Genomic DNA, 144,179 nt, shown 5'->3' with positions numbered 1-144,179 from the left:
GCTAAGATGGTACCTTGCACTAAAGGGGGGATAAATTGGTATTGCAGCTCAACATCCCATTCTAGCCACGTCAGACACTCTTTAGTACCTAAAGCATATGGGAAAATCACACCGTGCGTGTCTCAGTGAGGATTCTTCAATCTGATTTGTAGAAGAGACACACTGTTGCTTACCTTGATCACACCTAACAGAGATCCCTGTAGACGGCGTCAGGCTAGAAAGGATCTCTAAACACCACATGTTGCCACTCAAAAGCCTGCAAAACGTCTGTGAGCAGTTGTCAGAGTGATGAATGATTCGACCCATTCCTTGGCTGCTGACCACAAATTCCTCCCATTACCTTGTTTTTGTTCTGTACAGATGCTGACTGATGTGCTGTGTTTCTAGCACAATCCATTTTTAAAAAATCTTTAAAAGAGGCATTGCTTTTCTAAATAAATGCTTGACCGACCTTTGGAGAAGACGATGAGCTGGAAGGGCTGTCTCATTTTCATTCTGATAGCTTAAAGGACCAGTACAATGTCCATACATTTTGGCTTGTATTGTGATCTGAAATTTCGATGGAGCTCCTCTTACCCTGCAGTTGCTGCCTCTGTCCCTTCGCTAGATCGTATGACGTAATTGGGCTTTTCACAAACTTTCGGCAAAATTGCAGAAGCAAAATGAGTGCAGCTTTGAGGAAGTTCTGAGCATTTGTATCATCGTCATGTACATCTGCCAACAAATGGGAACAGTATGCTAAACACATTTTCATGAAGATAGAGCCCTTTAACTGGCAATACCTGAAACCCTTCTGCTTCTTTGAAATCAAGTTAAACTTTCTTGAAAGTTTACATTCTCATCCAAGTCACCCAAGGAGATGAGACTACTTTTTCTCAGCTATTCTTTCCTCAGACATTGTAGAAACATTACTCCATATTGGCATCTCCCTGCTGCAATATTCCAAAGAACACAAGATCTGTTTTATATAAAGGTCCATTTACCAACTCCAATATAAAATTTTTCATAGTCTTCACTTCCTGGGCAGTGATGTGGTGGAGCACTTCACTCAACCATTGTGGAACAAGCCTGATTTCATTTCAAATCAGTGAGATGAAAATCAGCAGATTCTATAGCGGGCAGTGACTTGCTGTGCCAGATTACTGCCTGAGCACTGAATATATAGATTTACCCAACAGAATGAGAAAAGACAAATTCGTCCATCATCTGCTCTTTGTGTGGGCTACTAACAATCTGCAAAAACATGCACTCCACCATTTAATCTGTGGAAGAAAAAATAACTTACATTTTGTCATTGCCCTGCAAATGAAGTCTGGAAAACCTGTACAACTTTACAGCCTATATGATTTATCCTTGACTGATTGTCTTGTTTAGCACTATCTGGTTCAACTTCCTGTTTTTATTTCAGATTTCCAGCTTCCACAGTATTTTGCTTTTATTATAGATGTACAAGCAGCTGTTTTTAAAGGTGCTAATCCTCATATATTCAGTATTCTGGGAAGGAAAGAAATCCTCATTACTCATAATGTTATCATTCCCAGGTTGACTGACCAGCCAGGAATTGTAGCTGTTTGACTGCAAGAATAGACTTCAAAAGCCATGACTCCACTGGGAGAAAGTAAAAGCTCTGCTGCTTTTCACCCTCTACATTCTGGGCGGGTTTGTTTTCACCCTTTTCTCCTTCATCTGGAACTTCTTTCAACATCTGTTCACGTTCCTAAACATGGACATTTTGAGTAGCAAAGATGGCGTATACATTTCATGGTTTGCTCCGGGGAAGGTATTTATTTTGCTTTTGGCAGGAGCATTTGGATAATTAAAAGGTTTCTGCATTTTGATTAAATGTAGAGGCAGAATCTAGTTGTCAGTTTATATACTATGGATAAGTGGAAATGATTGCTTAATGAAACTATAATCATAAGACCATAAGAAGCCTTTCCTATTGGTTGAATGTATTTGCTCATATGTATGTATTTATCTCCTGGTTGTGTAACTATAATAGAAAGGCAATTAAAGGATTTTTTTCTCTGAATTATATTATTGGAAATATTCCTGTTGAAAATAAATCAACAGTGTTGGTGAATATCACAGCAGCAAGATCTCTCTTTCAGTACACGGTAAGTAGGCAGTGCATGATGTGGTTCATTGTTTGCTGAAAAAAAATTATCAAATGGTATTGGGTAAATTAACAAACCTGAATAAGTGAGCTAATCGGCAGAAGTTGGTTTGTGTTTGGTTTAACATTAAAACCCACTTATAGAATGCGTTCTTTCCACCTATGTACAAATTATTCCTGCTGTTACTTTGAGAGAGATTCTCAGTTATGAATAACTGAATGGTATAGTATAGAAAGTGAGGCAGCAGAGATTAAATGTTATATGGTGGATGAGATTATAACATCAGGCTGAATATAATTCATACTAAAGGATGTCACCTTTCAGAAAGAAAGACTTACATTTATATAGCACTTTTTATGACCCTGGGATGCCCAAAATTGTCCCTGTCAATTTGCACACAGCAAACTCTAATAAACAGCAGTGAAATAAACAACCAGATCATCTGTTTTAGGTGAGTGATAGAGGCTGGCCTAGGATATTGGGAGAACTCCTCTACTCTTCTTCAAATAGTGCCATGAGATGTTTTAAGTCCACCTGAGAGGGCAGATAGGGTCTCGGTTTAACATCTGAAAGACAACACCACCAACACTTCCTCAGTAGTGCACTGAAATGCCAGCCTAGATTATGTACTCAAGTCTCTGGAGTGAGGCAGAAATCAGATAAAGTGTTTAAGTCAGATGGTCCCTAAAAATAAACAAAAACAAGAAATGCTGGAATCACTCAGCAGGTCTGGCAGCATCTGTGGAAAGAGAAGCAGAGTTAACGTTTCGGGTCAGTGACCCTTCTTCGGAACTGACAAATATTAGAAAAGTCACAGATTATAAGCAAGTGAGGTGGGGGTGGGGCAAGAGATAACAAAGGAGAAGGTGCAGATTGGACCAGGCCACATAGCTGACCAAAAGGTCACGAAGCAAAGGCAAACAATATGTTAATGGTGTGTTGAAAGACAAAGCATTAGTACAGATTAGGTGTAAATACACTGAATATTGAACAGCAGCAAGTGCAAACCTGAAAAAAACCTGAAAAAAGCAGTGGGTAAGCAAACTGAACAAACTAAGATGAAATGAAATAAATGCAAAAAAAGATTGTAAAAAATGTAAAAAAGAATGTAAAAAAAAAGGAAGAAAAAATAACTAAAAATGAAAGTAAAATGGGGGGCTGTCATGCTCTGAAATTATTGAACTCAATGTTCAGTCCGGCAGGCTGTAGTGTGCCTAATCGGTAGATGAGATGCTGTTCCTCGAGCTTGCGTTGATGTTCACTGGAACACTGCAGCAATCCCAGGACAGAGATGTGAGCATGAGAGCAGGGGGGAGTGTTGAAATGGCAAGCAACCGGAAGCTCAGGGTCCTGCTTGCGGACTGACTGGAGATGTTCCGCAAAGCGGTCACCCAGTCCCTAAAAATAAAATCAGTAAGCTGATTACCTGTCCAGTGTTTTTAAAATCACACATCTTTCTCATGCTAAATTTGTGTTTTTTTAAGTAGTGCCTTATGTGAAAGGAACTCTTCTACTTGATTGCTTAAAAACAACTTGTGTGACAAGTAAACCCTGTAAAGATGACACTTGCGTCTGGCTGAAGTCACTTTTTTTCAATGCTCAATGTTTCTGACATAATTTCAGCTGAAACACCAGTGATGAACAAATCTGTTCTTATCATTCTTTTTCTTCTAGGTGTTAAGAACAACAGTGCATGAAATGAGAAGGTTACATATCTGAAGTGTGCCAAACATCCTCTGTACTCTTTATACTGCACAGGCATTGCATACTCTTAGCAGAATTACACAACTAAGACAAATACTGTAAACAATACCAAATTCCTTTTGGGCTCCATCACTGTCTGTGCAATGTGAAGGATGTTATCTTCCTGTGGGACATTTCCAGCTTGAATCATGAGAATACATTACCATAGAATAAGGTGCAGAGGCTTGACAAGCTTTTGCATGAAAAGCCTGTTTCAATAGCGATTTCCCTGTCATGGGGGTGTCTAATTTGTCAATCATGCTGAAGCAGTTGAGCATCACAATCAATCTTGAAAGGAAAAGCCCACGATATATGGAGATTCTTCTTATTCTTGGCAACTGTAAGGACCTAACTTATGTCGTCTTTATATAATGAAAGGCTTTTGGACTGCTTATTATCTCTTTGTTCAAAGTAATACACATTAAGAGGATGAATTAAACCTGCGATGAAAGCACAAAATAATTGATAGTGAATCGGTCGTCATTGAAATCAACAGAAAAGAAAATTGGGCTGTGTGTAAAACAAGCTGCAAATTCATGGTTTGGTGCTTTTGCTGAAGGTTAATTACAACCCCCAAAGATTTTGTGACATTAGAAAGGTAAAAGCTATGGAGTATTTGTGAAAATTTGGACCTTGCCAAAATCTCACTCTCCCTGCTAATCGTAGGGACCACTGCAGGATGACTGGGTAGCTATCAGCGGGTCATCTCTGGTCCTGGGATTTTCCTGCCTGGAACAGGTGGGAAATCGGCTGGCCAGGTTAAAACAAGGCCCAGGAGTTAAAATAAACCGAGCCACAGTGTCTGACTCACACCACTGCTCACTCACTGAAAGCTTGCCCTACAATTAAACCTGCAGCTAACATGTGGGGTAGTGAAAAATAGTTTTTAAAAAAGGACTGGATAAATTCCTAGTGGGATGAAAAGGACACAGGGTGATTACTTCCAGAATCATAGTAAGAAACTGATGACAGATTTTGAAGGGTGGCCTGGTTGGGCCAGTCGTCTTCTTCTGCACAAAACATTACTATATTATTGTAATGATTTACAGAACTGTTCAAAATCAATGAAATCACAGACTTTTTTCTCAAAAAAGGATACTTACTGAATCAGTTCCAATTTTACATATAAGCACACATTGATTTTTGTAACATTGATGTCTGCATATTTGTTAAAAGACTGCATTTCATATCTGAATGATGTCTTATTTTTATTTACATTGGCAATTTCCTTTAGAGCAGATAGCACCATTTTCACTTATTCCTTTCAGTTGTTTTAAATTCACATTTTCCTCCCTGCTTAGATACAAATATATGAAGATGATTGAAAAGAAAAAGACAGACTTGAGTTCATATAGCACCTTTCATGACCTCAAGCTGTTCCCCCAATGTAGTTTAAAGCCAATTAAGTAATTCTGAAGTGTAGTTACAGTTGTAAAGTGGGAAACACAACAGCAAATTTGTGCACAGCAAGATCCCACAGACAACAATGAGATAATGGCCAGTTAATCTGTGTTGGTTGAACGGTAAATATTGGGGAGAAGTCTTCTGATGATCTTTGAATAGTGGCATGGAATATTTTACACCACCAGTTTGGGCCTTGGTTTAACATGTCATCCAAAAGACAGCACCTCCAACAGTGTAGCGCTGCCCCAGTAGTACATTTGAGTGTCAGTTTATATTTTGTACTCAAGTGTCCAAGGTGGGACTATGAACCTACAACGTTCTGACTCAGAGGCATGAGTACTACCACAGACGACACCAGTCTTCCAAAGCAACTCAGGAAGTAAATTCCGTTGCACAATGTGGAACAATTGCAACCTACAAGTCTCTAAAATTCTACTTTTCCGATGGATAAGCCAACATTAATTCTAAGACTATTTTCCTCCCACTGAGGGAGAGTACTACTACTGATGCCACAGTTGATTACATAACAAGCACGTTCAAAACAAAGATGAAAGGTTTCTAACTTCACCCCATCCAACTCTGTGATAAATAAAACACAAAGCACAACTTCGAAGTGAAAAAGAAAGCTAAGTTGTTCTGTGTTTACATTAATCAAATAAATTCATTATAAATTCATGTATGAGATCTCCAATGATATGGATAGATGAAGTAATTTACCTTTATTCCCCTGAAGGGCTTTATTGATTTATATGAACACCAATTCAGTTCTGCACATTAGTTAATTCTGTTTCTACTGAAGTATTGTCTTCCTATTTTTTTTTTCAAATCAATGTAAAATGCTTCTTAAGAACAGGTTAGAAAGCCTAGGCCTATTATATTCAAATTATAGACAACATAAATCAGAAGCAAAAGGCCTGTATCTCCCTTACCCCAGAGCTGTGCACTTAATCTTTTGTTTGAGGCAACTGCAAAGTGTGGCAGTTGTACATCACATTGGCATTGGAGAGATCCCAGTGGAGGAGGAACTGGACCTGCTCTCTTGACTTTTCCAAACAGCAGGCAAGCTTCAAAATCTATTTAGTTTTTCATTGACGTATCCCAAATGTATGCTTCATTGATTCAAATACTCTGCTTGCTCCCTGATGTGCCCATACCCACTGTATAAAATAACCTATCATGATAAACCAGTGAGAGGGGGAGCTCATGCTTACAAAGAAAAGGGGTCATTTGTAAGCATGATTTCATTCTCCCAAACAATTAAAATGCAAATATAGTCTCACTTCCAGACAATGAACTGAAATCTCCTATTATCAGAACACTACGATTTACATGAACAATCTGCACCCTTGTGTTTAGTTCTGCAACAATATTTTGAACACTCAAGCAGCTTTTTACAAATTACAATCAGCTCTTACATTAAGGCTTACAAAAGCATACTCCATGGCAACTTGGGAAAACGTTAACCACTATCAATGGATACTAAATAAAAATTGGAGTTCTTAACTTAGTGCAGATTACTAAAGAATTGTTTAGCACAAGCTGGTCTAGGGCAAGCCTTTATTCAGGTCAATTATTAGACTAGCAATATAAGCTAAGTTAATTGCTCCAAAATGGGCAATTTTCTATTGAGTGGTGCAATGGTTAGCACCGCAGCCTCACAGCTCCAGTAATCTGGGTTCAGTTCTGGGTACTGCCTGTGCGGAGTTTGCAAATTCTCCTTGTGACCGTGTGGATTTCTGCCAGATGCTCTGCTTTCCTCCCACAGCCAAAGACTTGCAGGTTGATAGGTAAATTGGCCATTGTAAATGCCCCTAGTGTAGGTAGGTGGTAGGAGAATTGAGGGAATGTGGGGATGTGGTAGGGAATATGGGATTAATGTAGGATTAGTATAAATGGGTGGTTGATGGTTGGCACAGACTTGGTGGGCCAAAGAACCTATTTCAGTGCTGTATCTCTCTATGATAAGATGATTATGTCATAACACCTTTTTAAATTTATATGATGATTACCAGAAGGAAAGGAAAGAATTTGCATTTATATAGTGCCTTTCACAGCCCACGGACATCCCAAAGTGCTTCCCAGCCAATGAAGTCCTTTTGAAGTGTGGTAACTGGTGCTAAGTAAGGAAATGCAGCAAATAATTTACACACAGCAAGGTTCTCCAGCAGCAATGAGATAAATGACCAGATAATCTGTTTTAGTGATGTTAGTTGAAGATCAATATTGACTAGCACACTGGGAAGAACTCATAAGAACATAATAAATAGGAGCCGGAGTTGGACATATGGCCCTTACAGCCTGTTCAGCCATTCAATAAGATCATAGCTGATCTTCCACCTCAACACCACTTCCCCGCCTTATCCCCATATCCCTGGATTCCCTTCGTATCCAAAATCAATCTCAGTCTTGAATATACTCAATGACTTAGCTTCCACAGCTCTCTGAGGTAGAGAATTCCAAAGATTCACAAACCTTTGAATGAAGAAATTTCTCCTCATCTCAGTCTTAAATGGCTGACCATTATCCCGAGACTGCGATGCCTAGTTCCAGGCTCCCCACACAGGGGAAATACCACTCTAGTATCTATTCTGTCAAGCCCCTTAAGGATCTTATGTTTCAATTAGATCATCTCTCATTCTTCTAAACTCCAGGAATCTAATCTACTCAGTCTCTCTTTATAGGACAATCCCCTCATCACAGGAATCCATCTAGTAAACCTACATTTTATTACCTCGAAGGCAAGTACCCTTCTAAGGTAAGGAGACCAGGACTCCAAGCTTGGTCCCCCCAAGAACCTATATAAATACAGTAAGCCCTCTTTTACTGTTATACCCTAATCCCTTTGAAATAAGGCCAGCATATGATTTGCTGCCCTGCTCTTCTTCAAATAACACCATGGATCCACCTGAGAAGACGCACAGGGCCTAGAAAACCAGTTGTCAGTGTTTATTTTTAAAGTATCATTGCCATGGTGCTTTTTTATTTTTGTGTGTTTTATTAATTTGCATTCTTCTGTCTTCAGATATATCAAAGAACAAAGAACAAAGATAATTACAGCACAGGAACAGGCCCTTCGGCCCTCCAAGCCTGCGCCGATCCAGATCCTCTCTCTAAACATGTCGCCTATTTTCTAAGCTTCTGTATCTCTTTTCTTCCTGCCCATTCATGTATCTGTCTAGATACATCTTAAAAGACTCCATCGTGCCCGCATCTACCACCTCCGCTGGCAATGCGTTCCAGGTGCCCACCACCCTCTGCGTAAAGAACTTTCCACGCATATCCCCCCTAAACTTTTCCCCTTTCACTTTGAACTTGTGTCCTCTAGTAATTGAAACCCCCACTCTGGGAAAAAGCTTCTTGCTATCCACCCTGTCTATACCTCTCATGATTTTGTGCACCTCAATCAGGTCCCCCCTCAACCTCCGTCTTTCTAATGAAAATAATCCTAATCTACTCAACCTCTCTTCATAGCTAGCGCCCTCCATACCAGGCAACATCCTGGTGAACCTCCTCTGCACCCTTTCCAAAGCATCCACATCCTTTTGATAATGTGGCGACCAGAACTGTACGCAGTATTCCAAATGTGGCCGAACCAAAGTCCTATACAACTGTAACATGACCTGCCAACTCTTGTACTCAATGCCCCGTCCGATGAAGGAAAGCATGCCGTATGCCTTCTTGACCACTCTATTTACCTGCGTTGCCACCTTCAGGGAACAGTGGACCTGAACACCCAAATCTCTCTGGACATCAATTTTCCCCAGGACTTTTCCATTTACTGTATCAATCCGAACAATAGCCACTCTAATAATGCTGACCGTACCAACCCAAATAATAACAACTGTAATAATGTCAATGCCAAAACCAACAATACCAATAACAATATCATCCCTTACAATACCAAAAAAACACTAATAATGTCCATGATGCTGACAACAGTAACAATGCCAACTACAGCAATATCAAGAGCCAACAACAATTTTGAAAAGCTGAAAATAACTTTGACCTGGGCATTTGTCATGTAATTGTGTCACACACTTTAAACATTCTTATTGCTCTTTCGTGAAATATATATGATGGCTGTGAGCTATTCATTGATTTCAACATTATTATTCAAATCCAGACAAATTTTTACCTCAGTTAGATAAGTTTCTGGAGGCTGATGCAGGTCACATATCAAGGCATTGGTTATTAAAAGCAAGATCACAACTGCATTTATTACCCAATCATCTGTATCTATACAAGCGGGATGGGTTACACCCAGGCAGGACTGGAACCAATGTCCTCGCAGGGGCATTTGCTAGTGCTGTTGGGGAGGATTTAAACTAGAATGGCAAGGGGATGGGAACTTGAGTGGGGAGACTGAGGAGGAGGAAACAAGGATAGAAATGAAAGACAGGAAACAAAAAGACAAAAGTGGAAGGCATAGAAATCAAGGGCAAGAAACAAATAGGGCCATAGTGAGAAATAATGCTAAGATGACTAAGAATGTTGAAAAGACTAGCCTAAAGACATTCTGTCTCAATGCGCGGAGTATTCGCAATAAGGCATGTGAATTAACCGCGCAAATAAATGTAAATGGATATGATATAGTTGTGATTACAGAGACATGGCTGCAGGGTGACCAAGGATGGAAATTGAACATCCAAGGGTATTCAATCTTTAGGAAGGACAGGCAAAAAGGGAAAGGAGGTGGAGTAGTGTTGTTAGTGAAAGAGGAAATCAATGCAATCGTGAGGAAGGATGTTAGCTCAGTAAATCCTGATGTGGATCCTGTATGGGTGGAGCTAAGAAACACCAAGGGGAAGAAAACGTTGGTGGGGGTTGTATATAGACCCCCAAATAGTAGTGGTGATGTAGAGGATGGCATTAAACAGGAAATTAGAGATGCATACAATAAGGGTGCAACTGTAATTATGGGTGACCTTAATCTACAGAGAGATTGGGCAAACCAAATTAGCAATAATACTGTAGAGGAGGAATTCCTGGAGTGCATACGTGATGGTTTTTTGGACCAATATGTTGAGGAACCAACTAGAGAACAGGCCATCCTAGACTGGGTATTGTGTAATGAGAAAGGATTAGTTAACAATCTTGTTGTGCAGGGTCCCTTGGGGAAGAGCAACCATAAAATGATAGAATTCTTCATTAAGATGGAGAGTGAGAGAGTTGATTCCGAGACTCGGGTTCTGAATCTAAATAAAGGAAACTATGAAGGTATGAGGCACGAGTTGGCTATGATAGATTGGGAACGTTACTTAAAGGATTGACAGTGGGATAGGCATTGGCTAGCATTTAAAGAGTGCCTGGATGAATTACAACAATTATTCATTCCTGTTTGGCACAAAAATAAAACAGGAAGGGTGCCTCAACCATGGCTTACAAAATAAATTAGAGATAGTATTAGAATCCAAAGAGGAGAAATATAAAATGTCCAGAACAAGCAGCAAACCTGAGGATTGGGAGCAGTTTAGAATTCAGCAAAGGAGAACAAAGGGATTGATTAAGGAGAAAGTAGAGTGTGAGAGTAAGCTTGCAGAACTGACTGTAAAAGCTTCGAAAGATATGTGAAGAGAAAAATCTTATTGAAGACTAATGTGGGTCCCTTACAGTCAGAAATGGGGAATTTATAATGGGGAACAAAGAAATGGCAGACCAATTAAATACATACTTTGGTTCTCTCTTCACAAAGGAGGACACAAATTACCTCCCAGAAATGTTGGGGAACTTAGGGTCTAGTGAGAAGGAGGAACTGTGCAAAATCAGTATTAGTAGGGAAATGGTGTCAGGGAAATTGATGGGATTGAAGGCCGATAAATCCCTGGGGCCTGATAATCTACATCCCAGAGTACTTAAGGAAGTGGCCTTCGAAATAATAGATGCATTGCTGGTCATTTTTCAAAATTCTATAGACTCTGGAACAGTTCCAACATATTGGAGGGTAGCTAATGTAACCCCACTATTTAAAAAAGGAGGTAGAGAGAAAACAGGGAATTATAGACTGGTTAGCCTGACATCAGTGATGAGGAAAATGCTAGAGTCCATTATAAAAGATGTAATAGCAGAGCACTTGGAAAACAATGACAGAATCAGACAAAGTCAACATGGATTTACGAAAGGGAAATCATGCTTGACAAATCTACTGGAATTCTTTGAGGATGTAACTAGTAGAATAGATAAGAGAAAACCAGCGGATGTGGTGTATTTGGACTTTCAGAAGGCTTTCAATAAGGTCCTACATAAGAGATTAGCAAAATTAAAGCACATGGGATGGGGATAAGGTACTGACATGGATAGAGAACTGGTTGGCAGACAGGAAATAAAGAGTAGGAATAAACGGGTCTTTTTCAAAGTGGCAGGCAGTGACGAGCGGGGTATCGCAGGGATCAGTGCTAGGACCCCAGCTATTTACAATATATATTAATGATATAGATGAGGGAATTAAATGTAATATATCCAAGTTTGCAGATAACAGAAAGCTGGGTGGGAGTGTGAGCTGTGAGGAGGATGCAGAGAAGCTCCAGTGTGATTTGGACAGGTTGAGTGACTGGGCAAATACATGGCAGATGCAGTATAATGTGGATAAATATGAGGTTATCCACTTTGGTGGCAAAAACAGAAAGGCAGATTATTATCTGAATGGCGATAGATTGGGAAAGGGGGAGGTGCAGTGAGACCTGGGTGTCCTTGTGCACCAGTTGCTGAAAGTAAGCATGCAGGTGCAGCAGGCAGTTAAGAAGGCAAATGGTACGTTGGCCTTCATAGTGAGAGGATTAGAGTACAGGATAAAGGATGTCTTTTTGCAATTATACAAGGTCTTGGTGAGACCACATCTGGAGTATTGTATGCAGTTTTGGTCTCCTTATCTGAGAAAGGATGTTCTTGCTATGGAGGGAGTGCAGCGAAGGTTTACCAGATTGATTCCTGGGCTGGCAGGACTGACGTATGAAGAGAAATTGGGTTGATTAGGCTTGTATTCACAAGAGTTTAGAAGAATGAGAGGGCATCTCATAGAAAGCTATAAAATTCTAACAGGACTGGACAGACTAGATGCAGGAAGGATGTTCCCGATGGTGGGGGAGTCCAGGACCAGGGATCACAGTCTAAGGGTAAGGGGTAAGCCATTTAAGACTGAGATGCAGAGAGATTTCTTCGCCCAGAGTGTGGTGAACCTGTGGAATTCTCTACCACGGAAATCAGTTGAGGCCAAATCATTAAATATGTTCAAGAAAGAGTTAGATATAGTTCTTAGGGCTGAAAAGATCAAGGGATACGGGGAGAAAGCAGGAAATTGTTACTGAGTTTGGATGATCAGCCATGATTGTATTGAATGACGGAGCAGGCTCGAAGGGCTGAATGGCCTATTCCTGCTCCTATTTTTCTATGTTTCTATGTTTCTATCATAGTTGCACAGCAAGCAGCTGGAGGATAAACAATAAACTTCAATTTTACTTTTAATTTTTGAAAAAGCTATCTAGGGGTTAAATGAGAGCCTGATGGCGACCATTATTAAAATGTACATTTAATAGTGCAAATAATTGTGGATTGTCATTTAGCTTGAGTTCACCCTTTTCAGTCCCTTTCTTATAGTTTTGCGTTATGGTGAGGTGCCATATAAAAACTGGATTTTAAAAAAATTATTTACTCGGGTATATTTAAATCCAATTTTCCACTGATTTTCTTGCATTTTTTTAAATGTATAAATAAAATCTGAAAAAAAAAACAGAAAATAATCCAAATTACAATGGAATTCAATGATCCTTATCCTTATGGGCTAAATGATTTTCCCCTTCCTAACATTTTGTGCAGCAAAATGCTTCTTCAGTGAACTAATGCAACCTGAGTTGGTACAGGGTGGAAAACAAGGTGGGGAAATCAAGGCAAGTGGCAATTAAAGGCACAACATATGAACATACTGTTACGTCCAGGCGAGGAAGGGGTCTCAGGCTCCCCTTTCGCCTCTTCTCTGGTTTGACCGTAACAGGTTTATCCTTTTTTCAACACAGTGATCGAACTTACCACCTCAGTGAGCGCTTGCTCCTGTTCCTCTAATATAACTGCAAAAGAACCAATCAGACATGCTTTCTTGAGTTTAAACAAGAGGTAAGTTTATTACTTTTAACACTGTCATGCAGACTCCCGCCTGCCAAGAATGAGGCATATTAATTTTGTCATATGAACATTGATTTAAAACTGTTGCTGGAGCGAGGAAATGACTTGTTAAACAAATCAGCTGTGGTTGGAAAAAACATTTACATACGAACAGACAGTGCTTGTGGAGACAAAGGACCATTCCCTGACACATTCAACCCACAATGGACTTTGATCACCAGACATTGAAGGTGAGGAAGCTCACATTCCAGGATGACTGCTAAGATGGTCGAATCCACAAACAGACATGGTCAAACCAGTTAGTTACATGACTAACCTACTGGGCAACCTGGGTTTTTTTGAATTGTTCAGGCAGAGTTTGAGAGAGAAAGACTGTTTGCTCCTGGACAGAGAAGACCTCTCCTGTCTGCTCCCTTCTCTTTAATACAGAACTCCAAACACACTGAAGTCACATGAACCTCAAGAGAGAAAAGTCTTCTACATCGAACAAGGTTTAAGAAGAATATTGGGCCCCAACGAAAAGCAAGATCTACCTACAATCAAGGACTCTACAGCGAGCTCAAAGAACACTAACCAAAACCATCTTCAGATCTTGCCTCAAAATTTTCCACTTTATTTCTTCTGCTCTTTTCTGTCTCAGTCTGCATGTATGTCTCATGTATGCATGCTAGTGTGGGCACATTGCATATCTGTAGCCATTAACCGAATTAGAGTTTAAGTTTAATAAAGTCCAACCTTTCTTCTTTAAAGCTAAGAAAACCGGTTTAGCTGGTTTCTTTGCCTTATAATTGGAAAGCAGTGAACAAGGATTCATCAAGGGGGAGCTAAAACAATGTGTTTAAAATTAAACCCTGTTACAGACAGACCAGTTGAAGGGTGAGAGGGAACCCTAGACCCCTTTCTTACCTGGTCGTAACAGTACTCTAAACCGCTAAATAGGCTACACATTCATGCACACATTCACACGAGAGTCACACACACACAAATAGATTAAAGAGAGAAAACAGATTTGGTGGTTGGAGAAGAGTCCAGAATAAATGGAATTTAAACACAGTTTTAAATCTCAAGTCCTGAGCTGAAGTTGCTTTCCTGAAGTTCTCGCTGGGCCACGTGCACAGTAGTGGGCTTGCTTTTCTCAGGGCTCCTGAAGGCAGGAGAGGGGTTCGATCCTTGACCCCTAGTTGCTGGCTGTGGTGGTCTGTACGCTTGAGGGGCTTTACCAGTTACAGCTGGGTCTTCTCTTGATCTTTACTGGGGAGAGAGAGAGACAGAGACAGAGAGACAGAGAGAGCTGCTTCGTTGATGGCTTTTCAGTTACTCCTCTCTGCTTTCTGTGTGACAAAGCTTACAGTCTCACTAGAGCTGCACAGGCAGTCACATGACATTATCAAGCCCCTTTATTGTTTCAGTGAGGTCTTTCTGGAATCTTCTCTGCGATTCAGGGTGTTACACCTCAGGCTTGGAAGGGTTGGTTCTTTCAAAGTCAATGGGTGTAGATGGCCCCTGACCACCGTGCTGATAAGGTCATTCCAGGTATTTTAATCATCGAGCACCCCATTGTTCTGGCTAGGTTGAGTCAGACGGGTCGTCTCCAGTCTGGTCTTTTGGTGTGTCAAATGTAAATTGCAGTGACCATTTTGGCTGCCAGTTTACTTTTTAAAAAAGGTTACTTGTAAGAATTTACAATAAGAATCTAATGCAAGGTTCCAACCAATGAAATTAATACTTCCCATTTGGCATATAGGGTTTTCATGACAATACAAACATATAAATTAAGAGCAGGAGTAGGCCACTCATCCCCTCGAGCCTGCTCCGCCATTCAACAAGATCATGACTGATCTGATTGTAACCTCGACTCCATATTCCCGCCTACCCCCGATAACCTTTCACCCCCTTACTGATCAAGAATCTATCTACATCTGCTTTAAAAACATTCAAAGACTCTGCTTCCACTGCTTATTGAGGAAGAGAGTTCCAAAGACTCACAACCTTCTAAGAGAAAAAAATTCTCCTCATTTCTCTCTTAAATAAGTGACCCCTTGTTTTTAAATAGTGAACCCTAGTTCTAGATTCTCCTGCAAGGGGAAACGTCCTTTCCACATTTTATGTAGGGCCCAGGGATAGGCGCCAACATGTTGCACCATGGATATTTGACAAAATTATTGACTGAGCCACAGACATGGGGGCAATTAATCTGTATATAAAGTATATAGCCAACTCAATGCCATCAAAACACTACCCAATATAAACCACATTTCTCCCTATTTAGTGAGTACCTGGCATTGTTTTTGCTTGTCTGCCTTCACACTTGATGTAGTAATGCGGAGAATCCGTATAGATATCCATCTATCAGGTGTGATCTTGATCTCTTTCTCTCCCCTCTCGCTCTCTCTCCCTCTCTGCATCCATCTCTCACCACTCTCCCTCTCCCCTTTCTGTGTCCATCTGTCTCCCTTCCCCCTCCTCCCTCTGTGTCCATCCATTTCCCTATTTCTCTCTCTTCCCTCTCTCTCTCCCCTCTTCCTCTCTCCTCTCGTTGTCTCCCTCTCCGTCTCTCCTCCTCTTGTTATCTCTATCCCCTCTGTCTCTCTCCCACTCTCTCCCCCCATCTCTCTCCACCCTTTCTCCCCCCTGTCTCACCCCTCTCCCTCCCCCTCTCTCTCTAACCACCCTCTCTCCCCCTCTCCCTCTCTGACAGTTGCAGAGAGCGGGAACTCTCCCCAAAACAGCCTTGTGATTGGTCAATGTTGACGGAAAACCCACATGCCACATGGAAAATATTAATTTTGTCGTATGGAACTCTGCCTGAGACTTTTTTACTGGACATTATTGCAAATAACTTTAAAAAAGCAGAATAGAACAACTAAAGATGGTCACGCACAATTTGCATATGAGAAGCCAAAGGCCGGCTCAGGATATTGGGTCTACACCTCTGTATTTAAATTCTATTTTTATTAAGGACTGTACTCTAAACTCCTAACTCTGTTTTCTTTCCCTCTGTATCTATTTATGTGTGTGTGTGTGTGCGTGTGCGTGTGCGTGTGCGTGCGCCTCTCGTATGAATGTGAGCACGGATGCATTGTGTATTTTCGTAATTTTAATCAGTTTAGAGTGATAAGTTTAATAAGCTTACATCTTTCTTGTTTAAACTCAAGTAAATGTGTCTGTTTGGTTCTTTTACAGTTATAATTAGAGTGAAAGGAGCAAGTTCTCACCGAGTTGGTAAGTTAAATCATCTTATAAAAATAAACCCTGTTGTGGTCAAACCAGAGAAGGGGTGAAAGGGGAGCCTGAGATCCCTTCCTCAGCTGCTCGTAACAGAAATGTGGGGGCTGTAGTCCAGCATTGTGCCCACAGACAAATGAGAAATTGGAAATGAGAAACCAATTTGATCCCAATCAAAAAAAAATACTTCAATACAGGTTTTCTTGTGGTTTGTGTTGCTAGAATACTAACATGTCCACATCCGAGGCCAGTACCTTCCCAAGCCAGGGTGAAGTAACTTGGGATAAGTTAAAGGCACTAGCTATGGAAGAGTTGAGGAATGTAACTGGGGTAGGGTGGGATCTCTTTCCATGACAAAGCTAAGAAATCAGCACTCCTAAAACTTGTGGCCAACCATTTTTCCCTCAAATCTGAAGAGTCAGAGGCAGGGTTGGAATTAGATTCAGGCAGGGTAATGTTGGCATAGATACAATTGGAACAGAGGAAACTTAAATTAGAAGACAAGGAAAAAGAGAAAGAGAGAGAAAAAGAGTGACAAGAAATGGAAAGAGGGAGAACTTTCCAGAAGGAGCAGGAGAAAAGCAGCTTGAATTAGCTAGGAGGCGACAGAGGAACCCCAGTGAAATCATGGCCAATATGGAGACTACAATCAACTCAGGACCATGTGCTGAGCTCTAAAATTCTCCCAATTGATCCCAAAGTTCAATGAGGGAGATGTGGAAGCATTTTTTGTAACTTTTGAAAAGCTTGCAAGGCAGTTAAAATGGCCGTCCGAGAGCTGGACAATACTGCTACAAAACAAGCTAACAGGAAAAGCCCATGAAGTTTATTTTCTGTTGCCAGATGAAAGTTCATCAAATTATGAATTGACTAAAAATGATATCCTTGGGGAATATGAGCTGGTATTGGAAGTGTAATGCCAGAAATTTTGAACCCTTCGGGAAGAAGCAGATCAAACTTACCATGAGTTTGACAGGAGTAAGCAGTTGGTTTTTGACCAGTGGTTAAGGCTGTTAATGTGCAGCCCACTTACGAAAACTACAGAGAGGTGATTCTACTCGAGGAATTTAAAAACTCTATCCCACTCTCTCTAAAATTCCATGTGGAAGAACAAAAAGTGCACAGAGCAAGGCAAGCCACAACTCGAGCTGATGAGTTTGCTCTTATTTACAAGTCCATACCCCAGGGAAAAACCTTTCCTAGTCATTCCAACAATACCGAAAAGGATAAGAGGTGGGAGGGTGATAGGAGCCTGAATAGTCCTGGGAGAGAAAGAAAATTGGAACACACAGGGGGCCCTTATCAAGCCAAAAAAGATAGTGCTGAAAGCAGGAGTGAGACCCGGTGACCTGTGTGCTTCCATTGTAATAAGGCAGGTCACCTCAGAGCTGACTGCTGGAAACTAAGGGGAAACTAAGGGTTAATCAGGGCATACCCAACCTGTGCAGGAGAAGGGACCCTGATGGAAAGCACAGCAGAGCAGGCTGTGGCTTTAACAGCAACAGCAGTAAGACCCAGGAAAAATACTGCTGTGGGTGCAGGCAAATTTAATGAGATCCCTGAAAGCTATCAAGATTCTGTGTCAAAAGGGAAGGTAACCCCATACCCCTTGAGTGGGGCAATCAAACCCATTGTCATTCTCAGGGATACAGGGGCCACCAGATCCCTTTTACTGGGAAAAGGTATGACCTTTCCCCCAGAGTGCAGTGAATGTGAAAGTGTTAATGAATGTTATCAGAGGGCAGTGTACGCCTGTACCTTTACATCGGGTGCCCTTGGAGTGCGACCTAGTTTCGGGACCAGTGACCATAGGGATTGTCCCTAGTTTGCCTGTGGATGAGGCCGACCTGTTTCTAGGTAATGGGCGAAGGTGGTAGCTTCCCCAGTAGTGGTAGAGAGACCAAAGAGGTCAGAAAGACAGGGCAGCAGCAGGAGACGGACCCCTGCATTTCTCCTGATTGTGTACTTACTCAGGCCATGGCCAAACTGATTCCCTCAGAGGAGACTGTATTGGCACTGCAGACAGATGACCATGCTGTATGGTTTTTGAGACTTTCTTTGGAGAGTTAGAGGGCCCAGGGAATGAGTTAAATGAATTTCCCCTAGTTGAAGGCCAGCAAGCTGACCCAGTATTAAGGAAGTTAGCATAGGCTGCCCAAACTGAAATTGAAGCAGAGGGAGTCCCTGATTGCTAATATGTAAAGAATTAGGTGCTGACGAGGAAGTGGAGCTCTCCTCACAGACCTGAGGACAAAGAGTGGACAGTGGTTTACCAGTTATAGCTGCTGCCGAGGTACTATAAAGAAATATTAAGAATCACCCATGAGTTTACAATGGCTATACATGTTGGTGTGTGAGAAACCAAAGCCCACATATGTCAGCAGTTTGACTGGCCAAAACTTCGCAAAGATGTGGCGGAGTTCTGGAGGAGTTGTCACATGTGCCAGATTGAGGGGAAGCCTCAACCTGCATTGAAATCTGCACCCCTAATTCCTTTGAAGGACCCTCCAACAGAGGGCTGGTGAATTGTGAGGGATCCCTGCCAAGAACAAAAGGGGACAGAAAGGCACAGATCTGGCAGAGAGTTAGGGAAGAAGGTGACAAAAAGGATAAGGAGGACAAGCTAAGGGAGGATTCCCAAATGGAACTCCCTACTGTCGAGTCATCTAGCCCTGAAATGTTAGGAAAATTAGACACCGCACCTTCCTACGTAAATGCAGGCAACAGAAACACCCTACCAGGGCTGCTAACAGCATTTGCAGAAACCTGCAGGGACAAAAGAAGTCCCCAAAAGGGCAGAGAAACAGGGATGGTATTGCCTCACCTAGTTGAAGTGCCACAGGGAAGTGCAGTGGAATCTGGACAAATACCTATGAGCAGGAATGTCCCAGAGGACATAGATGACATTAGCAAAGAGACCCTCCCCACAGTCAGGAGAAAAGGGGAACAAAAATGCCCTAAAGTGAGCAGCACTCATATGGCTCACCAGAACACTGAAAGTGAGTTCAGAGTGGATCCACCCATTGCGACTCCCATGATCAGAACTCAAGCCTAGAGCTAATTAAATCCAACAATCTCACTTCAGACTCTAACAAGAACAAAAGCCCAGAGGACTTCTCAGAGGCCTCAGAGGGGCTTAAACCCAATTCATCACCCAATATTACCCGAAGGAGAGAAATTAGCCAGGTACTGGATCCTGAATGGTTAGAACCACATGTTGCAGAAACAACAGCTGAGGGGATAAAGCTTGTGCACAAAGAAGAACTCACCCGAGGCAATTATGGAAATTTGCAGACACCAAGCTTCTTCAAAAACCACATCTGTATTAAGATGCCCATCCCCAGCGTATTACCAGTTGATACTAAAGAAACTTTAACCCTATTGGACAACACTGAACCATCTCAGACCAACCTCAAGGGAAAAGGACAGTTTAAACCAGCACTGCTATTGCAGAGAAAAGACAAGCTGCAACAATATTAAGATTTCTGAGTGGATGAGAGTAAATGTAAAATACTTATTTGTTTTCCTGTGCTTTCTCTCTTTAACTCCTATAATGAAATGCTTCCCATTATTGCATTTCATTCGGCATGGTATGGAGGTGTGACGGAAAACCCAAATGCCAAATGGAAAATATAAATTTTGTCATATGGAACTCTGCCTGAGACTTTTTTACTGGACATGATTACAAATGACTTTTAAAAAGCAGAACAGAACAGCTAAAGATGGCCACACACAATTTGCATATGAGAAGGCAAAGGCCACCTGGGAGACAGAGGTGATTACCCAGACTAGCCAGAACAACTCTGATTCAATCACCTAGAATGGTTTTGCCAATGTTGGTTGTCAAAAGCCATTGACACCCATTGACTTTGAAATAGCCAACCAGCCCCCGCCCCCACCCCCCAACCAAGTATGTCTGAACAACTTTGAATTTCAAAGATCATTCCAGAAACTTCTGTTTCAAACAAAGAGATGGTCACATGACATGAAGACCTGTGTAACTCTAAGAGTTTGTGAATTGTACCTCTGAGAGCAGACAGTAACTGAACTCCAAGAAGGAACATCTCTCCTCTCCCTCTCCAGCAAAGTCCCAGGAAAGTCTCAGTTGCAGCTAAACCTCAAATCTACAGATCCTCACATTCATTAACAAGGACGATGGATAAAGACTCTCTTCGGCTTTGCGGAGCCAGAGAAGCAAGCCTGAATTGTGCACATGGCCCAGCCAGGACTTCAAGACTTCAATTTCACCTAAGGACACTGGGACTACACTTCCATATTTAAATTCTATTTTCATTAAGGACTCTACTCCAACCTCCTAATTCTGCTTTTTTGTCCACTGTATCTATTTGTGTGTGTGTGTGCGCCTCTCGTATGAATGAGAGCGTGGATGTGTCACGTATTTTAGCAATTTTAGCCTGTTTAAAGGTTAATAAACTTACATCTTTCTTGTTTAAACTCAAGAAAACCTGTCTGATGGGTTCATTTACAATTACAATTAGAGTAAAGGGGCAAGTGCTCACTGAGTTGGTAAGTTAAATCACTGTTAAAATGATAAACTCTGTTGCGGTTAAACCAGAGAAGGGGCGAAAAGGGAGCCTGATACCCCTTCCTCACCTAGTCGTAACAGTCAGTTTTTGTAAAAAAATTCACAGCCGGCAGTTTCACAGCTGACAGGAGAGGGAACAGTGGCTTCCAAACTCAGGACAAGTTCGTGGTTTTCAGCGTGCTTTTTAAAAAGAAATTGGAACCTGCTGGAGAACCCTGAAGTTGTCGGAAGCCATTGTCCCTGCTCCTGTCAGCAGTGAAACTGGCAGCTGTAATTTTTTTTTAAGTCAGGCTGGTCTGGAAAGAAGTCAATGGGAAATTTCTCCTTCCTGAAACTACCAGTCATGGATCTCAAAATGTTTTACCACAGACACTGGTCTCCATGTATGGCCACGTTGCCCACCCCTGTTGGGGACCGGAATGGAGGTTCACTAGGGCGGGGGCGTTAGGGGGTGGCATTAAATTGGGAAGGGAGATGACAGACTGGAAGTCCAATATCACAATGTCCCATTCGCTTTTATGAATGGCATCAAACATGGAGGGTGGAGAGCAGATATCGACACAGCAATTAAAGTAGTTAAGAGGCCTATTGACAGCAATTTTATTCACAGTTTTAAATTTTGTTTACAGCGATTGGGAATCACAGGGTTTCAGAGCCTCGCCTGGTTAAGGGAGGTCCATCAGGTTAGGGGCCATAGCTGAATTCCGCTAGGTGCAGGGTGTCTTCGACTGCATGCATGTGGTCATCAAGGCTCCTGAACACCAGCCAGCATCCTTCATCAACAGAAAGGGCTTCCACTCAATGTACTCAATTCCACTCAGTGGTCTGTGACCACTGTAAATGTATCTTGCAAGTCTGCACATGCTTCCTGGCAAGTTCCACGATGCCTACATTTTGAGGCAGTCCCAGGTGCCAGAGCTTTTCTGGCCTCCCGCTTGCCTTCAGGGATGGATTCTTGGAGATAAGGGCATTGATGACATAGCTACCGATGCCTGTAAGAAACCCTCACACATATACAGAGGAGAGGTATAGTACCTGCCACGGGACAATGTGAGTGACCATTGAGCAAGACATTGATCTACTCAAGATGAGATTCAGCTGCCTAGATCGGTTCAGTAGAGCCCTTGAGTATGCCCCGGCGAGGGTCTTATGTATCGTGGTGGTCTGCTGTGCATTGCACAACCTGGCGTGACAGAGGGGGGAAGCATTGAACAATGAGAATAGCGAGGAGCATGTAGCCTCCTCGGATGTTGAGGATGCAGAGGAGGAAGCTGGCCAAGCATCACCAGATGAAGGACCCCAGGGTCAACAGGAGAGACGCCATGAGGTACGAGCACGGGAGGCTTGTGATCCTTTCATGCATTTGCATTTCACCCCTGCCATCGTCCACTGCATTGGACAGCCCCACGCCTCATTCAACTTCATTGGCCAGCCACTGCTTGATTACATGCGACCGGATGCTCATGGCCCCAAAGGAAGCTGCACCCACTTCCGGTCCCAGCATCAAGACCTGCAGCTTCCGAATAAAATATGGCCCTACGTTTGCAAGTTCTCCCTGTGACTGCGTGGGTTTTCGCCGGGTGCTCCGGTTTCCTCCCACCGCCAAAGACTTGCAGGTGATAGGTAAATTGGCCATTGTAAATTGCCCTTAGTGTAGGGAATATGGGATTACTGTAGGGTTAGTATAAATGGGTGGTTCTTGGTCGGCACAGACTCGTGGGCCGAAGGGCCTGTTTCAGTGCTGTATCTCTAAATAAAATAAAAATAATGCATTGCCATTTTAGGACTGAAGTGAGATGCGCTGCATACACTATGCAAAGTCCCAGCTGGCAATCTAACCAAACAGGATGTAGAGTTCTAAATTTATTTCTGTGGGGTTAAGAACAGTAGGAATGCTCCATAAAAAGCAATCTGGGTCCCTCTCCCTCTCGACTCTGACCTCTCCCTCCGACTTACCTGTTACAAAGCCTGGAAGTCAGTCGGGCAGCTAAAGATTGCAGAGCCAGTGTGCTGCCTTGGGGTGCCTGTTTTCTGCTAGCTCTATATTAATGGGGTCTGCTGTTCAAAATGGATTCTGTATCCCACTGGCACTATAGGACAGCTGTTTGGGAAACACCGCCAACCTGTCATCTAATAAAACGCACTGAGGTGCATTGAAAACTCATCTTTGATAAACAAAAGCCTGATACTAAATTGGCTCCAGCATGTCTAAAGGAAAAGGACTCTCAAAATATCTTTAAAAGCTAGGCAGAACTCAGAGTGGAAAGAGACATAGCTCCACCGCGACTTTCATTTCCTGATGGTGCCACCTCATCTGGTATCTTTCAGACTACTCACTACCTCACAGCTTCATACTTTAATGCAGGCTTACTGATTGCCTCTCACACAGATGACCTGGCTACAAGAGAACAGCATGCCACACTGCAACAGGCGTCATCAAAATCATTGGAATTTTCAAGACAAGCTTGAGTCAAACATGAATATACAGCTTTTATTATGGGATTAGTCTATGATAGGCAGTTAGGTGGGGATTTTAAATGGAAGAGTGCATGAGTATGAGTGTGGGTTGGGTGGGGTGTTAAAACCAATTATTTATCAAATCACCTCTTAACCTTCTAAATTCCATGAAATACAACCCTAGTTTGTGTAATCTCTCCTTGGAGAGGCATCATTCTAGTAAACCTAAGCTGCAGTCTCTCCAAGGCCCGTAAATGCTTCCTAAGGTGTGGTGCCCAGAACCGCTCACAGTACTCCAGGTCAGGTCTAACCAGGGCTTTGTACAGCTGTAGCATAACTTCTACCCCCTTTGTATTCTAGTCCTCTAGATATAAAGGCCAACATTCCATTAGCCTTTTTGATTATTTTCTGAACATGTTCATGACATTTTAATGATCTATCCACCTAGACCCTCCAAGTTTCTTTTGACCTCCACTGTTTCTAGTTTTTCACCATTTAGAAAGTTTTTTTTCTATCACAAGAACACAACAAATAGGAGAAGTAGACCATATGGCCCATCGAGCCTGCTCCGCCATTCAATAGGATCATGACTGATCTTGGGCTTCAATTCCACTTTCCTGCTTGGTCCCCATATCCCTTGATTCCCTGCGAGACCAAAAATCTATCTATCCCAGCCTTAAATGTATTCAATGATGGAGCATCCACAACCCTCTGGGGTAGAGAATTCCAAAGATTCACAACCCTTTGAGTGTTGTAATTTCTCCTCATCTCAGTCCTGAATGATCAGCCCCTTATCCTGAGACTGTGTCCCCGCATTCTAGATTCCCTGACCAGTGGAAACAATCTCTCAGCTTCTACCCTATGTCTCAATTAGATCACCTCTCATTCTTCGAAACTCCAGAGAATATAGGCCCAATTTACTCAGCCTGTCATCATAGGACAACCCCCTCATCCCAGGGACCAATTTCGTAAATCTTCGCTGCACCGCCTCCAGTGCAAGTATATCCTTTTTAGGTCCAAAGGGGAGGACAGTGAAATCCATTTTCCACAATTTTGTCCATTCAGTTAATCTATCAATATCTCTTTGTAATTTTAGACTTCCATCTACTCTGCTAACAATGCCACCTTTCTTTGTGTCATTGGCAAGTTTTCATATGTGGCTTTCTATCCTGTTCATTTAAATTGTTAATTAATACAGTGAATAGTTGAGCACAACATTAATGTTGTAGGACACCACTAATCACATCCTGCCAATTAGAGTGCTTGCCCATTATCTCTACTCCCTGTTCCACTCAGCCAATTTCCCAACCAGGTCAATAATTTGCCTTCAATCCCATGAGTTTCAACTTTAGTTAACAACCTTTTTAGAAGGACTTCATCAGATGTCTTCTGGAAGTCTAAACAAATAATATTCATAGACATCCCCCTATGCACTACTTTAGTCTCCACTTCAAAAACATCATCAGGCATGACCTACCCTTCACAAACCCATGCTGGCTGTCTCTGAGCAGCTGAAAATTTTAAAGGTATTCAGTCACTCTATCCTTAATTATAGACTCTAGTAATTTCCAGGCAACAGATATTAGGCTGGCTGGTCTATAATTCTATAATTTTAGCATGGAGACAGTTAGGGTGACAATCAGCAAGCTTGTACAGTGTATACTCACACACTGATCTCTCCAAAATAACCATCCTGGGTTTTCCAGCTGGTTCTGACTTCTTGTTAAAAAAAGCCCACTGGAAAACCCCGAGTCTGTTGGGAAACGGCTGTTCCTGATGTCTGCAGCTGTCAGCTGTGAAACAGACAGCGATCTTTTTTAAAAGAACTAATCAACCATCTGCTGAGCGATCTGCTCTCTGCAACTGTGTGTGAGAGAGAGAGGAAGGAGAAGTGGGACCGGGGGGGTGCGAACTGAGGGAGACAGTGAGGGACAGAGAGAGGCACAGAGAGAGAAAGAAAGGGGGAGAGGGAGAAAGGGGGAGAGACAGAGATAGAGGAACAGAGAGAGGGGGGTAATGAGAGAGAGAGGGGGACAGAGAGAGAGGGGGGAGACAGAGAGAGGGCAGAGAGAGAGAGAGAAAGAGATGGGGGACAGAAAGAGAGAGAGGGGGACAGAGAGAGAGGGGAGAATAGAGAGAGAGGAGAACAGAGAGAAAGAGAGGGGGACAGGGAGGGGGGAACTGAGAGAGAGGGGGGGACAGAGAGCTCGGGGAACATTGAGCAGGGAGCGGGGAACACTGGAGTCATGGGGGGTGGAGAGAGAGGGGAGAGAGATACAAAAACGGTGGGAGAGGGAGACAGAGAGAGCGGGGACAGGGAAACAGAGAGACAATTAGAGAGAGAGGGGGAGAGACAGAGACAGAGACAGAGACAGAGAAGGGAGAGAAGGGGGGAGAGAGAGAGTCATAGAGTCATTTACTTATAGCACAGAAGGAGACCATTTGGCCTATTGACTCCATGCTGGCTCATCACAGAGCTATGCAGTCAGTCCTACTCCCTGGCTCGATCCCTGTAGCACTGTAAGTCTATTTCTCTCAGGTGTCTATCCAACTTCCTCTTGAAGTCATTGATCGTCTTCACTTTCACCACCCTTGTGAGCAGCGAGTTCCAGGTCATTACCACCCGCTGTGTAAAAAAGTGCTTCCTCATATTCCCCCTGCATCTTTTGCACAAAACTTTCAATCTGTGTTCCCTAGCCCTAGAAGACGATGGGGGTGGGGGGGGTTGGGGGGGGGGGGGGGGAGGTGGAGTTGAAGAGAGAACGACACACACACACAGAACACAAGGAGATGGGAGAGAGGGATCAAGGTCTCTCCTGACAGATGGACATCTTTCCAGAATACTCTGCAACACTACATCAAGTGTGCAGGCAGAGATTGACTACTTATGTAAGCAAGAACAATGCCAGGTATAGCACTAAATCAGTTTTCAATATAATGACGAGAAAGTAAGTCAATAAGTTAGTCTTCTCATTTAAAGCTTCTTTGCAAAAGTGCACATTTGTTGTTTTTATAAGTAAAATAAATTTTTAATGCCTTTATCATTCAAAATTTACTCACCCGCCCCCCCCCCGGGCGGAGCAAAAATCGTAATGCGGCCCTCCGCCTGAAAAGGTTGGACAATCCTGTTGCAGATGGTACACACTGTTACCACAGTGTGCCAGTGGTGGAGGGAGCGAATGCTTAAGGTGGTGGATGGGGTGCCAATCAAGTGGATTGCTTTGCCCAATTAAGTTTCTGGCCAATGGTGGATCCCCAGAATGTTGATGGTGGAGGACTCAGTAATGGTGATGCTATTAAATATCAAGGGGAGATGGTTAGACTCTCTCTTGTTGGAGATGTTCATTACCTGGCACTTGTGTAGCATGAACGTTGCTTGCCACTTATCAGCCCAAGCCTGAATGTTGTCCAGGTCTTGCTGCATGTGGGCATGGACTGTTTCATTATCTGAGGAGTCTGTGAGGCTTGCAAACCCTGCTTCAAAGGTTGCTGTTTGTCCCTTAATTATTGAATCCCTTATAACTGCCACATTATACTTTCCCTCCTCCCTTTGGACACCCACTTGTTCCAAGATGCCATTCTTGCTGTCCTTCAAACAGTATTTATCCTTCATTTTACCTGTTGAATAGAATTAATTTTTGTGGATCTTCATTCTCTATCTCACGTAGGTGGGATTCTATGAGGTGTGACTGATTTCCGAAGTAGACTGTCCAGATACTGCTCCCCTTCCCTTATGTGTCAGAGTGTCTCCAACTCGCAACACAGCTCAATGACTGAACCATAGCGAGTCGTGACAAAGACATCCACTGCAGATGAGTTTGCTTTGGACAGTTTCGCTGTCCAGAAAAATCTCACATACTGCCACATCTTAGTCTAGATTATTTATATTATTTATATCTTCTTTTTAGTTTGTTGTAAGTTTTTTTTACACACTAACCTGTACTTAGCACTACATACTGGACAACATTTTTAAAATATTTTGGAAGGCCTGTCAGTACATTGCACGCTCTTTGCTGCTGCTCAATGATTATCCTTGGCATTGCTGGGCCCCTGGATGCAGCATCTGATCTAGCAACCACCATCTGTTTGTGCTCAATTGTGAAGTGTGAGTTACCAGGTGAAACTATCTGTCTTGCTGATCCCACCGAAGTGCGAGTATCTGATCTGGTTCAAGGTATGCATGAGTACTGCGACAGCGGACTGTCAGAAGGAGTCAGCTCCTCTAAGAATCATCGCCTGTGATCTTGATCAATTCCTGCTCCACATATGAACACCCTGTGAGAGATGAATGAGTACTGGCAAGGTAAGAATTTTAGTTTAGTTCAGTTTAGTTTAGAGATACAGCACTGAAACAGGCCCTTCGGCCCACTGAGTCTGTGCCGACCATCAACCACCCATATATATTAATCCTACACTAATCCCATATTCCTACCACATCCCCACCTGTCCCTATATTTCCCTACCACCTACCTACACTAGGGGCAATTGATAATGGCCAATTTACCTATCAACCTGCAAGTCTTTGGCATGTGGGAGGAAACCGGAGCACCCGGAGGAAACCCACGCAGACACAGGGAGAACTTGCAAACTCCACACAGGCAGTACCCAGAATTGAACCCGGGTCGCTGGAGCTGTGTGGCTGCGGTGCTAACCACTGCGCCACTGTGCCGCCCTAACTTCTGATTTTGAACATGATCATATTTTACTCGCTGTTGACATCAAATCAACATGACTGAATGTCATATGAGTGTTTGATATTTAATTGTGTCACCAGGTACTTATCCAACAGCCAAACACACCAAAACTCCACCGATTTGCAGTACCTCCTGCTCCTCTGTTCTTGTGAGTTGTGAGATGGCTGGAGGACCACCTCTGTTGTTCTGCGCTGTCTTTTCCTGCAAGGAGGGAAAGATCTATGAGTGAATGTAATGCCACATGTTTATCTAATCGATAGAGAGTGTTTGATTAGGGTGATTATCAGGGAGAGGCATGACATTGCCTAAGGGGAAAGAATGAGGATGAGTGTCAGTGGGGGATGGATAGATGGCGATGTGAGGAAGTGTATAGACATAGAAGGATTGGTGCATTGTCAACTTGTTGTTGATCTTCTCAGTAATATCTAAGCACACCTTCTTGGTCTCTGCAGCAAGCTTTTTACTCCCATTCCTGGGGATTAGTATCTTCCTCTGTCCTTTACAGCCCCCAGCAGCATATCCAGGAAGGCTTCATTAAAGCAGGGCGCAGCTTTAGTACATCTCACTTCCATTCCTCAATCTCCTCTTTTCTTATCTTGAATTCAAGCACCTTCAAATTGCACCTTTGGATTGTCCTACCCTCTAAGCTTGAGGTCATCCAAAATTCTGCTGCCCATGTCCTAACTTGTCCCAAGTCCTAGTCATCCATTACCCCTGTGCTCGCTGACCTACACTGGCTCTGATTGAACAAGGCGTCGATTTTAAAATTCTCAACCTCATTTTCAAATCCATCCACGGCCTTGCCCCTTCTTATCTCTGTAATATTCTCCAGCCCCAAACCCTCCTAGATATCTGCGCTCCATTAATTCTGGCCTCTTGAACATTCCCAACTTTAATTACTTGATCATCGGCGGCCATGGCTTCAGCTACAAAGGCCCTACTCCCTGACATTCCCTTCCTAAATCTCTCTGCCTCTCTACCTCTCATTCCTCCTTTAAGATGCTCTTTAAGATCCATCTCTTTGACCAAGCTCTAATACCTCCTTAAGTAGCCTGGAGTCAAATTTTGTTTTTTAATGCTCCTGTGATTACTATGTTAACGGCACTATAGAAATACAAGTTGTTGTTGTCCTTTTAAATATGGGGAGTTGAGGTTGCAGTACGTGGTCCTCATCACATCTGCTGCCATTGATTGAATTGGAAACCCAGAAATAAAATGATAACGAGATGGCTGGTGAACCTACTTCCAGATTCCCACACAATAACGGACGCCCTCTGCTCCCATCATGTCTCCCAGATAAGATCAGGAACTTGACTTTCAGTGGGATACACATTTTGAGAATTTGAGGGATGCTGTATCATTATTAAGGCAATTCTAATTTGTGCATAAACCCAAGATGATTTTGAAATTCTAATGCCAATTTTCTAGAGTATTAATAATAAATGATTATTTTTCTTGTAAACCATGGTTTGTACCTAGAGTTTCTTCAGAGAAAAGAGCACATTAAGTTCAAAATAAAATTTAGTCATGTGAAGATGATAAGCTAAATTAAAGTGTAAAATCACATTGCACGATTTTGCTCTTACAGAGGGAAAATCTAATTATTATACTGGAAAAACCTTTAATCGCTTCCTTGGGAGGGGACAGTAACAAAAAAAATGGAAGGAAGTCTTCTTGTAACAGACAGTTAGGCAACAGAAAGCAGATTAATAACAGTTAAGAGACTACAGGGAAAGTAGGCTTTTCTCTGGGCTGTTGGCCAGAATACAGAGTAGTTCTGTTCAAATTAAGTAAGTTGACCCACTGATGTGAGGAAATGTATCTTATGCAAAGACAAATGGTATTGATTTAAATAAATGAAATCATTGTGTTAAATCTTCTAAAAGTCAGATGCTCAAAATGATTATGGGAGTGGATGTCATTGGAACCCAGAAGGTACCTATAGCAGAACTGAATTTGTAATGGTGCCCAAAATCTTGAACTTTTACATTAAGACAATGCATACTGATTGACTTTAAGCACTTTGGCAGTCACAAATTATATACTTGTAATCTTAAAGAAAGGAAAAACAAAATGGCATTTTGATTGTTAACAGATCAATTGGACCATCACTTACCCAATAATTATCCCAGCAGTAACTCTCCCCATTCACTGAAGTAGACTATCACCTCCAAGTCGAGTTTAAAGAGACACTGGGTGGAATTTTAACACCCAAAAGCAGACGGGGGTGGGTTGGCTGTAAGATAAAATTGTTAAAAACTTCAACCACAAACCCAACCCACCTTGAACTAGCCACTGCTGGTGTTAACAGAGACAGAACAAGGGGTGGGGGGGGGGGGCGGTGGTCAATCCCCTATCAGGCAGCAGGTCAGTCAGGAAACCTTTTAAGAAAGCCACATGCCTCCATTTTAGTAAGATTTCTATTGGTATCTTCAATGAGCTATGTTTACCTGGTTAGCTTTTAGGCAGGGAACCAGAGAGAAAAATAAAATCACATACACCCTGGAGTTAAAACTCCACAGAGTTCAGCTAAATCCGCACTTCTGTGTTTCCAAACCATAACACCGCCCCCGCCTCCCTCAGCCTTCACTGCCTCACGAGGCCCAGTATCTAAAATTCCATACAAATCCCCATCCTTTTCTAAAGACACTGGGTAGATTTTTTTGTCTTCACCACTTGAAAACAATTGCATAAAAATCGAGCAAATTCTACAATGGATGATCTGCTCCACCAAATTACTATCTATGTATCTTTACCTCCAATTCTCCCAGTTAGTACTGACACTTTTCTCACCCTCACCTTTCAATTCAACCTTCCACCCATTTTTAGCAAGCACTGTTATTACAAATCTCCAATTAAAGCTGGTCTCGCTTCCCCTCCCCTGACCCCTAATTAATGCTGACACCCATTTCCCACCCCCTCAGTTAATTCTGGCCTCTTTACTCCCTCAGTTAATGATGCCATTCTTTCCCACTCCATCCATTAATGTTTGCACTCTTTCATTCCCCAGTTAATGCTGAGACTCTTCCACACATCAGTTGGTGCTGACCATCTTCCCTCCTCAGGTAAGTGCTGACATTTCCTTCCCCTGTCTCTAGCTTCTGCCCTCTTCCCTTTTCTCTGCCTCCATTTCCACCTTCCCTCTGCCTCCATTTAAGATCACTCCAACTGCTGCAAGCAGGCAGACTGGCAGTGTTTCCCAGCCAGCTGCCCAATAGTGCCAGTGGTAGGCAGAGTCCATTTTGAATCCTACTGCTTTTTGAAGGAATTCAAGCCATTATGTTCTATAAGCAACAATTCCCACCGACAGGATGCAGCGGCTGGAACCATTTCTAATAAGAGATAGGAGCAATATTGAGGAGACGGGGGCCTGATATGCTCTGATTCTGTTTACGGATAACAATCAGCAGGTCTGAGCTTCCAAATCATTGTCAGCATGAAGCACTGACAATTGGCACTTATCATGATGCGCTCTGATCTACTTGACATGTCAATATTATATCATGTCAGATCCATGGTTAATCCATTCTAGACACTTTATAAGGCTGATATTCTTTTTGTCCATAGCCCCATTTCTCAGCGGCAGTGGAACAAATATCGAAAAATAAAATTGCTGAGTTACTGCCCAAGGTTCCTGGTTCTGATTTTCAAATGGAGCTGACATAGGTGGCAAGATAAATATATTCAAATAAGGGCCCTTTCATGTTAGGATCCAAATGACACTTGTGCGTAAATCAACACTGCAACTGTTACTTCATAATTCACCTACAAATTAAGGACGACATGGGCCACAAGGCAGCCATTTGCAGTACTCCTTGAAGGGATCATATGTTATGATTGGGTAAAGCGAGAAACATGTCTTTTTTCCTTTTATGGGACTTCTAAGCCTTAAGTTCTCCATTAAGTTCAACTTGCTTACTGTGCTCTTTATATTTTTTTGCCTCTTCAATCTGCTGTTCCATTGATACCTCCTCCCTCCCCTCATCTTTCCCCATTAAGATACTGCTGCAGGCCCATTTCAGTTTCTGCCCCCTGGATTTCCCACCCTACCAATAAACAATATGATTAATATTGGCAGCTCGCACCTTCAATGATAATGAGGTCCAACCATGAAAACTGATCTGTCCTCCCATCAACACCATTGCGTGGACTGAGCAGGCTCCCTTGTTCACCCTCGGTCTTCTGTACGTCAGAAATGAAAGTCACCCCAATGAGATTCAACACCAAAATAGACCCAAAAATGTTTAGGCCGTAGATATATAGATCAAATGAGCAAATACTCATCCTAGCAATGGTGTTGATGGGAGGACAGATCAGTTTTCATGGTTGGACCTCATTATCATTGAAGGTGCGAGCTGCCAATATTAATCATATTGTTTATTGGTAGGGTGGGAAATCCAGGGGGCAGAAACTGAAATGGGCTTTTATTAGTAGGGGGATCGAGTTTCGGAGCCACGAGGTCATGCTGCAGCTGTACAAAACTCTGGTGAGGCCGCACCTGGAGTATTGCGTGCAGTTCTGGTCACTGCATTATAGGAAGGATGTGGAAGCTTTGGAAAGGGTGCAGAGGAGATTTACTAGGATGTTGCCTGGTATGGAGGGAAGGTCTTACGAGGAAAGGCTGAGGGACTTGAGGTTGTTTTCGTTGGAGAGAAGGAGGAGGAGAGGTGACTTAATAGAGACATATAAGATAATCAGAGGGTTAGATAGGGTGGATAGTGAGAGTCTTTTTCCTCGGATGGTGATGGCAAACACGAGGGGACATAGCTTTAAGTTGAGGGGTGATAGATCTAGGACAGATGTTAGAGGTAGTTTCTTTACTCAGAGAGTAGTAGGGGCGTGGAACGCCCTGCCTGCAACAGTAGTAGACTCGCCAACTTTAAGGGCATTTAAGTGGTCATTGGATAGACATATGGATGAAAATGGAATAGTGTAGGTCAGATGGTTTCACAGGTCGGCGCAACATCGAGGGCCGAAGGGCCTGTACTGCGCTGTAATGTTCTAATTCTAATTCTAATTCTAATTATCATTGAAGGTGCGAGCTGCCAACATTAATCATATTGTTTATGCTAAAACTCGGTGAGAAAAGAATCACATTTGGTGTTTCTACCTTGAAAATAAAACCCTGAATGATACTTGTTGCAAAGCTTGTTTCTCAAAAAAGAAAAGGTAACACAGTTTTGCAGATATTAAAACTAATTACTGGAAAATCAGGAGGGGCTGAATTTTCCTATGTTGACCTACATACCATTGGGCAAGCTGCTGAGTCAAGAATGTATGAACATACGAATTAAGAGCAGGAATAGGCCACTCGGCCCCTCGAGCCTTCTCCGCCATTCAATAAGATCAGGGCTGATCTGATAATTACCTCGACTCCGCATTCCTGCCTACCCCCATTAACCTTTCACCCCCTTTCTTATCAAGAATCTATCTACCTCTGCCTTAAAAATATTCAAAGACTCTGCTTCCACTGCCTTTTGCGGAAGAGAATTCCAAAGACTCACGACCCTCTGAGAGAAATAAATTCTTCTCATCTCTGTCTTAAATGTGTGCCACCTTATTTTTAAACAGTGGCCACTAGTTCTAGATTCTCCCACAACAGGAAGCATCCTTTCCACATCGTTTCCACATCCACCCTGTCAAGACCCATCAGAATCGTATATGTTTCAATCAAGTCACCTCTTACTCGTCTAAACTCCAGCGGATACAAGCCAAGCTTTTCCAACCTTTCCTCATAAGACAACCCACCAATTCTAAGTATTAGTTTAGTAAACCTTCTCTGAACTGCTCCCAACGCATTTACATCCTTCCATAAATAAGGAGACCAATACTTTACACAGTACTCCAGATGTGGTCTCACCAGTGCCCTCTATAGCTAAAGCACAACCTCCCTACTTTTGTATTCAATTCCCCTCGCAATAAACAATAACATTCTATTAGCTTTCCTAATTACTAACCTTAAGCGATTCATGTACTAGGACACCCAGATCCCTCTGCATCTCAGAGCTCTGAAATCTCTCACCATTTAGATAATATGCTTCGTTTTTATTCTTCCTGCCAAAATGGACAATTTCACATTTTCCCACATTATACTGCATTTGTAAGAACTTTGCCCACTCACTTAACCTATCTATATCCCTTTGTAGCCTTCTTGTATCCTCTTCACACCTTACTTTCCTACCTACCTTTGTGTCATCAGCAAATTTAGCAACCATACCTTTGGCCCCTTCATCCAAGTCATTTATATAAATTGTAAAAAGTTGAGGCCCCAGCACTGATCCCTGTGGCACAGCACTCAATCCATCTTGCCAACCAGAAAATGACCCATTTATTCCTACTCTCTATTTTCTGTTAGCTAGCCAATCTTCTATCCATGTCAAAATGTCACCCCCTACACCATGAGCTTTTATTTTGTGCAATAACCTTTGATGTGGCACCTTAAGGAGTGGGACATCTGAAAATTTCCCCTCTGCGTAATCATGTGCACACATGTCCATATGACAGAAAAGGAGAATGGGATTGTTTAAAGGGTGGAATGGAACAAAATATATGAAATACGCAAGTATATGGTCATTAGCTTAATATAAGCTGCCAGGCAAGACTGTTGCTAAGTGTGACATTTAAGGTACTTGAGTTTTTAAACAGCGGTAATGCTGCCACCCATTTACCACCTAACTGTAAGACATGAGATTCCACTCCTGTGATACAGATATCCTGTCTGCAGTCAGTTAAATCATCCAGTCAGATGTAAAATGAAATCATCCAATTTAATCAGTTTAACAGCTAGAAATGAACCACTTGACCTTTGTCAGTGACTCAGATGTTATAACCTACCATCAATAAAGCATGGATAATGTTGGTGAAACTCCCTTAAGTAAGAAACGACATTACAGAGAGTCAGAAATTGACATTTTAATCAAGAATTTGAAATTAAAATGGGTAATTATGTGCACTCACATCAGCTGAATATTGTAAAGCTCATGTACAAATCATCTGAAAAGTAAACAAAGCACCAGCAATGAAAAGGAATGCTGACATCTGGCAGAATGGACTCAACAAGGAATGCTGAGAGTTAGGGAACTGACACAATAAAGGAATACTGAAGGTTAGGGAATTGATGCTATAAGAAATGCTGAGGGTTGGGATCTGATACAATAGGGAATGTTAGGGTTAGGAAACTGATTTGAGAAGGAATGCTGAATGCTGGGAACTAAGCCAATAAAGAATTCTTGAAGGCCAGAGGAACTGAGTTAAAACAGTCTCCTAGAATGGTTATACTTCTAACCATAGCCTGGTTACAAACTCAAAAGGGGAGCAGCAAGCCAAAAGGAAATCATGTCTAGAGTCCAAATGCTGAGAGATGAGTAACATCATAATCAACAAGTCCTCTACTGGGCAAATAATTTAACAATTGAACCTGTACATCATAACACTATTTTAATTATTAAAAGGTTTAACTTTCAGCCAATGAAATACTCACACACTGACAAAATTCCTTTTTATCTGCACTTTAAGTAACTTAATGTCCAGTCACATTTGCTATTAAATAATACCCTAAAGAGTTCTTTCATGCAAAGTTAATGGTAAAGTCTATGGATATCATTGGCTGTAGAGGATGCTGAGTTCATATTTCTACCTGCACACATGCAAAAGAACTTTCCATGAGATAACACTACAAAACTATCATTGTGCACAAGGAGCCAGAGAAGGAAATAAGAAAGAATGTACTTCCATAAGAAAGGACATAATTGCCAAAAGGGAAGTGCATGGAGGTTCGCCAGACTAATCCCTGGGATGGTGGTATTGTGTTATGTGGAGAGATTGAGGAAACTGGGCCTGTATTCTCAAAAGCGTTGAAGAATGAGAGGTGATCTCATTGAAACTTACAAAATTCTTATCGGGAATGACAGAGTGGTTGTAGATAGGATATTTCCCCTAGCTTGTGAGTCTAGAACCAGGGGGCACAGTCTCAGAATAAGGGGTAAGCCATTTAGACTGAGATGAGGAGGAATTTCTTCACTCAGAGGGTGGTGAATTTTTGGAAATCTCTACCCCAGAGGGCTGTGGAGGCTCACTCATTGAACATGTTCAAGACAGAAATCAATAGATATCTGGATATTAATGACATCAAGGAATATGGAGATAGTGCAGGAAGATGACACTGAGGTAGATGATCAACCGTGATGTAATTGAATGATGGAGCAGGCACAATGGGCTGAATGGCCTACTCAGGATGGCCTATGTTCTTATGTTCCTAAGAAAGTGACAATGAAGCAGTCATGTAACAGCTGTAGTTGGGGAAGCTGAGCGAAAGAAAACCAGACAGATAATTCCTCACTATCAGGAACATCTAGAGAGTTCCCTTCACAATGAGATCATCTTTGTCTTCAGCTGGGACACATCAATTACAATGATCAGGGACTGCCTCCTGAACTTTCCCAGGCAACTTGAGAATACAGTGTACTGAAGATTATCCAGCCTTCTTAAATCAGTTGTACAGTGGTGCCATAGTGTTTAATCACAGAGAGTGGAGAACTTAGTCCTTCATTAGTCACCTCCTCTCAGCTGTAAAGGAATTTGTCAATTGAACATCTTCAGGTATCCAAACTGTCAATGTTAGTGTGGCAACTTGCTATGCTATTGTGATTGCTAAGCAACTGCACTTGGAGGCTGACCATATGAAGGCTCAAATAACAACTATTCGATCAACATTACATCAGAATCATGTTACTTCCATTACATAATGTTAATAAAGAGATTTCAGGAATACATATTAATAGCTAGGAACAGCACCACCCCCCCCCACCCCCGCCCCCCCACTGTAGCACACAGCAAGATTTTCTGCCAATTCATGAGCCAGTTAGTCACTGAGTACTGAAGGCATGCACCTTGGAAGTCAGAGAGGAGACAGCAGAGGCTGTGCCCACAACTTTTCAATCTTGATTGTGCAAAGGCACTGAAGGATTGCTAATATAACACATTTGGTCAAAAAAGGAAGAAAAGGAGAATTTGAAAAAAAAATTAGATTAATGCAATTTGTAAGACAACCCTTAGAAAACAGAATTTGAGACTAGATGTGGGAAAATTTTGAGATGTGTGCAAACCAAGAAGTGCCAGTAGAGTTCTGTTAAAGGCAAGTTGTGTTTGACATTTAATAGTGCTTTTTTGAAGAAGTGTCAATTACTTAGATAAAGTGAATTGCTGTACATGCAGTTGTGAATTTTCAGAAGTGTTCACTAAGGTGTGTCATAAGAGGCTTTTTCCAAAAAGTGCAAGTGCATGACATATGAGGAAATATAGTAGCTTGGATAGTAAGTCGATTGACAGACAGGAAACAAATGGTCAGGAACAGTGGGTGTTGCTCGAATTGGAGAAGGAATGACACTTTGGTACCCTAGGTGTTATTGCTGGGTCTAGTTTTGGTCTCAGTATTACATATGGATGATTTTGACTTGGAGAAAGAAAGCACAATCTCAAAGTTTGCAGATGACATTAAAGTTTTTTTTTTGTAAACAGCAAGGAAGATTGTAAACGATTTCGGAAAGACGTTGGCCAGAATTGTACATTGGGTGAAAGGCCCCACCCACCAGCCGAAATGTCGGGGGCGAACCCGTCTCCACCAAGCCTGGGGAGCCAGGCTGGGACTTTTTGCTCCCCGGGCCCTTAATTGGTCTTGGGCAGGACTTCCACCTCCTGGAAGCAGGAAGTTCCCTAATGGAGCTGCCGGCAGCTCTTAGTCCCAGCAGCACCACTGAGTGCAGTGGCCACTGCTGGGACTACACCCAGCCATCAGAAGCAAGAGGAAGGACGGCCCCGAACCCAGGTAAGTTTTTAGGGCCTCACCAGGGAAAATCAGCCAGGCCCCAGCATGGCAAGGGGGGTCATTTGGGGACGGGGAGTGTTGTGCATTGGGGGCGGTTGGAGCTTCGGGGAGGCCTTCGGTGAGGCACAGGGTGTCTGATCAAGAGGGAACTGCACCCCCCCATCCCCCATCCCCCACCCCCCCCCTGCCAACTTAGCCTGCAAGAAAAAAGCTGCCTGGTTTTACCAGGCGGGGTTCTTGGGGCCTTTGCCATCTGGCCACTGAAGGTAAAATACTCGCTGCGGCGGGAGGAGGCCCTTAAGTGCCAGTTAATTGGCCACTTAAGGACCTTGATTGGCCAGTTGCAGACAGACTGTTTCTCACCGCTGCCCAGTGTAAAATTGCAGCGGTGAGAAACAGCCTGTGGTGAGAACACCCCACCCCCACCTCCCCCCGCCCCCACCTCCCACTCAGTTTTACAACCCTCCTCCACCACCAGCCTGCTCATTGCAGGGTTGTAAATTTCCAGCCATAGCCATGTTAGCAGAATGGGCAAATGGTGGCAAGTACACAGAAAAGTGTAAGAGAGCATGTTGGCAGGAAAAAAACAATGGGAAAGTGCTGAAGAGTGTGGGAGGAAACAAGAGACCTGGGGCAGAATTTAATGCAGCCATTTAAAGTGGGAATGGTGGTGTGGGGGGATGGAGAATGACATCGGAACTATCTGGCTGGAAATCTAGCGTTGTGACATCGGTTCCGGATTTTGTCAGCAGTGGGAAAGCACCACGGCAGCATTGCCGCTCCAAGATGACAGAAAGTGATTTTAAATTTCTGAGCAGCCTTTTTAGATGAATTTAAATCTAATTATCCTTGGGTTCTTGATTTAGTGGATGGCAGACAAAACTCACGTGCCTTTGGGTTCACGACCATTAAAACCTGGCGGCACCAAGGTGAGAGGCTGCAGTGCCATGACGGGGAGGCAGCCCAGAGCATTGCTGTATAAGGGAAGAGGGGAACTCAGAGTCCATTGTTGGACTGTGTTGCTGTGTAGTCTGCAAGGGGGTTCGGGTTCTCGGGGGCTCTGCCAGGCTTTAGTGTCGGTTTAGGGGGTTGTATTGGGTTACAAAACTGCAGTGTGATATGTTTGGTCACTCACACTGCTGGAAGTGAGGCTCAGCTATCAGCAAGGTTGGGCTCTGAGGGCCATCAGGGACTCTGCTGAGAGAATTGTCAAAAGCTCAGTTGCCTAGGGAGGGTTATCTCTGCATTGACAGAGATCTGTAGGCCCACAGGGCACCTGGCATGGGTCTCATATGCCCTGTATTTTTGCACCCCTGTGATATGATGCAGCGCCTCCAACGGAGGGAGGGCCAAGAGATAGCTGCTCCTGTCCGTGAAGCTCCACCACAAGAGCAACATCAGCCTGCCAGGCCAAGAAGGGCCCACATTTGCCAGGAGTATATCAGATTCATATCATCTATCTCCAAATGTCCGAGCACCATTTTCAGAAAAGGCTATGGCTCTCCAGGGAGACTGTCACTGACTTATGCACCCTGCTACAGGATGATTTGCAACCTATGGGATTTGGGGGTCACACTCTGCCAGTGGCCCTGAAGATCTCAGTGGCACTAAACTTCTACTCAACTGGATCTTACCAGGGATCCACCGAGGACATGTGTTAGGTCGCCTACTGCTGCATTAAGAAGGTGACCAATGTCCTGTTCAAGAGGACCGGTGACTCTGTGCGGTACCGGACTGACCCTGACAGTCAGACTGAGAGGGCCATCGTTTTCGGGGCCATCGCTGGATTCCCACAGGTGCAAGGTGTGATAGATTGCACGCATGTGGCCATCAGGACTCCCATGGACTAGCCAGTTGCCTTCATCAACAGGAAGGGCTTCCATTCCATCAACATTCAACTGGTCTGCGACCACTGAAAGTGTTTCCTGCAGGTGTATGCCTGTTTCCCTACATACTTCGACAGTCCCAGGTGCCACACCTTTTCAGGCCCCCGCTCGCCTTCAAGGATGGATTGTCAGAGACAAGAGCTGCCCATTTAAGACTTGGCTTCTTTTGCCTGTGAGGAACCCTTGCAATGCAGCGGAGAAGAGGTGCAACAATTGCCACGGCTCCACTCAAGTGACCATTGAGCAGGCCATTGGGCTGCTGAAGATGAGATTCCGCTGCCTGATCGATCTGGTGGAGCCCTGCAGTATGCCCCGTCGAGAGTCTTGCATATCGTGATGGTCTGTTGTGCTCTGTGCAATCTAGCACTGTAGAGGAGGGAGGCCTTACATGATGGTGAGATGCCTGAGTGATACTCTTCCACTAACGAGGAAGATGCAGAGGAGGGAGAGGAGTAATGGATGTTGAAGACCTTGCATCTGAGGCCAGACAGATTGAGCGGCGTGCAAAGGAGGCAAGAGACAATCTCATAATCATCAGCTTCCAGCTACCCTGATGTCTCCTCACAGAGAGTTCAATACTCATATTAATGCATGTAATCTGTTGCCTCCTTTCCTTTTGTGTTCTCTGACTTGTAACGAGCTGCAATGCGTGCTAATACCAATGGGGGAACATATGTTAATGAGGGCTGTGGTCTTCGTTGTTGGCTGTCTCTCAATTTGAGGATGACGTCCACACAAGGTCACTAGTTTCTGCCGTGGGTCTGCAGGTGACTGAACAGGCCGATTCGTGATCCGCAGACCTTTGGGCAAATGGGGCAGGATGTCCCATGAGGCAGTGGGATTCGGAGTGCAGAATTTGCTTCCTTTTTTTTCCTTCTCTGCCGCCGCTCTGCCTCATCATTAAGGTGTTTGGACTCAAAGCATGATGCAGCTTGATGGACAAGTTGTCTCTATTTTGAATGATTGTTAGCAAGGTCCTCTCAGTCATCAATGTCAATGCTGCCGCACTTCAAAGAGAGCTTCAGAGTGTCTTTGAAGTGTTTTATTTGTCCTCCCATGGAATACAGGCCATTTGAGAGTTGAGAAAACAGGACATGGCAGGGGAAACGGTTTTCAGCCATCCAGACATAGTGTTCAGTCCATCGAAGTTCGCTTTGCAGGTGTTTTGCCTGAATGCTTGTGGAGCTGGCTTCAAGAAGGACACTAGTGTTTGTTCGACGGTCCTCCCATTGAATCCGGAGGATGCGACGAAGGCATTGCTGATGGAATTTCTCTAGCACTCTTGTGTGTCACTGGTACACAGTCCAGGTCTCACTGCAGCACAGGAGTGTGGTGACGACCACTGCTCTGTACACTGGGACTTTTGCTGAGTTGCAAAGGTCTTTGTTGTCAAACATCACTACCGTAGTTTGTAGAAGGCTGAGCTGGTGCAGTTGATCCAGTGTTGAATCTCCTCGCCAATGGGGACCTTTTGAGAGAGGTGGCTGCCAAGGTATGGGAAGTGCTGAACATATTCCAAAGTCTCTCCTTCAATATATATGGGAGGTGGAATATTTGGCTGGCCAGGTGTGGGTTGATATATGAGTTTTGTTTTGGCAACATTCAAGGACCGGTTGAGTCTCTTGTATGCAGAATTGAAGAGATCGAGAGTGGCTTGCAAAGCTGGTGCAGAGTGGGCAACAACACTGCAGTCATCCGCAAACTGTAGATCATGTATGTCTATGGTGGTCAGTTTCATTTTGGCATGGAGGCAACTGAGGTTAAAGAGTATTCCGTATCGGCAGTATTAAATACTCACACCAGAGGGCAGCTGATCTTTCACAAGGTAAATAGCCACGGTCGGGTAGATTGTAAATAGTATGAGGGGGGTCTAGCACACAGCCTTGACCCCGGTCTGGATTTTGAAGGTGTCTGTTTCAGATCTCCTCCTCAAGACAGTGTAGTCATATCATCATGGAACAATTGCAGGATTGTGATGAAGTTCATTCGCCATCCAAATCTTTGGGCCACAATCCACAAAGCTTCTCAATTTACTGAGTCAAATGCTTTGGTCAGGTCGATGAATGCAATGAAGAGTTCCTGGTGTTGACAAATAGTTGTTCGGCAAATGGACCTTGGTCGAAGCCTAGGCGTGACTTTGTTTAACATGGCGACCTTGGGGATCCATCAGTGTCCACAAGATCTTTGACGGATTGATGGTCAGATTTCGGTGATGTGTCAGATCATGATGACCGGGACCACCTTTCCGCTGCAGCCTTCTTCAAATTCGCAGCCCTTGTGATGCACAGTCTTCCTTTGCCTGTTCTGCCGTTGAGGACTTTTTGGACTGCACTTTGTCTGGCACCTCCCTGCAACCTTGCCGCTTTGGTGGTCCTACAAGGAGCAAGGAGCTCCCGATGGCATCTTTCAAGTGATTGTAGAAGCACACAAGCCTCTCTACCATGTCAAGTTGGCTGTCCACGGAGGGAGGGCTGTAGCACCTCTGCCATCACTGTGCTAGTGCCACCTCCTCCCACCCCCAATGTCACACACTCTCCCGCATAGTCACATGCAATACCCAAAAAGGAGCACTCACCTTGGCCGAATGCAGGAGGTTATTGATCCGCTTTCAGCACTGCACCCAGAGAACCTCTCGCCTTTCCCTTGCAGCCTGCAGGACACCCTGTGTCTTGCCTCGGCCATCCTGTGCTGTCTTGGGTGGGGAGGGGGGTGGTATCCAGGAACCAGTCAAGCAAAGTTTTCAGCTGCACAAAGCTGACAATGACTCCAAAGCAGGAATCAATGCAGGGCTGACGAGCTTTTAAATATGGCGTCAGCACCTGCACCGGAGTTTTCTGACACTCTATTCAGCATCTCCTATCTCACCCCGCCACATGAATGGGGGGCCCGTATCTCCACTGTGCAAAATGGCCACCAGCCATGTAATCGCGGTGGTAAAGCTGCCCACGTGATGGACAGGAACAGCAACCATTTCCGGCGGTAGCTGGCTCATCAAATTCAGCCCCTGGTGTGCAAATATAGAATTCCTTGAAAGTACAAGTATAGATGCAGATAGATAAAGCCATAAAAACGACAATAGCATTTTGGGTTTTATAAATCGGATCATAGAGTACAAACACAAAGAGATAATGATGAATTTGTACCTGCTGCTTTCTATTATCAAAAGCCCATTAAAGATATATTCAGCATACATTGATGAATCCAAGGATGAGAAACTCGAATTACCAGAAGACTAGAAGTATTTTCCCTGGAGCAGAGAACATTACGATGAGATTTAATAGAGATTTTCTTTTTTAAAAAATTATGAAGTGTTTTGATAGAGCGAAAAGGGGAAGATTATTTCCTCTGCTTTAGAAGTCCATGACCAGCAGTCATCAATTTAAGATTGTTACTAAGAGATTGAATCACAGAATGGTTACAGTGCGTAGGAGGTCATTCGGCCCATCATGTCTGCACCGGCTCTCCAAATGAGCATTTCACCCTTGCCTTCTCCCCATAACCCTGCGCATTCTTCCTTTTCATTTAACGATCTAATTCCCTTTTGAACTCTTCAGTTGAACATACCTCCACCACACTGTCAGGCAGTGCATTCCAGATCTGAACCACTCGCTGCGTGAAAAAGTTGTTCCTCGTGTTGCTTTTGTTTCTTTTACTAATTACATTAAATCTGTGCCCACTCATTCTCACTCCTTACACAAGTGGGAACAGTTTCTCCCTATCCACTCTGTCCAGATCCTTCATAATTTTGAATATCCCTATCAAATCTCCTCTCAGCCTTCTCTTCTCCAAGGAAAACAGTCCGAACCTCTGCAATCTATCTTCATAACTGAAGTTTCTCATCTCTGGAACCAGTCTCGTGAATCTTTTCTACACCATCTCTAATGCCTTCATATCCTTCATAAAGTGCGATGCCCAGAACTGGACGCAATATTCCAGCTGAGGCCGAGTGTCTTAGTGTCTTATACAAGTTCAACACGACCTCCTTGCTCTTGTACTCTATGCCCCTATTAATAAATCCTAGGATACTGTAGGCTTTATTAATCTCTCTCTCAACCTGTCCAGCCACCTTCATTGACTTAAGTACATATACACCCAGGTCCCCCTGCTCTTGCAGCCCTTTTAGAATTGTACCCTTTATTTTATATTGTCTCTCCATGTTCTTACTTCACATTTCTCCATATTGAACTTCAGCTGCCACCTATCTGCCCATTTCACCAACTTGTCTCTGTCTGTTTGAAATTCTACACTATCCTCCTCACAGTTCACAATGCTTCCAGGTTTCATATCATCCACAAACTTTGAAATTGCAGAAAAGGATTGGAAAAAATTTTGTTACACAGAGCCCCCAGAAATAGTTGAAGCAAAGACCATTATATCTTTTAAGGAAGAGTGCATAAACATTTGAAACAGAAGTAAATGCAGGACTGTGGGAGAGAGCAGGGCAGTGGGACTAGATATGGATTCCTCTCGCAAAAGGTTAGCACCGATAGGCTGGATTGAATTGTCTCCTTATGTGCTATAAACATCTATGCTTCTGTTTGTGATATTATTTTCAACATTGTAATAAGAATGAATGTTTGCGGAAGTATTGGTGGGACAATTAAACATCTAATGAGATCTTGTGCTTATAGTTTAATTGATAACCAGTAGTACACCCTTAAAAATCTGAAGGTTGATTGCAGTTTTAAGTTCAAACTCACTTCTCTGCATTTTACTGCAGGCAGAGAATAGTCCAGAGTTTTGCTTTGTATGTTTCGTAACTTTTGTTTGGACCTCCTCTTCGATTGGAAAGTCTGCTAAAGAACTCGGTGACAAAAGAATTCATTAAAATATTTTGTCTTAAATTGAAATCAACACCTTTTTCACATTTGAGGCTTTGGTTCCATTTCTTTTCCTTGCAGTTTGTTGGTCTGTGTGTCATTAATGTCATTAAAATAGAGGTTGTATGAATGGCTTCAATGCTCTTCAATACAGAGTTAAGGGAGCAGCAAAGAGGTGACATGGACTGTTAATTCTGAAAGTCTTTTTCTGACCTTTCAGGCAAGGAAATTGAAGAGCTCACTGAAATTGTTGCTCCATCAACCATTCCCTGGTCCTCCTACCTATGGTTCTCCCGCATCTTCATTGAATTCTTCCTTGTCTAGAGATGTCTCTTGTTGCTGTGCCTCCTCTAACTCCAATCCTCTTTACATTCCCAGATTGTTCAAAATGCAGCAAACTACCATGATGTGGCCCACTTTGACTGGGCCAGACCGTAAAGAGCCCCAAAGCCAGCTTTTCTTCAAAATGCCAATGGTATGCTCTGTGATTGTCCTTGTGATACAGCGACTCTAATTGTACCTGTCTTGCCGAGGTGTGGTGGGGTTGTGGAGGTGTTATTAGCTGTTTCTGTACAGGGTGTACCTTGATCCCTACTGACATTTTATGAGAGGTGGAATAGTGGGGATGGATGAGAATTACCTCGGAAATCCACTAATTACAATAACACACAGATCTTAATGACAGCCTCTTTAAATATGGCTTCCAGTCATATTTGTCAGTTTTTAGGCTAATCCTGGTAGCTTTGACTCTGTGGAATTAACTCACTATATGTTCATTTTAAGCAGAATATATGTCAGGTTTCTGACTCAGCATTTGTGCAATAGAAACATCCTGTTTTAAAATGTACCTTCGAGGACACATGGAGCTGATAATGAAATAACAGTGAGGTCATAGCATTGGCTGGCCACAGTGCATAACGAGCTGAAATTTTGGTGGTTTGAGCCTATGCACATGGTTCATTACAGCATACAAATTTATTTTATACAATAAGCAGTAGGGAGTAACACCAAATAGGCTGAAAACAGGCACCACTAGGGAGTACTCTTCAATTGGGTCCGTATTGTTAAGGTCACAATGTTATAGCTCTTCCAATATATTGTTTCTGCACTAAACTGGTCTTTGTTGAAGCTTATCTCAAAGCTCCTTAAAGCTGTGCTGCATCTGTGATTGCTGTTAATGTTGTTGTTGGAGAACTCATCGTTATCCAGCTCGATTTGCAGGTCCTGGATGTAATTTTATTAATTTTGTTTGTCCTTATGTTTAGTGAAATATCTTTATGACTAGTTCTAAACTTGATCAGAAACAACCACCACAAAAAATGGTATCAAGATGACTGAGCACTTTATTTGATTGCAGAACCATAATAAGTAACAGTTCTAAGCAATACTCACACTGTGGATATGGTTTAGGATGTGAATTTGACTAGTCTGGGGGGAACTGGAAGTGTATACTGAAGTAATCCTTCCTTGTCTTCGTCTTTTACCTCTCTTGATGAAAGCACAGTTTGATCTCCATCTGGTACATTTTTTGAGGTGATACCTTTTCAGACAATATTCTTTATCTTAGTTTTATGGCTCCCGATTGCCATCAACAAATGCCATCCTTTTGATGGTGTGTCCAAAGTTGTGACCATGACCTGTTCCATGTCTGTTCTATTTTACCAGAAGACAATTGTCTGTGATTTGTGGTTCACTGGCAAAATATCTGACAACTTACAGGCTGGGTGTTCTTTCATTAACCTAAGTGTCAAACATTCATCACTTTAAAATCAAAATGACTAACAATTTCCAAAACAATCCTGTAGCTTACACAGAGGGTGATAAGAATCAAAGGAAGCATGAGAAACAGGTAAGATTTTTACTTTTCGAGAGACTAGAGAAGCTGGGATTGTTTACCTCAGAACAAAGAAGATCAAGTGGAGAGATGTTCAAAATTACATAAGTTTTGATGGACTGAAACTGTTTCTAGTAGCAGGAGGGTCAGTAACCAGAGGGGAGATGAGGAGAGTATTTTTTTATTTACACAGCCAGTTGTTATAATGATCTGGAATGTCCAGCCTGAATGGTGATGAAAACCGATTCAATAGTAAATTTCAATGGGGAATTGGATATTGTTACAATCAGGTCAGGAGGGGTCGAAGGGCTCCCCTCTTTTACCTCTCCTTGTTTAACTGCAACAGGGTTTATTTCTTTTTAAAAGTGAATGTACTTGCCAATACAGTGAGTGTTTCACCATTTACATGTTATGCTCATAAAAGAATCAATCACACATGTTTTCTTGAGTGTAACAAAGAAAGATGCTAGCTTTATTGTACCTAAACAGATCTAAGTAAAATAATAAACTATGCTCCAACTTTCTCTCACACACACACACACACCACACACACACCCACACCCACACACACCACACACACACACACACACACACACACCCACCACACACACACACACACACACACACACACACACACACACACACACACACACACACACACACACACACACACACACACACACACACTTGAGGATCACACACACACAAAGGTTACAGAGTGGGGAAGGATAGATTGGTTGGATTAGAGTCCAGAGCAATAAAAAGGGATATACAGTCTGTGGCGTTTGATGACTCGGTTTTCTTCTGGATAAATTTGGTGGTCTTGAGGCTTCTGGCTTGGAGAGGTGGCCAGCAGCTTTGGGTTTTACTTGGAGAAAAATGATGCAGATGGTTTCTTTCATGGGGTCTCTGTCTGTTGCAATTATAGACTTAAACGTAAACTTAAAACTGTAATTCGGTTAACACCTATGGATACACAACGTGCCCACGCTAGCATGCATACATGATACACACATGCAAATAGAGATAGAAAAGAACAGAACAAAATTAATTTGGAAAAGGTTTGAGGCAAGATCTGAAGAGTTGTTATAGTTCTTTGAGCTCACTGTAGAGTCCTTGATTGTCGGTAGATTTTGCTTTTGTTGAGGCCCAGGTTCTTCTTAAAAATTGTTCGCTGTAGCAGATTTCTCTCTCTTGGGGTTCATGTGACTTCAATTGATTCAGAGGCTTGTAAGAAAGAGATGGGAACAGGCAGACAGAGGCTGTGGCGAACCAGCCAGGAGAGATTTTCTCGGTCCAGGAGCATTTTGCTTTTTGCCCAAACTGTTTGTACAAATTCAAAAAACTCAGGTTGCCCAGCAGGTTAGTCATGTGACTAGCTGGTTTGACCATGTCCATTTGTGTATTTGGCCATTTTAGCAGTCAACCTGGAATGTGAGCTCCCTCACTTTCAACATCTGGTGATCAAAAGTCCATTGTGGGTTGAATGTGTCAGGGAACGGTCCTTTGTCCTTTACAAACACTGTCTGTTAATATACAAATGTCTTTCCAGCCAAGATCTAGCAATTTTTTTAAAGCAAATCCTTTCTTCACTTCAACAGTTTGAAACTTAATGTCCATGTGGTGAAATTAATATGCCTCATGGTTGGCAGGTGGGGGGCTACATGACAACATGTTTGTGACAATATATACATGAAAAGTAAAAATTTACACTGCTATAGGGAACAAGCAGGTGGGTAGGACTAATTGGATGGTTTTCTCAAACAGACAGCACAGCCATCATCGGGTGAATGGAAGCTCTCTGTTGTCCCAACATCAGTGAGACCATTAAAGTTAATATAAGAGATATGAACCCCCAGACCAATTTAAAGAATTACACAACAACATTTTATGTTTTAAGACTTTTATTATAACAACTAAACTGAGAACTTCCCATTAACTAATCAGTACTTTGCAAGTAGTTGATACCCCAACCCATGAAGAAAGGTATTTCTTTACTTATTAGAACACTTGAAAACTTCACACCACACTGATAACTTACACAGTCCTTCTTGGTGGTGAAATCTTTGCAGTTAAAAGTACCAAATTTCTCCCAGTTGCTATGGATTCGATCTCCCAGACCTTTTTCAATATCAATGTCCTCTTCGTTGACTTCTCCATATACTTTCGACCTGGATATCGGTGTATAAATCACTGACTCCTTGTTTATGATCCGAAAGTCTGGGAAGGTTAAACCCATTTTCTTCAGGTGTTATACCCCTGCAGCCTCTGTTTTTCTAAACAAATCTTTGATCTATGTTCTCTGTTGTCCTGCTAACCAGGAGTTTTGTCTTGTCTTTAAGCAGAATGGATGTGAGGTTACATAACTTCTCTGACTCCAATTTATTAAACTTTTAAAAATCACAGTTTTTAAAACATAATCATGTTACAAGTCCAGCGTTCATAACACGATGCTCTATGATTCTAAATTAGGTGCCATTGTCAGACACAGCTTGGTGCTGATACTCCTTCAATCCACAATTGTATCAAATAGATAACTCGGGCAATGTTTGGCAAACCACAGACTTCATAACATTTCCTGTGGAAACTAGTCAGCTGCAAGAAAGAGGTCTCCAATTCCATCTTAGGATACCCATAAGTAAACGGCATTATTGATTGCCTTTATAAGCATATATGCATCTAGCCCAAACACAGCTCAGTTGATTGCACTAAAATAAAAGCAAAGTACTGCAGATGCTGGAAATCTGAAACACAAACAAGAAATGCTGGAAATACTCAGCAGGTCTGGCAGCATCTGTGGAGGGAGAAGCAGAGTTAACGTTTCAGGTCAATGACCCTTCATGAGTTCTGATGAAAGGTCACTGACCTGAAACGTTAACTCTGCTTCTCCCTCCACAGATGCTGCCAGACCTGCTGAGTATTTCCAGTATTTCTTGTTTGTGTTTCATTTGATTACAGTTAGATACTCTATTGTAATCATTTGACTGAGTGGTAGGGACGTGGGATGTAATATTTCTCTGGGACTGTCTCCATCACCTGTGCTGATTCCTGCTGCCCCCTTCGGCCTTGGCAGTCTGCCTCCAATACCTGGTGCCAGGCTCCTCTGGAGCCCCCACTTTGTCCTCTTCTTCCTCTTCTTCTTCCTCGTCTCATCCTCTTACTCCTCTTCATTCTCCTCGCCATCCAGTGGCATTCCAGGTCTTCCTCTTCGTCCAGCTCCAGGCCTCTTTGTATTGTCTGTTGTGCACTGCACAACAGACGACCATAATATGAGACACTTTGGGCTGCATTTTATTCTAAAGACAGAGGGAGACCCCACCTTGACCCTCAGTCAGACGTCTGAAACCATTCCACAGCAGGCAGCCATTGGGGATGCCGTGCCTTTAAGGGACGAGCTCCTGTCTCCAGAGCTGCTAGCCAATCAAAGGTGGGCAGCTCTGTAGTGCCAGCAGCGCCACTGGGGGCAGTGGCAATTGCTGGTTCTGCAGGAGGCCCTGCAACATCGAGGACATCGGGACCCGGGGAAAGGCATTCAGGCAGGCCCCAGAGATGAGGTTGGGGGGGTGGGGGGGAGTGGTTGGTGAGGGTAGAGGGCTGCCTTTCCGGGGGGTGGGGTGGCGATCACCACTGGGGGGCCCTGCAGGTGCCCTGGATTGCCCCCAAAGGAGGGGGTCCCTCGATTCAATGAGGATGCCACCAAATTAAACTAAATTGAGGTGGAGGTGGGAGGAGGCCCTCAAGTAGCCAATAAGTAGCCACATGAGGATCTAAATTGACCTGGGGCAAGAGGACATGCTCGATCTTCCCCGCCCGAGACAAAATGGCAGGGGGGCCAGGCAACCTCAGGAACAGCACCTCCTGCGATTTTGTTCTCCCCCCACCCCCTCCTCCATGCCTGCCTCCAAGGGCACAATAAAATTCTGCCCACTGCCTGGCTCATACTGGAGGGCACTCAACAATCAGTCAAGGAAATGGAAGGACATCTTCAAGATGCCAATGGTGTGGTCCATGCAGATAAGTGTTAATAGATGACTTTGGTTGGGGCGCCTCTCTGCATCCGTTGCTGGGTCCCAGACGGGTGTAGGGAGCCACATCTTCAGAGGACAACCCTTATCCCCCAGCAGCCACCCGCTGTGTCTGGATGTTGGCCTGTAGAGGTATGGCACCAGGGACTCTTGAAGTATGATGGCATCATAACAGCTGCCCAGGAACCGAGGGCAGACCTGTAAGATGTGCTTCCTGTGGTCACAGACCAGGTAGACATTCATCGAGTGGAAGCTTTTTCTGTTCAGGAATCTGGCTGGCTGGTCTGTCAGTGCCTTGATGGCTACATGGGTACAATCAATGACCCGCTGCCCTGAGAGAATCCATCAATGGCGGTAAACCCCAATGGCCTCTGTACCTGCGATGGCCCATCTATCTCAAAATATATGTATTCCCCCACCCTGTGGAAGAGGGCATCCTTGACCTGCCTGATAGCGTGATAAGCAGCTGACTGCAAGATACCACCCAGGTCTGCAGCTGATCCCTGGAAAGACCTGGATGCATAAAAATTCAGGGCGACGTTGACCTTGACAGCTTCAGGTAAGGAACTGCCTTGGGAGTCATTATTCACCAGAGTGCAAATGTCCAAAATCATTTGCCTGGATAGGTGCAGGCTCCAACGGCACTGGCACTCTGTCATTTGCAGGTCCCTGACTCTTAGGTTGTACAGCTGATCTCTTTGGTGGTATTTTCTTCCTCTTGCAGCCCCTCACTGTGCTCCTCTGGTCTCCTCCTGACCAGGAGAATGCATCTGTTGAAACTCCTGCTTGCTACTCTGTCCAATGTCAGAGTAGTCTACTCCCATCTCAACTCACTCAGCCACTGCTTGTTCGTTCACCAGGCCTTCCTCTACCAACTTCTGATGACCAATTGTTGCCAGCAAGCTCACGTCCCTCTAATGAGTCCAACCATTCACAGTTCACAAATGAGAGCCTCTCAGCACCAGCGATGGCAACTCTGTACCACTGGTTGAGCAGCTGAGTACCAATCTCCATTTCTTAAATTTGTTGTCCAGTGCATCCATTAGCACTCATGGCTCCCTGGTGTGTTCATGACAGCTGCACCCTGACGTGTCCCAGACCCTCCATTCTCCCCATGCCTCCCAACTAAAGCTCTAAAACTGCTGCTCAAAAGGCTGTTAATGTGCTCCACAACCGGCTCAACAGCCAGTTAATTGGAGGCATGCGAGTTGTCGCCCCCATTCCCGAGCCTCACCCCCCCCCCATCCCAATTCCTGCCCTCCCTTTGAAACTCGTGTCACATTTCGGAGGTGTTGGGATCCAGTAACCAGGGACACCATCCGAGGACAGTATTTTCAATTTGTGCCCGCAGCTGTACTCGACCTCAGGTGATTGAAAATCCAGCCCATGGGGCAGTAATTTGCCAGATTGGATTTGTCCTGGTTTTTGTGGACAGGAAATACCTGGGCAATCTTTCACATTGTTGGCTAGATGCCAGTGTTGTAGCTGTACTGGAACAGCTTGGCTAGGGGTGTGGCTAGTTCTGGAGCACAAGTCTTCAGCACTACAACTGGGATGTTGTCAGGGCCCGTAGCCTTTGCTGTATCCAGTGCGTTCAGCTGTTTCTTGATATCACATTGAGTAAATTCAATTGGCTGAAGATTGGCATTGTGACTCGGAAACCTCAGGTGTAGGCCGAGATGGACCATCGAATTGGCAGATCTGGATGAAGGTGCTTGCAAATGCTTCAGCTTTGACTATTGCACTGACATGTTGGGCTCCCCCATTGTTGAGAATGAGTTTGTGGAGCCTCCTCCTCCGATTAGTTGTTTAATTGTCCACCACCATTCACAACGAGATGTGGCAGGACTGCAGAGTCTTGATCCGATCCATTGGTTGTGGGATCGCTTAGATCTGTCTATAACTTGTTGCTTCCACTGTTTAGCGAGCATGTAGTCCTGTGTTGTTGCTTCGCCAGGTTGGCACCTTATTTTGAGCTATGCCTGGTGCAGCTCCTGGCATGCACTCCTAGACCCCTGAACCAGGCTTGGTCCCCTGGCTTGATGGTAATGGTAGAGTGAGGGATATGCCAGGCCTTGAGGTTACAGGCTGTGGTTCAGTACAATTCTGCCCTCTGCTGCTGGCCCATAGTGCCTCATGGGTGCCTAAATTTGAACTGCTGGATATATTCTGAATCTATCCTATTTTGCACAGTGGTATTGCCGCACAACACAACTCCGTTGTCACAAGGACTGTGCTGTGGTCATTCCTACCAACACTGTCATGGACAGATGCATCTGCAACTGGTAAATCATTGGGATAAGGTCAATTAGTTTTTCACCCCTTGTTGTTTCTCTCACCACCTGTCTCAGGGCCATTTTGGCAGATAAGTCTTTCAGGACTCAGCCAGTCATGGTGCTAATTGAGCAACATTGAAGTTCCCCACCCAGAGTGTATTTTGTGTCCTCTGCTTCTTCCAAGTGCTGTTCAACATGGAGGACATTGGCTGTAAGGTATGATTCGGTAAGTATGACTATGTCAGGCTGTTGCTTGACTAGTCGATGGAACAATTCTCCCAATTTTGTCAAAAGCTGTGAGGGAGTAGGACTTTGCAGGGTCAACCGGACACGGTATGCCTTTGACTTTTCTGGTGCCTCAGTCAATGCTGAGTGGTCTGTCTGGTTTTATTCTTCTTTGACTTTTCTGAAGCAGTTTTTGATGCAATTGAGTGGCTTGTTAGGCCATTTCATAGGGCAGTTAAGAGTCAACCATATTGTAGTTGATTTGGAGTCACATGTAGACCAGATTGGGTAAAGAAGTGATGGACTTCAAGAGGACATAAATCCCCTGGTGGAATGGGCGAACCCTTGACGGATGAAATTTAATTCAGAGAAGTGGCAAGTGATACATTTTGGTAGAAAGAACGAGGAGAGGCAATACAAAATAAAGGATACAATTCTGAATCAGATGCAGTAACAAAGAGACTTGGGAATATATGTGTACAAATTGTTGAAGGTGGCTGGGAAGTAGGAGAAAGCGATTAAAAACACACATGGGATCCTGGGCTTTATAAATACAGTGTTATGACCAGGTGAGAAAGGTGTCTAGGGGTCTGTTACTATCTGCACCTGGTCTTATTGTAACAGGGTTTAATTTGAACACACTGTGTTTTGAGCTCCCCCTTTGTGAACCCTTGTTCACAACTTTCCAATTATAAGGCAAATAAATGAGCATATACAGGCTTTCTTTGGTTTAAAACAGAAAGATGAAATTTATTAAAACTTAAGCTTAAACTTTAATACGTTTAATGCCAACAGATATGTGACACGTCCATGCTAGCATGCAAATAGGGACAGAAAAGAGCAGAAGAAAAGATAAGTAGAACAGTTTGAGGCAATATCTTGTTATTGTTTTGCGAGCTCGCTGTAGTCCTTGATTGAAGATATAGTCTTGCGTTTTGTTGGGGCCCAGTATTCTTCGTAAATTTTGTTCTCGCAGGAGATTTTTATCTCTGAGTTTACGTGTCTTCAATGGTTTCAGTTTCCTGAGAGATGAGCAGGCAGGAGAGGAGAGGTCTACTCAAATCAGTAGCGAGGAGCTTTCTGATCTCAAGTACTGTTTTCTCCAAATTAAAACTCTCAGTTCAAACCTCTGCAACATCCAGTTAGCCATGTGACAAAAACTGGTCTGACCACTTCTGCGTATTGGGGAAGCAACTATTGGGTCCCCATTGTTTCAACACCATCTGTTACTATGCAAATATCTTTCCAGTCAGGAACTTGCAATTTTTAAGTTTTAATGTTCATGTGGCGAAATCCTGTGTACCTCAATCTTGGCAGGTGGGTGGGGGGGAGGGGGGTGTTGCCTGACACCTTCACACCCAGGGGAATGAAATGCAATTTGAAGAAAATAGTGCATTTCATTACAGAGTTTGAGAGAAATTTACGATACAGAAAGAAACCATACATTTCTCTCATTCATTTCCATTCATTCACCAATCTTGAAGCTCAAATAAAACTAGTCTGTTCTGGGTGCCAGGGCTGCTTTAATTTTCCTCTTTTTATTTCCTCAGCCTAGTCAGTTGGGCGGGGGTTGGCGGGGGGCTCTATTCTGAACTCTGAGTCATGCAAAGACTTTTGGCTTCGGGGGATGGTTGGTTCCCTTTTCCTCTGACTGTGGGGGAGGAGTCTCTTTTACTCTCCCCTTTGTTCTCTGGGACACTCCTACCTGCAGGCATTTGTGCAAACTTAACTGTATTCTCCTGCGACACTTCAACGAGGTGAGGCATCACCCTCATGGTTTCTCCACCCCCTAGAGGTCGCTCTTTGTCTCTGCAGGTTATTGTAAATGCTGTCAGCAACTCTGGTGGGGTGCTTCTAGAGTCTGCATTTACATAGGAGGATGTGGGGTCTAACTTTTCATATTTTCTGGGTTTGGTTGACCGGACAGTAGGGGTTTTCATCCGGGATTCTTCCCGACTTCCATTAACCTGCCCTCTTGGTCACTCTTTCCCCTTCATTTTCAAAACCGTCTTTGCAAATATCTTTCCAGTCAGGAACTTGCAATTTTTAAGTTTTAATGTTCAAGTGGTGAAATCCTGTGTGCCTCAATTTAGCAGGTTGGGGCGATGGGAGGGTGGGCGGAAGGTTTGCCTGACAAGAGGCATAGAGTACAAAAGCAAGGAAGTTATGATGAACCTTTATAAATATTGGTTCAGCCTCAACTGGATTATTGGGCAAGATTTTGACTCATTCCAAAACCCATTCACGTTCGCAGAATTAAAATCGGGCCCTTTGTGTCCAGTTCTGGGCACCACACTTTAGAAAGGATGTGAGGTGAGAGTGACTGCCCTTGACAACAAGGCAGCATTTGACCAAGTATGGCATTAAGGAGCCCTGGCAAAACTGAAGTCAATGGGAATCGGGGTGGAAAACTCTCCGCTGGTTGGAGTCGTACCAAGCAAAAAGAAAGGTGGTTGTGGTTGTTGGAGGTCAATCATCTAGCTCCAAGACATCACTGCAGTAGTTCCTCAGGGTAGTGTCCTAGGCCCAACCATCTTCAGCTGCTTCATCAATGACCTTCCATCAATCATAAGGTCAGAAGTGGTCATGGTCGCTAATGATTGCACAATGTTCAGCACCATTTGCAACTGCTGAGATACTGAAGCAATCCGTGTAGAAATGCAGCAAGACCTGGACAATATCCAGGCTTGGGCTGATAAGTGGCAAGTAACATTTGCACCACACAAGTGCCAGGCAATGACTATCTCAAGCAAGAGAGAATCTAACTAGCTCCCCTTGACATTCAATGGCATTACCATCGCTGAATCCCCCACTATCAACATCCTGCGGGTTACCATTGACCAAAAATTGAACTGGAATAGCCATATAAATATCTTGGCTACAAGAGCGGGTCAGAAGCTAGGAATGCTGCGGCGAGTAACTCACCCCCTGTCTCCCCAAATCCTGTCCACCATCTACAAGGCACAAGTCAGGAGTGTGATGGAATACTGTCCACTTACCTGGATGGGTGCAGTTCCAACAACACTTAAGAAGCTCGACACCATCCAGGACAAAGCAGCCCGCTTGATTGTCACCCCTTCCACAAACATTCACTCCCTCCACCACCGACACATTGTGGCAGCAGTGTGTACAATTTACAAGATGCACTGCAGCAACACACCAAGGCTCCTTAGAGAACACCTTCCAAACGTGCGACCTCTACCACCTAGAAAGGCAAGGGCAGCAGATACGTGGGAACACCACCACCTGCAACTCCCTTCCAAGCCATACACCATCCTGACTTGGAATTATATCACCATTCATTCACGATTGCTCGGTCAAAATTCTGGAACTCCCTTCCTAACAGTACTGTGGGTGTACCTACCCCACATGGACTGCAGTGGTCCAAGAAGGCGGCTGACCACCAATTTCTCAAGGTCAATTAGGGATAGGCAATAAATGCTGGCCTTGCCAACGATGCCCACATCCCATGAATGAATTTAAAAAAAGGTTTTAGAGAGGATGCAGAAAAGGTATATGAGAATGGTTCCAGGGATGAGGGATTTCTGTTACATGGAAAGATTAGAGAAGCTGGGGCTGTTCTCCTTTGAACAAAAAAGGTTGAATGCAGATTTATTAGAGGTGTTGAAAATCATGAGGGGTCTAGACAGAGTAGATAGTGAGAAACTGTTCCCATTGGCATAAGTATCGAGAACCAGAGACTTAAAGTGTTTTGCAAATGAACGGAAGATGACTTGAGGAAAAGCATTTTTTCTGAAGCGAGTGGTTAGCATCTGGTATGTACTGAGAGTGTAGTGGAGGCAAATTCAATCAGGCCTATCAAAAGAGAATTGGATAAGCACCTGTAGGGAAAACAAATGCATGGCCATGGGGAAAGGGTGGGATTTGGGACAAGATAAATTGCTCTTGCAGAGAGCCAGCATGGACTCGACAGTCTGAATGGCCTCCTTCTGTTCTTAACCATTCTATGATTCCATGACAACAATCAAAAAGTTGCTAATTGTTTTTCTTACCTTGCAAAGGCCAAAAGAACTTTTATCAGATTTTCCCACAGATATGACAGTATTGTTGCACTCTGTCTCCATCCATGTTGTTCCAGTGGTATACTTCACTGCTTGGTTAGCTCGCTCCTCAAAATAAGGCTACTCCATTACAGGGTATCCATAGCCTGACTGATGAATCAGGCTTTCTGCACCCAGTCAGTTGTATGAGGTCAGTCGAAGTACAACCCTTTTAAGAGTTATGGACACCAGACGTTCCAGCCCTGCAACTTTTCGAACACCCCATGGCATCATGCATTCAGTGCTGGGAAATGGTAATGATCTGACCTTGCATTACCAGGCAAGTTCACCTGATTTTAGCATGGGCACCTGATTTGAGTCTCCTGAACAGTAGTGCTGGAAACAAAGCAACCGGGAGCGCACTATCGTACTTGGTGCCAAATTTGTGACTGTCTACTTTGAGCCTGATCCACCCTTAACAGTTGGTGTAATTGATGATTTACTACTTGAATGCTAATATATTACACATGATTGATTAACAGTGCAAATTGTGAGTCTGAGGTAATCATCTCCAAAGTAGGGTTTGCGCCAAGTAGCCATTCCATCACAAGCGCTAAATACTGCAGTCAGGGCAACTGTTCCCAAAATTATTTGCTTGATACACTATAGAAATTGGTATCTGAATTTTATGCATTTAAAAATAGTGAACCTGATTATTACCTTTGCCAGTACAATCATAAGCTTGGCTGCAAAGTAATATACAACAATAATTGGATTGCGTCCAGATACTAATGGCCCATTTTATTGCAGAGCCACAATGAGACCTGAGCTAAAGCCATGTAAATATAAAGAGTAACCCTTGGCTCATCCTTTGCCATAGTGTAAATTAGATTGAAAAGCATACACTGACAGAATCATGATCAGTGCACAAGCAAGAGCAACGTAATGAATTGCAGAATTAATTAAAACAATTTGTCCTATTATGTGTGTGGGTGTGTGTATGTATGTATGTGTGTGTGTGTGTGGGGGGGTGGTGGTGGGTGTGTTCCTTCCCATCAACCATGCACAACCCTCACTACCATCAGTTCTATTCAGATTGTTTAATCTGTGGACAAATGCAAATAACCATAGAAAAAAGAAATCCAAGATAAAACTCTGTGAATTTTTTTCCACCAATCTGACTGTCAAATATAATCTCATGAAGCATCAGGATATCAACCTAACTTTACAATCTACATTATTCAACATTGACCAAGTGCATTCCAATAATAATATTCCAATAGACCAGCAGCACAAGAGCCAATGGATTCCACTGAGTATTCGATTATTGTGTCTCTACTTAGCTTTGTAGCCTTCATTTCTTCGCTTCATCACATATTCATCCAACTCTTTTTTCCAAAGGAGTTGAGCAACATTGACATCAGGCTGTCTGCTTTGATACAAGAAAATTCCACAAGTCAAATGGTCTTTAGGGGAAGATAAAGGGCACCATAAGACTGATTAGCATTTAAGCCAGCCATTCCTCTTCATCTCGCTAAAAATGGAAGAACTACTGCAATTATACCTTTCAGTCTGCTCTATTACTTCAAGTTTTTAGGATACAATGATGTTTATGATGCTTCATACACCACTTCTGTTTGTGGAAATCCAGACAGTTGTTCCATCACCCTCTGCTTGCTGACCTACATTGATTCCCATCCTTGACTTTAAAATCATTTTCTTTGTGTTCCGTTCCCTACAAGGTCTTACCTTTCCATATCGCCATAACCTCCACCCACTCTACAACCCTCCGAGAACTCTATTTTACTCCAACTCTAACCATTTGTGCATCCCCCACTTCCTTCACCCCACCTTTGGTGACTGTGCATTCAACTGCGTGGATCCTAAGCTTTGGCATTCCCTTCCTAAACCTCTACTTCTCTCTCCTCCTTTAAGACACTGTTTAAAATCTACCTCTGACCAAGCTTTTGGTCAGCTCTCCTCATGGCTTGAATTTTACTGATCAGGCAGAAAGGGTGACATGCGGGTTGGTGGCATGCACGGATGGGCGGCACAACTTCCTCCACGATTTGACCCCATGAAGAGCCAGTTAAGGGCCAGCAGGCAGGGGAGCCAGCCAATTAATGGCGACGGGCAGATCATAGTGCTGGCAACTCACATGGAGGCACCATTTTTAAAGGCACATGTGCAGCATTCAGGCAGGCTGAAGACACAGACAAAAAAGGAGAGGGTCTACAGCAATGGAGGCAGCGGAGAAATAGCTTCAGCATGAGGAAACATTGCTCCACGATTCAGCGACGCCCTACAGGAGATGTTTTGCAGGCAGTCTGAAACAGGAGAGATGTCCTGTTTCCAGCAGATGGGAGGAGGAAGCCAGCAAGCCTCACCAAGAAGGCATGGCTGGAAGTGAGAAACATAGTGAACAGCTGAGAGGTCATTGCAAGAACCTGGATCCAGTGCAGAAAACCTTCTGTTTTCTGGAAAGGTGAGTTGCGTTTAGAGTTGCAAACTGGAATCCCAGCATGAATTAAAAGGCACCCATAAAATGTGAGGCCAGATGGGAGATGCATGCACAGGGCAACACCAGGCATCAACATTGAGGTTGCCCAGTTCACCTGCACCCGAACCCCATGGTCACTGATGGGTGAACACTACATTGAGATGGCTGAATGGTCGCCTCACTATGCCATTCCAGTGGCGCAGTGCTGCACATTTACAGTGCCTCAAAGTGACCAGCACAAGTGGGCTATGAGACAGGAATGACATTGCATATTTCTATGCTTGCAGAAGAAATGCACTCAGAATGCAAGGGAGCGCCTCATATGCAAATGATGGAGGAGTCCATCCATGCCTTGAGTGGCTCGATATCTCTGGCATGGGAGCAAATGGTGTCCTCCATTGAGAGAGTGGCAACCCTCATGGAGAGCCACATGGAGCAGAGCACCGAGTGGATGCAGTCGGTGTGCACAGACCTCCATAGCATGGCATCATCCATGAGGTCTATAGAGAGATAGGTGGATGAGATGGGCCAGCCATGCATCACCCTGTTGCCAGGAGCTGTACCACTCCAGGGAACCACAGGAGTACAAATGGGGCCTGAAAGAGCAGAGGAGAGGGAGGCTGAAGGCAATCAGAGCTCCTCTCAATGAACTTCGATAGCTGAAGGCAGACCCTCGGCCCTTTGACGGTGATACCAAAGATGCATGCTGGTCAGGTGACTGAGGCGGCCCCTGCACAGATACAGATGTGACACACTCCTGTAGGGCTCAGGCACCCAGAGGAAGCATGCCAAGGCCATTTCATGTACCAGAGAGAAAAGGCAGCAGGCTGCCCCCACATCAACTCCAGGCACAGGGAGAGCACCACATAGCAGTGACTGTAAGCAAGCACGTAAACACATGGACTAGCACTTGGGGTTTCACTGGGTGATAATAATTTGTTAACCACAGAAGTCTTTAATGTTTAATGAGAGGTAAAGGTCTTGACCTTTAATGTATAACGACTTGTGTATTTATTTTGATTTAACAGTTGACAGTGACCAGATAGATGGAAGATATGTAAAAGTGAAGGCCTCATGAGTGTCTTGTTGACAGAAGGCCTTGGCATATAGTGCTGATGGATACAGAGAGTTGGTAAGGGCCTGTTGTGAAAGGTCAGGGCTGCCTCTGGGGGAGAACTTCTTGGTTCAGTGGTCCCTTGCAATTGTTCTCATGTGAAGAGTCTGCTGATCAAAGAGTCATATATCTCCCTGCCACACATGACATTGTCCTGTGAGCTGGACCTCACAATGCCATCTTCATTGGCTGACACCTGTTAAAGCACCTCATGCTCATCCTCCTCCTCTGAGGATTTGGTTCACTCAGTGTCTTCCTCTGGCTCCAGCGCTACTCCTATCTGGAGCACCAGGCTGTGCAATGTGCAGCAGATGACAATGATGCAAGATACCCTTGAGGGTGTGTATTGCAGAGTTTCCTTCATTGATCTACTGCGGCATCTAAACCTCATCTTCAAAAGGCCAATGGCCTATTCAATGGTGGCCCTTGTAATCATATAGCAGCGATTCTATGTGTCCTCTGCCTGTGCGTTGGGGCTGAGTATTGAGGTCAGAAGCCGTGACTTCAGTGGATACCCCTTGTCCCCCAGTATCCACCCACAAAGGCTTTCGGGTGGCCTGAAGAGCTGAGACAATTGACACTGTCTAAGGATGTAGGAGTTGTGGCAGCTTCCCGGAAAACTCACACATCTGTATGATATGCTTACAGTGATCACAGACAGACTGAACATTTTTTTTTATTCATTCATGGGATGTAGGCATTGCTGGCTAGGTCAGCATTTATTGCCCATCCATAATTGCCCTTGAGAAGGTGGTGGTGAGCCGCCTTCTTGAACTGCTGTAGTCCATGTGAGGTAAGTACACCCACAATGCTGTTAAAAGGGAGATCCAGGATTTTGACCCAGCGACAGTGAAGGAACAATGATATAGTACCAAGTCAAAATGGTGAGTGGCTTGGAGGGGAAGATGCAGGGAGTGGAAACCCTTCTTGTTCACAAAGACATCCGGGTTCTCTGAGTGAGCCTTGATAGTCACATGAGCACTTGTGGAAATCCAGCCATGACCCCCCATGAGGATGCCCTCTTGCCACCATGTGCCCTCCTCATCCACATCCAATGGCTTCCTCAAGCCACTGGAACTCCCTTGGCTGCTGTACAGAGGGTCCATGCGGCTGTATCCCTCACTGTGTGCCACTCTCCTCCTCATTAGAGGAATCAAAGTCTGAAAGCATTGACCCCATAACCAGATAAAGCCTCCACTGCGATAAGCCTCTCAAGAATCTTGTCCTGCCTCCAGTGGCTGCTGTGGATGTGGGAGACACCTTTACACTAGTAACACTTCACCTTGGCCCCACCCTGTCCATTCCCTCCAAATTTGCTGGAGTCATATAGTCATTTATAACTCATCGAGCCCATATTGGCCCTCCACGGAGCTATGCAGTCAGTCCCACTCCCCAGCTCAATCCCCATAGCCCTGCAAGTCTATTTCTCTCAGGTGGCGATCCAACATCCGCGTGAAGTCATTGGTCGTCTCTGCTTCCACTACCCTTGTGGGCAGCGAGTTTTAGATCAGTAACAACTGCTGCGTAAAACAGTTCTTCCTCATATTCCCCCTGCATCTTTTGCCCAAAACTTTCAATCTGTGTCCTTGTACCATTTGTTAATGGGAACAGCTTTTCTTGTCTGACTTATCTAAGCCTGATATAATCTTGTATTCTATTAAATCGCCCCTTAATCTCCTTTGTTCTAAGGAGAACAAGCCCAGCTTTTCCAACCTAACCTTGTAAATAAGATCCTTCATTACTGGAACCATTATATCTGTTAAATCTCCTCTACATTCTCTCAAAGACCTCACATCCTTCCTGAAGTGTGGTGACTAGATTTGGATGCAATAGTCTAGTTGGAGCCTAACCAGAGCTATACAAAGGTTCAGCATAACTTCCCTGTTTTTGTACTCTACATCTCTATTTATGAAGCCCAAGTTCCCATATGCTTTACTAACCACTCTCTCAATATGTCCTGCCATGTTCAAAGATCTATGCATGTGCACCTCCAGTCCCTCTGTTCCTGCACACACTTTACAACTGTGCCATTAAGTATATATTGCCTCTCCCTATTCCTTCTGCCAAAATGCATCATCTCACACTTGTCAATATTAAACTCCATCTGCCACATCTCTGCCCATTCTGATAGCCTATCTATGTCCTGTTGCAGGCGGTTCAGATCATCCTCACTGTTTGCCACTCCTCCAAGATCTAAATCACTTACATATAGCAAAAAATGAAGTGTTTCCAGCACTGGGCAACACCACTGTCTACCATCTTTCAGTCTGAAAAGTAACCATTTACTATGACTTGCTGTTTTCTGTCCTTAAGCCAATTTCTTATTCAATTGAACATTGACCTTCCTATTCCATAAGCTTCAATTTTCTTAATCAGCCTTTTATGTGGTACCTTGTCAAATTCTTTCTTAAAATCCATATAAACAACATCCACCACATTCCCTTCATCAAATGTCTCTGTTACTTCATCAAAAAATTCATTTAGATTAGTCAAGCATGATCTACTTTTTACAAATCCATGCTGACTATCCTTAAATAACTCGAACCTCTCTAAGTGTCCATTGATATTTTACCTGATTATAGTTTTAAAAATCTTACCCACTACTGATGTTAAACTAACTGGCCTGTCATTGCTAGGACTGCCCTTACACCCTTTCTTGAATAAGGGTTTCACATTTACCAGTTTCCAATACTCTGGCACTTCCCTGTATCCAGGGAAGATTGGAAGATTATGGCAAGCCCTTCTGCTATCTCCATCCCAACTTCCTTTCACAACCTGAGATGCAAGCCATCCAGACCAGGTGACTTATTACCCTAAGCACAGTAGGTCTTTTCAGTATCTCCCCCCTCTCAGTGTTTATCCTATCCATTGCACTTACTCTATCTGCTTCTACTGATATTTTTTCAACCTCCATTTCCTTAGTGAACACTGATACAAAGTACATATTAGCCTTGCCCTGCATCTCTAGCATGTATTTCCCTCTCTGTCCCTAATAGGTCCCACTTTACCTCTTGCTACTCACTTACTATTTTCATTCCGGTAGAAGATCTTTGAGTTCCCTTTTATGTTGACTGACATTCTATTTTCATGTTATATCTTTGCCAGTCTTATTTTCCTCTTCACTTCCCCTCTCAACTTATTGTATATGGCCTGATTCTCATTTAATGAATTCACCTGTCATGCATCATACACTCTTTTTGTTTCATCATCATCTCTATCTCCCTCGTCAACCAAGGAGGCCTGTTCTTGGTTCCCCAATATTTCACCCTTGTTTGGAATGTTCCTAGCCTGTACCTAAAGCATCTTTTCCTTAGAGATAACCCATTGTTCCAATACAGCTATTTCTACCAGTCTTTGGTTCCAATCTACCCTGGCTAGATCCCTTCGTGTTGCGTTGAATTTAGCCGTCTTCCAATCTCGACATTCTATCTTATTTTGTTCTTTGCTTTTCTGCATTATTAGTCTGAAACTTATGATACAATGATCACTCTTACCCAAGTGCTTCCTATCAGATGCTTGGTCTACTTGGCCCATCTCATTTCCCAGCACCAGATCCAGCAATGCATACCGATCAAGGAAGTTCTCCTGAACATATTTTAGAAATGACTGACATGCACCTCTCACCAAGATATAGCCAAGCCTCAGGCAATATGTCCTGCTGCCCTTCCCCAATGCACATGAGTGGGTGGTCACTCCCTTTCCACTAAATGCTCCCTCTTGCTCTGCCATATGCAACAAAGGGCTTAAGGTGTTTGGAGTTCTCACCTTAGCAGCCCGGTCCAGATTACTGACCCGCTTCCTGCACTGGATCCATGTCCTGGAGGTGACCCCACGGCTGCTGACCTCCTCTGCTATCTCCATCCAGGCTTGCTTCCTCCTGTCCCTGGGGAGAGGACCGCCCACATTTCTCTTGCAGTTTGCAGGGAGGCATCGCTGAACCGTGCTGCCACCCGGTGTCTTCTTTCAGCCATGGCTGCTGCAGACTCGTGTCAGCTCCTTGCCTATCAGACAGCAGAGGCAGCAGCAGGATTCTTGAGGTATCAGAGGCAGCAGCAGGGTTCTTGAGGTATCAGAGGCAGCAGCGGGGATCTTGAGGTATCAGAGGCAGCAGCAGGGTTCTTGAGGTATCAGAGGCAGCAGCGGGGATCTTCAGGCATTCTGAAGGCACTCCTTTAAACCAGGCACCAGTGAATGCAGGGCTGGCCGCCCTTTAAATATGGCACCAGCACCTGCTGTTGAATCAGATGATGTTGACATCGGTGCCTTGTTTCCTGCCCCTGGTGTTCAATTGCATGGGCCCCACGCCTCACCTTCCTTATCTGGCTGGCCACATTCTGCATCTGGTGCTGCTGCCGGGACCCGTGCCGTTCACTCTAAACTCCAGCCAGGGTTAGTGAAACAAACTCAGTGAATCAGGCAGTGATCACCTCTCTTAATCTTTTAGTCTCCTTTTCAACCACCAAAGTCAAATTAATAAAGTATCTGTCTTTTTCCAGTTAGCTCTTGGTGCAGCAGATTATACAACAAACATCCACAAAACAATGACTCCAGAGAGTGCTTGCAAAACAAATGTGTATTTTCCTCTTTCTTATTGCCACAGCCTTTTAAAGTGTGGCAGGCACACTTTTATGTTAACCACATCTCTGGTGGCAGGCAAGGAAGGGAATGTATCAATATTAATGAAACTTTGTATCCATTGTTAATTTTCCGAAGTTGCCTATCTCTTCTGATCTGGCAATATTGCATGATTGACAGATGGAGACAGTTTATTAAATGACTGATGAACACAAACCATGCATTTTTCAAGCTTTGGGCAATTATTTTGGTGAAAGAGTGAGAATAGGCACTAAATAGGTGCTGTGCTAATAATACATACCTGTTTAAAAGTTTGATTTTAATCCACAATTTTGTAAATAATTGATGATTACCATGATTGAAATGTGCCTGGAGACACTAAAACAGACACATGCAGGTTTAGTATTCAATCGCTGAGTAGAAGCAATTTTCGTGGAGCAGTATATGTAGCCTCTATGCATCCACTTCCACTAAAGGTGTGGAGTGTGCTGGTTGACACAGTGAGAGGTTTCAGGGTAGCTCTCAGATTGAGGGAGAGGGCTCACAGGTTCTTGGGCATAACATTGGAGATCCTGGTGCAGGAGGTCCAGAGGTGGAGGGATGTAGTGTACCTGCATGGGGGATAGGAGCTCAAATCGCCTTCTGTCCCTTTCTCCTGCAGCAGCTGGTGCTGTTCTGCTTGACCTCATCTCCTCCTCCAATTTTTCATGCAGACCAAGAGAGACCCCTTGCAAGATTCCTATGACCAATCACTCCCTTTCTCCTGGTTACTCCTGTACGGTCTCCATTAAGGAAGAGTAGCACAGCGCTCATTCTGTTTCGGTGAAGTCCTCAGAGAATTTCCAGAATAAATGTTGATAGAGAATTGGTGGTGTCTCGACAATGTGTTTCAGAAAGTCTCCTGATGTGTTTTAAAAATCCTTTTCAGACCTCCAGCAGCAAGTGAACAGTGAAAGCTGAATATAGCTTTAAGTAGTGCTCGAAATTCTCATCAATGACTTGTTTACTCCTCTTCAACTGGATGCTGTTAGGAGAGGTCATTAATTGAAGTGCTAGCCACAAAAATGGTTTGCAGCCACTAGCAGCCTATTTAGTTGTCAATCAGACCCTTAATGATCCTCTGGGTGGCTTTTCCTAGTGTGTATTTCATTTCTTTTACCAAGGTGATGTCTTGCACTATACTTGGGCTCAACTGGCATCTCAGAGGCTCTTTCCCATCTAAAATATCTGGGGAAAATCACCCCCTTGGAGCCTTTCCTAGTTTGCTGCTAACTCAACTTAATAACAGACGCTGTGTAGAAAACAGAGACAATGAAGTAGAATTGATCTGTATAGCTATGCTTAGATGATCCAAGGGCTTAGCTATATGCTACTGTACAAGTTGCATAATTTTGCTGACTGAAGTGTTTGCCTTTTAACCTAATCTGTATTTCTAGATTTGTTGAGAGTCATATTGGAACTGGTGAAAATGAGGGATGAGCAGTGTCACAGCTCAACTAAGTCCCAGAGATGATAATATCGATCTGTTTACTGGTATACATAATTTTACATTCAAAGTGGCAACTGTGAGGATGCAACTCATGCTTGCTATGCTTATTTTACAATGGCCTAAATTTCTCTATAAAATAATACTCTAGTGTGTGGGCAAATGTATCAAAATGTTGTTAATAATTAGTTTCTATAGCCAGTTCCATTTGTATCCAAACTTTGAACTGAAGTGTATGTTTAGGGTGTGTACTAATGGAGACATAAAGTGCTTGGAAACACAAACCAACCTGGTAATTATATAAAAGGCAAAATACTGTGGATGCTAGAATCCTGAAATTAGCTTGCAGACTGAACAAAGGTGTTCAGCAGTCCACAAGGGTGACTCTGGGCTTCCAGTCACTTGCCATTTCAATCCTCCATCCCACTTCCATTCTGACCTCTCTGTCTTTTCCTTTCTGCACCATGTTCATTAAGCTCAACAGAAGCTCCAGGAACAGCATCTGTGCCCATTGAAATCGAGGCGGCTACATCACAATTTTGGTGTAAGCACCTTATTTCCCTGATCGTGGCATTGAGCCCAGTAACTGCCTTGCTGCTCCTCTGATCTTGAAGCTGCCAGCGGCCTCTCTGCACAACAGGTAGTCTAGCAGCATTGTATGTTGGTCGATACAGTTCTCTAAGCAGCCTGCTCTCTTTATATTTCACTGCCTATTAAAGGGAGGCTGCATATCTGAAATCATGCCGAACACAAATCATTTCTGAACATTGCAAAGATTGCTCAACAGGCACAGGAGGTGACTCCCTGGTTTAGCAACACCACTCTGGAGGCTCTAGGCAACAAAATGGGGTCCATGAGGGAGGCAATGTTTCCATGGGGTGGATGAAAGCACTCAAAGCTCAGTCACAAGAAGGAATGGGAGCACTTCACCTGTGAGGCAAATGCCTGTAGTCTCGCACCATGACCATGGCAGCAATGCCAAAAAAACAATGACCTTACACGGGTAGACAAGGTAAGCAAATACATTGTCACAGTACATCTCATGCCCATCACACCCACAACCTCTCACTCAGCTCCATGCACCATACTCCCATAACTCACACAGCAGCACCTCTGGCACTCAGGACTCATGCCGAACATTCACATATGCCACCTCGCCCACACACATCTACCAATGCTCCCAGGATCACATCCACCTCTGCCTGCTTCCACACACCTCAGCTATGGCGGACACATCACCCAAACACGTAGCAACACAATCACCAACATATTTCCCTCTCTCTTGCAGGAGAACGTTGCCCATAACAGCAACAGGCAGACAGAAGATAGGAGAGGAGGCTCTATATCTGCTGAGCCCACTGGAGGAGATGGTGCTTTGTATCATGGGGCCAAACACAATGTAGTCTGTGGTATCTGGAATAGCAGGATGATAGTAAAGTGATAGCCTTATGCCCCTTTTGAACTCCCTCCTCACCCTTATCCTCATATATGACATCCAGTGGAAGCTGAAGATGGTGTCAACATGGAACTCCTGCTTTCTTCTTCACCAGCCCAACCGCCCCCGCACCCCCTCCTTTCTTCACACCAACCCTCCTCTTCTACTTGTTTGCTTTCAGATATAGGACAGCCTTAGCAGAAGGAAGTGGAAGAGCTACCCCACGAAACTGATGTGGATGGGCCATCACGTGATCTTCCACTAACAGCCACCAGCTCAGATACTAGTACAATGAGGATCTTAGAGGGTAGTATAGAGTCAGGATTAGCACATGGTGAGTCATTGGGTATGAGTGAGCTGCAGGCAGGCCAGGGGGAAATGGTAGCTCATGTGTCAGCTCCCAGAGGACGAGGCTGCAGATGAGTTCTGCTGAAGCAAACTCAGATGAGGACTTTGATGGGGCGGACTACAGGAGGATGCTAATTAGTTTGCACATTGAAATGCTTAGTGCATTAGCAGACCTGCTAGACAGCCTCTTGTCACTGTCTAGGATCATAAAGGAATCCAGATCCAACATGGCAGAGGCCATCATGCAGAGCTTGGAGCCCATCCTTTCCAGCATGAAAATGATGGCCAAATTCATGACAGTACTGGCAGACCTAACCACGATGCAGCATCTGGTAGTTGCTGTCTTAGCCTTCACTGCAGCATAGGTGAAATCCTTGCGACATTTCAGTGCTGCAGTGGAAGATTAGGTGGAGGTCATGAGATCCACGGTTGCTGTGATAGAGGCTGAGACTGCTGCCATCGTGGATGCGAATGTCAGTGCTCAATGGGGCATGCAGACTCCAACAGCAGTCCAGCAATCTGTGCTCAAGCAGGTTACTAGGATTGCTGAAGTGCTACCCCAGGGGAGTAACAGTGGCCCCATGGACAACGAGCCTGCTATCCTCACTTACTCCACTGCCACTCTACCAGTGCCTTTCTGGTGCCTGTCAGCCATTCAGCCAGCCCAGACTGCTGCTGCCCATGCTGAGGTGGTGGAGTCCGAAGTCAGGCCCTCAAGGCTCAGAGCGTAGTCCTTCAAGGCCATCTGCAGTCACCCCATCGAAAGTCAGTAGCCTTCCACCAGCCATCTACAACCACAGGGGTAGCACTGCATAAAAGCACTAGGCCAGGCAAAGGGACCGCAAGGCAGGCACTGAAGGAAAGCATAAGGACGAATAGTTTGTTGTTGTTTGTATAATTGGATGTGTTGTTGCATAAATATATTTTGTGAAGATTCTTGTTGGTGGACATATTGCTGAATGTTGGGAAAGGGACATTGTGATGGGGAGTGTGAAATGGATGTGAGGATGGTGACTGGTGTGTTCAGGTTGGGATGAGGAAGTTGTTTGAACATAAGAACATGAGAAATAGGAGCAGGAGTAGGCCATTCGGCCCCTTGAGACTGCTTTGCCATTCAGTGAGATCATGGCTGATCTGATCGTGGCCTCAACTCCACTTTCCTGCATGCCCACCATAACCCTTTACTCCCTTGTAGATCAAAAATCTGTCTAACTCAGCCCTGAATATATTCAATGGCCCAGCTTCCACTACTCTCTGAGGAAGAGAATTCCCAAGACTAAGGACTCTCTGAGAGAAGAAATACCTCCTCATTTCCGTATTAATTGGGAGACTCCTAATTCTGAAACTGTGGCCCCAGTCCTAGATTCCCCATGAGGGGAAACATCCTCTCAGCATCTACCTTGTCAAGCCCTCAGAATCTTATATGTTTAGTTTAGTTTAGTTTAGAGATACAGCACTGAAACAGGCCCTTCGGCCCACCGAGTCTGTGCCGACCATCAACCATCCATTTATACTAATCCTACACTAATTCCATATTCCTACCACATCCCCACCTGTCCCTATATTTCCCTACCACCTACCTATTTTTTTTTTTTTTTCAGTGCAGCAGCTTTTTCGGGAGCAGCGTGTGAGCGAGTGAGCAGCTGGGAAAGTCCGTTTGAAAGTAAATTTAATTTCCTTTTGTTTTTCGGCGGAGGCCAGGGGGCTGCTGGGTAAGTAAAACACTATATATTTGGGCGGTTTAAAATAACTTTCCTTTCAGTGCAGCAGCTTTTTCGGGAGCAGCGTGTGAGCGAGTGAGCAGCTGGGAAAGTCCGTTTGAAAGTAAATTTAATTTCCTTTTGTTTTTCGGCGGAGGCCAGGGGGCTGCTGGGTAAGTAAAACACTATATATTTGGGCGGTTTAAAATAACTTTCCTTTCAGTGCAGCAGCTTTTTCGGGAGCAGCGTGTGAGCGAGTGAGCAGCTGGGAAAGTCCGTTTGAAAGTAAATTTAATTTCCTTTTGTTTTTCGGCGGAGGCCAGGGGGCTGCTGGGTAAGTAAAACACTATATATTTGGGCGGTTTAAAATAACTTTCCTTTCAGTGCAGCAGCTTTTTCGGGAGCAGCGTGTGAGCGAGTGAGCAGCTGGGAAAGTCCGTTTGAAAGTAAATTTAATTTCCTTTTGTTTTTCGGCGGTGGCCAGGGGGCTGCTGGGTAAGTAAAACACTATATATTTGGGCGGTTTAAAATAACTTTCCTTTCAGTGCAGCAGCTTTTTCGGGAGCAGCGTGTGAGCGAGTGAGCAGCTGGGAAAGTCCGTTTGAAAGTAAATTTAATTTCCTTTTGTTTTTCGGCGGAGGCCAGGGGGCTGCTGGGTAAGTAAAACACTATATATTTGGGCGGTTTAAAATAACTTTCCTTTCAGTGCAGCAGCTTTTTCGGGAGCAGCGTGTGAGCGAGTGAGCAGCTGGGAAAGTCCGTTTGAAAGTAAATTTAATTTCCTTTTGTTTTTCGGCGGAGGCCAGGGGGCTGCTGGGTAAGTAAAACACTATATATTTGGGCGGTTTCTGAACCCGAGACACCACACTTGTAGTGTCTCCCACCCGCCCTCCTCCTCTAACCAAAAAAAAGGACTCGGTGGGGTGTTTATAAGGTAAGGCTTTTTCGATTTCTCTGGTTTTATTGTGATTGGTAAAAACTTTTCGTTCCTTTTTCATTTAACTAAGTTTAAACTTAAGATTAAAAATGGCAGGAGATCTCAGACCCGTATCATGCTCCTCTTGCTCAATGTGGGAGCTCAGGGACATGGCTGATGACCCTGACTCCTTCACGTGCAGGAAGTGTGTCCAGCTGCAGCTCTTGTTAGACCGCATGACGGCTCTCGAGCTGCGGATGGACTCACTTTGGAGCATGCGCGATGCTGAGGAGGTCGTGGATAGCACGTTTAGTGAATTGGTCACACCGCAGATTAGGATTGCTGAGGGAGAAAGGGAATGGGTGACCAAAAGGCAGAGAAAGAGCAGGAAGGCAGCGCAGGAGTCCCCTGCGGTCATCTCCCTCCAAAACAAGTATACCGTTTTGGATACTGTTGAGGGAGATGGCTCACCAGGGGAAGGCAGCAGTAGCCAGGTCCATGGCACCGTGGCTGGCTCTGCTGTTCCGAAGGGCGGGAAAAAGAGTGGAAGGGCTATAGTCGTAGGGGATTCGATTGTAAGGGGAGTAGATAGGCGGTTCTGTGGTCGAAAACGAGGCTCCCGAATGGTATGTTGCCTCCCAGGTGCACGGGTCAGGGACGTCTCAGATCGGCTGCAGAACATTCTAAAGGGGGAGGGTGAACAGCCAGTTGTCATTGTGCACATAGGCACTAATGATATAGGTAAAAAACGGGATGAGGTCCTACATGCAGAGTTTAGGGAGTTAGGAGCCAAGTTAAAAAGTAGGACCTCAAAGGTAGTAATCTCAGGATTACTACCAGTGCCACGTGATAGTCAGAGTAAAAATGAAAGAATAGTCAGGATGAATGCGTGGCTTGAGAGATGGTGCAGGAAGGAGGGGTTCAGATTTTTGGGACATTGGGACCGGTTCTGGGGGAGGTGGGACTATTACAAATTGGACGGTCTACACCTGGGCCGGACTGGAACCAATGTCCTTGGAGGTGCTTTTGCTAACGCTGTTGGGGAGGGTTTAAACTAATGTGGCAGGGGGATGGGAACCAATTGAGGTCAGTTGACAGTAAGGAGGTAGTAACAAAAGCCTGTAAGGAACTAGATAATGAAGTCAGTGTGACTAAGGGGAAGAGCAGGCAGGGAGCAGATGATGAATATAAAGGGACTGGTGGTCTGAGGTGCATTTGTTTTAATGCAAGAAGTGTAGTAGGTAAGGCAGATGAACTTAGGGCTTGGATTAGTACCTGGGAGTATGATGTTATTGCTATTACTGAGACTTGGTTGAGGGAAGGGCATGATTGGCAACTAAATATCCCAGGATATCGATGCTTCAGGCGGGATAGAGAGGGAGGTAAAAGGGGTGGAGGAGTTGCATTACTGGTCAAAGAGGATATCACAGCTGTGCTGAAGGAGGGCACTATGGAGGACTCGAGCAGTGAGGCAATATGGACAGAACTCAGAAATAGGAAGGGTGCGGTAACAATGTTGGGGCTGTACTACAGGCCTCCCAACAGCGAGCGTGAGATAGAGAAACAAATATGTAAACAGATTATGGAAAGATGTAGGAGCAACAGGGTGGTGGTGATAGGAGATTTTAATTTTCCCAACATTGACTGGGATTCACTTAGTGTTAGAGGTCCAGATGGAGCAGAATTTGTAAGGAGCATCCAGGAGGGTTTTCTAGAGCAGTATGTAAATAGTCCAACTCGGGAAGGGGCCATACTGGACCTGGTGTTGGGGAATGAGCCCGGCCAGGTTGTTGAAGTTTCAGTAGGGGACTACTTTGGGAATAGTGATCACAATTCCGTAAGCTTTAAAATACTCATGGACAAAGACGAGAGTGGTCCAAAAGGGAGAGTGCTAAATTGGGGGAAGGCCAACTACACCAAAATTCGGCAGGAGCTGGGAAATGTAGATTGGGAGCAGCTGTTTGAAGGTAAATCCACATGTGATATGTGGGAGGCTTTTAAAGAGAGGTTGATTAGCGTGCAGGAGAGACATGTTCCTGTGAAAATGAGGGATAGAAATGGCAGGATTAGGGAACCATGGATGACAGGTGAAATTGTGAGACTAGCTAAGAGGAAAAAGGAAGCATACATAAGGTCTAGGCGGCTGATGAAAGACGAAGCTTTGAAAGAATATCGGGAATGTAGGACCAATCTGAAACGAGGAATTAAGAGGGCTAAAAGGGGTCATGAAATATCTTTAGCAAACAGGGTTAAGGAAAATCCCAAAGCCTTTTATTCATATATAAGGAGAAAGAGGGTAACTAGAGAAAGGATTGGCCCACTAAAGGACAAAGGAGGAATGTTATGCTTGGACTCAGAGAAAATGGGTGAGATTCTAAACGAGTACTTTGCATCGGTATTCACCGAGGAGAGGGACATGACGGATGTTGAGGTTAGGAACAGATGTTTGATTACTCTAGGTCAAGTCGGCATAAGGAGGGGGGAAGTGTTGGGTATTCTAAAGGGCATTAAGGTGGACAAGTCCCCAGGTCCGGATGGGATCTATCCCAGGTTTCTGAGGGAAGCGAGAGAGGAAATAGCTGGGGCCTTAACAGATATCTTTGCAGCATCCTTAAACACGGGTGAGGTCCCGGAGGACTGGAGAATTGCTAATGTTGTCCCCTTGTTTAAGAAGGGTAGCAGGGATAATCCAGGTAATTATAGACCGGTGAGCCTGACGTCAGTGGTAGGGAAGCTGCTGGAGAAGATACTGAGGGATAGGATCTATTCCCATTTGGAAGAAAATGGGCTCATCAGTGATAGGCAACATGGTTTTGTGCAGGGAAGGTCATGTCTTACCAACTTAATAGAATTCTTTGAGGAAGTGACAAAGTTGATTGATGAGGGAAGGGCTGTCGATGTCATATACATGGACTTCAGTAAGGCGTTTGATAAGGTTCCCCATGGCAGGCTGATGGAGAAAGTGAAGGCGCTTGGGGTCCAAGGTGTACTAGCTAGATGGATAAAGAACTGGCTGGGCAACAGGAGACAGAGAGTAGCAGTAGAAGGGAGTTTCTCAAAATGGAGACGTGTGACCAGTGGTGTTCCACAGGGATCCGTGCTGGGACCACTGTTGTTTGTGATATACATTAATGATTTGGAGGAAAGTATAGGTGGACTGATTAGCAAATTTGCAGACGACACTAAGATTGGTGGAGTAGCAGATAGTGAAGGGGACTGTCAGAGAATACAGCAGAATATAGATAGATTGGAGAGTTGGGCAGAGAAATGGCAGATGGAGTTCAATCAGGGCAAATGCGAGGTGATGCATTTTGGAAGATCCAATTCAAGAGTGAACTATACAGTAAATGGAAAAGTCCTGGGGAAAATTGATGTCCAGAGAGATTTGGGTGTTCAGGTCCACTGTTCCCTGAAGGTGGCAACGCAGGTAAATAGAGTGGTCAAGAAGGCATACGGCATGCTTTCCTTCATCGGACGGGGCATTGAGTACAAGAGTTGGCAGGTCATGTTACAGTTGTATAGGACTTTGGTTCGGCCACATTTGGAATACTGCGTACAGTTCTGGTCGCCACATTATCAAAAGGATGTGGATGCTTTGGAGAGGGTGCAGAGGAGGTTCACCAGGATGTTGCCTGGTATGGAGGGCGCTAGCTATGAAGAGAGGTTGAGCAGATTAGGATTATTTTCATTAGAAAGACGGAGGTTGAGGGGGGACCTGATTGAGGTGTACAAAATCATGAGAGGTATAGACAGGGTGGATAGCAAGAGGCTTTTTCCCAGAGTGGGGGTTTCAATTACTAGAGGACACGAGTTCAAAGTGAAAGGGGAAAGGTTTAGGGGGGATATGCGTGGAAAGTTCTTTACGCAGAGGGTGGTGGGCACCTGGAACGCATTGCCAGCGGAGGTGGTAGATGCGGGCACGATGGAGTCTTTTAAGATGTATCCAGACAGATACATGAATGGGCAGGAAGAAAAGAGATACAGAACCTTAGAAAATAGGCGACATGTTTAGAGAGAGGATCTGGATCGGCGCAGGCTTGGAGGGCCGAAGGGCCTGTTCCTGTGCTGTAATTATCTTTGTTCTTTGTTCTTCTTTGTTTTATACTAGGGGCAATTTATAATGGCCAATTAACCTATCAACCATCAAGTCTTTGGCATGTGGGAGGAAACCGGAGCACCCGGAGGAAACCCACGCAGACACAGGGAGAACTTGCAAACTCCACACAGGCAGTACCCAGAATTGAACCCGGGTCGCTGGAGCTGTGAGGCTGCGGTGCTAACCACTGCGCCACTGTGCCAATAAGATCACTTCTCATTCTTCTAAACTCCACCTTTCCTCGTAAGACAACCTCTTCATCCCAGGAATCAACCAAGTGAACCTTTTCTGAACTGCTTCCGATGCGAGTATAACCCTTCTTAAATAAGGTGGCCAAAACGTTGCACAATACTCTGAGAGCAGTCTCACCAATGCCCTGTACAGTTGTAGCAAGACTCCCCTACTTGTATACTCCATCACCCCTGCCATAAAGGCCAACATTCTATTTGCCTTCCTAATTACTTACTATACCTGTATGCTAACATTTTGTGATCTATTCAAGAACACACCATCCTGCGTGAGCCCTTCTTCTGCCCTCACACTGCGTGGGATGCACAGAAAATGTACGATGGTGCAGGCTGCACCTGGTAAGCTGTGCAACACTTTCCGAACACCACAACAACCGGTGCTGCACAAGGCGATTTCTATGCCTTCATCTTTCAATTAGGCACTTTGCAACCTTCCAAACTCAACACCTAGTTGAACAATTACAGATTATAACCACTGGTCCCATTTTTCCCGACACCAGGGGCCAAATTTTCCTCATGGAGATGCAAAATGAATGTCTGGGCTGCTTCCGGGTCCTGAACTCACCTCCAGAGGGACGTCGATTAAAGTCAAGATTTTTGCGGTGCAACCCCTTAATTGTATTACAGTCGGGTTTGGCAGCCAATTAGATGCAACAGGGGCGGAAGCAGAGGCAGGCCATGACTGTGACTGGTGTTTCAATCTGCAGGAAGGAAGAAAACTCTCTGTGAGGATTGAAGTGGACTGAAGTGAGCAAAGATGACATTGGAAAGCTGAAGGACTGCCACCCAGGGCAGGTCAGCTCCCTTGATCCAGGGATAGTGGCCTGGAGGTGAGGCTTGAGGGCATGAGGGAGAGGAGGAAGGTCATCTTCTCGGAGGGTGGCAGGAGGAGGCCACCCACCAAAACTAAACAGGCCTAGGTTGAGGTAGCTGCTGCTGTCAGCGGCAGAAACGTTAAGAGAAGAACGTGGATCCAGTGCTATAAGAGGTTCAATGACCTCATACGCTCTGGCAAAGTGAGTGCAACCCCAAACCCTCAGGACAGTCCTCTCGGCTTGCACCCTCCAGCATATACACCACCTGAGGAGCCTCAGGGCACATGCCGCTCCTGAATATGGGAGGGACATGTGCCCAGGGCACTTACTGGCCCCTCAGAATGGCTGACAGACATTGGGCTGATGAGGACCTGTTAATGAGACATGTAGTTTCTAATGGATAATGCCATTTGCCACAGTAGACAACAGTGCCTTATCTCGCCCTGTTTTCTCCTTGCAGGAGAAACGATCAAACAACACCAGGGAATGGGCGCTGTTGGGCAGTGGGGTTCCCTACAACCAAACGATAAGAACAAAGAACAACAAAGAACAGTACAGCACAGGAACAGGCCATTCGGCCCTCCAAGCCTGCACCGATCTTGATGCCTGCCTAAACTAAAACCTTCTGCACTTCCGGGGACCGTATCCCTCTATTCCCATCCTATTCATGTATTTGTCAAGATGCCTCATAAACATCATTATCGTACCTGCTTCCACCACCTCCCCCGGCAGCAAGTTCCAGGCACTCACCACCCTCTGTGTAAAGAACTTGCCTCGCACATCCCCTCTAAACTTTGCCTCTCTCACCTTAAACCTATGTCCCCTAGTAACTGACTCTTCCATCCTGGGAAAAAGCTTCTGGCGATCCACACTGTCCATGCCGCTCATAACTTTGTAAACCTCTATCATGTCGCCCCTCCACCTCCGTCGTTCCAGTGAAAACAATCCGAGTTTATCCAACCTCTCCTCATAGCTAATGCCCTCCAGACCAGGCAACATCCTGGTAAACCTCTTCCGTACCCTCTCCAAAGCCTCCACGTCCTTCTGGTAGTGTGGCAACCAGAATTGCACGCAATATTCTAAGTGTGGCCTAACTAAAGGCAGTGAAGGAAAGAGTAATGGAGATAGCCAGGATTCTGGATGAGGAGGAAGTTGGGCCTGGCGAGATGGGAATCCAAGAGGTGCAGATGGTGATTACAGGGAGCAAAGCGCTCATAGGGGAATTTGGTGAAGGCTACTCCATCGGATAGCATAGCGAGCTCAGAGTTGCATTGTGTAGCCTCTACATTCCAGTGGCTTCTGCTCTCCTAGGCTGGTTCTCTTCTTGTGTCTCCCACAGGTGCAGGTATCCACTCAAGCATACCCTCTCCCTCTCCTTCAGAGTGGAGCATGGTAGTCAGTGGTGTTCAAGGGTCAGTACTAGGACCGCTGCTTTTTTGATATACAGAAATGACTTGGATCTTGGAAGATAGAGAATTTCAAAATTTGCCGATGATACCAAACTTGGAGGAGTGGTAAACAGTGAGGAAGATATGAATTTGCCTACAATAGGACATAGATAGGTTAACAGAATGGGCAGACAAGTGGCCAATGGAATTTAATACAGACAAGTGTTAGGTGATGCATTTTGGCAGAAGGGATAGGGTGAAGCAATATATAATTAATGGCACAGTTCCAAAGAGTGTGCAGGAACAAAGAGACTTGGGGGTGCATTTGCATCAATCTTTGAAGGTGGCAGGACATATTGAGAAAGTGGTTTGTAAAGCATATGGGATCTTGAGCTTCATAAATAGAGGCATTGAGTACAAAAGCAGGGAAGTTTTGCTAAATCTTTATAAAGCTCTGGTTAGGTCACAACCAGAGTATTGCATCCAGTTCTGGTCACCACACTTTAGGAAGGATGTGAGGGTCCTGGAGAGGGTAGAAAGGAGATTTACCAGAATGGTTCCAAGGATGAGGGATTTTAGTAACATGGTTAGGTTGGAAAAGCTGGGGTTGTTCTCACCGGAGCAAAGGACATTGAGGGGTGTTTTAATAGAGGGGTACAAGATTATGACAGGTTTGGATAGCGTAGACAAAGAAAAGCTGTTCCCGTTAACAATGGTACAAGGACGAGGGAACACAAATTGAAGGCTTTGGGCAAGAGATGCAGGAGAAATGTGAGGAAGAACTTACTTACACAGTGAGTAATAATGACCTGGAACTCGCTGCCTATGAGGGTGGTAGAAGCAGAGACAATTAATGATTTCAAAAGAATATTGGATGGGCACTTGAAGGAAATAAACTTGTAGGACTACAGAGATGGAGCTGGAGAGCGGGTCTGTCTGGATTGCTCTGCTGATAGCTGGCATGGACTCAATGGGCCGAATGGCCTCCTTCTTTGCTGTAAATGACTCTATGACTCCAGAGGTACCTCAGGAAACTAAGAAAGCACTCTCACACCTGACAAATGCACTGCCCACTAGCACAGATGCTGTCACCTCACTGGGTCCTGGCAGACAATTAAATAGGATGGCACAAGCTGAAGAGCCCAGCACAAGTGTGCATGTGTAAATGCCAAAAGCAGAGGCAACTGTGAGCAGTTCCTCTTCAAGGAATAAGTCAGACACAGCCCTGCTCAGCTTGACACAGATGCAGGGCCTCAGGAGTCACACGAAAGAAGGCTGCACCTGGAACAGCAGCAGGAGATGTGTTCCCACATATTAGAGTTCCCTGAGGCAGTGAAGGGTCAAGGGCTAAAGATAGGGGAGTCCATCCAGCTCCTGTGCGCCACAATGGCTCAGGGCATTGACACATGAGCTTCTCCACAGAGAGGGTGGAAAGCCATATGCAGCATCATTCTGAGTAGATGCAGGAACAGTGCATTGGCATGCTCAGAATGCATGATTCTATATACCATGGAGCAGTCGGTGATACTGATGGTACAGGATTGTCTGGAGTGGATGCCAGTTACACCCCAGCTGGTGTCCCCATCCATCCATCCAAAGCTCCAGGCAAAGGCTGAGGATGTCATAGAAGAAGATGAGGGTGCCAACACTCACAGGGTTCCTTCAACACCCTCAGCCTTCTTGGCTCTTCTAGTTGTGGGAAACCTCTTTGCAGCAGGGAATGTGATGGAGGCTGTCCCAGCAATGATGCAGACGGTCTCTGTGTTTGGCCACTCCTATGCAGTGCACCCCTTGTGTTCTCGGAGGAGGACGAGACGGTCTCTTCAGGATGCCATGAATGTCAGGGATTATTTGATTCAGGAACGTTTCAGCAGTGTCTCTCTGACCCAGGATGAAGAACACGAGTGAAATGGACTCTGAGGTCACTGTCCTAACACATCCATTGAAGACCTGCAATGATGCAGGTGCAGCAGCCTCTGAAGGTGCCTCTGTGGGCATCTCTATGAAGAGGACGACTATCACATGCATCTTGGTCGCAGGAAGAGACCAATGATCAGGCTGCCTCCACCTCCTCCGAGGCCAAAAGGGGAGCACTGCAATGCGGAGGCCTAACGCGGAGGCCACTGCATTGCGCGGAACACTAAGGTGTCTTCCCATTGTCTATGTGCACTGTTTCCCTCTTCTATCATTTTAGAAATAATCACTTCTGAGACTCATTTTATTGCAGCATGACAGAAAAAGTGGTAAGAGGCGGTGTCATGCAAACCCCCACCTGCCAAGAATGAGGTATATTCATTTTGTCATATGAACATTAATTTTAAACTGTTGCTGGAGTGAAGAAATTACTTGTTAAAGAGATCACCAGACCTTTGAAGGGAGGACATTTGCAGACTAAGAGATGGTGCTTGTGGAGACAAAGAACTACTCCCTGGTCCAATTAACCCAGATGGATTTTGATCACCAGACATTGAAGGTGTGAGGAAGCTCGCATCCCAGGCTCTGTTAAAATGATACAATCCACAAAGACAGGACTGGTTAGCCAGCTGGTCAAATGATTGACTGGCTGATCCAGGCTTTTGAACTGGACAAATGAGAGTTTGAATTCAGATGGTAGAGTTTGCAACTGAAGCTGGAACAAGAAAGCCTCTCTCCTGGCTGGCTCTCTCTCGCTTTCTCACAAGCTACCGGACCCACGGAAGACATGTAAACCTCAAGAGAGAAAAGGATCCTACATCGAAACAAGTTGAAGCGTGCACTGGGCCCCAATGAACAGCAAGACTTATCGGCAATCAAAGACTCCACATTGAACTTAAAGGACTGTAACTATAATCCAGATATTGCCTCAAACTTTTCCCCTTTATTCTTTCTACTTTTTCTGCCTCTATCTGCGTGTGTGTTTATCATGTATCCATGCTAGCATGGTCACATCACATATTCGTTGTCATTAACCGAATTACAGTTTAAGATTAATAAACTTCCACCTTTCTTGTTTAATTCTAAGAAAACCTGTCTGATTTCTGTGCCTTACAATTGGAAAGAAGTGAGCAAGGATTCACTGAGGGAGAGCTAAAACATGGTGTTTTTAAAATTAAACCCTGTTATGGTTAAACCTGGCAAAGACTGAGAGAGAACTCCTAGACTCCTTCTCACCTGGTCGTAACAGGAGGTAAAGGAGATCAAGGAGAAGGTATAGGCACTGGGCAGATGTGTATCCTTCATTGGCAGTAAGAGTTTAGATGTTCCAGCCTTTGTCTTCAATGGATGTGTTAGGACAGTGACCTCAGAGCCCATTTCATTCATGTTCTTCATCCTGGGTCAGAGGGATTCAGCTAAAACATTCCTGAGCCAAATGATCCCTGACATTCATGGCATCCTGCAGAGACCTTCTCATCCTGTGCTGTGCCCAGCCTATTCCTTGTGCAGAAAGGTGCCTCGGTGTTCTATATCCTCTGCCTCCACTTCCTCCTCCTCTCCCAGCTCCTGTTCCTCCTCTGCCTCTGAAGAGCTATCTTGTTCAAGGGTCTCACCATCCTCAAGGCCCACTCTAGACAGCCATGTTGTCGAGAGTGCAGCAGACCAGCACAATCAGCAAGACCCTTGCAGGGGTGTATTGCAGGGTAGCACCTGACCACTCCAGGCATTGGAACCATATCTTGAGAAGCCCGATTGCCTACTCATTTGTGGTCCTTGTGAGCAGATGGCTGCAGCTGTTTTACCTGTGACTCTGCCTCAGGCTCTCATAGAGGGGTCAGTAACCATCTGTTCTAAGGATATCCCTTGTCCCCTAAATCCATCCGTGGACTTTGAGGGTTGGAGTGGAGATTTGTGACAAATTGGTCTGGTGGAGGATGAAAGAGTCATGGTAGCTGCCAGGAAAGTGAGCGCACACATACAGGAAGCTTTTGTTGTGGTCACAGATCAGCTGAACGTTGTGGGAGTGGAAGCCCTTTCGGTTGATGAATCTGACTGGGTACCTTGATGGCCACATGGGTGCAATCGATGATGCCCTGCACATGGGGAATTCCAGCGATGGCGGCAAAACTCACTGCCCTCTGTGCCTTCGAGGCCCCATCTGTCATGAATTCAATGTATTGTCCAGTTCTGGGAAATAGGGCATCATTGACCTGTAAGATGCAGTGGTGTGCAGCCATTTACGAAATGCCACCAAGATTTTCAGCTGATCTTTGGAAGGAGCCAAAAGCGAAGAAGTTCAAGGCTACAGTTAGCTTGAGGGCTAATGGCAGAGCACAGCGACCAGTGCTGTGAGGTTCAAAATCCTTGGTGTAGAAGGCACAGTTGTCTGTGACCATCTATCTGGAGAGTTGTAGTCTCCTGCAGCAGTGGGTCTCAGTCATCTCCAGATAGCTCTTTCTTCGGCAGTAGGTCCTATGCTGAGGGTATGGCCTCCATCTCCTTCATGTCCCTCATCCACCACCTTTGCCTTCCTGATGCCTGGGGCTTTGCGGTGGATGTTGCTCCTCATCGCCACTGTCTTCCATGGCCGAGTACCCCTCTGCGCTGTTGAAACTTTCATGGCTCCGGGGTATCTCACTGAGGCGACCATGACTGGTTTCCCACTCTGTACCCATGTCCTTTCATCTGGTCTTCCCCAGATAGTGTGTGCAGCCCATGTGCCCCCATGAAACTCTCAACTCCCCCTGTTAACGAGCTCTTAATGAACTCTCCACATACCTTAATTGGCTTTAATGGGGGTAGTGGGTGGGATTGCGACCCTGCCCTCCCCCCTCCCAGGTGAACATGGCCACGCTGGTAATTTCAGGTCCCCTCTGCATCTGACTGTGTCCTCGACAAGTCTAAAAATTCAGCCCCAGGTACTGATAATGATTCTGCTATTCCCACTGACACCACCTCCAGACCCGTATTTTGTTTTTTTAGTTTTCCCATTACCATCATTCACTTTGTCTTTTAATCTCTCCTGCCTTTCACCCAGCAGAGACCTTCCATTTTGTTCTTTCCTTCCCCACCTCTTTCCCTGCATCTGTATTTGCTGAAAACTTGTTACATCTCTAGCATTTTTCAGTTCTGATGAAAGGTCATCAATATAAAACAATAATTCAGATTCTATCTGCACAGATTCTGCCTGAGCTACTGAGTATTTCCAGCATTTTCTGTTTATATTATTGATTATATTATTATTAGGATATAATAGTAGGGCAACTTTTATCCCAAATATAAAATATTGAATCTGCATGAAATGTAGCCCAGCTAAGAGATCACATTCCGTCAAAACAAGCAACATGAAATAGAATAAAAGCTTGGTTCATAAAAAACACCTTGTCCACAATAAACTACAAAAGCTCAGAATGGAGTTGAAGAAATGCTTATCTATTTGTCAAACTAAGAGTAGCAGTGTGATCATATTAATAAGAAATGTCATTCAACTGCAATCTTCTGATGCTGTCTCGATAAAGAAAATTTGCAAGCAATGGATGCCTTTATTGAAGCGACCACAATAGCAGATAATGGCAGTGCTGTTCACATTGTACACTCAGACTTCCATAAAACATTTGACAGAGAGCCACAAAAAAAGGCTCCTGGCAATGATTAAATCATATTGGAATCTAGTACAGATATCATCTGCCTTGGAGAGGATGCAAAGGAGATTTACCGGAATTATGTCAGAGATGAGGGACTTCAGTTATGTGAAGAGACTAGAGAAGCTGAATTGTTCTCTGTAAAACAGAGAACGTAAAGGGGAGATTTAATAGATGTGTTCAAAATTATGGAGGGTTTTGACAGCATAAATAAGTAGAAACTGTTTCCACTGGTGGGCGGTGGATAACCAAAAGTCACAGATTTGAGATAATTGATTAAATTTTGTTTTTACACAGAATTTTGTTATGATCCAGAATGCATTGCTTGAAAGGATAATGGAAGGAGATTCGATAGCAATTGTCAAAAGGGAATTGATATATATTTGAGAAAGAAAAATTTGCAGATCTATGGGGAAAGAGAGGGGAAGCAGGACTAATTGATTAGCACATTCAAAGAATGATGGCGGAATGACCTTTTGCTGTGCTGTGAGATGCTCTTACACAATGGATCAGGAACCAGTAACAATGCATGCCAAGGATTGATATTGATGGGAGTGAGTCTGAATAGGGACTGACCACAAGTTAAGTCCCATAGGCTATGTGTTGGAATTATTGCTGTTATCATTTTCACTCATTTTCATTAATGATTCAGATGAAACATCAGTGAAATAATTTGTAGATTTTCAAATGACTCAAAAATAAGCAATGGGATAGCTTGGACCAAATGAATAGATTGGGGGCCAACATAGAAAAGGTGGGGAAAATAGGCTCATATGGAGCAGAAGTCCTTCAATATCTTCTTCTTTGGCCTCCTTGTCTCGAGAGACAATGGGTAAGTGCCTGGAGGTGGTCAGTGGTTTGTGAAGCAGCGCCTGGAGTGGCTATAAAGGCCAATTCTAGATTGACAGACTCTTCCACAGTTGCTGCAGATAAAATTGGTTGTCGGGGCTGTTACACAGTTGGCTCTCCCCTTGCGCTTCTGTCTTTTTTCCTGCCAACTGCTAAGTCTCTTCGACTCGCCACACTTTAGCCCCGCCTTTATGGCCGCCCGCCAGCTCTGGCAATCGCTGGCAACTGACTCCCACGACTTGTGATCAATGTCACAGGACTTCATGTCGCGTTTGCTGACATCTTTAAAGCGGAGACATGGACGGCCGGTGGGTCTGATACCAGTGACGAGCTCGCTGTACAGTGTGTCCTTGGGGATCCTGCCATCTTCCATGTGGCTCACATGGCCAAGCCATCTCAAGCGCCGCTGACTCAGTAGGGTGTACGTGCTGGGGATGTTGGCCGCCTCGAGGACTTCTGTGTTGCAGATACAGTCCTGCCACCTGATGCCAAGGATTCTCCGGAGGCAGCGAAGATGGAATGAATTGAGACGTCGCTCTTGGCTGACATACATTGTCCAGGCCTCGCGGCCAGAGAGCAAGGTACTGAGAACACAGGCTTGATACACTCGGACTTTTGTGTTCCGTGTCAGTGCGCCATTTTCCCACACTCTCTTGGCCAGTCTGGACATGGCAGTGGAAGCCTTTTCCATGCGCTTGTTGATTTCCGCATCGAGAGACAGGTTACTGGTGATAGTTGAGCCCAGTTAGGTGAACTCTTGAACCACTTCCAGAGTGTGGTCGCCGATATTGATGGATGGAGCATTTCTGACGTCCTGTCCCATGATGTTCATTTTCTTGAGGTTGATGGTTAGGCCAAATTCGTTGCAGGCAGCTGCAATCCTGGCAATGCGTCTCTGCAGACACTCTTCAGTGTGAGATGTTAATGCAGCATCGTCAGCAAAGAGGAGTTCCCTGATGAGGACTTTCCGTACTTTGGTCTTCGCTCTAAGACGGGCAAGGTTGAACAACCTGCCATCTGATCTTGTGTGGAGGAAAATTCCTTCTTCCGAAGACTTGAATGCATGTGAGAGCAGCAGGGAGAAGAAGATCCCAAACAGTGTAGGTGCGAAAACACAGCCCTGTTTCACGCCACTCAGGATAGGAAAGGGGTTTGATGAGGTGCCGCTATGCTGAATTGTGCCTTTCATATTGTCATGGAATGAGGTGATGATACTGAGTAGCTTTGGTGGACATCCGATCTTTTCTAGTAGTCTGAAGAGACCACGTCTGCTGACGAGGTCAAAGGCTTTGGTGAGATCAATGAAAGCAACGTAGAGGGGCATCTGTTGTTCGTGGCATTTCTCCTGTAGCTGGCAAAGGGAGAACAGCATGTCAATGGTGGATCTCTCTGCTCGAAAGCCACACTGTGCCACATGCTCAGCATGCTTCTGGAGCCTGTTTAAAGTGACTCGAGTGAAGACTTTCCCCACTATGCTGAGCAGGGAGATTCCACGGTAGTTGTTGCAGTCACCGCGGTCACCCTTATTCTTATAGAGGGTGATGATATTGGCATCACGCATGTCCTGTGGTACTGCTCTCTCATCCAAAGCAGTTCGTAGAGTGCTGAAAGTATAGCAGGCTTGGCACTCTTGATTATTTCAGGGGTAATGCCTTACTTTCCAGGGGCTTTTCCGTTGGCTAGAGAATCAATGGCATCACTGAGTTCTGATTTTGTTGGCTGTACGTCCAGCTTATCCATGACTGGCAGAGACTGGGCTGCATTGAGGGCGATCTCAGTGACAACATTTTCCTGGAGTACAGTTCTAGGTAGTGTTCCACCCAGCGGTCCATTTGCTTGCATTGGTCAGTGATTGTGTCCCTTGATTTAGATTTGAGGGGGGCAATTTTCTTGATGGTTGGCCCAAAAGCTCTCTTAATGCCATCATACATTCCTCTGATGTTTCCGGTGTCAGAGGCCAGCTGAATATGACTGCATAGGTGTTGCCAGTAGTCATTTGCGCAGCGCCTGGCTGTTCTTTGTGCAGCGCTTCTGGCTGCTTTAAGTGCTACGGATATTAACTCGCTGGGGGTTTTCTTGCAGTTCAGCAGTGCAATGCGCTTAGTGGCTATGACAGGTTCCAGCTTTTCAAACTGAGATTGAAACCAGTCTGCATTCTGCTTCACACGTTTGCCATAGGTGGTCATTGCTGAGTCATAGATGGCGCCTCTGATGTGGGCCCACCTGGTCTCTGCATCCCCTGTAGGAGTGTTTTGAAGGGCTTTTTCAAGTGAATTAAGAAACATATGTAACAGCTACGGATAAAAAATTCTGCTCGTGCTGATGCGCGGGCGGCCCTTCTGCTTGGAGTGATGCAGCTTCTTTGGTTTGAGTCTGACCTTGCTGCACACTAGGGAGTGGCCGGTGTCGCAGTCTGCACTGTGGAAGCTGCGTGTGATTTGAATGCTGTTTAAAGAGGCTCGCCTTGTGACGATGAGGTCCAGCTGGTGTCAATGACATGATCTTGGGTGCCTCCAAGAAACCTGGTGACAGGGTTTAGAACGAAAGAATGAGTTGCTGATGCAGAGGTTATGATAGGTACACAACTCAAGCAGTCTCTGACCATTCTCATTCATCCTTCCAACGCCATAGCACCCAAGGCAGGAGGGCCATGAGTCATGGTCGGCCCCAACCCTGGCATTAAAGTCTCCCAGCAGGAACAGATGTTCGGTATTGGGGGATGCTACTAATGATATTATGGAGTTCCTCGTAGAACCGGTCTTTAGCTTCAGGTGGGCAGTAGAGTGTTGGAGCATAGATGCTGAGTAGGTGTACTGGACCAGAGGCGGTGAGCAGTCGGATGGACAGTCTGCATTCCGAACCATTTGAGGGTGGCTCTGTCATGCTGAGCAAAGAGTTTCTGATGGCGAAGCCCACTCCATGCTGCCTTGGTTCTTCAGGATCCTTACCCTGCCAGAAGAAGGTGTTGTCTTGCTCTCTTAGAGATCCGCTCGCAGGGAGGCGTGTCTCCTGAAGTGCTGCAATGTCCACATTGAGTCTACTGAGCTCGTTGTTAATGATGGCGGTCTTCCGAGAATCATTGATTTGTGTAAGGTCATCCGACAGGCCAGGACACATAGTTCTGACATTGCAGCTTGCAAAACGAAGGGCTGGTGCCTTCTTTCCTTTTTTTATCGTGCTGTTTGGTGCAGTGTTGCAGTCCACTTTTCGGGCAATGACCCAGAGTTCCAAACACCCATTGAAGCAGGTGGACTGTGGCGGGACAGAACCTTCCTGTCTGGGGGCTGCCCGGTTTGAGGTGGGCGGTAGCTGTCCAGTGAGATGCGATGACCTCTCCCACTGACAAAGGCAACCGGTGGCGCCCAATCTCTATGCCAATTGAGCTGGACTTATAACCCGTAACTGCTGCCTTCCGTGTTGTTTTGGTCGGTGTGAGGCGACTATGGAGTGACCTCTTCATGGCGCATGCCTGGGCGGATGTATGGAGGTTGTGAGTTGCCCAAGCATCAAAACTGCTCTCTCGGCCTTCCTGGTGGGATCCAAAGGAGTGCAGAGCACAACGTTTGGCACCAGCATGGCTGCAGGAACTGCCGGAAACATGCCAAAGGTGACACATGACCGCCTTCGGAGTTCTGCTCTGGATTTTCTGTTAGGGTTTACTCCCTTAGCCTTGGTCTCTCCCGAGATGCCCACAAGGCAGTGGGGTTGTTAGGGCCCCTGCTCAGGGATAGGTGGATGCCGGTGGGAGGAGGTTGGGGGAAGGGGGTGCGGAGGGCAGAGGGGGTGCGAGGGGGGTGGGTGCAGTGGGAAGGGGTGGAGGGAAGGGAGTGCGAGGGGGAGCTGGGAAGGGGGCTGCGGGGGTAGGGGAGGGGGTGCAGGGGAAGGGGGTGTGAGGGGAAGATGGTGCGAGGGGGGAGCTGGGAAGCGGGTTCGAGGGGGTGGGGGGAGGGGATGCGAGGGGGATGAGCTGGGAGGGGGGCGCGAGGGGGAGCTGGGAAGGGGGTGCAGGGGGGAGGGGGTGGAGGTAATAAAACATTTCATCAGGTCCCACCATTGTCCTCTAGTGATCTGAATGCTGGTGAGGTACCTTCATTAATTGGTTAGTAGTAATGCACTTAAGAAAGGACCTCATTGGGTAAATCGGGCTCTCGGTGAACCTGTTCCCTTCCATCTGCATCGTCTTCATCAACAAGTGGTACACTGGGGGACGCTGATATCGAGGAGGCCGTGCAGGCTGTGGGCTGGCCTGCTCGCCAGGGTCGCGATCCACTTTCTGACGAAGACGATGCAGATGTAAGCGAACAGGTTCACCGAGAGCCCGATTTACCTGATGAGGTTCTTCAATGTAGACAAGTGCAATGCCATGCACCTGGGGCCAAAAAGCTCCAAGCATGTTTATGCCAAGCAAAGTTAATTATTATACAGTACAGACTACGAGAGAGATCTGGGGGAAATAGCTGAGAATTTGTTAAAAGTGCATAAGTAGTGTGAAGTGGCTATAGGAAGTTTTAAGGTGTATCGTGAGAATTGTTCTGTATAAATAAAATAATTACATTATATTAGGCTTTAATGGAACATGGAAACATTCAAACAGGATTTGGCCATTTAGCCCCTCAAGCCTGTTCTACCATTCAATGGGATCATAGCTAATCTCTGGCCTAACCGCATATATCTGCCTTTGTCCCATATCCCTTAAAACATTTGGATAACAAAAACTTTACAATCTCAGATTTAAAATTAACAATTGATCTGGCATCGATTTCCCTTTGTGGAACAGAGTTCCAAACTTTTACCACTCTCTAGAAGTATTTCCTAATTTCACTCCTGAAAGATCTGGCTCTATTTTTTAGACTATGCTCCTTTGTCCAAAACTTTCCAACCAGTGGAAATTGTTTCTTTCTATCTATCCTATCATCCCCTTAATATCTTGAAAACTTTGATCAAATCATTCCTTAACCTTCTAAATTCCAGGAAATATAAACCTAGTTTGTGTAATCTTTCCTCATCATTCTGGTAATGCATACTGAACTCCCTCCAATGCCAATATATTCTTCCTAAGGTGTGGTACTCAGAACTGCTCACAGTACTCCAGGTGTGGTCTAACCAGAGCTTTGTATAGCTACACTCACCCACCCCCACACCTCCTTGTAATCCAGCACTCTAGATAAAAGGCCAATGTCATGATTATATGTGTGGGCTTGAGTATTAGAGACTATATGGTATTTTGAAGTGAAAGGAACTCAGTGTTTTGGGGAAAGCTTCTGACCTGGGGGTTGTTGTAAAGTCAGATTGGCAATGCTGCTGTAGTGAACAGATGTGTTTAATAAAGCTTGTTAAATCTTTGTTAAAGTTAAATCTGTGACTTCAAGTGATTCCTCAGCCTGAAATATGACAACCAGCATTTCATTAACCTCTGTATCTGTTCATGATGTTTTAATAATTGATGTACCCGGACTACCAAGTCTCTTTGAAACTCCACTGTTATTTAGCTGTTTACCATTTAGAAAGTACCCTGTTCGATCCTTTTTTAGGTCCAAAGTGGAAGACCTCACAGTTGCCTACATTGAAATCCATTTGCCACGGTTACTCCCATTTACTTAATCTATGAATCTTCCTTTGGAATTCTATGCTTCCATATAGGCTCCTTACAGAACAGCCGATCTTTGGGTCATTGGGAAATTTGAACATGTGGCTTTCTAACCAATCATCTGAGTTGTTACTAAATGCAGTGAATAGTTGAGTCCCCAACACAGATCATTGCAGGACAACCTGTAATGTCTGCAGTTGGACTACAGTTTAGATCCTCGCATGCGGTGAAAGAAATTGAGGCTGTCGAGAAGATGGCTAACTGGTACATATTTAGCCATAGGGCTTTTAGTTACCCAGGTAGGTTCCAAGAATTGAGCTCTTCACTTTTCAGAAAACTGGCCGGATTTTGGAGCAAAACAGTCAGCAATTGCCGTCATTACTCCACCGAAGCTGACAGCAGCTTCGGAAGTCCACACATGCGCAGTATAACACAGAAATCAAGAAGTTGCTGTCAGTGGTTTGTTAGGACCAGATGAGAAGGGTGTCTAGGGGTCTCTCTCGGCCTTCACCTGGTCTTATGTAACAGGGTTTAATTTTAAAAACACTGTTTTAGCTCCTCCTTGGTGAATCCTTGTTCACCGCTTTTCAATTATAAGGCAAAGAAACCAGCAAACAGGCTTTGTTAGGTTTAAAGAAGAAAAGTTGAAATTTATTAAACTTAAACTCTAATTTGGTTAGTGCCTACGGATACACAATGCACCCACGCTAGCATGCATACGCGATACATACATGCAAATAGAGACAGAAAAGAGCGGAAGAAAAATAAAGTGGAAAAGTTTGAGGCAATAGCTGAAGAGTTTTGTTATGGTTCTTCAAGTTCACTGCTGAGTCCTTGATTGTAGGTAGATCTTGCTTTTCATTGGGGCCCAGTATTCTTCTTAAACCTTGCTCACTGTAGGAGACTTTTCTCTCTTGGGGTTCATGTGTCTTCAATGGATTCAGAAGCTTGTGAGAAAGAGATGGGAGCAGACAGGAGAGAGATCTTCTCAGTCTAGGAGCAAACAGACACTCTCATTTCAAACTGTTTGTAAAAATTCAAAAAACTCAGGTTGCCCAGCACGTTAGTCATGTGACTAGCTGATTTGATCATGTCCATTTGTGTATTCAGCCATCTTAACAGTCAACCTGGAATACGAGCTCCCCCACCTTCAATGTCTGGTGATCAAAAGTCCATTGTGGGTTGAATATGTCAGGAAATGGCTGCTTTGTCCTTCCAAATGCTGTCTGTTAATATGCAAATGTTTTTCCAGCCATGGCTGATCTGGCTAACAAGTCCTTTCTTCACTCCAGTAACAGTTTAAAATCAATGTTCATTACAAAATTAATCTGCCTCATTCTTGGCAGGTGGGGGCCTAGCATGACAGATTCTACACTTCTCCAGAGGTTGTGTTATTGAAGGTACATCCAAACTGCTATCAATGGGAAATCTATGGGCTTAATTTTGTGCCCACGGTGGGGCTCCTGGATGGGCAGAAAAGGCATGGGGAATCCCACCTCAGCCAGTTGAAATCCCCTGGAGCAATTCTATGGCGCCAGGCCAATTAATAGCCCAGTGCTGGAATCCCAGTTACTTTAAAGATGGGATTCCCACCTCCAAGTGCTGCCGGCCAATCACAGGGCCAGTAGCTCAAGAGTATCATCAGTGCCATTGGGAGTGGTGGCCACTGTCAGTACTGCAGAGGCCTTGGGACCCAGACCCAGTGCTGGAGCCAGGATCCGAGATGAGTGAGGTGGGGTCGCTGGGGCCAGACCAGAAGGCCCTGGCAAGAGGTGGAAGGTTAAGCATTTAGTGCAGGGAGATCGGGTCCAGGTTTCCCTGGTGGGAGCCATCCGTGGGCCACAGATTGTCCATGGAGTAGGACCTCAGCCTGCAAGCCTGCAACGAGGTCACCTTGTTTTACTGGGCGACCTTCCCACGTGGTGGAGGCCTCCCCACCACTGGTTAAATCCCAGTGGCGGCAGGAAGAGGCCCTTAAGTGGCTGTTAATCGGGCCCCAATTGGCCTCTGAGCGAGGAGTCCGTCTTCAGCCTATCCCGTCCTCAACAAAATTGCATTGTGACAGGGAGGCAATGAGCCCTCCACACCCTGCCTTCTGTTGCACTTCTGTGGGACCCTCCCACCTCCAAATCCATCTCGGGGGGGCCCATAAAATTCAACCCGATGAATTAAAGAACTTCCACTCTTATGCTGTTAGTCTCACTATAAAAAACTCGTCAGAAAATTACAGCCTGTTGAATTAGGTGTAATTGCATTTTTAACGGGGTGCTAATTTCATAATTAGTTCTAAATACCCTCACTGGTCTTGAAAAGATAAGTTTACATTTGTGGATTGCCAAACTTCTCCACTATGATAAAAAACATTCTACACATTTTAATAATTCTTTAAAGTTTGTTTATCTTTATTTTAGTTTCTATCTTAATCCAATTATAATCTTTTATTTTGCTATTTGAAATTTGAAATTAAAAGTGAATGATAATCAGGTCTTTTAACTTTCTTGTTTGCTGTCTAGGAGAATACTTTAATCTGATTGGCTGCTTCTCCTGCTTGCGGGCATCACAGCTGCTGCGGAACAGGAGATTCCCTTGACTTTGGTCAGATTCAAACTGCTGTCAAAAAAGGGGAAGTCCAGGCAACGGAGATTGCTAGATCTTTGTGGGCAGCTTTTTTTGAGGTTAATGAAGAGTGCTGTTTAGTTTAGAGATACAGCACTGAAACAGGCCCTTCGGCCCACCGAGTCTGTGCCGACCATCAACCACCCATTTATACCAATCCTACACTAATCCCATATTCCTATCACATCCCCACCTGTCCCTATATATTTCCCTACCACCTACCTATACTAGGGGCAATTTATAATGGCCAATTAACCTATCAACCTGCAAGTCTTTGGCATGTGGGAGGAAACCGGAGCACCCGGAGGAAACCCACGCAGACACAGGGAGAACTTGCAAACTCCGCACAGGCAGTGCCCAGAATCGAACCCGGGTCCCTGGAGCTGTGAGGCTGCGGTGCTAACCACTGCGCCACTGTGCCGCCCAAAGCTGTTGCTTTGCCACTGACTACAAAATCTGGGGCATAGGTAGAGAGAAGTCATGATTAAGTTTTTTTAAAATGATGGAGTGTTTAGATTCAGTCTGGTTGGATAGGTTATCTGAGATCAATGGGGTTGATGGGACTACAGGGAATTCATATAAACTCCTTAAGCAAAGAGTTAGTTTAGGGGACTTAATTCACAGACATTAAATGATTTAAATGGAGGTTTAATAGTATTATTCTGAACTAACTAATCAAACATGTGAAGCGTATGAACTTGCTGCAGATCTTTGGACCATAACTTGACAAAAAGACATCTGCAATTATAGAAGGTAACTTGTCAGTATTATGCCCAAATAATTATGTATGAAATGTGATGCAGGTTTTGATCAGATCACATTTTAGCACCCCAAGTAATGCTGACTAATGACTTAAGGTTCTTTGAAATATTGGAATGAGAAAAAATAGTCTTTTTTTAGCTGGAGAGCCTGGGTGGTCATTTCTTAACTTTTCCTTTTGTTGCTATTGGTAAGAAACTTATTATTTTTCTCGCGTAGTTCTCTGTCTCAGGTTGGATTTAAAACACCGGCTAAACTGATCGGCTCATTTTTGCTGAATCCATGTTATACAATTAAGGAGATAGAGGTATTGCAATATAGACAGCTCCAGAAAACGTTCTTGATTTAGAGTAAACCCAACCCCTATACCTACAAACAACTTCCATTCTAATTAAATGGATTTCCCAAGTAAGTGGCTCAGCAATTACAAGAAAAGTTATGGGACTCATAATTCAGCACTAATTGGTGGTAGAATGTCAGTTTCACTTCAGAAACTGAGGACAGTTGTCATGGGAAATTGAATTGTCACACTGGAGCAGTAGGGGTAAGACTACAAGAAATAACTGAGCATTACAGCTCCTCAGATGATATCTAAAACAGTCACGCTAACTTCCCTCAGCAATGAAGAAGATTGAAAGTCTTTCACCTATGTTACTGTGGGAAATGGCAGTTTCATTAAAAGGAGCACAGTCACGACAACTAATTACTCCCTGTCCCTAATGGAAGCACTCGTGTTTCTGAACATCATTTAGAGGCCCTAAATTTGAAGTAAAATTGTGTTTTAAATGGTTTATGGAGTTTAAAGTCTCAGATTTGTGTTCTTTCATTTACCAGCTGCTCTGCTGTTAAAGAAATTCCCTTATTGAGCTAAACGGAATCCAACTGGCTATGGATGAGATAAAAATTGGTTGTCTCATTGGACCTAACCACAGTCCATATGGGTGAATAATGCACATAATGGTATGAATTTTGTCAGTCCTTCACAGATCCTGGCAACGGAACCGAAAGCGGGTGCCGTCGCCACACATGATGCCTGTGGCTGGCCAACTGCATTCATGTGGTGGCCAGTCAATTTGAATTCATGAGATGCGGGGCCCATCCTATTGGAGGATATGGGATGGTAACGAGGCATCAATGGTGCCATCAACTGACAGGAGCACAGGTGCTGCCGCCATGTTTAAGCAGTGCCAGATCTACTTGTACTGCTGTATCACTTGGTGAATTTGCTGCTGCTTTGCCTTTCTACCTTTGTGCTGGTGTGCTGCTGACCCACTGTGACCCAGCTCCCTCTGGAGACCTTATGCTGCTGCTATTCAGGCCAAGGTCTCATAATGCTAGGAGCTGGCTGGAACCAACTTGGACAATATCTGGGGGAAGACACCTGGTAGCCCCACAGTTCAGCAATGGCTCCCTGCAGATTCTCCTCCACGCTGTAGGGGAAGAAAGGTCCTCTTCCTAAGGGATGACAGAAAGACAGCCTCTCACCTGACCGAGCAAGCCTTGATGTAAATTGCAGAGGAGGTCAGCAGCCGTGGGGTCACCCGCCGAAACTGGATCCCATGCCGCAAGAGGGTCAATGAACTTCTTTACTCTGCCAAGGTGAGTCCTTCACACTGCTCTCTTCTTTGGGACTTGCATGTGTCAAGGTGGGACTGAGCACGACATGGGGAGGGAGTGGCTGCAAAGGGACTGAGGCAGCAGTAAATCCTATCAGATGCATGGGGGCTGCATATCCGAGACAACCAGACTTCTGCCTTAGCTTACACCAGCATGCCCCTTGAGTGATGATGCGAGAAGGAGACATTCAGGAGCCTCCATCAGGGGCCAAAGGCCTGTGACCAGCATGTGCCCTGCTGGTCTTCTGCAATGGCTGGCTGCATGCGTCTTTCTGCTCACAGGAGAAAAAGGCCCACAACACCAGGGAAAGGGCACAGACTGCAGGTGGATCCCAGACATTCACAAACTGATGTCAGCAGAGGAGGAGGCCTTGGAACTAGTGGGCTCCTGGGGTGGCCATTCAATAGCAGATGGAGTGACTGGAGTGTCCATCTGAGTGAGGAGGTATTGTGCTCATGTGTCCATCACTGCCTTCTAGAGATCCACATCACATATGGTTGGCATGGGCAGATCTATGCATCATAACCTGTAAATGTTTGTGTGGCACCTCAGAGGGATGCTCCTCTGCTGGCCCCAGTAGAATCTTGTTGTCCTCTAAAGACGAGGAAAAAGAAGCCTCAGAGGGTGCACCATCCCATCTTTTCCCTTCACCCTCCACCAGCGCAGACTGTCACGTTGATGGGTATGCGCTTGGACTCAGACTCTGGGTCACAAGCTGGTAAAAACACTAAACATGCATTCAAGCAGTGATGGAGGCTGTGGCAGATGAGGCCACTGACAGTCAGAGGACTGTGGGAGGCCTGAGTCCCAGGCTGATGACAAGCCTATGGGGTTGGCAGCACAGAACATGCTGGAGTTGTAGTGAGATGTAACAGAATATTTGGCAGACTTGCAGCCATGAGTGCAAAATGGAGGAGTCCATCCATGCCATGAGTGCTGCCATGTCTCAGGCTTGTGAATGTATAGCTTCCCTCATCGGGAGGTTGATGACCCTCTTGGAGAGCCAGATCCTGGAAATGCGCGCAGACCTGCATACACTTACATTGTCCATGTGCTCAATGCAGTAGTAGCAAGGCGAGAGGGGGACGAAGCACCTGGACTCTTCACCTGCTCCTTTTCCTTCTCTGGTTGGCTGGGAGGTTCAAGTGAGCTTTGGAAGAGAGGAGGAGAGGCTGCCCTCCATATCTGGTGGCTTCCCTCAGGGCACTCCGAGTGTGGGCACTGGCTGCTCAGCTCCTCCACCCCACCTCCAGTAGCTTTGACAACTAGTGCAGGAACCCCTCAGCCAACTGGGGCCCTCCAGGCCTCAGGCAGCCAGAGGACGCCCGCCAAGGTTATGCAATGCGATGGGGCAGCATGGTCGGCAGTCTTCTTCCACCTCAGCTGTCAGCACAGGAAAGCAGCTTGTAAGAGCACACGGAAGCACGTGAAGAACAGAACCTAAATGCACTTGGAGTATCATGGGTGTATAGAACTTGGTCTTGTTATTAAGTGTTGCAAAAGTTTAAATAAATGGAGGTCAATTTCATTGTTGAGAATCTCTCATGCTTTCCTTGCTGCCCTGTCAGATGCCACCTTCACCTTTGCTCCCTCAGTGGGCTGCCAGGGTAGGGCCTGACCACGATTTGTACACCTTTTCAGCTCTGTGAGCCTTGGCGCTTGGCACTGATGTGCTATAGGAAGGAGGTGACAGGCGAAATGCAGGGAGGTATGTCTTTATTGAAATAAAAAGAGAAAGTGCTGGAAAAATTCAGCAGGTCTGGAAGCACCTGTGGAGAGAGAAGCAGAGTTCACGTTTCAGATCAGTGACCCTTCTTCAGAACTGGCAGATATAAGAAATGTAAAAGATCTTAAGCAGGTAAAGCGGGGGTGGGGCAAGAGATAACAAAAGAGAAGGTATTGATAGGCCAAGGTCACAGAATAACTGGCCAGAAGGTCATGGAGCAAAGGCAAACAATATGTTAATGGTGTGCTGAAAGACAAAGCATTAGTACAGATAGGGTGTTAATAGACTGAAAACAGAACAACCACAAGCACAAACATGAAAAAAATAATGGGTAGGCACAATAGAAACAAATTGAACAAACTAAAATAATTGTCTTTATTGAGTTCACTTCATGGGGCATCATGGCGGCAGGAACCAGGTAAGTATGTGATTGTCCCAAGCTTCCTGTGCGGGTCTCTCAATGCCCCTCACCTCCAGTGCAAGGGTTTCATCACCCAATGCTGCCTGCTCAGCAGCCTCCTACACATCATCCTCATTGGGTGAGGACTGGTGATCAATCGTGTTCGCTTGATGCAAAGCCTCCTCCCTCTGCAATGCTAGATTGTGCGAGAATAGCAGACCACCACAATATGCAAGACCCTCTTTGGGCTCAACTGGATCGATTGAGGCACCAGAATCTCATCTTCAGCAGCCCAATGGCCTGCTCAGTGGTCGCTCAGGTGGACCCATGGCAGATGTTGTATTGCTCCCCTGCTGCAGTGCTAGGCTTCCTCACAGGGGTCAGTAGCCATTTCTTCAATGGGTAGCCCTTGTCCTGAGAATCCATCCCTGAAGGCGAGCGGGCATGGTGGGGTGGGGGGTGGCGGGGGTCATGGTACCACACATAGTCGCCGGCCCTCTTGAACAAGTCATTGGTCACCTCCTTGATGCAGTGATGGGCTGTTGCCTGGAAGACCCCGCACATGTCCACGCTGGATCCCTGGAAAGAGTTGGACATGTAAAAGTTGAGTCCCACGGTCATCTTCAGGCCCATGGATATTGGGTGTCCACTGAAGTCCATGGGTCACAGCCCATCCTGGAGAGCCGCAATCTTTGCTGTCACTGCTGCTCGCTCATTTGCATATATTTGAGGTGAGTCTGGTACACTCTAGCCCATGGATAGGCCCTTCTTGGCACGATTGGCTACTGTCGCTCTCCTAGTCGAGGTTCACCAGCCGGTGCCTGGTGATGCCTACCTCTGAGCCTCTGCTCTGCAACAGAGGAACATAGGAAATAGGAGAAGGAGTCGGCCCATTCAGCCCCTTGAGCCTGCTCCGCCGTTCAACTAGATCATGGCTAATCTTCTACCTCAATGCCATTTTCCCGCACTATCCCCATATCCATTGATATCTCTAATATTTAGAAATATTTCAATCTCTGTCTTGAATGTACTCAATGACTGAGCCTCCACAGCCCTCTTGGGTAGAGAATTAGAAAGATTCACCACCATCTAAGTGAAGGAATTCTTCCTCATCTCAGTCCCAACTGGCCTACCTCTTATTATGAGATTGTGTCCCCTGGTCCAGACTCCTCCCCACCAGCCCTCCCAGTCATGGAAACATCCTTCGTATCAACATTGTTCAGCCCTGTAAGAATTTTGTATGCTTCAATAAGATCACCTCTCATTCTTCTAAACTTTAGAGAATACAGGCCCAGTCTCCTCAATCTTTCCTGATTGGACAATTCCACCCTCCCAGGAATCAGTTTGGTGAACCTTTGTTGCACTCCCTCTATGGCAAGTAGATTCTTCCTTAGGTAAGGAGACCAAAATTGTACACAATACTCCAGGTGCGGTCTCACCAAGGCTTTATACAATTGCAGCAAGACCTCTTTACTCCCGTACTCAAATCCTCTAGCAAATGTGGGAAATGAGAGAATTTAAAAAGCACCAAAAAGTTGGAGATTCAAAGAGAAGCAGCGGGAGAGGTGAGGATTTAAAAAGCACGCCAAAAGCTCAGAGATTCGGAGAGAAGTAGCAGTAGAGGAGAGGATTTAGAGTGCAATTTGAACAGAGTGTTGGGAGTTCAGGGAAGAAGCCAGCTGTTTGGTGAGTATCTAATAAGTGGTTAAGGTCTATTCTATTTCTAAGGTTTAAAATAGTACACGAACTGGTAGTAAGGTTAATAAATATATAAGAAAGGAAAATAAATAATTGAATAAAATAATTAAGTAGTTAATTAAAACACATTAAAGATGACAGGACAGGTGATTTGTCATAGCTGCAGCATGTGGGAGCTCCTTGATGCCAGTGTGATGCATGGCAAACATGACTGCAGTAAGTGTTTGTGGCTCAAGGAGCTTCGGCTCAAGCTCATTGAGCTGGAGTCCGAGCTGCAGACACTGCGAAACATCAGTGGGTGAAAGTTACCTGGACATTTTGTACCAGGTGGTGGTCACACCCCTTAGGATAGGATCTTCTGATTTGATCAGTGGTCAGGGACAGGAGAGTGTGCCAGCAGCTGAGGCAGGTAAGGGGATCCAGACGGCAGGAGTGCAGGGGCCTCAGACATTGCGATTGTCTAACAGGTTTGAGGTTCTTTCAGCTTGTTTGGATGAGAGTGGGGACTGCAGGGTGGATGAGCGAACTGACCATGGCACAACGGTACAGGAAGCCATTCAAGTGAGGGGAGCAAAAAAGAATGTAGTGGTAGTAGGGGACAGTATAGTTAGGGGGATTGACACTGTTCTCTGCAGCCAAGAGCGAGATTCCAGACGGCTGTGTTGCCTGCCCAGTGCTGGGGTTTGGGACATCTGCTCAGGGCTGGAGAGGAACTTACAGTGGGAGTGGGCGGATCCAGTCGTTGTGGCCCATGTAGGTACCAATGACATAGGCAGGACAAGGAAGAAGGTTCTGCATAGTCAGTATGAGGAGCTAGGCACCAAATTAAGAAGCAAAACCTCAAAGGTAATAATCTCTGGATTATTACTTGAGCCACGTGCAAATTGGCATAGGGCAAATAAGATTAGAGAAATGAATGCATGGCTCAAAAACTGGTGGGGTAGAAGTCCATTCTGGTTCGTGGGACACTGGCACCAATACTGGGGAAAGTGGGGGTTGTACTGTTGGGATGGTATACAGCTGAACAGTGCTAGGGCTGGTGTTCTAGCAAGTCACATAATTAGGGAAGTAGAGAGGGTTTAAAACTAAATAGTGGGGGCATGGGATCAAAATTTGAAAGATGTGGTATATAAAAGAGTAGAGACAAGGCAAGAGAGAAAGGTATTAATATGGGAAATGATAAACAGACTGTGACAGGAAGGGACAGAGAGTACAAATATAAGAATAAATTAGCCGTCAAAGATGACAAAACTAAAGGCTCTGTATCTGAATGCGTGTAGCATTTGAAACAAAACAGATGAATTGATAGCGCAAATAGAAATAAATAAGTATGGTCTGATAGCCATTACAGAGACATGATTGCAGGACGACATCGATTGGGACCTGAATATTGAAGGGTTCATGAAATTAGGAAGGACAGGAAGCTAGGAAAATGTGGAGGGGTGGTTCTGTTATTAATGATAGTATTAGCACATTAGAAAGGGATTACCTAAGTTCAGTAAACCAGGATGTGGAAGCAGTGTGGGTCGAGATGAGAAATGATAAAAGCAAGAAGTAACCCCTGAGAGTGATGTACAGGCCCCCTAACAGTAACTACATGGTATAACAGAGTATAAAGGAAGAAATAATAGCAGCTTGTCAGAAAGATACGGTGATAATCATGGGAGATTTTGATCTACATATCGACTGGAAAAATCAGCTGGGCAAAGGTAGTTTATGAGGAGTTCAGAGAATGTTTTCGGGATATTTCCTTAATCAGCACATTTTGGAGCCAACCAGACAGCAGGCTATACTAGACCTGGTATTGTGCAATAAGATAGGATTAATTAATGACTTCATAGTGAAGGTCCCCCTAGGCAGCAGCGATCATAATATGTTTGAAGTTTACATTCAGTTTGTGGGAGAGAATAATGGATCTATGACTAGTATTTTAAACTTAAATAAGGACAATTATGAGGGCATGAAAGTAGAGCTAGCTGAAGTGAACTGGCAAAGTAGGTTAACAGATAGGTCAATAAGGATGCACTGGCAGACATTTAAGGGGATATTTCAGAATACACAGAATAGATACATTCCTATGAGAAAGAAAAATTCCAAGGGGAGAAGCCAATATCCGTGATTAACTAAAAAAGTTAAAGATAGCATCAAACTTAAAGAAAAAGCATATAATTGAACAAAGATGGGTGGCAAGTCAGAAGATTGGATAGACTATAAAGAACAGCAAAGAATGACTAAAAGCTTGATAAGGAGGGAAAATTAGAGTATGAGAGAAAGCTAGCTAGAAATATAAAAACAGAAAGTAAGAGTGTTTATAGATATTTAAAAAAGAAAAGTTAACAACGTGAGTGTTGGTCCTATAGAAGGTGAGTCTGGGGAATTAATAATGAAAAATAAGGAGATGGCAGATGAATTGAACAGGTATTTTGCATTAGTCTTCACTATAGAGGATACAAGTAACATCCCAGAAATAGCTATAAATCAGGAAATGGAAGGCATGGAGGAACTCGAGAAAATTACAATCACCAGGGAATTGGTACTGAGCAAATTGTTGGAGCTGTGGGCTGACAAGTCGCTGGCTCTTGATGGACATCATCCTAGGATCCTAAAAGAAGTGGCTAGTTAATGCGTGGTTTTAATTATCCAAAATTCCCTAGATTTGGGGAGGGTTCCATTAGATTGGAAAATAGTGAATGTAACTCCTTTATTCAAAAAGGGAGGGAGACAGAAAGCAGGAAACTACAGGCCAGTTCGCTTAACATCTGTCATAGGGAAAATGTTAGAAGCTATTGGTAAAGATGTAAGAGCAGGAAACTCAGAAAAATTCAAGGTAACCAGGCAGAGTCAACATGGTTTTATGAAAGGGAAATCATGTTTAACCAATTTATTGGAGTTCTTTGAGGAATTAACATGTGCTGTGGATAAAGGGGAAACAGTGGATGTAATGAACTAAGATTTCTAGAGGGCATTTGATAAGGTGCCACATCAAAGGTTATTGTGGAAAATAAAAGCTCACGTGTAGGGGGCAATATGTTGGCATGGATAGAAGATTGGCTAGCTAACAGGAAACAGAGAGCAGGCATAAATGGGTCATTTTCTGGTTGGTAAGATGTAATGAGTGGTGTGCTGCAGGGATCAGTGCTGGGGCCTCACTTTTTTACTACTTATATAAATGACTTGGATGAAGGGACCAAAGGTATGGTTGCTACATTTGCTGATAACACAATGATCAGTAGTTGTGAAGAGGACATAAGGAGGCTACAAAGTGAAAGAGTTAGGTTAAGTGAATGGGCAAAGATCTGGCAAATGGAGTATAATGTGGGAAGATGTGAAATTGTCCACTTTGGCAGGAAGAATAAAAAAGAAGCATATTATCTAAATAGTGAGAGATTGCAGAGCTCTGAGATACAGAGGGATCCGGGCGCCCCAGAGCGTGAATCGCAAAAGGTTGGTATGCAGGTTCAGCATTGGGAAAGCTAATAGAATATTATCTTTTATTGATAGGGGAATTGAATACAAAAGTAGTGATGTTATGCTTCAGTTATACAATGCATTGATGCGACCACATCTGGAGTACTGTGTACAGTATTGGTCTCCTTATTTAAGGAAGGATGTAAATGCTTTGGAAGAATTTCAGAGAAGGTTTACCAGACTAATACCTGGAATGGGCAGGTTGGACAGGCTAGGCTTGTATCTGTTGAAGTTTAGAAGAGTAAGAGGCGGCTTGATTGAAACGTATAATATTCTGAGGAGTCTTGACAGGATGGATGTGGAAAGGATGCTTCCTCTTGTGGGAGAATCTAAAACAGGGTTTTCCAACATATGCCCGTGGGCCGGATCCTGCCCGCCAAATGTTACCATCTGGCCCGATGGTATAAACTGTACCGGGGGCCATGCCCTCATCCTCGCCAGGGCTCTGTGACAGGGGATGGGAAATTTTTCTTTGTCTGCTCCTTGCGGACCGGCCTTTTGAAAAACATTGCATTGTCAGTTTCACAGCTGGCATCTGCTGAAGCAGGAATATGCTTCCCGACATTGGATCGATTCAGGCTTCTCCGACTTTTTTAAAAAGCTCGCCGGAAGACCCCAAATCTGTCTGATGTTGGGAAGCGCGTTCCTGCTTCAGCAGCTGTCAGCTGCGAAACTCAGTCCGATGTTTTTAAATAAACTGACTTTAAACAGACTTACCTGGGAGCAGAGGGGCGGATGGTGGACCTGCATGGAACCTGATCCGGAGCAGCGGCTGGAAATAAAGAACAGGGCTCGAGGCCCTCTTACACTTACCTGGGAGCAGAGGGGCGGCTGGTGGACCTGCATGGAACCTGATCCGGAGCAGCGGCTGGAAATAAAGAACAGGGCTCGAGGCCCTCTTTCATTTACCTGGGAGCAGAGCGGAGTGGCAGCTGGCGGACCTGCGTGGAACCTGATCCGGAGTGACGGCAGACTCTCTGTGTTTCTCAGCACGGGCTGAGACTCAAAAAGAGGGGAAAAAAACTTACAGTGACATCACGGGAATTCTGCAAGGTGATTGGTTGGGTAAGTAACAGCTGTAAGTGCATTTAAATTGCTTAAAAAAGGGGAAAGTTTTTTTTTAAAAACTCAAGTGATAAGGTGAGTAGTACTACTTAAATTAGTGTCATTTATTAAGGACTTTAGATTGTACTGGGTAGTGTTTGGAGTAGAACAAGGTCCCTAGTGTAATTAGTATTTTTTAAAGGGAGTAACTAAATTAATTTAAAGGTAAGTCACGGCAGGAGAGCTCGCACCTGTGGGAAATCAGGGATGCTTCCAGACCTGCTAAGTATTTCCAGCATTTCTTGTTTTTATTTTAGAGTTGCAAGCCTGACTGAAATAGCTCAACTATTGATAGAATAAACCTGCTGAGTCAGAGGGTGGTTGAACCCTATTTATATATTTTGTGTTTATTAATTTGAGAGATCTGTGTTGTGGAATTACATGCTTTTCTACTGTTGTCAGCAACAAAAGTCTGTTGCATCAAGGCCCAGATCCAAACTAAAGTTCACTCAGTGTGCATTGAACCCAGTCTCAGTATAGTGCCCACACTGTGTCCCCCATGACATTTAAATGTATCCGAGTACAGCAGTGTAGTGGTTATGTTACTGAGCTAGTAACTCAGAGACCTGGACTAATATTCCAGAGAATGGGAAAATGGCCATGAAGGTGTCAGAATGTCATAATACCCAGCAGCTTTGCTTTAACTAAGGAAACCTGACATCGTTTCCTGGTCCTTTGAGGGATAACTAGCAAACTGAGGGTCTGCAGTGGGAACTGGAGCAGGCAGCCTTGATTTCCAGTCCCACAACAACATCATTCTTTACCTCAGCCACTCAGTCAGGAAAGCTAGGATTGAAAATATTTTTTTTTTTAAATTCCACTCTAGCCACCCTTGCACCCAGGCTGAGTGTAACAAATGATTTGATCTCAATCAGCACTGCATTCATCTGAAGTGAATTCAAACAAAAGTTCCTGAGATGAAAGGATCCACTACTCTATTTAGTTCTTGATTTTTTTTCAGACACCTAAAGTGGAAATACAAACAATAAAACAAATAAACCTTTGACAGGTATACACTAAAGGACAGAAACAAACAGAACATACTGTGAGAATTACTGTTGGAAAAACAAAACATGCTTGAAACACTCAGCAGGTCAAGCAGCGTCTGCGGCCGGATAAACACAGTGACTGTTTCAGGTCGATGACCTTTCATCGGAACTGGAAGATGTTAGAGATAAACAGCTTCTAAGCAAGTGTAGAGCCAGGAAAAAGTAAATGGTGAAAAAAACAAAAGGGAGAGGTTGGAAACAGGGTGGCGGACAGGAGTGATTAAGTGACAAAAGTGATATGTCACCTATTGCTAACCATTGCTACTGAAATTGATTGTTGTTCAGTTGCTCAATGGGGCCCCTGTTAGAGGACCATTCCAAAATTTGTGAGCAAAGCATTAAATAATTGTCTGCATTTTGACAATCTATTAAAAAGAAGAGAATATTCTCAGATGGGAAAAAGGTTTCTGTTATTCTGACTACAGAATAAGGACCAAGGAATGGCTATTCTATATGTTAAAGACTCTCTTTCAGTACTTGATCGAAATGAAGTTGACACTTACCCAACCCTCTTCCCCCAGATCCAGCATGTTTGATTCACTTGCAGTTGCAGTCACCTTTCTATAAAACTTCCCCTGGGGAGGGGTGTAATTGTTCAGACTGCCAGCCTAAGCACTTTCACAATCCTTTTGTGCATCTCCATACTTAAAAGGCTTTTATGCTGCTATTCTATGTATGCATATTTTCATTAGATTATGTCAAATGTAAATATTGCCAAGTAGATTCAGCTCTGTCACATAATGGCAGTGAGCCAATGACTTCTATATGAGGTTGCACTTCCTTTTGAATTGAATAAGTATACTAGTTCCATTCAGGGAGATTTTCTTTGTTTGATGTTTCAGTCATTTGAGTTGATAAACTTTATTCATTCAAATGTTTCTTCAACTTGGCTTTGGTTAGAACAATGCACGGATGTTCAAGAAAGATTGCCAGATGGCCATTTAAGACAAACATTTGGGAAAGGGTACAGATTTCTTTTTATAGGGTTTTGCTCATAGACTTCACACTTGAACAGTTGGAGATTTGCATAAGATGACCTTTGATACATGTTCACTGAGAATGGGCCGCGGAAGTTACATTTTACATGGATATTTTAAAATAGTTTACAATCATTTTTTATTATTTTGGAAAGGTGTTCACAGCCATTCATGAATTTTATAGGTTTTACAGGATGAATATTCCAGAATTTGCATTCATTTAAATCACACTGCTTCAGCATTAACGGACAAGCTATGTCAATGAACAGGCAAAATTTGATGGAATGGGGCATTTAACAACATCGAAATGCTATTAGACAAGCATTAATGGATGTTGAAGAATAAACAATGAAAAATCATCAATTTTATTTTCCCAATTTCAAGAACAATTCTTATCATTTCAGCAGGACTTCCTGAAATTATTTTTCTCTTGCCACAATTTGCAAACCTGAAGCTTAAAAGTGCTGCCATTTTTGGTTTCCTTATTTCCACAATCAAAACTCAATCAAAAATGTAACTATAATTCATCTTGGTTGATGTGGAACTTTGAAAGCATTGTTGTGGTGGATTATAATCTTAGTCCCTTTTTGAGGCTATCTTAGATCAGGCATACTTCTTAGATGATCACTTTCAATTTAAGGTTGAGTAAGACAGATCCTAAAGACACTGAATAGGTCTGAAGGTCTGATCTAATTCTCCCTAAATGAAAGGAACAAGATGATCATATTACCATCCTCCAGATAGCCTTTTTAAACAAATTTCAGCCAGATTATAATACCCGGATATTATGAGGTTCTGGGAATCTCTCCTCAGTAATGTACCTCCCCACCAAAGAGTGTATGGAGACAAGTTCATGAGTTAGCGATACAGAAGACTATGGGAGACAATATAAATTCTAAATTATATACAAATTTATTAAAGAACCGAACATGCAATTCACGGTTGGTGAGACTGTCAATTTCAATGATAATTGTTCTAGGAAAAGATAGAAAATGCAATCATATTTCTAGCAGACAATCCAATTTTTAAAATCCAAATATTGTTACAGTAAAATATTTAAGTAAGATATAAATTATTAAAGTATCATTTACTTTAAATTCCTGAGTAGAAGACTGCAGCGTTAGTGAGATACCTCTCCTTCAGTTAAGGGAAGAATTATCATCGCCTCACTCAATCGTCATACCTTTACTGTGAGAGACGCTGGAAAGAGTCCAATGAATCTAAAAATCCAATTATTGCTCCCAATATTGATACTATTTTCCAAGTGACATAACTAATTTCTTATCTATGGGGATGTTATCTTCAATTGTAATTAAATTCATCCCCCTTTATTTCTCAAATAAGGCTGTGTAGCTGTTAATGTCTAGCTAAGGTCTGGGCCTCGTTGATTTCTAAGAAAGCCCGGCTATTAGTAAGCTGCAAACTTTGTGATGGTCGCTTTTTTATTAGTCATCTAACTGTGTTTCAAGATTATAATTCAGCTTTTGGGTTTGGTTAGCTTTGTCAAAAATTCAGTTGGCTGGTTTAGGGCTATCAGCATAGAACCATCTTATCAAATATTACACTGTGGTAGCTTTTGTGACAGTTTGCAAAACTACGTTATCAACGTTTGACACTGTGGTGAAGTTGATGACTTTAGGAGTGAATCCCTCTTATCAGCATTTGCCTTTATGGTTCTTAAGATAAGGCAAGATTTTTCACTCAGAGCCTCATGTCCATTTAGCATTCTGGAGATGAACTTTTTTAACCTTTGAGGAAGATGAACCCTTTTTAAATTTTTAAATCCCTCATTCACAGGGAAATAACTCTTCTAACCTTGTAACCCCTCATTATGGCCAGATTCCTTCACACTGTAACTTTATATTCTAATCCAGTAGGCTACAATTGTGAATTATAATAATGATGGCTCCTGGAAGATGGCTCCCTAGGAAGTTCCCTTACCGTGCAACTCTATCCATGGCCATCTGCTCCCATTCTTAGTGCTTTCTCCCCCAATCTACCCTCTTAAACTGTTTAAATTCCCCTGGCTCTTTAATCAGTACATTTTAGCCCTAACTACAAGCTAACAGCTAGTTTAATGTTACCTGGGCCCACTGCCCTCTCCCAGCCATACCTGCTGTTTGCTTTCTTCATTGAGCACTGAATTGTGCTCAAATTGACATCCAGTTTTCTGGATGCCTAGGCTACACTTCTCTACTGGACAAAATTGCAAAGTACAGCTGGTGATACTCTGAACTTCTATCCTGTTGTCTACATCGTCCAGAGCGTCCGCGGCCAGGGCATGCAGTAAGTCCAGTGCAGAGAGGAAGGAGTAGAGGAACCCTAGGGTAATAAGACCTAGTACAGAAGGGAAGCATTGAAAAAAACCCCGAACACGTAAAAAGCCATGACCCGGCCCCAGTTGACTCCATCGTGGAACGGCTCCTTGGCCACAACTTCAAAGTGCCCGCAGGAGATGTGCAGCTTGTAGCGCATCTGCAGCACAATGTCGGCTAATTCCTGCAGGTACTGGCGCCCGAGGCTGTCGCCCAACTCCCGGAGGACGCGGATGAGCTTTCCTGGCATCGATGGTGGGAACTGATGAAATGTTTTATTACCTGCACCCCCTTCACGCTCCCCCCCAGCTTCGCCTTCCCAGCTCCCCACTCCCAGCTCACCCACCACACTCTCTTCCCCCACCCCCACTCGCAACCCCTTCCCAGCTCCCCCTCGCACCATCTTCCCCCTGCACCCCCTTCCCCTGCACCCCCCACCCCTCTACAGCCCCCTTCCCAACTCCCCCTCGCACCCCCTTCCCTCCATCCAGCCCCCTCGCAGCCCCTCCTCCCACTGCCATCCACCTATCCCTGAGCAGGGGCCCTAACAGCCCCACTGCCTTGTGGGCATCCCGGGAGAGTCCAAGGCTAAGGGAGTAAACCCTAACAGAAAATCCAGAGCGGAACCCCATAGGCGGTCATGTGTCACCTTTGGCATGTTTCTGGCAGTTCCTGCAGCCATACCGGTGCCAAGCCTCATGCTCTGCACTCCTTTGAACCCCACCAGAAAGGCCGAGAGGGGGGTTTTGACGCTTGGGCAACTCACAACCTCCATACATTCGCCCAGGCATGCGCCATAGAGAGGTCACTCCATAGTCGTCTCACAGCGACCGAAACAACACGGAAGGCAGCAGTTACGGGTTATAAGTCCAGCTCAATTGGCGTAGAGATTGGGCGCCATGGGTTGCCTTTGTCGGTGGGAGAGGTCATCACACCTCACTGGACAGCTACCGCCCGCCTCAAACCGGGCAGCCCCCGGTCAATAAGGTTCTGTCCCGCCACAGTCCACCTGCTTCAATGGGTGCTTGGAGCTCAGGGTCATTGCCTGAAAAGCGGACTGCAACACCGCACCAAACAGCACGGAAAAAGGAAAGAAGGTACCAGCCCTTCATTTTGCAAGCTGGAACATCAGAACTATGTGTCCTGGCCTGTCGGAAGACCTTAAACAAATCAACGATTCTCGGAAGACCGCCATCATTAACAACGAGCTCAGTAGACTCAATGTGGACATTGCAGCACTTCAGGAGACATGCCTCCCTGCAAGCGGATCTCTAAGAGAGCAAGACTACACCTTCTTCTGGCAGGGTAGGGATCCTGAAGAACCAAGGCAGCATGGAGTGGGCTTCACCATCAGAAACTCTTTGCTCAGCATGATAGAGCCACCTTCAAATGGCTCAGAACGCATACTGTCCATCCGACTGCTCACCGCCTCTGGTCCAGTACACCTACTCAGCATCCATGCTCCAACACTCCTCACCTGAAGATAAAGACCAGTTCTACGAGGAACTCCATAATATCATTAGTAGCATTCCCAATACTGAACATCTGTTCCTGCTGGGGGACTTTAATGCCAGGGTTCGGGCCGACTATGATTCATGGCCCTCCTGCCTTGGGCGCTTTGACATTGGAAGGATGAATGAGAATGGACAGAGACTGCTTGAGTTGTGTATAATGGTAAAACCATTATAAACCTGCAAACTAATCCCTTGGCTTTCAAAGTTTAAGCATTGACATATATCTCCTAAAAAGTAGCAAGTTTCATTGTGTTATTTCAATTGTGATATATAGGTGACAGTCCTTCTACGGATGTTTGAATTTCTTTAAAAATAAATTTTCTGGGTGAAGTAGTTGAGGATGAAATTACTAAATACCATTGGCAGCACTGAAATATTACAATCCTGCCTCCTTAGGGGTAGTCTGCAGTAATCAGTGTGATAAAACTATCACTACGCAGAGATTATCTTACCGTTGGAGATTTCATGTCTGACCTTTCATTTCTGAAAGCATCAAAAAGATTTTTAACGCACCAGTAGAGTTCACATATCCTTGATTAATTGCTGTTAGACTTGCCACCTAAAGAGTTAGGGGCCCAGTTTTACATCATTTATACATTGCTAGTACTTTTCTTTTTAGCACAGAAAAATGAATGTTGTTAATGCTTGATGCCGGTACAGCAAGAATGTTCTCAAGAACTGTGAAAGGAAAGTGTTGGTATGATTTGAAAATATCAGCTTTATAAATAGGGAGAAAGGAGTATTTGATATTATGCTGCAGCAAGCCCATAACATTCTTAGATAACATAAGACCAAGTTAAAATAAAAACGAAATACTGCAGATGCTGCAAATCCGAAACAAAAAGTGCTGGAAATACTCAGCAGGTCAGGCAGCATCTGTGGAGAGAGAAACAACGTTAACGTTTCAGGTCTGTGACCTTTCATCAGAACTGGCAAAGGTTAGAAAAGAATTATGTTTTAAGCAAATGAAGGGGCGGGGGTGGGAGAGAGAACAAAGGGGAAGTTGTTTGAAAAGGCAGGAGAGATTAAATAACAAAGCTGTCCTGGGACAAATGCAAAGTGTGTTTTAATGCTTGTGTTGAAAACCTTTATGTTTTTGTTTCAGATTTCCAGCATCTGCAGTATATTGCTTTGATTTTAGCATGGTCTATTTATAAAAGCATTAGTCCAGAGAGACTGTTATTAGCGGAATAATAAACAGCTCTGACTACTTGAAAAGCAGGCATTGGTTAAAAAAATAAAATATTTTAAAAAGGCCAGTCATGGTCTGAAATTATTGAACTCAATGTTCAGTCCGCAAGTCTGTAGAGTGCTTAATCGGAGGATCAGGTGCTGTTCCTCGAGCTTGCGTTGATGTTCACTGGAATACTGGAGCAGGCCAAAGACAGAAATGTTGATAAGAGGGCAGGGGTGAGTGTCGAAATGGCAAGCAACCAGAAGCTCGGGGTCATGCTTTCGGACTGAGCGGAGGTGCTCAGCAAAGCGGTCACCCAATCTGCATTTGGTCTCCCCAATGTAGAGGAGACCACATTGTGAGCAGTGAATACAGTACAGTATCGGAATTCTGACAGAAGAGGGAGGGGAAGATGCGTTTGATAGTAGCATCAACTATGGACGTCCAATCTCTCCACACTTCCATTCCCCACCAGGATGGTTTGAGGGCTCTCTGGTTCTTCCTTGAACAGAGGCCCAACCAGTCCCCATCCACCATCACCCTCCTCCGCCTGGCTGAACTTGTTCTCACATTGAACAACTTCTCCTTCAACTCCACTGACTTCCTTCAAGTAAAAGGTGTTGCTATGGGTACTCGAATAGGTCCTAGTTTTGCCTGTCCTTTTGTGGGATCTGTCAAACATTCCTTGTTCCAGTCCCACTCAGGTCCCCTCCCCCAACTCTTTTTCCAGTACATTGATGACTGTATTGGTGCCGTTCCCTGCTCCCGCCCCTAATTGGAAAACTTTATCAACTTTGCTTCCAATTTCCACCCTTCTCTCACCTTTACATGATCCATCTCCAACACTTCCTTCCCCTTCCTTGACTTCTCTGTCTCCATCTCTGGAGATAGACTGTCCACTAATATTCATTATAAGCCCACTGACTCCCACAGTTACCTGGAGTACACTTCTTCACACCCTGCCTCCTGTAAGGACTCCATTCCATTCTCCCAGTTTCTCCGTCTCCGACGCATCTGCTTTGATGATGCTACCTTCCACAACAGTGCCTCTGATATTTCTTCCTTTTTCCTCAACCGAGGATTCCTCCCCACTGTGGTTGACAGGGAATTCAACCGTGTCCGGCCCATTTCCTGCACTTCTGCCCTCACACCTTCCCCTCCCTCCCAGAACCACGACGGAATTTCCCTTGTCCTCACTTTCCACCCCACCAGCCTCCACAACCAGAGATTCATCCTCCGTCATTTCCGCCAATACCTGTCCTTTTAACTCCTCTCTGTTCACTATCCAAGGCCCCAAACACTCCTTTCAGGTGAAGCAGCGATTTACTTGTACTTCTTTCAATTTAGTATACTGCATTCGCTGCTCACAGTGTGGTCTACATTGGGGAGACCAAACGCAGATTAGGTGATCACTTTGCTGAACACCTCCACTCAGTCCGAAAGCATGACCCCAGGCTTCCGGTTGCTGGCCATTTCAACACTCTTCTCTGCTCTCATTCCAACATTTCCATCTTTGGTCTGCTCCAGTGTTCCAATGAACATCAATGCAAGCTCGAGGAGCAGCACCTGATCTTTCGATTAGGCACTCTACAACCTTGCGCACTGAACATTGAGTTCAATAACTTCAGAGCATGACTGGCCTTTTTAAAATATTTTATTTTTTAACCATGCGCCTGCTTTTCATGTAGTCAGAGCTGCTCATTATTCCGCTATTAACAGTCTCTCTGGACTAATGCTTTGTCTTTCACCACAAGCATTAACACACACTTTGCATTTGTCCCAGGACAGCTTTGTTATTTAATCTCTCCTGCCCTATCAAACACCTTCCCCTTTGTTCTCTCACCCACCCCTCCTCCCCTTCACTTGCTTAAAACCTAATTCTTTTCTAATCTTTGCCAGTTCTGATGAAAGGCCACAGATCTGAAACGTTAACTTTGCTTCCCTCTCCACAGATGCTACCAGATCTGTTGAGTGTTTGCAGCACTTTTTGTTTTTGTTTAAGACCATGCTAGTCTTGACTGGTACAGGCAATGTACTATAATTTCAAATTTATACTCGTGATTATGGTTCCAAAGTACTCCACACCTACTTACCATTCACAGACCCACTGTCTGACAGAGCCAGATTTTTATATGGTTATTTGATTAGTGTTGGTGATATACATATCAAATGAACAAGAGGTGTTTGCATGAGCAATCATTTTGAAGCAGGCATGAAGTTTACTTATACAAAGCAGAAGACCTGTCAATATGGGACTGAGTGCATACAGGGCCCTGTGTGCATAAGCTTTCCCAACATTTCAGCTGATGCAATCAGTGCAATCAGCAGAGTAATGCACACCACACAAACTGTATTAATAAAGTTGGACAGATTTCAACTTGTTAAGAGCATTGTTAGGTGCTTACCAAGCGACTCAGTGACATTATCATATTCTGGTAAATGTTGCTCTCACACAAGTGGGCTGTTTAAAATAACAGTCAAATTTTACAGTCTACACCATCTGCTTTGGTACTGTATAGGGGCATTGCATCTGAAGTGGCTGCTCCCGTCCAAGCCCAGGAGTGCTGGATTTTCTATCTTGGTGCAGTACTACAAGGGGGAATGGTAACATACTGGTAATGTTACTGGACTAGTAATCCAGAGGCCCTCACTAATGCTCTGGAAAGATGAGTTCAAATCCCACCATGGCAGCTGGGGAAATTTAAATTCAATTAATTAATAAACCTTGAATGAAAAAGCTAGTCTCAGTAATAATAACTATGAAAATACTGAATTGTCATAAAAACCCAACTGGTTCGCTAATGACCTTCAGGAAAAGAAATGTGCAGTCCTTATGTGGTCTGGCCTACTGGTAATTCCAGGCTGACAGCAATGGAATGGTCAAACACATCAGTCAGTTGCATCAAACCACTACAGAAAATTTAAGTAATAATAAAACAGGACAGACCACCTGGCATCAACCTAGGCATCGGAAGCGCAAAGGTACACTAAGCTATTTGATCCTGCAAAGTCCTACTCACTAAAATCTGGCCACTTGTGCCAAAATTGGGAGAGCTGTCCCACAGATTAGTCAGGCAACAGCCTGACATAGTCATACTCACAGAATAATATTGTACAGCCTAACCCTGGGCTGTCCCAACAGCAGGACAGTCCTAACAGATGTGGTGACACGGTGGTATACAGTCAAGAGGGAGTGACCCTGGAAGTCATTAATATTGATTCTGGACCCCATGAGGTTGCATGGAATGAAATTAAACAGGGATAGGGAAAACCCCTGCTGATTACCACCTACCACTCTCCCTCAACTGCCGAATCAATATTCCTTCATGTTGAACAGTGCTGGGAAGTGGCAAGGACACGGAATCTATTCTGGGTGGGGGACTTCCATGTCCATCACCAAGAGTGGCTCTGTAGCACCACTGCTAACCGAGTCCTGAAGGACATATCTGCGAGACTGGGCCTGCAACAGGTGATTAGGGAACCAACAAGAGGAAAATATCTACTTGGTCATGCTCACCAATCTCCATGTCGCAGATGCATCTGTCCATGACAGCATTGGTAGGAGTAACCACTGCACAATCCTTACGGAGAAGAAGTCCCGTCTTCACACTGAGAACACCATCCATCATTCATCATTCTGTGCCGTGCTACCTCCGTACTAAATGGAATAGATTCAGAACAGGCCTAGCAGCAGAAAAATTGTATTCAGTAACAATCTGTAACCTTATGGCTTAGCATATCCCTCACTCTATTGTTACCATCAAGCCAGGGGACCAACCTGGTTCAATGAAGATTGCAGGAGAGCATGCTAGGAACAGCACCAGGCCTACCTAAAAATGAGGTGCCAGCCAGGTGAAGCTAAAATACAGGACTACATGCATGTTAAACTACAGAAGCAGTATCCAATAGGCAGAGCTAAGTGATCAACAACCTATGGATCAGATCAAAGCTCTGCCGTCCTGCCACATCCAGTCGTGAGTGGTGATGGACAATTAAATAACTAACTGGAGGAAGAGGCTCCACAAGCACCCCTGTCCTCAATGATGAGGGAGCACAACACTTCAGTGAAAAAGACAAGGCAGAAGCATTTGCAACCACCTTCAGCCAGAAGTTCTGAGTTGATCAATCTCAACCACCTCCTGAGATCCCCAGCATCATAGATGCCAGTCTTCAGCCAATTCACTCTGTGTGATATCAAGAAATTGCTGAAGACACTGGATATATCAAATACCATGGGCCTGACAATTTCCCAGCTGTAGTACTGAAGACTTGCACTCCAGAACTGGTGGTGCCCCTAGCCAAGCTGTTTTAGTACAGCTACAACACTGGCATCTGACCGACAAAGTGGAAAATTGCCCAGGTTTGTCCCAGCCACAAAAAGTAAGACAAATTCAATCTGGCCAATTACCACCCCATCAGTCTCTTTTTCATTCATTCATGGGATGTGGGCGTCACTGGCCAGACCAGCATTTATTGCCCATCCCTAATTGCCCTTGAGAATGTGGTGGTGAGCTGCCTTCTTGAACCGCTGCAGTCCATTTGGGGTAGGTATACCCACAGTGCTGTTAGGAAGGGAGTTCCAGGATTTTGACCCAGCGACAGTGAAGGAAGGGTGATATAGTTCCAAGTCAGGATGGTGTGTGACTTGGAAGGGAATTTGCAGGTGGTGGTGTTCCCATGCATTTGCTGCCATTGTCCTTCTAGTTGGTAGAGGTCGTGCGTTTGGAAGGTGCTGTCTAAGGAGCCTTGGTGCATTGCTGCAGTGCATCTTGTAGATGGTACACACTGCTGCCACTGCACATCGGTGGTGGAGGGAGTGAATGTTTGTAGATGGGGTGCCAATCAAGCAGGCTGCTTTGTCCTGGATGGCGTCGACTCTCCATCATCAACTAAGCAATGAAAGGTGTTGTCAGCAGTGCTTTCAAGCAGTACTTACTCAGCAACAACCTGCTCACTGACATTCAGTTTCAGTACAGCCATGGCCACTCAACTCCAAATCTCATTACAGCCTCGATCCTAATATGGACAAAAGAGCTGAATTCAAGAGGTGAGGTGAGAGCAACTGCCCTTGGTGATTTCACAATGTTCAGTACCACTTGCAACCCCTCAGATACTGAAGCGGTTTGTGCCCACATGCAGCAAGATATGGACAACATTCAGTCTTGAGTTTGTAAGTGGAAAGCAACATTTGTGCCACACAAGTACCAGACAATGACTATCACCAACAAGAGAGAATCTAAGCATCTCCCCTTGATATTCAATGGCATTACCATCGCTGAACCACCGATTATCAACATCCTGACGGTTATCATTGACCAGAAACTTAACAGGACCAGCCATATAAATACTGTAGCTATAACAGCAGGCCAGAGGCTGGGAATTCTGCAGTGAGTAACCCACCTCCTAACTCTCTAAAGCCTGTCCACCATCTACAAGTCAGGAGTGTGATGGAATACTCTCCATTTGCCTGGATGAGTGCAGCTCCAACAACACTCAAGAAGCTTGACACCATCCAGAACAAAACAGCCCACTTGATTGGCACCCCATCCACCACCTCAAACATTCACTCCCTCCACCACCGGCACACATTGGCAGCAGTGTGTACCATCCACATGATGCACTGCAGCAACTCGCGAAGGCTACTTCAACAGCACCTTCAAAACCTATGATCTCTACCATCTATGAAGAATAAGGGCGGCAGGAGCATGGGAACACCAGCAAGTTTCCATCCAAGTCACTCACCATCCTGACGTGGAACTATATTACTGTTTCTTCACTGTTGCTGGGACCCTGGAACTCCCTCCCCGACAGCGCTGTGGATGTACATACACCACATGGACTGCAGTGGTTCAAGAATGTGGCTCTGCACCACCTCTGAAAGGCAATTAGGGATGGGCAACTTGCCAGCGATGCTCACATTAATAAATGAATTAAAAAAAAGAAAGGACCAAGAACATTTTTTATATAATTCTTCTATTAAAAAAAATAAAATTTAAAAATTAAAAAAAATCAGGCACAACTGCAGGTCTCTCAGGCTTGCAGCTGCACATTGGGCTAGGATATCAGGACCTGTGCAGATTGACAACAAGAAGGCCCTGATTGAACTTCAGGAATCTGTGTTTAAAGTGATCAAAATAGACCATGATCATAGTTTTCAACTTTCCCTGAGTCTATGGACCCTGTAACCTGACATTTGGAAGCAGGTCATATTTCTACGTTTTCTTGAAGTTTCTACATTGGCTGATATTTTATTTAGAGATACAGCACTGAAACAGGCCCTTCGGCCCACCAAGACTGTGCCAACCAACAACCACCCATTTATACTAATCCCATATTCCCTACCACATCCCCACCATTCTCCTACCACCGAAGTACACTAGGGGCAATTTACAATGGCCAATTTACCTATCAACCTGCAAGTCTTTGGCTGTGGGAGCACAGCATTGGATACCAGTGTTCAAAGGGGTTTGAAGAGGTCACTGTGGTCTAGCAATCTGTCCTCCAACAGATTACTAGCATTACTGAGTTGCCATTCCAGGGAAGTGGTGGTGGCTCCATGGAGAGTGAACCCACTGTCCTCTGTCAGGATGACAGCATTCGTCCTCCCACCACTGTATCTCTGAATGTGCCCTTGCTGTTGCCTGTCAGCCTGCCAACCCAAGCCTTGCCATCATAAAGGCACAGAACTTTCCATCAGTGAGGCAACAATCAACTGAGGAGCAGGAGGAGGAGGGAAAGGAAGGAAGGAAGGAGGCAACCTCGAAGGTTACTTCTGGCCAGACTGTGCATGAGCAACTCATCCGACTGCAATACCAGTTGTTACGACCAGGTGAGAAAGAGGTCCAGGGTTCCCTTTCAGCCTTCACCTGGTCTTACTATAATAGGGTTTAATTTTAAACACACCGTGTTTTTAGCTCCCCCTTGTTCACTGCTTTCAAATTATAAGGCAAAGAAACCAGCACAAGCAGGCTTTCTTGGTTTAAAGAAGAAAGATTGAAATTTATTAAACTTAACCTTAAACTCTAATTGAGTTAATGCCTACAGGTACACGGCACACCCATGCTAGCATGTATATGCAATACATACATGCAGATAAGGACAGAAAGAGCAGAAGAAAAGTAAAGTGGAAACATTTGAGGCAATATTTGAAGAGTTTTTGTTACTGTGCTTTGAGCTTGCTGTAGAGTCCTTGATTGTCTGTAGATCTTGCTTTTCATTGGGGCCCAATATTCTTCTTAAGTCTTGTTCACTGTGGGAGACTTTTCTCTCTCAGGGTTCATGTGTCTTCAGTGGGTTTTCGAGTTACGTGAGAAAGAGATGGGAGCAGACAGGTGGGGCTGTGGCAAGCCAGCCAGGAGAGGTCTTTTCAATCGAGAAGCAAACAATTTTCTGCAGACTCTCAGTTCAAACTGTACAATTCAGAAAAAAACCCAGACTGCCAAGCAGGTTCGTCATGTGACTAGCTGGTTTGACCACATCTGTTTGTGGATTGTATTGGAGCAGGGCATCCTTTGTTCCAAGCATTATCTGTTAATATGCAAAAATGTCTTCCCAGCCAGGGGCCTGGCAACCTCTTGTCACAGGCCTTCTCTTCTTCCCAGCAACAATTTGAAATCTAATGTCCATGTGGCAAAATTAATGTGCCTCATTCTTGGCAGGTGGGAGCCTGCATGACACAGTGAACACAATCTGTTGTCTGTCCATCAGCCAGCCCAAACTTGAGCTGCCTATGCTGAGAGAGTGCAATCTGAAGCTGAGCCTTCTGAGGCCAGGGTTGCTTGAGGATGCCCTGCAAGGCCATCTGCAGTCTCCCCCAATGACAGACAGAGGCCTTTCACCAGTCATGCTGGAGCCACTGAGGTAGTACTGTATAGAAGCACAAGGAGAAGCAAAGGTACACAGAAAACAGGCACTAAGGGAACGCACCAAGGATGATTAGTTGACGTTTGTTTGCAATATGGCATGGTTTGATTTATAAATTTGGTTTGGCTTTTTTTTGTACTGTGGCCAAGCAAGCACTGTGATGGTCAGTAACACGGAAAGGACGATGTGAGACTGTTGGTGAATGGTGAACCGGGATTGTGTTTATTGGTACTGCAGTCAGATGAGTTGTTGACAGACACCCCAGCCAGAAAGCAGCAATCTAGGTTCCCTCTCCCTTCCTCTTCCTCCTGCTCCTCCTATTCCTCAGCTTTTTGCTGTATAGCTGGTGGTAAGGGTTTTGCCCTCATGATGGCGAGGTTGTGCAGTATGCAGTACACAACCACAAATCTTGACCACCTGCTCTGCAGTACTTCAGAGTGGGCCAGGCAGCAGAAGCTTTGTTTCAGCTTGCCAAAAATCTGCTCTATCACAATTTGTGTGGCAGCAAGGCTTTCATTGCATTTATGTGTGGGTGAGTTGCTCACCAGAGACATCCATCATGTCGTCAGTGGATAACCCTTGTCGCCAACTAGCCAACCTTTGGTTTGCCATGGTGCCTCAAATGCAGATGACAAACTGGACTGCTGCAGAATGAAGGCATCATAACTGCTGCCAGGATACTAGGCACTGACCTGCATGATTTGCTGCATATGGTCGCACACCAGTTGGATGTTGAGGGAGTGGAATCCCTCTCGATTGCAGTACATCTCAGAGTTGACATACAGTGCCCACAAAGTGATGTGCATGCAGTCAGTGGCACTCTGCACCACGGGGAAGCCTGCAATCATTGCAAAGGCATGTGCTCGCTCTGCACTCTAGAATGAAATGTCATCAGCTCTCATTAAATATCGGGCATCAGTGACCTCCCTTATGCAACAGTGGATGAAAAGTGCCACATGTTGCAAATGTCTCCAACTCCATCCTGGATGGAACCCCATGCATAAAAGTCCATGGCTATAATCACCATCATAGCCATTGACAATGCAGTCCTTGCCCTACTCTGAGGTTGCAGTTGTGGCTGCAGCAGGTGGCAGATTTCAGTGAGGACATCCTTACTAAAGCATAGATATTTCACACATTGTTCGTTACTGAGGTTCTGGTAGAAAGATTGCTCCCTGAATATCCCGGGTGGTTATGACCTGCTGCTGAGAACCCTTCTCCTCCTCCCTCTTTTAGCTTCTTGTCCTGCTCTGCATTTCCTCTGCTTATTCTCTCAGTCATGCTTTATTTCAAAGGGAATGCATACTACTGCACCCATGTCTGGGAGAAACCGGTGTGTATAGAAACCTTGAAGTCAGGATCAAGTCCTTCAACATCTGCCACACCACTCCCTGTTGACTTTAGCCACTTTAAAGAACTATAGTGAGCACCAAACACTTGTGCAATCATAACAACTTCCAAAAGAAAACAATCAGCAGCCAACCTCAAAGTAGCTGATAATCCCTTTAAATAGCACTGGTGGGAATGTGTTCAGTCATGCCTAATTAAGAGATGTTAACTAGAGCATTGAGCTCAGAAAAGTCCCATGCTGGCATCAAGGCAACATGATCTGTCTTCTCTGCATACCTCTGGTAGACGGTCACTACGCACACACTGATGCCATCACCAATATAGCATACAGCGCGACTCACATTAGAAATGTGTGCAGATGCCTGAACGTCATTTTGGACCTCTAAGGTCACGCCTTGCAGTGAACAATTGGCGTTATGTGTCCACATTCTGAGCTTATAATCTTAATATTCAAGCCATGCCATTCAGAAGTGAAATTAGGAAGTAATTTTGCACATAAAGAGTAGTAGAAATCAGGAACTCTTGCCTTCAAAAGGCTGTAATTGCTGGGACAATTGGAGCTTTTAAGACTGAGATCGATAGGTTTATGTTAAGCAAGAGTATCGAGGGAAATGGAGCATAGGTTGGAAAATGGAGTGGAGGTGCAGATCAGCCATGATTCAAATGAATGGCAAAGCAGACCCAAGGGGCTGAATGGCCTAATCCCATTCTTAATGCTCCTATGTTTTCTCTTTGCATTTTAATAATACATTATTCTGAACAGACACATTGAAAACTGTTACAAATGCATTATTTACATAGAACAAATAATGTGGCATGTGATATATCAAGTTAGACTGTAGATTAATGTACTCATGACAGCAAAACCTACAAGCTAAAAGTACACAAAATATGGCTAAGTTACAAATCAACAACGAAATGCGATTGAAAAATTGACAATGACAGTTGAAAAGAGAAAAATAACACCTAAAGAACCATGAAAAAGAGTAATTTTTCATTTCACTTGAAAAAAATATTGATACCAGTGTAGTTATCTTCACAATGACTTTAAGCATTATTGTAAATAGAAAAAGAAAATGTTTGCAATGCTACACTAGTCCTGTTTCTAACTGTTGAAGTATTTGCCTTAAAGTGATGCATAAAATAATACTTAGTTCATCAATGTTTCATATTTTTACATGTTCTGCATTCTGAAAAGATGTCACGTTGTTACCCTTACAGATTTACAGAGCATTAGTTATTAAAATTTAGGTTGGCCCATTCACTTGAAAGATTCCTTACTTGGTCAGAGACAACTTCAACTATTGCTGGACTGGTTGCTGGACCCAGAATGTTCACAGATAGACTTTCTAAGGACAAGAGAGAATTCTTAGCTGCAACATCCTGGAGCAGCATGAAGGAGGGTTTCATGCCTAAATGGTTAGCAAGTCGACCAGAAAGCCATCGATGTTCTCAACCCAAATATATATTCTGAAAGGTAAGAATATAAAGGTGCAGCTGAGTATTACGGGGTGGCACACACTGACATGGACATTTTTAACAATTTGATCAAGGAGGGGCACAATCTTCTTTAGCAAGCTCTGACATAGTGCTGCTATGTTAAAGAGCCATCATCTGCCTTGATACAAAAGCAAAATACTGCCAGTTCTGACAAAAGGTCATCGGCCCGAAGAGTAAACTCTCTCCACAGATGCTGGCAGACCTGATGAGCATTTCCAACGTTTTTTGTTTTTGTCATTTGCCTTGTGTGGGTGATGAGCTCCCTGAACTGGCTTGTAAAATATAGCCAATAGAAGTGACAGATTCATTGACTTGCTCTTGTTATTTGATAGCACAGTGTGCACCCCAGTTTCTGGGTGAGGTGTTTTCAAATTACTGTCGGTTGCCCTTTGTCCAAAGAGTCAATGTCCTGTTATTGCTCTCCTTTGATGTGATAGGTCTTCTTGCATTGACATAGGTGAGCTGGATGAAAATGATTCATCTGTGCAGACAAGGGCAATGTTTGCTTTGTTCATGTGGACTGGAGCCACAAAGGAAATGCAGGAAGACTGCTGCAGATACCAGATTGACATTCAATAATTTATGTGGTTCAAGTACAGTCGAAGGATATGGATGTGCATTTTCCCCATTTGGTTTCATGACTTTTCACATTGATATTAAGATTAAGAATGTTTATTTTCTGCTTCTACCATTTATTACATTTGTTTATATAACAGTACAGTGTACTCCTGTTAATTCAAAGACTTTTCTTTGCTCAAAAAGCAAATTATCTAGTATTTCAAACTGAGTAATTTAAATAAAACATAATTGGAGCTTTTTTGCTCAAGAAAAATGAAATTAACAAATAATTTGGAGTAAGTGACTTTGATTTAAGAGAAGTTGGTTCTGTTTACTAATTGTCCAACTGTTTGGACTCTAGGGCTGCAACATTCATTTGCGTAGTGCCGCTTCTATGTAGCTATGTATACATACCTGCAAAGTTGTAGTGCAGGGAGCACCACTGACTGCTTCCTGCATGGCCAGCATGGTGTGAGTGGCACACGCAACTGTGCCTGAAGAGGTTGAAAGAGTGAGATCATGACATCACTGACGTCAACAGGTTGATGCAACACAAGATTTACTAAAATTGCTTAATGGATGTGTGGGAACATCTTCCTTATTTACTCATGAAAGAACAAAACATTAGGAAGCTAGACAGTCGCTCTACTGGGGCTATTTAGAGGATCAGTCAACACGTTGTAGCTGAGATGCTTTTGACTTACTTGTGCTCAGGCAAAGTTTGTGGAAGCACTGTGCTGAGTTGCTAGATTTTATTTAGAGATACAGCACTGAAACAGGCCCTTTGGCCCACCGAGTCTGTGCTGACCATCAACCACCCATTTATACTAATCCTACATTAATCCCCGAAGGACGTGGATGAGCTTTCCGGACGTCGATGGTGGGCACTGAGGAAATGGCTTATTACCTGCACCAGCTTCCCCACCCCCCTCCCCCCCTTTACCACCCTTCCACCCCCCCCACCCCCGTCCCCTTCCCTGCTCCACCCTCTCAGCTCACCCCCTCACAACCCCGTCCCAGCCCGTCCCCCCCTCGCACCATCTTCACCCCGCACCCCCTTCCCCTGCACCCCACCCCCCACCCCCTCCCTCTACCCCTCCCCCTTGCATCCCCTCCTCCCACCGGCACCATCCTACACCTGTGTAGGGGCCCCAACAACCCCACTGCCTTGTGGGCGTCTCGGGAGAGACCAAGGCTAAGGGAGTAAACCCTAACAGATAATCCGGAGCGGAACCCCGTAGGCGGTCATGTGTCACCTTTGGCATGTTTCCGGCAGTTCCTGCAGCCATACTGGTGCCAAACGTCGTGTCCTGCACTCCTTTGGACCCCACCAGAAAGGCCGAGAGGGGGGTTTTGACGACTGGGCAACTCTCAACCTCCATAAATCTGCCCAGGCATGCGCCATGGAGAGGTCACTCCATAGTTGCCTCACAGCGACTAAAACAACACGGAAGGCAGCAGTTACGGGTTATAAGTCCAGATAAATTGGCGTAGAAACTGGGCGCCACGGGTTGCCTTTGTCGGTGGGAGATGTCATTGCACCTCACTGGACAGCTACCGCCCGCCTCAAACCGGGCAGCCCCCGGTCAATAAGGTTCTGTCCCGCCACAGTCTGCCTGCTTCAATGGGTGCTTGGAGCTCAGGGTCATTGCCCGAAAGGTGGACTGATACACCGCACCAAACAACATGAAAAAAGGAAAGAAGGTACCAGCCCTTCGCTTTGCAAGCTGGAACGTCAGAACTATGTGTCCTGGCCTGTCGGAAGACCTTACACAAATCAACGATTCTCGGAAGACCGCCATCATTAACAACGAGCTCAGTAGATTCAATGTGGACATTGCAGCACTTCAGGAGACTCGCCTCCCCGCGAGTGGCTCTCTAGCAGAGCAAGACTACACCTTCTTGTGGCAGGGCAGGGATCATGAAGAACCAAGACAGCATGGAGTGGGCTTTGCCATCAGAAACTCCTTGTTCAGCATGATAGAGCCTCCCTCAAATGGCTCGGAACGCATACTGTCCATCCGACTGCTCACCACCTCTGGTCCAGTACACCTACTAAGCATCTATGCTCCAACACTCTGCTCCCCACATGAAGCTAAAGACCAGTTCTATGAACAACTCCATAACATCATTAGCAGCATCCCCAACACCGAACACCTATTCCTGCTGGGGGACTTTAATGCCAGGGTTGGGGCCGACCATGACTCATGGCCCTCCTGCCTTGGGCGCTATGGCGTTGGAAGGATGAATGAGAATGGACAGAGACTGCTTGAGTTGTGTACCTATCACAACCTCTGCATCACCAACTCGTTCTTTCACACTAAACCCTGTCACCAGGTTTCATGGAGGCACCCAAGATCGCGTCGTTGGCACCAGCTAGACCTCATTGTCACAAGGCGAGCCGCCTTAAACAGTGTTCAAATCACACGCAGCTTCCACAGTGCGGACTGCGACACCGACCACTCCCTGGTGTGCAGCAAGGTTAGACTCAGACCAAAGAAGTTGCATCATTCCAAGCAGAAGGGCCACCCGCGCATCAACACGAGCAGAATTTCTCACCCACAGCTGTTACAAAAAGTTCTAAATTCACTTGTAACAGCCCTTCAAAACGCTCCCACAGGGGATGCTGAGACCAAGTGGGCCCACATCAGAGACGCCATCTATGAGTCAGCTTTGACCACCTACGGCAAAAGTGCAAAGAGAAATGCAGACTGGTTTCAATCTCATAATGAAGAGCTGGAACCTGTCATAGCCGCTAAGCGCATTGTACTGTTGAACTACAAGAAAGCCCCCAGTGATTTAACATCCGCAGCACTTAAAACAGCCAGAAGTACTGCACAAAGAACAGATAGGCGTTGTGCAAACGACTACTGGCAACACCTATGCAGTCATATTCAGCTGGCCTCAGACGCCGGAAACATCAGAGGAATGTATGATGGCATGAAGAGAGCTCTTGGGCCAACCATCAAGAAGATCGCCCCCCTCAAATCTAAATCGGGGGACATAATCACTGACCAACGCAAACAGATGGACCGCTGGGTTGAGCACTACCTAGAACTGTACTCCAGGGAGAATGCTGTCACTGAGACTGCCCTCAATGCAGCCCAGCCTCTACCAGTCATGGATGAGCTGGACATACAGCCAACCAAATCGGAACTCAGTGATGCCATTGATTCTCTAGCCAGCGGAAAAGCCCCTGGGAAGGACAGCATTACCCCTGAAATAATCAAGAGTGCCAAGCCTGCTATACTCTCAGCACTACATGAACTGCTATGCCTGTGCTGGGACGAGGGAGCAGTACCCCAGGACATGCGCGATGCCAATATCATCACCCTCTATAAAAACAAAGGTGACCGCGGTGACTGCAACAACTATCGTGGAATCTCCCTGCTCAGCATAGTGGGGAAAATCTTTGCTCGAGTCGCTCTGAACAGGCTCCAGAAGCTGGCCGAGCGCGTCTACCCTGAGGCACAGTGTGGCTTTCGTGCAGAGAGATCGACCATTGACATGCTGTTCTCCCTTCGTCAGATACAGGAGAAATGCCGTGAACAACAGATGCCCCTCTACATTGCTTTCATTGATCTCACCATAGCCTTTGACCTCGTCAGCAGACGTGGTCTCTTCAGACTACTAGAAAAGATCGGATGTCCACCAAAGCTACTAAGTATCATCACCTCATTCCATGACAATATGAAAGGCACAATTCAACATGGTGGCTCCTCATCAGAGCCCTTTCCTATCCTGAGTGGTGTGAAACAGGGCTGTGTTTTCGCACCCACACTTTTTGGGATTTTCTTCTCCCTGCTGCTTTCACATGCGTTCAAATCCTCTGAAGAAGGAATTTTCCTCCACACAAGATCAGGGGGCAGGTTGTTCAACCTTGCCCATCTAAGAGCGAAGTCCAAAGTACGGAAAGTCCTCATCAGAGAACTCCTCTTTGCTGACGATGCTGCTTTAACATCTCACACTGAAGAGTGCCTGCAGAGTCTCATCGACAGGTTTGCGTCTGCCTGCAATGAATTTGGCCTAACCATCAGCCTCAAGAAAACGAACATCATGGGGCAGGACGTCAGAAATGCTCCATCCATCAATATTGGCGACCACGCTCTGGAAGTGGTTCAAGAGTTCACCTACCTAGGCTCAACTATCACCAGTAACCTGTCTCTAGATGCAGAAATCAACAAGCGCATGGGTAAGGCTTCCACTGCTATGTCCAGACTGGCCAAGAGAGTGTGGGAAAATGGCGCACTGACACGGAACACAAAAGTCCGAGTGTATCAGGCCTGTGTCCTCAGTACCATGCTCTACGGCAGCGAGGCCTGGGCACCATATGCCAGCCAAGAGCGACGTCTCAATTCATTCCATCTTCGCTGCCTTCGGAGAATACTTGGCATCAGGTGGCAGGACTATATCTCCAACACAGAAGACTTTGAAGCGGCCAACACCCCCAGCTTATACACACTACTGAGTCAGCGGCTTGAGATGGCTTGGCCATGTGAGCCGCATGGAAGATGGCAGGATCCCCAAAGACACATTGTACAGCGAGCTCGCCACTGGTATCAGACCCACCGGCCGTCCTTGTCTCCGCTATAAAGACGTCTGCAAACGCGACATGAAATCGTGTGACATTGATCACAAGTCGTGGGAGTCAGTTGCCAGCATTCGCCAGAGCTGGCGGGCAGCCATAAAGACAGAGCTAAATTGTGGCGAGTCGAAGAAACTTAGTAGTTGGCAGGAAAAAAGACAGAGGCGCAAGGGGAGAGCCAACTGTGCAACAGCCCCGACAAACAAATTTCTCTACAGCACCTGTGGAAGAGCCTGTCACTCCAGAATTGGCCTTTATAACCACTCCAGGCGCTGCTTCACAAACCACTGACCACCTCCAGGCGCGTATCCATTGTCTCTCGAGATAAGGAGGCCCAAAAGAACATTAATCCTATATTCCTACCACATCCTCACCTTCCCTCAATTCCCCTACCTATACTAGGGGCAATTTATAATGGCCAATTTACCTATCAACCTGCAAGTCTTTGGCTGTGGGAGGAAACCGGAGCACTCAGCGAAAACCCACACAGTCGCAGGGAGAACTTACAAACTCCGCACAGGCAGTACCCAGAATTGAACCTGGGTCGCTGGAGCTGTGTGGCTGCGGTGCTAACCACTGTGCCACTGTGCTGCCTTGGTTTGAAGGTTTCTGTTGACCACAAAAAGGCAGAAAATAACATTGCCTTGCATACATATGGGGACAGTTGTTGCAGTGCCACTTTCTCTGCAGTATGAGCAAGACATGCAGAGCAAAAGGCAGAGAGCAGAACCTCTGTGTGGAGGAAGGAAAAGGAGCACACTCCTTAGCAGGGCCTACTCCAGGAAGGTCTTCCAAGAACACTAGTCCTATGTTGGGATGAGCCACAAGCAGTGTGTCAGGAGGCTTTGCTTCATTAAGGTGGTAGTGACAAAGTTGTGTCAACTCCTTCACGAAGACCTGGAGCCTCAAACCAGGATGAGGAGAAGCCTCCCAGAGATGATGAAGATTACTGTCACCATTTCATTCTTCGTAATTGGTTCCTTCCAGGTAGCAGTTGGCGAGATCAGCAATGTGTCGCAATTCGCCATTCACAAAGGTATCCAGGAAGTGACAGGAGAAGAGGGGACTGCATCCTCTTCTCCCTGAGGAGGGAAGACCAGGTTGCAAGGGAATGTGGGTCCTTGAAGATAGCAGGCCTCCCGACGATGCAGGGTGCCATCGACTTCACATACATGGCTTTGCGGGCCTCCCAGGTCAATGAGAAGCGATACCTCCTGGGATCCGCAGGCCACCTCGGGAGGAGAAGGAGGAGGAAGGGAGGAGGAAGAAGAGAAGGATGCAAAGGTGGAAGAGGAGCAGGAAGGGAGGAGACCATATGCAGCACATGCAACTGGATGGAGTGAGAGGGACTGTATAGCGAGGCTTCGCTTCAGTTAAAAAGGGATTTTTCCACTCCAATATGAACCCACCATTCCCTTACAGTACATTAATTTCAGATTCCCATCATAAAATCCACTTGACGTACATCACTCACTCAATAAAGGCCAAAAACAAATACCTTCACACAACAACTTTATCCTTCAATATTGTTTAGACATACAGCACTGAAACAGACCCTTTGGCTCACCGAGTCTATGCCGACCATCAACCACCCATCTATACTAATCCTACATTAATTCCATATTCCTACCACATCCCCACCTGTCCCTATATTTCGCTACCACCTACCTATACTAGGGGCAATTTATAATGGCCAATTAACCTATCAACCATCAAGTCTTTGGCATGCGGGAAGAAACCGGAGCACCCGGAGGAAACCCACGCAGACACAGGGAGAACTTGCAAACTCCACACAGGCAGTACCCAGAATTGAACCCGGGTCGCTGGAGCTGTGAGGCTGCGGTGCTAACCACTGCGCCACTGTGCCGCCCTAATATCTCTAAAATACCAAAAGAAAACAGAACTAATTGTGCTTAGTGCCTGTCTTGCAGGTGCCTTTCCCTTCCCTAGTGCTTATACTCAATGCTACCCCAGTATCTGCAGCATTGCTGCTGGAAGGCTGCTGGCTTTCACTGGGGGAGACTGCAGATGGCCTTGAAAGACACCCATGAGCAGTTCTGAGCCTTGAGGATCTGACTTCAGACTGCATCACATTAGCGTAGGCAGTCTGATCTGGCTGGCTGAGAGGCAACAGCAAGAGCACTAGCAGAGTTGCAGTGGTGGGAGCATGAATGCTGTCATCCTGAGAGTGGACAGCAGGTTTTGTGCTCCACAGAGCCACTGCCACTACCACAGGTTGGCACCTCAGCAATCCTCATAATCTGCTGGAGCACAGATTGCTGGACTGCTGTGAGAGCCTCCATACGCTTTTGAACACTGAAACCCGCATCCACAACGGCAGCTTTCTATGCCTGGATGGCAGTAAGCTGTGCTGCATGCCAGCAAGTACGGATCCCATGACCTCCACCTGAGCTTATTCTGCAGCAGTGTGATATTGGGAGGCTTGCGTCTGTGTTTCTTTCATCCTTGTTTTCAAATCCTTTTGTGGCCTCGTCCCTCCCTGTCTCTGTAATCTCCTCCAGCTCCACAACCCTCCAAGATATCTGCGCCTTGCTAATTCTGGCCTCTTGAGCGTTTCCAATTTCAATCGCTTCACCATTGGTGGCTGAGGCCCCAAGCTCTGTAATACCCTCCCTGCACCACTCCGCAGCTCCACCTCACTTTCCTACTTTAAGACACTTCTTAAAACCTGCCTCTTTGACCAAGCTTTTGGTCACCTGGCCTAATATCTCCTTATGTGGCCCAGTGTCATATTTTCTTTCATGGTGCTCCTGTGAAACACTTTGGGATGTTTTATTAAGTTACAATTACTATATAAATATAAGTTGTTGCTGTGTTACAGTGGATGCTGAGACAGCAACCAGTAGACGCTCCATTAATGGGCAGTTTGGCTTTGCTGCCACAGATTTGGCCATCGCTTCCATGATAGAAATGATGGGCTCCAAGCTCTGTGTGATGCCCTGTGCCATGTTGGAGCAAGGCTGCTCCATGCTCCTTGCTAGTGACTGGAGACCATCTAGCAGGCCTGCCAAAGCATCAAGAATCTCATCAGTCTTTTTCTGTCACGCTCCTCATCTGAGTTTGTTCCAGCAGAACCGGTGTGCGACATCTCTCTCCAAGTTTACACACGAGCTGTCCTGTGCCTCTGGCTTGCCTGCAGCCCACTCATGCCCTGTCACTCACTACGTGCAGATCCCAACTCTAAACTACCCTCTAAGTTTCATGCAGTTCTACTACCTGAACTGGTGACTACAAGTGTTCGGTCACATGACAGTACTTCCTCGGTGCTTTCTTCCTCCTCTTGCCCATGCACGTGAGGCTGTAAGGGCTGAGCTGCCGGTATTTCTTGGCTATCTGTAAATACAGAAGCATAAGAGGTGAGAGAAGGTGGGAGGAAAGCAGAGTTTCGCAGTCACCCCATTGGCAATTTCTATTTCATGGCACCTTTTATAATAAGGCTAAGGACTTAGTGGAGAAGACGCATAAACCATCATCCAGACTGACCACAGGAGCTCAGGGTACCACTGACTCCGTGCAACCTCTCCTTTTATGGGGACTGTACCTTTAAGAAAGGAAGGCTGTTTGGGGTGCATGGTTTCTGAGGAACACTATTCACTCCCCTGGAGTGTGCAGAGGATGCCTGCACTAAAATGGAGTCCAGGGTTGCAAGGAGCTGCTCATGGCCACACTATCATCAAGGAAATAAGGTGCTTTGGGCAGAATTTTGTGCTGTCCTTGAAGGCAGGCACGGAGGCGGGGGAGCAAACAAAATGGCAGTGTTGCCATTCCAGACAGTGCCCGGGCCTCCTGCCATTTTGTCCAGGATGGGGAAGGCCAAGCAGGCCAATTGAGGACCTTAAGAGGACAATTAATGGCCACTTAAGGCCCTCTTCCTGCCTCCACCTGTACTTTGGGGAAGGCGGAGGGACCTGCAGCCATGAGGAGACGCTGCCAGGTAAGGTTTCGTGGCCTCCTAGTGGGGTCAGGGGAGAGTCCCTCCTTTGGGGGCAATCCAGGCCCTGGAGGGCCCCTCCCGGCAGTGATTTTCAAATTTCGAGCCCTAGGGATTGTCTTCATTATTGAGTAGACTGAAATATCTGCCAATCAGCTAAGCAGGCCAAATAAATATTTCTTCCAGAGCTTCAGGATTTTTTTAAATGATACAGACCGTTGTTTAATATGCTTGAATCATATCTTTGAGACTCTTTGAGGGTCATCAATGGACTGACTGCAGTTCAGTGCTTATTGTGGAATTATAAGAACTTTTTTGAATCTATTTCTGCAAAGGTTTAACCTTCCTGTGTGAGAAAAGCATCTTCGTTTGATTAATTGTTTGACAAATATAAACAAGAAATAATTATACATTCACTTTGCTCTTTAGCTTTCACTCATCAATCATGAGGTAAATTTTGCCTGCCCGTCTGGTAACTAGTGGGGTGGATCCTCTGCCAGTTCATAAGCCATCTGAATTGAAATCAATAGAATGAAAAACAAATGGGTGAATGATTGGCTCGACCAGGTTACTGCCCAAGCATTGAAGACAAAAATTCACCTCATGTTCTTTGGTGAAAGCCAGGGGCTTTGATGCCGCTTGTTATTTTGGTGAATTTAAATAATTTCATCTAAAACTTGATTGCATTTCTCTGGTGCAAACAACTGCCCATACACAGTGATTGCTTAAAAGAACTGGGAAGATCATATATGAGGATTAACATGAAACTGAACCACACAGGAATATTCACAGTTCACTCTGTTTGACTGAAAAGTATATCAGAGTCTTATTTTCATTCTGTCCCAAACTTTGATGTGTGTTTATTTACTTTACTAACAAGTGCCTTGGGATGTTTTATTCTATTAAAGGTGTTATATAAATATAAGTTGTTACTTGGGCATGGCACTGACTGCTAATTTGGTGTGTTTTCTCAAAGTATTAGTTTGCATTGTGATTTTATTGAAATATTGAGCTGGATCTTGCTGGACTAGAGCATTTCATGGCATACACCATTAGTTAGATATTTTCTTGCACCCTTAAGCTCAAATTATTTGTGCCATATGTGTGCTGGAAGTGTCAACTGATAACAGCAGAGTGAGGACGTCAGGGCATCTGGGACCTTCGTGAATGACTGAATCAACAGTGGAACTCCTTAACCAATGAGATTTAAGGATTAAGAAAGAGACAGTGAATGACAGAAAAGGATGGTGAATTAGAGTCAAATCAAGTACAGAAAGTAAAATAAAGAGGCAAAGAAAGATTGGATTGAGAGAGAAAAAAGTAAGATTTTTTTTAATGTATTTAAATCTCCAACAATAATTTACTACATGCTGGGATAAAATGTAACAGATTAAATTGTTTCCTTTATGGGCTGGAGAGAATCATTGACATTGTATTAACAATGTTTATGCCATTAATTGGCTAATTATGCTATTAAATTATGAGCCTTAACTTGCTGAAGCAAATTTTGTTCATACATTGGTGTTATCTTCTTCCCAGGAGGTTGCCTGCCATGGATCTCCACCAATGGCTGTTTTGTACTATCCTTACACATTCTGCACAGGTCAGCTGCACCCAGCCCATTATATCCTTCATCCATTTTTCTCCTCTGCTTCCCTCTTCTATGTTTTTCCATCGATCTTTCCTTCTAATAATTGTTTCTGTCTACCTTCTTCTCTAATGATGTGACTGAAGTATTGTATCTTTCCCTCTTCAATGTTATGCACTAATTTCCTCTTTTCTCCAGCCTTTTCCAGCACCTCCTCATTAGTCTTTCTGTCTCTGTAAGATATGTGGAACATCCTCCTATACGTCCACATCTCAAATGCAAGTTTAATGGGCAATTAATGTGCAAATCCAGCAAGCTCTTAAAAATAACAGGGAGGCTAAGGGCAAGATGCTGTTTGTGCAAAGCAAATGGTGGACCTGTGTAAATTAACCAGCAATTTTTGTAGATTTGCAACTCATGGCATATCACTTCATTCCTTGAACTTGCTGGCTAATTTGTGCATTAATAACGGAGTGCATTGTGAACTCACTGTTATTTTTCCATTGCATTTGGACACTCCTCGAAAATAGCTGTAATCATGGTTTGGATGAGATCAATGTTACCTTAAGGAGCCCAGCCTAGTGCACCTTGGTGTAGTGGGTATGCATTCATATCCATGATGTTGTCCTTCCAAGTGCAATTGTCCTACTTAGGAAATACTATTTGGAGCCAGAAAACTCTCACGGGAGGAAATTAAAATTGGAAGAAGGATAGTCACTTCAGCTACTCTTAACAAAAATTTTCTGAGTATCAATGGCAGGACTTGAGGATGTTGTATAATTGAGGGAGACTACTTCAAGAGAAGGGGGAAATTTATTGTTTAGTAGTGCTGATAATTACCATCACCTGGGAGGGCAAAGGGGAAGAAGATCGGGCGAGGTGTCATTCTGCCATAATTAACTGTATAATTACCTTTATAATGATATGAAGAATGTTAATACAAATTCAAGATTCTCTCCAGGCCAGAAAGAGAATAATTTAAACTGTTGCATCTTATTCCTGCATGCAGTAAGTTATTGTTAGAGATTTAAAACTTGTTTCTTACTTTTCCTTCCTTCTCTTTTTTTCTCTCTCAATCCAATCTTTTACAAGTTCCTGCTGGGAATGACATTGCTATACCATACCATCACCTAAATGTGTATAGGCATCTTGTCATTAGATGCAAATAAAGAGAATTCATGATGCCATTTGCATCTTAGCAAAACTTGCTGCAACGAACAGCACTGGGGTCGTTTTGACTTTTTGCGATAGAAATGAAGGCGATGGAATTGATAATCGGGAGAGATGTATAACAGGCACTGATTTGCTATTACCCTTTTTACATTACCCAACAAAGTCAAAATTGTCCCCCAAATGTTCCTGATGGGTCATAAAAGGAATTTGAATTTTTAAACTGCTGCTATGCTTAGTACAATTGACTACAGAGCAATGAATTAGGAAATGTGAGGAGTCACATTTTAAATTAAAATATTTATTTTTTTCCTACATCTTTAGCTCCTTCATGCACAATAGCAAGTACCCTCTCCATTCCTCATACCTGAGACAGGTATTCCAACAACAATGGAAACACTATTGGAGCATGTTACAAATGAACATAACCCCAGGAAATTGGCCCAGGAGCAGAGGCCTGTGTGTGTGTTGGGGAACGGTCCACTTCACTGAAGTGATGCCGCTATTGCTGCGAAGAGAATAATCCACAACAATATCTTTAACAGAAAAAGATATCAAAAGAAAGAATGAGCACAAGCACTGTTACTTTCCCAACATAGGGTTGATTAATTCATTACTTAGACTCCAGCCTCTATTAAAATTGATATTCAAAGTTGGCACCCTTGTACACGTTTAGATAGGGATGGTTAGCTGGGAGAAAAATCATTCAGTGCTTGTCGGATGTATTTTCGAATTTGCCTCTGTTTGCTGTTAATTTATTTAGTGTACTATCTATATTAACTTGCTATGTTTTGTTAAAGTGTTCTTTGTTCTAATTGAGATCCAGATTTATAGAAACAAAGTACATTGTTATTGAAATATTGCATTAGGGCACTCTTTGCCCTTGGTTTGGACAAGGTTAATGTTATGTTAAGGGGTCCAGTGTATTGCTCCTTTAGACTTATTCCATAATTGACTTGCATGGGTTGTCATACATTACATCAACGTGAAGGATAGCATTAATTGAAAATATATTTGTCAACAACCTAACTGCAGCATTTTCTAAAGAAAACTTTGAATTCTCAAATAATGCATCACAACACAAAGTTAGTTCTCAAACACTATTTTCCTTTCCACACTGCACACATGCAAAAATAGGAAGTATGGCATTTATTACAAACAGTACAATAACTTGATTTTGGAATTAAAATGCCACAGCATGAGCTGACATAACTCGGTCAGCATGACAGAGTCAACCTTGTGTTCAGATTAATATTACATAAAATAACTTAGCTAGAACTTGTTTTGAGGATTAAACTACAAAGTGAATTTTTGGATTGCATGCTGTTAGCATGCAACCTCACCTTCTGGAAATGCATATCTGGAAACAATTTTTTAAAATTAATGGATGAAAAAAGCACACCCACAATTTCCCAGTATGCACTCCTGGGAGTTGGATCTTCTCCAGTGCTAACCTGGTCTAGATTACGTTTTCTGTCAACACTCTACACTTGTCTGTTATTCTGATTTCTCTTAGCTTGCCCCATACATATACTTATAAATTAACGTTGTATATATTGCACAATTATATTGCAGAATTAACTGTTTAAAATCTTCGAAACTGAGTTCTTTGGACGTCTTTTAGCCTTTTTGTTTTAGTTTGCCTTCTGCTCACTTTATAACTTCTCCTAATCTTGCCAGACTGTGGTAAAAAAAACTGTACCTTTCTTAATCTACTTTAATAAATTTTGCAGAAACCAAAAAATGGCAGGAAAGTCTGTTTCTCTTTAGACTTGAACATGCAAATGAACTAAAAGAAGATGGTGTTTCTCACATCATTGTTGCAGGATTTGGGTTTTGCTTTTAATCTTAGTTTATAAAACATATTTTTAATTTCAAAAAATTTATTATAACAGAGTCTTATCATCAGAGTGTCTATTTCTTGCTCGCCTTGCTTAGTTCAACTATTAGCAAGACACTTCAGATGCCTATCTGGTGTGTGTTGCCTTTAAAATTAGAAAATCTTGCATTTTTATTGTGTCTTTGAAGACTTCGGGAGGTGCCAAAGTGCTTTATAGTCCCTGAATTACTTTTGTAATGTAGAAACTGCGGCGGCCAATTTTCGCAAAGCAAGGTCCCAAAAATTAAAATGAGATAAATGACCAGATAATCTATTTTAGTGATGTTAGTTAAGGGATAAATATTGGCATGGGGAACTCCCTTGCTCTTTATCAAAATAGTACATTGGATCTTTTGCATCCACCTAAGAGGACAGACATGACAGGACGTTATAAAGTTGCTTGAAATCTACAGATTGCTTAATTTTCATTCTAAAAAATATTTGTAATCTTTCTAGGAAAAATCTTTTCTCATTTGAAAGACAGAATTACAGTAAACATCAAAATGCCTACCGCAGATCCGTATTGAAATAAATCTCTCCCTTCCCAATTACTCACGCTCCCAATTCATGCTTTGTCTGTTTTCATTTTTTTCCTGTAATGTAAGTGATGGAATATTGAGTATATTTGTGTCATAAATTATGGCAAGTCTATTTCTCACTGCACAATATTTTGTTTTCCATCTCCTGGACCTATATGCAAGACTATTTCTTGTCATCTCACTAAAGGCTCTATTAGATTTTTCAAGCAGTTCATCAGCTTTTGCTGATTATCTGCTGCAACATGTGTTCAGAATCTGATGGGACTAAGTAAAAGTCCTGTTTTTGAAATATTAAAAATTTTGGCCAATCTCAATTTAGCAACAGTCACTATTTAATTATTTGAAGGCACTTATACAAGCAGGTTTTGCAGGTTCAGGCATTGCTGAGCTAAAAAGACTGGGGAATTCTTGATTTGATTCCTGCTCTGCACTGAGTTACTTGATCTCATCGGTGATGGTATAAATGACCTCAAGTACTTAATTGGTTGTAAAGTGCTTTGGGATGCCCTGAGGTAGTGAAAGATGCTATATTAATGCACAGTGGACCACTTATTGTTTACTGGATGCTACAATCTCGCACTTGTGTGTTCTCCTATCTTTTTGGAAGGTGCGTTGAAAAGAATTTTAGTGAGATGCGACTGATTGTAAAGTAATAAACTGTTTTATTTTCTATAGAATACATGCATAAACAGAATCCCCTGCCTCAGCTGTTTCTAAAACCCTCTTCCATGCTTTTGCTACCTCGAGGCTCACCTATTCCAATGGTCTCCTGTTCAGGCTCCCATCTTCCATCCCCAAAAACTTGAGTTCATCCAAATTTCTCCTGCCTTAATCCTAACCTGCACCAAGTCCCATTCACCCATCACACCTGTACTCGCTGACCTATATTGGTCTCAGGGCAGCAATACTTCAACTTTAAAATTCTCAACCCCTCGTCTGAATCCCTCTCCATGACCTCACCTTTCCCTATCTCTGTAACCTTCCACAGCCATACAATATCCTCCAATTCTGCAATCCTCTAACTCTGGCTTCTTACGCACCACTGACTTCCTCCATCCTGACGTTAGTTGCCGTGCCCTCAGCTGTCTAGGACCTGAGTTCTGGAATGCCCTCCCCAAATCTCTCTGCCTCTTTTTCCTATGTTAAAAGTGCTATATAAATGCAATTTGCTGTTGTTGTTTTATCCTGGCTCCTCCTACTTTACATCAGCATGCTGCCTCTGGCAACATCAGCTGCAAGTGCAACTTAAAGTTCCACATGTACATTGAAGACACCCAACTCTGCTTAACCATCTCTCTCAATCCATCCACTGCCTCTGATTTGTCCCGCTGCTTGTACAATATCCAGTACATGATGAACAGAAATTTGTTCCAAATAAATATTGGGAAGACCTAAGCCATTACCTTTTGAATGTGCCACAAACTCTGTTCCCTAGCCACCAACTCCATCCCTCTCCCTGGTCATTTTATGAGCTAAACCAGACTGTTTGCAAACTTGGCATCCTATTTGACCCTGAACTGAACTTCTGACCCCATATCGTCTCAATCACTAAGACTGTCTACTTTGACCTCCATAACACCTTCCATCTCTGTCCCTTCCTTAGCTCATCTAGTGCTGAAATCCTCACCCATGCCTTGGTTATCTATAGATTGGACTATTCAAATGTCCTCTTGACTGACTTCTTACCTTGCACACTCTGTAAACTTGAGCTTGTCCAAAACTCTGCTGTCCATATGATAACTTGTATCAAGTCCCGTTCACCCTCCACCTCTCCGCTCGCTGAGCTACATTGGCTCCCTGTCTGGCAATGCATCCCTCTTATAACTCTCATCCTGGTTTTCAAATCCCATCATGGCCCCATCCTTCTCTATCTCTGTAACCTCCTCCAGCCCTGCAACCCTCTGAGAACTCTACATTTCTTCAATTCTGGCCTCTTGCGCATGCCCAATTTTCTTTTCTCCATGTTTCGCGGCCCTAACCTGTGGAATTCCTTCCGTAAACCTTTATCCCTATTTACCTCCTGCAAGACATTCCTGAAAACCTATCTCTATCCTAATATCTCCTTATGTGGTTCATTGTCAAATTTTGTTTGATAATTGTTCCCGTGATGTGCCTTGGAATGTTTTATTAGGTTAAAGGGTCTATATCAGGGTTGTCCAACATACGTCCCGCAGGCCAGGATCTGACCCGCCAAAGGTTTCCATCCAATCCACGGATGTAAACTACACCCAGCTGTTCCTCATCCTCACCAGGGGTCCATGACTGGAGATGAGAAATTTTCCACTGGCTTCCTCTTGCAGACCGGCTTTTAAAAAAACAATTGCAAGTTAGTTTCACAGCTGACAAGTGCTGACATCGGGAACAGTCGTTTCCCAACTTTGAACAGATTTGGGATTTTCCGTTGGAAAATTCAGAATCTGTCTGATGTTGGGAAACTTCTGTTCCTGATGTCAGCACCTGTCAGCTGTGAAACTGACTTGAGATTTTAAAAAAACTGAACAACCATCTGTTGAGTGTTTCTGCTGTCTGCAACTGTCAGAGAGAGAGAGAAAGGGGAACAAAGAGAGAGGGGTGACAGAGAGAGAGAGGGGACAGAAAGAGAGAGAGTGGGGGGACAGAAAGAGAGAGGAAGGGGGACAGAGAGAAAGAGAAAGAGGTACAGAGAGAAAGGGGGGTACAGAGAGAGAGAAGGCGGACAGAGAGAGAGAGGGGGTACACAGAGAGAGAAGGGGGCCAGAGAGAGTAATAGGGGGTTAGAGAGGGGGAAGCACAGAGAGGAGGCAATACAGGGAGAAAAAGAGACAAAGAGAGTGACCAAGGTCACTCCTGAAAGAAATGGCATCTATCCAGAATACTCCACATCGCTACAAGTGTGTGGGCAAATATTGATTACTTGAGTAAGCAAGAAATTGCCAGGTATCTCATTAAATCAGTGTCCAACATAATGAAGAGAAAGTAATTCAATAATTTAGTCTTGTCATTTAAAGCTTCTTCACAAAAATTTACATTTGTTGTAGTTTTGATTAATAGCAAGATACAATTTCCAAAGAAGGGTCACTGACCTGAAACGTTAACTCTGCTTCTCTTTCCACAGATGCTGCTAGACCTGCTGAGTGATTCCAGCATTTCTTGTTTTTATTACAATTTTATTGCTTTTATCTTTCCGAAATTGTCTCACTGGCCTCCATGTAAGGCAAAAATTGTAATGTGGCTCCCCACGTGAAAAGGTTGGACAGCCCTGCTCTATATAAATGCAGGTTGTTGTTATTGTTATAGTTTTCCAGTGGTACACAACAATTTACAACCACCCATTGTGTCATAAAATAATAAAATACACCATTTGTCTTTACTGTGGATTAAACTTGCTTTACATTAGCAAACAAACTAATTGGCACTAACCTTTTCTCTTACATGCTGCCTGTGTTCAAACTTCAGTCTGCAGATTCTCAATCTCCCTGACTGGACAGTGAGATCTCGGTGTCTCGAAATGTTCCAGACTTCCCTAGCCTGACTTCTTTTGTCTTTTTGTATGTAAAATGCTTTTTATAAAAAATCTAATTAGCCCACAATGGCTATTCCACCCACTTCAGCTGAAAACAAAGGAGACCATCTTTTTTGAATGTTCAGAAACATTCCCTTTCTGATGTCACTATTTGCTGATTGTTGCATAGAGTTTTTCAATTTGTCTCAAAACTATAATGGTAGGTCTTAAACATCCTAATCAACATTTCAAATGACTTACTCATCTCAAGGATTAGCCCTGTGTAAACTGAACCTGACATTAAACCAATAATGTAATGTAAAATTAATCAAAATTCCTTCCAGACAAAATGGGCAAAAGTCTCGAAAGCTGAGAACATTGCCATGGTAACCACAATGCAAAGGTTTCTTCCACTCCTTGAATGTTTTGGTACTTACTATTAGCTGATATAAAGAACCCATTTAATTTTGGCATGACTAATCACAGAAAAGTTTTCCTCAGTGAAGAGAGGTGCTTGCTTGAAATTGTCTCAACATATTGGGCTGAATTTTTATCGGCAACGAGCTTCAAAAACGGTGTGGCGCATGCGCAGGATGTGCACCGCAGAACTGCTGTGATATTTAGTGAGGGGGCGGAACGTCTGCCCCCAATGGCATAGAAGGGGCAAGCACTCCGTCCCCGGCAATGGCGTCTGGCACCACTGCGCAGGCGCCGGCCCATTTTTAAAGGCTTTAGGCCCTTCCGCATCATTTCAATATTTAATGTGAAAGGGAAGAGAAAATTAAACATAAAAATGTATTCACTATTTCAATCTCCTCTCCCACCACCCCCCCTGTGACTAATCACTTTATTAATTGCCCTTTCCCCCCCCAAAAATCTTTTCTTCTGATCCTGAACATCCCCCCCCCCGTGAACTTTATTAACTTTGACCCTCAACCCCTTCCCACCATCCCCTCAAAAAATAGCAAGAGATTTTCCTGCTGCTTCCCACTACCCTCCCCCCGCCCCACACACCCTGAAAACTCCTTGCCCCTTCCCACCAGTGTTCCACCTCGGATCTCCAAATGGAAATCCAAAGGCGAGGGAGTTCTGGCAACTGGCTGGAATATCAGAGAGGAATAGCTTTCGCAACAAGGTAAGTATTTATTCATTCATTACCATGTGTTTAAATATTTAAATTAAGTTTCCATCCCCAAGCGGTGGGTGTGGGGGTGGGGCCGCCACGAGGCCTTGCCGCCGCCAGTAATATGGGGTGGGGCCTTCCCAGCATCAAGACCCGTGGCGGGCCTCTCCCAGAGGTATTTTCCTGGCCCCCCCATCATGACCCTTGCGCGGGGGGGCTGGTAAAATTCAGCCGATTGAATCTACAATATATTGAAAGAGTAGATTATTTTTATAGCTTATGTATAGCAGCAGTGAGTTACAGCAGTCAGACATGTGATTACCTCTCCTTTGTGTTTCTTAATGTATGTGTATGCACACACTCTGATCAGAGAAAGGGTTATTGCTGCTGGTTAATGTAGCATTTTTCAGTCACCAGCATCAGCATAGCACTGCTAGATATAGAGTAAAATCCCTCAAATATGTTTCAAGAATGTCCCTTGGGACAGCTTCAGATGAATACTCTCATGCAATGTGACATTTTTCCATTTCCCATACCAATCACCCTGTGGAGTTTGCCAAGCCAGACCAAATTAGAGTAAGTTGGTGGTGTCAGTCCGTGTTCATGAGAATTGAATTGCTCAAATTCCTTCCAGTGTAGCACTATTACACCCAAGGTATGTTATCTTTGATAAATTGAATATAGCTTTTATTGAAGAGGTGACTGCTTATATGGAAAGAGAGAATGCAGTCAATATATGAATGTACAAACAGGTAGAAAAAGACAAGCTGGTCCATTAAACTTACTCACAGTTATCATGGTTGGAGCATCACTACTAGGCACTTCCTACATCTCCACACCACCCTTTTCCCAACGCCCCACGTTGTCCCTCGACATCACACAGCCATGTCTTCTCCTAGAAGAGGCAAAAATATAACCTCTATGGATTTTCAGAAGCCATTCAACAAGAGGTTTGTTCAAAAAGTTCAGACATATGGCAGAGGTGGTGAGGTGAGAGTGACTGCCCTTGGCATCAAGGCAGCATTTGACCAAATGTGGCATTAAGTTTTCCTAGCAAAACAGAAGTCAATGGGAATCTCTACTGGTTGGAGTCATACCTATCACAAAGAAAAATGCTTGTGGTTGTTGGAGGCCAATCATCTCAGCCCCAGGACATCGCTGCAGGAGTTCCTCAAGGTAGTGTCCTAGGTCCAATCATCTTCAGCTGCTTCATTAATAAGGTCAGAAGAAGTTATTCTTCTGCATGAGAGCATTCACTGATGATTGTACAATGTTCAGTACCACTTGCAATTCCTCAGATACTGAAGCAGTCCGTGTTCATATTCAGCAAGACCTGGATAAGATTCAAGCTTGAGCTGGTAGGTGGCAAGTAACATTCATGCTACACAAGTGCCAGGCAATGACCATCTCCAACAAGAGAGAATGTAACCATCTCCCCTTGACATTCAATTGCATTCTATAACTGAAGCCTCCATCATCAACATCCTGGGAGTTACCATTGACCAGAAACATAACTGGTTCAGCCATATAAATACTGTGGCGCCAGCAGCAGGACAGAGGCTGGAAATTCTGTCGTGAGTAACTCATCTCCTGACTCTCCAAAGCTTTTAAGGTAGAAGTCAGGAGTGCGAAGGAATATTTCCACTTCCCTGGATGAGTGCAGCTCAACAACACTCAAGAAGCTTGACATCATCCAAGAGAAAACAAGCTGCTTGATCAGCCCCTCATCCACCACCATAAAAATTCACTCCCTCCACCACCAGGGCACCATGCATCAATGTGTGCTATCGACAAGATCTACTGCAATAGCTCACCCAGGTTCCTTCGACAGCAGCTTCCAAACCTGTGACGTCTACCATCTAAAAGAGCAAGAACAGCAGACGCATGGGAACATCAACACAATCAGGATCCCCTCCAAGTCACAAACCACCCTGACATGGAACTATATTGCTGCTCCTTCAATGTCAATGGGTCAAAATCCTGGAACTCCCTATTTAACAGCACTGTGGGTATACCTAAACTACATGGACTGCAGGGTTTCAAGAAGGGGGCTCACCACCACCCTCACAAGGGCAATTCAGAATGGACAAAAAAATGTTGGCCTTTTCAGCAACACTCACATCCTATGAATGAATTTTTTAAAAAAGGGGAAGTATAACAACATGAATAGGAATAGTTGATGGACAGTAAGCAAGCAGTTCTCGGATTGAAGAAGGGTTGGATGTGGTGTAATCTAGGGGTCGGCACTAAGTATACTTTTGTTTGTACATGGAAATAGTTTGGACATGGGCATAAAGGTGCTCAATTTGAAAATGAGCTCTCAATATAAAAGGAAAGGAAATGCAAAATATTGCAGATACTGGAAATCTGAAATAAAGGCAGAAAATGTTGGAAATACTGAACAGGTCTGGCAGCATCTGTGCAGAGTGAAACAGTTAATGGCCTGGATTTTACCAACAGCAACCAAGTCCCAACGTTAGGACCGAAAGCGAGTGGCATGGACGTGTGGGCCGGTGGGGGGGTGGAGGGGGGGGGGTGGTGGTGGGGGAGGGAATGGTGGAGTGGCAGTGGGGGCAGAGTTGTGAACGCGATTTTCTCAAAAGTGGACCAATTAACAGCTGACAGGAGCAGGAGCTGTCCAGTTAGTTGACGCAGGCAGGGAGTGAGTTCTGGCTCAGGCAACGTCGGTGCCATCTTTAAAAGACAGCCAGCAAAGCTTATACATTCAGCAGCCCCCAGAGGGAACAGCAAATGAGCACCAACACCTGCCCAAATTGAAGACATGGCTGTAGGCAGATCTGGGGTCACTCCACAATTCATTGATGCCGCCCTGGAAGTGCTCCTCCATGCAGTAAGGGCACGGAGGGAGGTCCTGTTCCTCATCTGGCAGGAGGAGACCAGTTTGTCAAACCAAACAGGCCTGGATGGAGATAGCAGAGGAGGTCAGCAGCAGTGAGGTTGTCCGCCGTACCTGGCTGTATTGCCGAAAGAGGGTCAATGGCCTGATGCGTTCTAGCAAAGTGTCGAGCATAATATTAAGCATGCAGTCTTAAGTGTGACTGAAGATGAATATGAGATTGAAGAATGAGTTTCCCACTGTCAGCATTGATTGTTAGATGCATGTTAGTCGCTCTGTGCAGGACACCAATCAGGCAGAGCGAGTAGTGATTGGCCACATGCAGGAGGCATGCCTGTGGCACCATGATGGACAGTTGGGCTGCCACCAACATTGGCATTATGCATGTCTTTGATGGGTGAGTAACAATGAGAATTTATGTACTTGCAGGAATAGAGAGCTCACAATGCAAGGGAAAGATCAAGAATCGAAGGCAGTGTGCCCAACATGGCCATTCTCATACCTTTAGAGGAAGAGACATTGGAGCTGGGAGGAATGGAGGCAAGCAAGGCCATCACTGATGGTGAGACAGGAGCCCTAAGAGAGTGAGTGGTCTAATAGATGCAACAGACCCTCTGAAGAGCAGAAAGCAGAATGCTTATGTGTGCACCATTGGTCACAGAAATGATGAGTAGTCAGAAGGATATGTTGGAAAGTGCATTGCCCTCTCATCTCTCTCTTGCAGGTCATGGACAAGAACAGCCAGCTGCCAAGCCTGCTTGACAGCCCTCCACGTCTGAGGAGAAGGAGGAGACCTCAAGGTGCACTGTCACATCATACCCCTGCATCCTCCACTAGTGCAGATAGCCTGGTACAGTATTTCCTGTTACAATTATGGGTTTGTTTCTTTCAATATGACTTTCCTTTGTCTTGAACTCTCTGATAATCCTTGCTTTGTAACCCTGGAAGTAATTTCTTGGGTAGAATTGGAAGTTGTGTTCAAAGTTTTCTTCCCATTAAGAGTTCAGATGGTGCTAATCCTCATAATAATGGAACAAAAACAAGAAATGCTGGAATCACTCAGCAGGTCTGGCAGCATCTGTGGAAAGAGAAGCAGAGTTAACGTTTCGGGTCAGTGACCCTTCTTCGGAAGAAGGGTCACTGACCCGAAACGTTAACTCTGCTTCTCTTTCCACAGATGCTGCCAGACCTGCTGAGTGATTCCAACATTTCTTGTTTTTGTTTCAGATTTCCAGCATCCGCAGTATTTTGCTTTTATCTCATAATAATGGAGTAGCTCTGTAGGTCAGAATGCTAATTGGAAATTTTGATTTTTCTTCAACATAGCTTTAATAGTTCTGACTGCTCATTCAGCTTCTCCATTAGATTGTGGATACCTAGGAGAATGTGCTAAATGAAAAAATCCACATTTTCCCACAAAGTGCATGAAGTAATCATTTGCAAATCGTGGTCCGTTATCAGATACCATCTGATCAATTATACCATGTGTTGTGTAAACTTCTTGTAAAACTGATGAC

General features: G+C 44.5%; 1 protein-coding gene across 1 annotated transcript; it reads left to right on the top strand.

Moving 5' to 3' along the window:
* The first annotated feature begins 5,177 nt into the window (after positions 1-5,177).
* Positions 5,178-9,289, top strand: LOC137371595 (ras-related protein RabV-like). The gene is made up of 3 exons (XM_068034429.1): positions 5,178-5,247; positions 6,226-6,323; positions 8,978-9,289. The coding sequence occupies exons 1-3, from the start codon at positions 5,178-5,180 to the stop codon at positions 9,287-9,289; spliced, it is 480 nt and encodes a 159-aa protein (XP_067890530.1).
* Positions 9,290-144,179: the final 134,890 nt, after the last annotated feature.

The sequence above is a fragment of the Heterodontus francisci genome, chromosome 6 (genome assembly GCF_036365525.1).
Source record: "Heterodontus francisci isolate sHetFra1 chromosome 6, sHetFra1.hap1, whole genome shotgun sequence".
Lineage (NCBI taxonomy): Eukaryota > Metazoa > Chordata > Chondrichthyes > Heterodontiformes > Heterodontidae > Heterodontus > Heterodontus francisci.
This window is presented reverse-complemented; position numbering and strand designations above follow the sequence as displayed.

Coding starts and splice junctions, on each gene's coding strand:
- LOC137371595 (XM_068034429.1), top strand. CDS start 5,178: ATGATTGAAAAGAAAAAGACAGACTTGAGTTCATATAGCACCTTTCAT. Junction 5,248..6,225: donor CCTCAAGCTGTTCCCCCAAT/GTAGTTTAAAGC, acceptor CTTTTGTTTGAG/GCAACTGCAAAGTGTGGCAG. Junction 6,324..8,977: donor TTGACTTTTCCAAACAGCAG/GCAAGCTTCAAA, acceptor TGCCACCTTCAG/GGAACAGTGGACCTGAACAC.